This window comes from Stegodyphus dumicola, chromosome 6 (assembly GCF_044657685.1).
Source record: "Stegodyphus dumicola isolate Sdum_Otavi_A_Nest chromosome 6, ASM4465768v1".
Taxonomy (NCBI): Eukaryota; Metazoa; Arthropoda; class Arachnida; order Araneae; family Eresidae; genus Stegodyphus; species Stegodyphus dumicola.
The window spans coordinates 139,067,533-139,211,711 of NC_140773.1; the positions used below are offsets into that span (position 1 = coordinate 139,067,533).

Sequence of the window (144,179 nt, forward strand, 5' to 3'; positions counted from 1 at the left end):
GATCAGGCGCTTAAAACCTCGGATACGGCAAGAAATAGGCAGAAACTTTATTATGATAGAAAACGCCGCGAAGCAGATTTTAAAGTTGGGGATAAAGTATTGAAGCGGAAATTTTCTTTATCAAGTACCCCAGACAATTTTATGGCAAAGCTAGCTCCAAAGTTTGAAGGCCTCTATGTAATTCAGGAAATCAAAGGGGTAGTATTATATCTTAAGAACGACAGAGGGAAAAATCTGTAAAGCAAGTCCCGACCAGGTGAAAAAATACTATAATCCAAATGATTTTGAAATCCTTAAAAGTTTCTTGCAGGACTCAAGTCTAAACGAAGTATAAGAATCAGAGACTACAACAACTATTCCACCACCCAAGAAACAGAGAACTGAAGAGAGACCTAGCACTTCTACAACCCGGACGTCGGTATCAAAAAGAAAAAATGATTTTCAAACTCCGGCGTTTAAGAAAAACAAAAATACAGATGAACCGGGTAAAGAAACCGTGGTAAAGAGAAAAATACCACCTACAAAGGATAGCAGGAGAAATTACACATCAAGGAGAACGCGCACACGGCCACAGAGTCAGGTGCCAGCAAGGCCGCCGTTCCGGAAACTGAAACGCCAGCAGGAGGCACAAAAATACGAGGAACAGAAGAAATTCAAGAAGGACTCCAGACCGGAGGACGTCAAGACCAGCCGTCCCAGGCAGAAACGGAAAGGCCAACAACCAGACGATTACTCCGTCAAGAGGCCAGCATGTAGAGGACGCAAAAGAAAAAGCAACGTGGACGACACTCGGAGATCAATAAGGAGAAGATTGACATCCATGAAACCTCTAACTTGGGATCAATTTTGCCAAAAACGGATGACGGAGTTTCAAGCATCGCAAACTCAAAGATAAGTTAAAACCTTCTATAATTTTTTTTCTCTTTTGTTCCGAAATGTTATGCATAAGTACGAAGTTCTATGTTTTGACGAAAGTCAATATGTCTCGGTTGAGACTTAGTTTTGTTTTACTTTATTTAGTTAAGGCAAAAGTATTATTTTCTTTAAGTGTAAAAGCTAAAAACAAGCATTTTCTGTTGGTCGAAAGACTAATTCTGTTATGTTAAAGCCAAAATTTGGCCGAAGATAAAAATAACTTCGTCTTCTTGTATTAATAAGAATTTTACTTTCAGTGCCACCAGCTTGGCGAAGAATGAGTAAAGTAAAAATTTATTTTCTCTTATTCATTTTATGGTAAATTGTAAAAAGCATATGTATTAAAATTTTGTAAATGTATGTAAATACTTGAAGGTTATGTAAAAGTAGAATTTAGTCTAGAAGCATAAAATTGTAGATGCTAAAAGTGAATGCTTAAAAGCAATGAAGTCAAAATTTAAGTATTAAACTGTAAAGTCATTGTTTAGAGCGAAAGCCTGCATGTTTAAAGATGAATGAGGGGGAAGTTAGAATGAATGTGTTTTGTAGGGTTCTCCACCTACATTTGAATTTTTAAGAATATTAAAGTAGCTCATTGAGTTGTAGAATGTCGAGTAAGGTGTGTCTATTTGGTCGTTGAATTCTAACAAATCATGGTGGTTAGGGGAAGTGTTGTAAGACTAAAACACGAATATTCCCGTTTGACACCACACACGGTGGAGAGCCAGGGTAAAGTTAAATTAATGCTTGAAAAATTGAATGAATGTGAAGTAAGCAATAACTAAGAAAAACGAATCGTTTAAAAACAAAAATTTATTGTGTCAAGAAAGTGTAAATTATAATATATGTAGAAAGATACTGATACTTATTCCTTCCAGATGCTGGAAGGAAAGACCAAGATTGATTGATGAAGTCCAGGAAAAGTTGCTGTAAGAAGAAAGTTATAACGAGCAACAGAATTTTAATATATAATTGTTACATAAGATTTTTTTTTGTGTAAACGAGGTTCTCGCCAGTTAGTTCAGAATTAGATAAACTCACAACAGGTCGTTTGTAGGACCTGCTTCCAAGTTTTCCAAATTCTGGCAGCGGCAAATGTAGGGTTTATATTTATTTTTAACTAACATTTATTTTAAGTTTAAACTATCTTTCCTGTCAAGCCTTACTTTCCCCTGGAACTGCCAATGCCAGAATATGTAAATTTTAGTAGAACGCGCAAGCATTCAAATTATCAGCGGAAGTATTCTGATTTAAATAGAAGGAAACGAGTTCGGTGTGATATTCTTACTTAGCGAACGCGGAGGTAGTTAGCGAGAATTGAAGAACCCCGCGTTGCGGCCTATGTGCTTGGCGGGAAGTAGTGGTAATCGTTCCAGTGAGCTTCAAGTCTGCTGAATTAGCAGCGGTATTGTAAAACGCAGTGAGTTAGTTATTTTAGAGAGCCTCGTAGTTAGAATCTTGTCTTTACTTTCTTTTCAGGTTATTATTTTTATTTGACTGCCAAGTTGGCACAGTCTGTAAGCGTCAAGAGGACGCAATTGTAATTTATTACGTTGAATAAAAAGGGACTTAAACCCTTCACTAGGCTCTATCTTTTATACAAGTTTTCACAGTCACCTCTTGGTTGCGTGCAAGTTGGAGGCGCGCAACGTTATATTGGCGCCCGAACACTTATCGAACAGAAATGGCCGAAAACTGGATGGAAGCCGCTGGACAACACCAAGAAATGACAACTCAGTTAGAAGGATTTGGATACCTGGTCCAGACTTTGAGAGCATCAATCAAGCCAAACGTCTATTTCGACGGAAAACATTCGGTGGCGTTATTTCTCGAAGGTCTAGAAAACCACTTTCAGCTCTACCCTGTGCCTGAAAGACAAAAAGTTGCCATCGCCACATCAGCACTAAGAGGACAGGCCGCGCTATGGTGGAAAAACATAGGAAAATTTCTACTAGGTGAATTTGGAAGCCCGACATATACATTTGAAAATTTCAAAAAATCGTTAGTAAAGGCCTTCCCCATAGTGAAAGATCGCGCACGGCTGCAAGCCGAGCTATATAGTTTCTATCAACGAGATACAGCAGAATTGACGGACTTTATTTTACGAAAAATCAAGCTAACGGATATGCTGTATGGAAAAAACCCGATGCGGAGATAATTGAAATAATATTACCAAGATTGTTACCCGCTGTCCAAGACTACTTTGAAATTAGAAACCCAAGCACATTGCAGGAACTTTTCGAATTGGCGGTGAAGTTTCAAAATCGCAGAATAGCGGAAAAAGCGAGAGGGGAAACATATTCTCAACATACCCGAAGGAAGGAGGAAACCAGAAATAGAAATCGCTCGTATGGGGGAAAGAACTATCAAGCTAACGCATCGAAACTCGAAGGTCAAGGCCCAAAAAGAAATTTTGAAAATAAGCATCCGCGTACCCAGAAGACACAGATTGAAAGGAAAGCTTTAAACGACTAGAGGGGCCTGTGAAAGGGAGGGTCCAGACCCCGGAAGTTTTAAAAAAACCCTCAAATAGACATTTAAACACGGTCATCGTAAAAAACTCACAGCTACCAATTATACAAGTCCTCGTTGGCGATGTACCAGTAGAAGCCCTCATCGATACAGGAGCAGAAGGAAATTTTATGAGTGAAAAGTTCTTCAAAAAGAATTTTTATAGGATAAGACTATTTAAAACCAGAAATACGGAAATTATAGCGGCGCAAGGAAAAACATGTCACTGCATCGGGAAATTATCATTAAACTTACAGGTAAAAGAGGAAAATCTCAAAGTATTAATTTTTGTGGTGAAAGACCTGCAACACTCTCTTATTTTAGGTATGGACTTTTTAAGGGCCGCGAGGGCCAAATTAAATTTTCAAGATAGTTCCGTGGTGTTGGAGATGGACCAGAGGGTGGTGGAACCTGTGGAAACACCTGAATTGGACCTTAGCCATCTGAATGACCAGGAAAGTAAAGCAATACAGCAAGTGGTGAGTAATTTTTCTCATTTGTTTTCAGAAAAACCAGGAAACTGCCAAATCGTGACTCATAAGATTCAATTAAATGCCGAAAAACCTTGTAGGACTAAACCGTATCGTTATGATAAACAAAAAGACCTAATGATCGAAGAACATATTCAGGAGATGTTAAAGAATAAAATAATAACGCCCATAAATAGTGAGTACGCGAGTCCAGTCGTACTATGTAGGAAAAAGAACGAGTTTCCTCCTTCGGATAAAAGGGCTTGGAGGTTTGCTATTGATTACAGGAAACTAAATAGCATTACTAAATTTCCAGTTTACCCTTTGCCGGTTATAGACGAGATCATTAGACAGATCAAATCGACAAGATATATGTCTACTTTGGACTTAACGTCTGGCTACTATCAAATAGCTATGAGACCCGAAGATATACATAAAACCGCGTTTATAACAAAATCGGGTACTTATGCATTTTTACGCATGCCCTTTGGGTTGTGTGGGGCCCCATCAACATTCCAGAGAGCTATGGACATTGTTCTAAAGCCTGTCCTAGGAAAATCAACTTTAATTTATCTAGATGATATAATTATAACGAGTAGTACGTTGGAACAACACATTAATGACCTCGAACACGTTTTTAAATTATTAAAAGAGGCCAGTCTTACAATTAACGCCTCAAAATGCAAGTTCGCAACTAAAGAACTTAAATATCTCGGTTATAAAATTTCGCAAAAGGGTATAGAAACGCAAGATTCAAAAATAAAAGCTATTAAGAATTTCCCACCGCCCAACACCGCCAAGAAACTTTCATCTTTCCTTGGATTATTTTCTTACTATCGATCTTTCATAAAAGATTTCGCTAATATTGTTGAACCACTCTTAGTAATCAAAAGAAAAAAGAGTAAATTTACGTGGACAGCGGAAGCTAACACAGCTTTTGAAAGATTAAAAGAAGCGCTTATTAATGCCCCTGTTTTAAAATTCCCTGAGGGGGACGAAAACCTGGAAATTGCAGCAGATGCGTCAGACTATGCGGTGGGTGCCGTTCTTATGCAAAATAACCATCCGCTGGCATTTTTTAGTAAAACATTGAATCAGACACAAAGGAATTATACAGCTACAGAAAGAGAAACATTAGCCGTATTAATGGCTGTACACAAATTTCGAGTTTATTTCGGCAAATCGCCAGTAACAGTCTTTTCGGATCATGCGGCTGTTGGTAGACTTTACTCGGGAAAAAACCTAACGCCCAGGTTAATAAGATGGGCTTTAAAACTCCAAGAATATAATATCACAATAAAATATAAACCGTGTAAGGAAAACAATGTAGCTGACGCACTTTCTCGTATAAAACTGGACGACGAAGGAAATGAACTTAAATGCGCTGTGTTGACTTCAAAAATTTTAGATTCTAGAGATACGGTTATTACTGAACTGAAAGCTGATCCTGAATTTGGAAATATCTATGCTTATTTGAAAGACCCCGAAAGCTTTGAGCATACAGATATCGATGCGATAAGAAATAGAGCAAAAAACTATGAAATAATAGATAATTTATTATTCTATACGAAAACAACAAACGAAAATCTTGAGTATAAGCCAGTCATCCCAGCCTCGCTTCGATTAAGCATTTTGAAGGAGTTGCACGAAAAAAAAAGCAGCGGGCCACCTAGGGGTCAGAAAGACTTTAAAAAGGGTACGCGAGGCGGTATATTTCCCGCAATTATACAAAATAGTAACGGCGTATGTCAGGTCCTGCAATCAATGTCAGTTAATAAATGATATTAATTACAGCCCGGCCGGGTACTTAAATAGCATTCGCGCTACATTTCCGAATGAAATTTTAGGTATAGATCTCCTTGGTCCCTTCCCCCAGAGCGAGTTAAATAAAAATCGTTTTCTTTTAGTAATAGTAGATCATTTTTCAAAATGGATAGAAATTGTTCCACTTAAACGCGCGTCAGCCAAAACAGTCGCAGATGCATTCTTACACAGATACATTTTAAAATACGGTGCACCGATAAAAGTCATTAGCGATAACGGAAAACAATTCATTAGTCAAATATTTGAAAACATATGCAATGGACTTGGCATACGCCATATCAAAATGGTTCCGTATAGACCACAGGCTAACACAGCAGAAAGAGTTAATAAAAACATAGTAAAAATAATTCGCAGTTACGTGAGCACACATCACAAGCGCTGGGATGGCTACATAAATGAATTAGCTTATGCTTTAAGAACGGCACATCATGATACTACGGGAAAAACTCCAGCAGAATTATTTTTAGGCAGAAAGTTAATTACGCCTTTAGATAAATTATTCTTTGTGCAACAAAGAGAGCAGGAGTTTAAACAACAAGATGTGCAAAAGCTCATTGATCAGGCGCTTAAAACCTCGGATACGGCAAGAAATAGGCAGAAACTTTATTATGATAGAAAACGCCGCGAAGCAGATTTTAAAGTTGGGGATAAAGTATTGAAGCGGAAATTTTCTTTATCAAGTACCCCAGACAATTTTATGGCAAAGCTAGCTCCAAAGTTTGAAGGCCTCTATGTAATTCAGGAAATCAAAGGGGTAGTATTATATCTTAAGAACGACAGAGGGAAAAATCTGTAAAGCAAGTCCCGACCAGGTGAAAAAATACTATAATCCAAATGATTTTGAAATCCTTAAAAGTTTCTTGCAGGACTCAAGTCTAAACGAAGTATAAGAATCAGAGACTACAACAACTATTCCACCACCCAAGAAACAGAGAACTGAAGAGAGACCTAGCACTTCTACAACCCGGACGTCGGTATCAAAAAGAAAAAATGATTTTCAAACTCCGGCGTTTAAGAAAAACAAAAATACAGATGAACCGGGTAAAGAAACCGTGGTAAAGAGAAAAATACCACCTACAAAGGATAGCAGGAGAAATTACACATCAAGGAGAACGCGCACACGGCCACAGAGTCAGGTGCCAGCAAGGCCGCCGTTCCGGAAACTGAAACGCCAGCAGGAGGCACAAAAATACGAGGAACAGAAGAAATTCAAGAAGGACTCCAGACCGGAGGACGTCAAGACCAGCCGTCCCAGGCAGAAACGGAAAGGCCAACAACCAGACGATTACTCCGTCAAGAGGCCAGCATGTAGAGGACGCAAAAGAAAAAGCAACGTGGACGACACTCGGAGATCAATAAGGAGAAGATTGACATCCATGAAACCTCTAACTTGGGATCAATTTTGCCAAAAACGGATGACGGAGTTTCAAGCATCGCAAACTCAAAGATAAGTTAAAACCTTCTATAATTTTTTTTCTCTTTTGTTCCGAAATGTTATGCATAAGTACGAAGTTCTATGTTTTGACGAAAGTCAATATGTCTCGGTTGAGACTTAGTTTTGTTTTACTTTATTTAGTTAAGGCAAAAGTATTATTTTCTTTAAGTGTAAAAGCTAAAAACAAGCATTTTCTGTTGGTCGAAAGACTAATTCTGTTATGTTAAAGCCAAAATTTGGCCGAAGATAAAAATAACTTCGTCTTCTTGTATTAATAAGAATTTTACTTTCAGTGCCACCAGCTTGGCGAAGAATGAGTAAAGTAAAAATTTATTTTCTCTTATTCATTTTATGGTAAATTGTAAAAAGCATATGTATTAAAATTTTGTAAATGTATGTAAATACTTGAAGGTTATGTAAAAGTAGAATTTAGTCTAGAAGCATAAAATTGTAGATGCTAAAAGTGAATGCTTAAAAGCAATGAAGTCAAAATTTAAGTATTAAACTGTAAAGTCATTGTTTAGAGCGAAAGCCTGCATGTTTAAAGATGAATGAGGGGGAAGTTAGAATGAATGTGTTTTGTAGGGTTCTCCACCTACATTTGAATTTTTAAGAATATTAAAGTAGCTCATTGAGTTGTAGAATGTCGAGTAAGGTGTGTCTATTTGGTCGTTGAATTCTAACAAATCATGGTGGTTAGGGGAAGTGTTGTAAGACTAAAACACGAATATTCCCGTTTGACACCACACACGGTGGAGAGCCAGGGTAAAGTTAAATTAATGCTTGAAAAATTGAATGAATGTGAAGTAAGCAATAACTAAGAAAAACGAATCGTTTAAAAACAAAAATTTATTGTGTCAAGAAAGTGTAAATTATAATATATGTAGAAAGATACTGATACTTATTCCTTCCAGATGCTGGAAGGAAAGACCAAGATTGATTGATGAAGTCCAGGAAAAGTTGCTGTAAGAAGAAAGTTATAACGAGCAACAGAATTTTAATATATAATTGTTACATAAGATTTTTTTTTGTGTAAACGAGGTTCTCGCCAGTTAGTTCAGAATTAGATAAACTCACAACAGGTCGTTTGTAGGACCTGCTTCCAAGTTTTCCAAATTCTGGCAGCGGCAAATGTAGGGTTTATATTTATTTTTAACTAACATTTATTTTAAGTTTAAACTATCTTTCCTGTCAAGCCTTACTTTCCCCTGGAACTGCCAATGCCAGAATATGTAAATTTTAGTAGAACGCGCAAGCATTCAAATTATCAGCGGAAGTATTCTGATTTAAATAGAAGGAAACGAGTTCGGTGTGATATTCTTACTTAGCGAACGCGGAGGTAGTTAGCGAGAATTGAAGAACCCCGCGTTGCGGCCTATGTGCTTGGCGGGAAGTAGTGGTAATCGTTCCAGTGAGCTTCAAGTCTGCTGAATTAGCAGCGGTATTGTAAAACGCAGTGAGTTAGTTATTTTAGAGAGCCTCGTAGTTAGAATCTTGTCTTTACTTTCTTTTCAGGTTATTATTTTTATTTGACTGCCAAGTTGGCACAGTCTGTAAGCGTCAAGAGGACGCAATTGTAATTTATTACGTTGAATAAAAAGGGACTTAAACCCTTCACTAGGCTCTATCTTTTATACAAGTTTTCACAGTCACCTCTTGGTTGCGTGCAAGTTGGAGGCGCGCAACGTTATATTGTGAATAGAATCATAAAAGACAAAACGTTTTTTGGTTCGCATACTTTGTGTAAATCACTATTTTCAACAATAAATATCGCAAAATCAAAGTACGGATCTCGAGTCACAAATGAATAGCATGATGATTGCTTATGTACAGGAATATCATTATACTCTTTAAATTATGAAGCAATGGCCAATGAAATGAATGCCAAATATATTGACTTTAAAAATTACGTTTTCAAGAATTTTTATACTAACGAATTATAAACCAAAGAATTTCTAAAATTTTGCTATTATTATAGAGTAATTATTGTATAAAAGAGTACAATAAATAAGTTTTTATATCTTAAAATTATATTTTTGGAATATGTTTTTATATTATAGGTATTATTAACTATGCCAACCTATAAATTTATCTTTCAAAAATAAACGTGCTCCATGCCCCACTGGTCTTTTAGATTGTTTTCTATGTTACAAAAAGGTTGGGGATGCCTCATCTATACGTTGTATGTATATATCTGTAAATATTAAAACTTTTTTACTGCATTATTGCATTATTTATTTGTTTTGTATTTGTGGGTCATTTATTTTTATATGAGTGTTATTTCTAATATAGAATTGTTTTATTTGATCTGATAATAGCTATCGTTTTCGTTTATATTGCTACTTTCATCTACAAAAGAATTAGCTAGCCTTCACGCACTGGGGTCCGGCCTCGGCTCATTCCTGGATATCTATTCATTTACAAATACAGAGGCTGTTCGCACAAACGATTTTGGTAAGCGGTAATAAAAAATCGTTTGCTGCAAGAGAAGTAATTGAAATTGTACTATGTTTTTAAAAGTCAAAATTATCGTCTGTTGCTTGAAAGTTTTGTTTTTATTCAAAATGGCGAATTTAACAAAGCAGTGGTTCGTAGGCTACATTTACGCTCTTTCCGAAGAGAAATATGTATACTCCGTTATCCAAAAACGATGTGAGAGTCATGGTTTTGTGATAGCTAAAGCGTCGATAGGTAATATCAACAAGAAAGGAAAAAAAACGTCAAATTGGAGCCTCAAGTGGGACAAAAATTCCAGGCAAGTATCCAAGGAAAAAACGGACATCTTCAACTATTGCAAAGGTATGTTGTTTAATGTTAAAAGAAAATCCCCCTAGTCAAAGGACAGTTGCAAAATCTTAAAATGCTCGGTGTCCACTGTAAACAAAATGATAAACGTTGATTTAAATCTTAAGAAAGCGAAAAAACGCAATGTGCATCGTCTTCTTCCAAAGCATATCGCTCAACGCAGAACACGCTGCAGAATTCTATATGAGAAACACTTATCCAAAGAAAAATGGAAAACAATTGTCACAATAGATGAAGCATGGGTGTATTTAAATGAATGTAACAAAAAAAGAGGCATTTATTATCATAAAAGGGGAGGAAAAAATTTAAGTACATGGTTCGAAGAATCGAAAAAAAATTTTTCTAAGGGATTCATGATTGTTGCTGGTTTTTCTTATAATGACAGGTGACAGGTGACGGAGGACGGGGACGCCTGGTGTTTAACGGAGGTAAACAGGCATATGTCCCACGCCCTTCCCTATATAGATACAAGAACTCCCTGGGGTCCCACAAGGGCGCACCGAGAGTTACTGAGCCTTCATGAAAAAGTTTACATGGCCATACAAGGGCTATTCCAGTTTGACATTGGTTCTGTACAGATTCTTATGTTAATGGTTGACCTGGGTGTTCATAGGCCATAATGCATACATGAAACGTAACATTACATACATGATATATGACATGACATTAAACTTATACATAATACTTGCATGAATTAGTACATACATACTTTACACTTCACATGACATTAGACTACACATACATAATGCATGACATTAATCTACACTTATTAGAGTTATAACCTGACTGTATACTACGTTAAGCTAATTGTATTGCGAACTTGCTAAGTTACTTTATAACTGGATTACTTACAGTTTACATTATTGCTATTACTTCTTAAATGACATTATGCTATATAACAAGATAGGCACACATACTTTGCCTTATAATCATATATGCGTTACTTAAAATAATACACATGGGGCACGCGTTACACGCGCTAATGACTACATTACCGATTACGTTATGTTAAAAGTACACATAGTACGACGTATTACACTCATTGATTAAATTACTTACATTACACTATTACTTACATTACTTACATTACACAGTTACTTATACACTTACATATTTACAATTTTAGACATAACACCTGCTAAGTTACAATAGAGACATAGAATTATTGCGCTGTGTATGCTAATATTCCTATGTTGGTTGGCAGACATCCTGCCCTAGAGCGCTCAGCTACTGTATAATTTTACATACATTTCTTATCGCAGGTGCGTGTTTGATGATGAACCTCTTGTAAGGTACTATATCCGTAGTGGGATATGGTAGGTGATGGCTCGTCGTGAGGCTACAGTTGAACACGTAGTGGTCGGGGGAGCCAATTTCCCCCCCCCACACACACGCTTCTGTCATGGAAATAGCACGCTTATAAAAGAAGGTGGGAAAAGGGCCATGCCCCGTGATATAGTTTACTAAAGGGGGTATGGCCTGTAAGCGTTCTTTATCTACTACAGGGTAGAACTCGAAAGTCCTTCTGCCGGTATCTCCATTCTCCCATTCGTGTTGCCATTGTTTATTCCCTATGTCTCTTAGTTGTCTTTTTAAAAATGACGGCGGGATTAGTGCTGAGACAGCCTGTGCATTATTGTTGATTGCTGCCTCATTGGCCAGTTGATCTACCATCTCATTGCCTGCGATCCCAGAGTGGCCTCTTACCCATTTTAGCTTGATGTTAGATTGCTGGTTGCTATGCAATGTCTGTTGGATTTGCAGGATTATGGGAGATGTGTGATGATGATTCTTTAATGCCTGCAGCACTGACATGCTGTCTGTGCAGATTCTGTTCGTGCAAGTTGTATGTCATGTGCGTACTGTATTGCCGCTTCAATTGCTATGGCCTCCGCCTGGAAGATACTATTGTGAGCTGCAAGATGACCTTTCCATTGACTGTGAAGTGTACCATGCTCATAATAAGCATAAGCACAACCCACTCCGTTATCATGTTTGGAGCCATCTGTGTAGAATTGCGAGGCGACTGGTACATCCTCTATTCGCGGCGTAGATCTCTTTGCTATTTTGACGTGTATGCCCGAGTTTTTATGTGCTGGGTGCACGTGCTGTGTGCTGCCTGGTGTTTCGTACTGCAGCGTGCTGAAGACTGTGGTGTCGAGTGCAGCATTCTCCTTTAATCTTATTACCCGCTCATATATTGCTTCTAACTTGGCCCTGATGTGAAGGGGTGTGAACCCGGTAAGCACAAGTGCTGCATTTGTAGCGGTTGTTCTATATGCCTTGCTAATGTTGAGAGCAAAAGGTCTTTGAATTGCTGACAGGGCTTTTAATTTACGGCTGCCCATTGGTAGTGCCCAAATAGCTGAGGCATAGAGTACAATCCTTTCTGCAACCGTCAAGTAGAGCAGTTTTTGAATGTAAGGGTTCTGCCCCCAGTTTTGTACCCGAAACTGCCTGGCTTTCTTTGCAATGTTGGCTGTTCTGACTTTGACTTCTTGTAGATGTGGTAGCCAGGTCAAGCCTTGGTCCCACGTGACTCCAAGGTATTTCAACGTTTTGGTGATTTTCAAGTTTCTGCTCATTAGCTTAATACAAGGTCGTCTCGTGGGGTTTGTACCTGGACGCGGTATGACCATGGCCGTAGATTTCTGGGCTGAGATAACGAGTTTCAGCTTTTGGCACGTGTCATAGAATTTGGAGCAAGTGGCGGAGCCGTTCCTCTCCAGTTCGTCTCGCGTACGGCCAGTAACTAGTAGTGCCGCATCATCGGCATACGCCACTACTTTGGTGTGGTCAGGCCAATTGAGTTGCAGTAGCTCATTGAACGTAATTATCCAAAGCAGGGGCCCCGCGCAAGAGTCTTGTGGGCAGCCCCTCTCCTGCTTCTTTGTATAGACACCACTATTGTTTGCGATTATGAGACTTCATGAGTCCATATAATCGTTGAAGATGTTATATAGATTCCTGGGGCACTTTGCCTCCCTGAGGGCCTGCTTGATTGCAGGCCACCAGAGGGAGTCAAAGGCACTCTGAAGATCTAGTGATATAAATGCCGTGTGCCGGTTATTGGCTCTATTATCGTTAATGTGGCTTCTGATTTTATCTAGAGCGTGTACTGTAGAGAGGCCAGTTCTGAACCCATATTGGTTATTGGTAAGGAATTTGGTACGGTGAAGGTGGTACTTTAGCCTACCAGAAGTTTCTCGTAAACCTTCCCCAGCGCAGACAATAAACATATCGGTCTGTAGGAGCTGGGGTCTTCTGGTGATTTATTCTTTTTAAGAAAGAATACGACTTGGCCCTTTTTGAAGGCCGATGGAAATATCTGCTGTCTTAGCAATTTATTAAAGAAGGCCTTGAAGTATGTTCGGCAGGCAGTGTATGCGACCCTGATGATTGCATAGTCCAGTCCGTCAGGGCCTGGCGCTTTCTTGAGCGGAAGATATTTGAAGACTTGCTTAATCTCCTCCGTTTCGAAAGGGATATCATCCGGGGTATCTGGGACGTCTTGACAGTCTCTTGTTAGTCTTTGTTGTGGCGTGTCATCCTCTGGGTTATCTTCCCTGAAGGCTGCATTCAGATATGTGGTAGCAGTATCTTCTGCTATGTTGCCGGTGGAGGGTGGATTTGTGGTCTTGGCATACAGATGATCCGGCTTGAAGACTTTGGAGGTTGCTAGTTTGTGCAGTATTCCATATGGATTTGAGTTCTCCGTACAGAACTTCCGCCAGCTGGCGATCTTCGCCTTTAGGAGGTTAATCTTGTACGCTGCTCTTTCCTTTCTGAATGCTGCGAGGATTGTAATCTTTGCTTCCTCGTCTGTCGTAGAGCGTAGACGGCGTCTTAACGTCCTGCACTTCTGCCGTTGTTGGCGCAGTTCTTTCGTCCACCACGCAATACCCTGTAGTCGTTTTGCAGTCCTGGTGGGTTCTTATAATGACAAGTTAAAAAGTTTTTTTTAACTTCTTATAATGACAAGTTAAAAATAAAGAGAGTGCAAAAAATGTCAAGATTAACTCCAAATACTATCAGGAACATATTTTATCGCCAATTTTTCTGAGGCCCACCAGCGGCCGAGCGGTAAAGTCACTGAACACAGGTAGTTCGGTCCGAGGTTCGAATCCCGCGAACGGGCTGTCTGCATGGGTATTTTCGTGGTTTTCTCCATGTGTAACGTGTATACGAGCCAGTTTCCCTTAGAACGTCCTCAACGAAGGCATTCCTCCCCTTAGGCAGCTAGCCCTCGTGTGCTTTGCCATAATTAAATACACCACCAAACTAATTTTTTGAATGAAATACCATCGCTTTACCCACAGTGCCATCAGTCTGTGAGACTCCATCAGGACAAAGCTAGCAGTCACACATCAAAATTCAGTGTAAATTTCCTAAAAGAAATGGAACAGAAAACTGGTATCAAGGCCATACCCTTCACTGATATCCCTAATAAATCTCCCGATGTGTCACCTATGGATTTTTGTGCTTTTGGACTTTTAAAAATTGCATTATCCAAACGTTGTACCAAAACCCTAACAGGACTCTGAAAAGCTGTTCGGGAGGAATGGGATAGAATATCTCTTCTGTCACTTCAAAAGGCATTATTATCCTGGAAATTGCGGTGTCGAAAGATAGTTCAGAATAAGGGATGTCAAATAGAACATTTAAAACACAAGAATTTTATGTAATTTAGTTTTATGAATACAATATACATCGTCTAAAAATGTGTGAACAGCCTCTGTATCCATGCCTTCTTCCAATTCTAACCTATTTCCTTCGTTATGGCAAACAGCGTCACTAACCACTATCTTGTCTGGTGAGCCGACTAAAGGTTAATATACTTTAATATTAAATAATGCTCTCTAAATATTTTTCTTCGTCGTTACTAATGCAGCTAAACATTAATGTTTTCTTTTGACCAAATAACTGACCTTCTGAAGCTCCTTTTTCAGAAATAACTCCTTTCCAAGTTATGTAATTCTTTTCTGTTTCGAATAAAAAGAGGATTAGTACAAAACATTGTGCTTGACATATAAGAAACATTATTGCTTAAAACTAATTTAACATTAAGAACTCGTTTGAATCACCTATGATCGTATGAATCACCTAAATTTCCTCTGCAATTAAAGAACCAAAAGTGCGTTGTAATTCGAGTAAATCCAGAAACGCTGGTATAATTTTGGTTGTACCCGAAGGGAAAATGTTGAACTTCTTTCATGTGCAAGCTAAATAAGCAAAAAAAAAAAAAAAAAAAAACTTGGCTCTGAGATGCTTATTCTACTTATTTAATAAATTTTATGCAAAGCTATAAAAGCAAATGTAATTCCTGTGGAAGATTGGATCATTATACTTGAACACGTAACTCATGAGAATCAGTTATTGAAATTAGTATTCTTAAAGTAAATATTTAATGCACCTGTATTAAATGCAAGTAAAATGGATCTTCCAATTTGTTTAATAACGATAAGTGTAAAAGACAGAAAATATTTTTTGTGAGTGCTATCGTATGCTAGTTAACTTGCAGTTAAACTCTTCCTAATATATCAGGTAACACTTTAGTAGATTATGTTACTTAAGTTTTATTAGAAAGCCGAAATTTTTCTTATTTTAGATTCTAATAAATGACAGTAACTGGCTGTTTAACATGTATAATGAGTTACAGAAAGAAAACGTCATTAAAGAAAATTATTTTTCATCAAATGGGGATACTGCGTTGAAGACTACTCATGTTTTGTTTCTATGTCATCCAATGGTGACAAATGCTCCGATTCATCCTCTTTTAGTAATTAACTCATTACACATGAAAAAAAATAACAGAAAGAAATATGGCAATATGTTTATTTAAAAAATACCTGATGTGTAAACCACATGACTTCCCTGCACGGCCTCTTAAAGTGTACACATTTTTTGCTGCACTTAATTTAAACTTATTTTCTCTAATTTCATTAGAAGTATATTTCTCATTTTCTAAGATATGTCTCTCACTTTTCTAGCTTGCCTTCGTGGTGTAGTGGTTCTGCACGCAGGGCCAGTGTTCCAAAGGTCCGTGGTTGGATTCCCGACGAAGTCGATTTCTAATTTTTCATCTCTCCGGCTTTTCCAATTAATCTAATGTCTCTACAGTGGCGCCTGAACTAAAAGGGTGTTGGATGAGGTTTCCACACCCAGGATTTGGCGATTGGGTCCCCTGAAAACTCCATTCGCCCTTTAAAAAGGGATGTATATAAGGTATTTCTTCCACTTTCCTAGCATGTCTTCGTGGTGTAGTGGTTCTGCACGCTGGGCCGGTATTCCAGAGATCCGTGGTTCGATTCCCGGCGAAGGCGATTGCTAATTTTTCGTCTCTTCGGCTTTTCCAATTAAACTAATGTCTTTAAAATTTAGCTGATTCAGTTCTCACATCGCGACAGGGCAAAAAAATATAAAAATGCAAATATCTTTATTAAAAATTGTAAATTAGAGAAACCAAATACATTTAAAAACAGTTAAAAACATTTTGCAATTTAAATTAGAGTTTCTACACAAAAACAAGCTATTCGGCCAGCGGGCAGGAAGACAGATTTTTCGGTGTGCAAAATGGAAAGTTTACTTTTGGTCCCACTTAGCAAAAGGACACTGCAGTTGGTGCACCAACTGACTTAATTCACTATTCTACTAAGAGTTTCAAATGTAAATAAATGGTGGCCTCGTTAGGCTTAGCGCTGTTTAAACTTGTAAATTGACAATTCTACAAGTATTGCATGCAGTTTAACTAAAGACATAGAAACCTTAACTGGAACATAAGAACAATATAATTCAGTCACTTTCAAAGCAAAAAATACACAACTTACAAAACTATAAGAGTAAAAATACTAAGCTCACCGAGATGGGTAACAGAGTGAGTGCCTATATATATGTGTGTGTGTGTGTATGTATATTTATATATTTATATACGTTGTTAAGTCTCATTGCAACCAAAAGCGGAGGAGCACAACTTCATATTATAGCAGTCCCATATACAAAATTTCAACGTTCTAAGGTTACTCGCTTTTGAGTTTTGCGAGATACATACATACGAAGGTACGTCACGAATCTCTTCTAAATCTATTTTACAATCCATTTTTGAAAAAAGAATTCTTTATTCTCTCCGTACGTACAGATGTCATGCAATTTTTTTTTTCAAATGGATTCAATAGGAGTGAAAATGGAATATTTTCTTTGAAATATAATACCCGATATTTTTCGCGATTACGATAGTTCCATTACTTCGTACAAGAAGTTAAAAAAAATTCCGATCACTCGATCAGAAATATCATTGGCAATAAAACACCTGAAATACATTTTGGTTTTCCGGAACTAATATATATCTTATGTCCATTTGAATTCATCAAAGAGTTTGTATAGAGTTACTATCTGATGTGCATTATCAAGGAATAAAATTGTGTTTCCAAACGGCCACGTCCGGAAGTTTTTGGTTTAAGCATCCGTCTTTCTAACTACGCAGTAAAACCTCTTTGCCTGCTGGAAGTTAAAAGAACCGCGTTTCTTCTAAGCATTAAAACATCATATATATATATATATATATGTAATATATTCCGAAACAGGAATTTTGATGACGTAGAAGTGTTGATCCATAATGACTAGGAAATTGGAGGCGAAGGCAGATTAAATCTTCAGTTTTATTTTCAGCAACATGTTACGGCTACACACAAGTTGGCACATTAAATGTGACTATTCCAAACGGCTTACATTTTTGATAACTTTGTAGCAAGGAAGCAGCGGCAGACAGACAGAATTGTAGCTAGGCCAAAGGGTTTTCAGGATGAAATCTCAAGTCAGACTGAGGTAGTTTTGGTTCTCAATTTTGATTGGATAGTTAATATTGCTCTAAAATTACTATTGGCTAGTTAAGTTCCATTTACATCATCATAATTACGTAAGAATCATATGACGTAGAATAGTCTCCAAATGATGCAGTGCAGAGAGGGGTTACTATTTTTAGAATAGAGAAGGGAAATTTTTAGAATAGAGAAGGGAATTTAATCTTTAACGCATTCTTTATATATATATGTGGAAATCAGCAACCAATGCTGAATTAGAATACCAGCATTATGACGTCATCGCCGCACAGCGCAGTAAGAATCATTCCAGACAGCGTCAGATAGCGTCCAGACGGGGTCGAGAGTGGAGGGTAGATGTGAGCAGACGGCTCGCATTTCTTCAAGAGTTGAAGACAGACTCTCTTCTTTTGATGTTTCACCTTTAGCTGTTATGCCTTTAGCTGATTATATTAGTTAAAGCTACCCATGAATGTTCGTGTGAAAGGACTGTCTGTGCATCATTATATGAATCCGGTGGACTGTTAACTTAATCCTGCATACTGTTAACTTAATCTTTACTTAATTTATCTTTATTACTTTTTACTTCTTATTATTAAAATAAAATTATGTACAATGCCATGATTGTGCTGTATATCACTGTGTTAAAAGAGAACCCTACAATACATGGCGCCCAACGTGGGGCCTCGAACTCGAAAGTGTGCGAGTGACATTATGAACTGTGCTTTGAACTGACTGAGTGAACTATTCTTACAAGTTATTCGGTTTATTGGATTACTCGTATAAAGTGTGTGGATTACCCCAATTGACGACGATCATCTATCGGATGAGTACAAAACTTTCTTTCCAATATGAAGTTAGTAGAAATTCCAGAATTGGAAGCAGCTTTAAAGAATAGTAAAAGTTCTGAAATCAAAAGTTTGCATAAGCTTATTTTTAATACTGATGAAGATCGAAATAACCGGAAAAGATTACGTGAATTTTCTGGCTTTATATTTAAACCAGGTTCTGAAGAATTTAATAAGAAAATAGATACAGTGCAGAATAGTTTTACTTTGAATGAGTTAATTAAAGTTTGCAATGTATTGTGCATAAATTCAGAAGGTTCAAAATCAGAAGTAGTAACCCGAATTGTCTCTTTCCTATGTGATTTATCTGCATTGTTTGAAAATATTTTGCATGAAGAAAATAGTGATATTGAAGATGAAACTATTAATAAAATTTCTGAAGTAGTGCTTGATGATAATCAAAGAGACAAGCCTGGTTTTAATGAGTCTCAAGTAAATAACAGTATGCAGCTTCCAATTCAAGATCATTTTAAACCTCATCTTAGTTTTTCGGATATTGAAAGTATTGTTAATCCTTTTTCTGGTAATGCATATGAAAATGTTGATAAATGGATTGATGAACTTGAAGATGTTATAAATTCTTTGAAATTGAGTGATTTGCATAAATTAGTTTTTGCTAAAAGATCATTAAAAGGTAAAGCGAAACTATTTATTCAGAGTGAACCTAAAGTTAATGACTGGTGTATGTTAAAAAAGATTTTGAAATCTGAATTTGGTAAAGCTTTTAATTCTGCTGAATTGCATGAAATGTTATGTAAGAGTAAATTAATGCCTGATGAATCTTTAGATGAGTATTTTTTGAAAATGAAAGAAATGTGTTCGCGAGGTAACATTGAAGATGCTTCATTAATTAAATATGTTATAGATGGTATTCCCGATTCTGTAGTGAGGAAAACTATACTATATGGTTGCGAAACAATATCTGAATTTAAAGAAAGGCTTAAAATTTATGATAGAATGAGATCGGACAATGATAAGTTTAAAAATCCGAAACCGAAAGTAGACACTCAAGTTAAAGATAGAAGTAAGCTTGCGTCATCAAACCGAAATCAATCCAACGTTAATAAGGTCAAATGTTTTAATTGCCAGGAATTTGGGCATCGGTCATCGCACTGTGTAAACAAATCAAAGGGTATAAAATGTTTTAAATGTGAAATTTTTGGGCATAAATCAAATGACTGTCCAGAGCAGAACCCCGAGAAACAAGCTTTAATACAACGAATTTCTGATAAGCATAGAATTATGAAGACTGTAGAAATAAATAATCATTTAGTTGATAGTCTAGTTGACACTGGTTCGGATGTAACGATATGCAGCGCGGAGTTACATAAGAAAATTGGTTCTCCAAGTTTAAATTGTAGCGATATCACATTAAACGGAATTGAATCAAAGCAAACGTACCCCATCGGCTTTTTTATTTCTGATATTTCAATTGATAGTTTTTCACTTCGTACGAAACTTTATGTTGTCAAGTCATTATGTAATCAAATTGTATTAGGCTTGGATGTATTGAATCAGTTTAACTTCTCTTTTACCGAGAATGGCCTTCAAATAATTTCTCATCGGAATAAAAGTAATGTAAACTTGATAACTGCTGAGTCATCTCAAAATTCTAACGTTCGTTGCGTTATGGGAAATTTGAATATTGCTGTGTCATTGAAGAATGTTTATGATCTTTCTCAATCGTCTGGCGTCTCCGTTAATGTAAACAAAAACCCTGAAAGCGGAAGTGACTTGAAAATTAATTACCTTTCCGCATCTGGTGAATGCTATTTCTGTCAACGAGATTGATTTATCGCACATTTCAAGTGTCGAACATAAAGAAAGACTGTGTAATTTAATTAATTCGTACCAGCCTCGGAAAAATAGACAATCTGACTTCAAGATGCAAATAAATTTATGCGATGAAATTCCTGTCTGTCAAAATAGAAGATACATGTCTTTCGCGGAACAAAATATTGTTGACGATCAAATTAATGAATGGCTGAAAGAAAAAATAATAAAGCCTAGCAACTCTTACTATGCAGCGCCTATCGTTTTGTGTAACAAGCGTGATAATTCTAAAAGATTATGAATTGACTATCGGAAATTAAATAAGAAGATTATTAAAGACAAATTTCCACTGCGTTTAATTCCGGAAGTACTTGATCGTTTAGAACAATCAAAGGTCTTCACCACACTAGATTTGAAAAATGGCTTTTTCCATGTAGACATAGATGAAAATTGCACCAAATATACCGCGTTCGTAACACATAATGGTATTTACGAATTTCTTAAAACTTCTTTTGGTTTATGTATTAGTCCAAATGTTTTTCAAAGGTATATTTATTCAATATTTCGTGACTTGTTAAATGAAGGTGTACTAATTATTTATATGGATGATATAGTCATACCGGCTAATGATGAAGTTGAATGTTTAGACAAATTAGAATGAGTACTCAAAACTGCTTCGGAATATGGATTACAAATAAATTTTAAAAAGTGCCAATTCTTAAAACGTAAAATTGAATTTTTGGGACATGTAATTGAAAACGGAACTATTCGACTATCACCTTCGAAAACTGTTGCTTCCACAACCGCGTAACTGTAAACAACTACAAATCTTTTTAGGACTAACGGCTTATTTTCGTAAATTCATTCCTCATTATGCTAAAATAGCTAAACCTCTTAGTGACTTGCTTAGAAAAGGTATTGGTTTTAAGTTCGATTCCGAACAACAGAAAGCGTTTTGCAGATTAAAAGAAATTCTTTCTTAAGCACCTGTTCTACACATATTTAAGCAAGGATATCCATTAGAACTTCATACTGATGCTAGTAGTCAAGGATTTGGTGCAGTATTACTCCAATTATCTGACGATGGTAATTATCACCCAATCCAGTATATGAGTAAGAAGACTTCACCGCAGAAAGAGAAACTCTGTAGTTACGAATTAGAAGCCCTTGCAGTAATAGAAGCTCTGAAGAAGTTTAGAAACTATTTGTTAGGGACTAAATTCAAAATTGTAACTGATTGTAGTGCTTTTCAGAAAACTTTAGATAGGAAAGATTTAACTCCTAAAATTGCAAGATGGGCAATGTTTATTGAAGAATTCGATTAGGAAATTGTACATCGTTCAGGAAACCAAATGAAACATGCTGATGCTTTAAGTAGTAATGCTCTAATTTTAACATCATACACATCCGATGTAACTGAGAAGATTCGGTTAGCACAACAACAGAATGAAGATGAACATGTGAAATTGATAAAGAATTTAGTTGAGAAGGGACAAGAAAATGGATTCTACCTGAGAAATGATATTTTGTACAAATCTGAAAATGGTAAAGATCTGCTAGTAGTGCCAGAATCCTTACAGAACGAAATCATACAGAAGGTACATAAAAAAGGTCAGTTTGCTGTAGATAAAACTGTAAATGCTGTAGAGCAAGAATTCTATATTCCCAGACTGAAATGCAAAGTTGAAAAGGTAATTGCTAACTGTATAGAATGTATACTGTACAACAAGAAGCAAGGAAAAGCAGAAGGATTTCTTCATCCTGTACCGAAAGAAAACGTTCCTTTGAGTACGTACCATGCCGACTTTATTGGACCTCTTCCATCGACGAACAAGAGATCTGTGGTCGATGCTTTTACGAAATTTACTTGGTTCTATCCAGTGAAATCACCTACTACGCAAGAAGTTATTTCAAAATTGAAGCAACAACAGACTGTATTTGGAAATCCAGCCTGAATCATTTCAGATCGAGGTAGTGCCTTTACATCGAAAGAATTTTCAGCTTATTGTACTGAAGAAGGTATAGAACATGTCAAAATTACTACCGGTATTACAAGAGGTAACGGACAGATTGAGCGAATTCATAAAATTTTGATTCCTGTTTTGTCAAAATTATCACATGAGGATTCAACGAAATGGTTTAAGTATGTTCCAGATGTCCAGAGAATAATCAACAGTACAACTACGAGAAGTACGAAATATTCACCGTTTGAGCTTCTCATAGACACGAAAATGAAGAACAAAGAAGATTTGAGAATTAGTGAGATATTGAATGAAGAATATTTAAAGCAATTGATGCAAGAACGTGATGAAATGAGAGAAGATGCGAAAAACAACATTTTGAAGATACAAGAAGAGAACCGTAAATAATTTAACAAAAGACGTAAAAAACCGAAACTGTTCAAGTTTGGCGACTTGGTAGCCATTCAGAGAACTCAATATGGGACTGGTTTGAAACTGCGACCTAAATTTCATGGACCGTATAAAATCATAGCTGTTAGACCAAATGACAGATAGGAAGTCGAGAAAGTAGGATGCCATGAAGGACCGAATTTGACATCTACTGCGGCTGACCATATGAAGCTATGGTCAAATTGATTTGATGTTTGTATCAGCTCAAAACCTAAGGACCTGATACTCTTTTTTATTCTTTTTTCTTTTTGTATTTATCTTTGCAGGTACATGATGGTGATGTCCACTCAACAGACATCGAGGACGATGCCTCTTCAGGCTGGCCGAAGCTGTGGAAATCAACAACGAATGCTGAATTAGAATCCCAGCATTATGACGTCATCCCCGCACAGCGCAGTAAGAATCATTCCAGACAGCGTCAGATAGCGTCCAGACGTGGTCGAGTGTGGAGCGTAGATGTGAGCAGACGGCTCGCATTTCTTCAAGAGTTGAAGAAGACAGACGGTCTTCTTTTGATGTTTCACCTTTAGCTGTTATGCCTTTAGCTGATTATATTATTTAAAGCTACCCATGAATGTTTGTGTGAAAGGACTGTCTGTGCATCATTATATGAATCCGGTGGACTGTTAACTTAATCCTGCATATTGTTAACTTAATCTTTACTTAATTTATCTTTATTACTTCTTCTTATTAAAATAAAAGCATGTACAATGCCATGATCGTGCTCTATATCACTGTGTTAAAACAGAACCCTATATACGTATATATATATATATATATATATATAATTTATTTACTAAATAATATTGATTAATTGATGATATTATCTCCTAAGTTTAATTAAAGTAGAATGATCTTAAAAGAGTGAATATATATATATATATAAAGTCGTTCAGGGACATCTCAACACCTTAATGGAAAATTATGAATGACTGGTTGACATTTAATGATTTTATCATTTATTTTTACCGAAAATAATTATTCCTGTATTAGTAATATATTATGAAAATTTGGCTTACCTGAAAAACATCATAGGCCATATAAATGCAATGAAAAACATAAAAGCCAGACGTCCACTTCTCCCTTAACTGCGGGGGATCTCGACAGGTATCTACTGGGCTGCAGGTACAATTCAGAACAATGGCTTTAAAAAAAAAATAAGGTCAACGCACTATGGAAAAGAAAGATTGACGGGCTAAACACATATTAACAATGCAACAATATATATCCTCCCTTTTTAACTATGTACATTTGTTGCATGTAAACTGGGGTTGATTCCCATTTTGTACACACGCCTCATGGAACCACGTACTACACTCTCCAACACATTTCACCCACTTTTGTCCGGCAATATCATCAAAATAGTACCTACTGCACTCCCCACAGTAATTTTCATTGTCTTCGAGGTACTGGGTTGAGTTTCTCCCTGACGTCTAGGTCCCTGTGTTGATGTTTTACTGCGCAGTTGACTCCTGTATTCTGCGGATCTTATAATGGCTGATTCTTGTTTATTTTCCTATTATGTACAGAGTGTTTCTGTACTACTGGCACAGGGGATTCCGAAAATGATGTAAAAGCTGATGCAGTAGATGGTGATGATGACCTCTGGAGGTTATCATCTTTCTCTACCATAATTGGAATGGGCCATTTGTAGTTGACATGAGTTCATATTCAAACATTTCGGAAGAGTTTTGAATATGTGTACATTACGTTCACATATTCAAAACTCTTCCGAAATATCGGGATTGTATAGGTATATTCCACATTTTCGAAAGACATTGGCAAAATTGCCTGAATCGACTGCCGAGATCTTCCCGTAAGCTACTATCGAAATCTCCCCGAGTTACACATTTCTATGAAAGATGGCAGCAATCCCCTCTGAATGGCTATGAAAACTTTTTGCGTAGACATCCATGTTTCTGAATGCCTGATCTCACAAGCCAGTCATTTGGAAATCGCCAAAAATCGAAGCCATCGTCCACATTTATCATCGTTATCAAATCCAGTCTTATACATTGCAAACTATGAAGAACTTACCTGAAAGATTATTAATATTTATTTTCTTGATCAATCTCTGACTTTACAACACTTTCGATTCACAATGACGTACTACACTCTTAGGTTATTCCAATACAGTGGTTTCCATATGCGACACTAGGGTGCAGACCACTCTATTAAGGGACTTCCTTTAGAGTGTCGAGATGTCCCTGAACGACTAAATGTATTTACGTACGTACAGATGTCATGAAAAAAAAAAAAAAAAAAAAAAACATCCTTTTGAATTTATATTAAATCCATTGTACAATCCATTTGGGAAATAGAGTCCTTTATTCGGTCAGTATGTACAGAGGTCGTCGTCGAAATGTGTTCGGGAACGGTCAAAGTGGATATTTCTGTTGACATATGATATTTTCGATGATGTAAAATGTGAAATGATATGAAATATGATATTACATATGAAATTTGTCGTGATTACAATACTTCCTTTACTTCATAAGAGAAAGTAAAAAGAAAATGAATGTGTTATTTGGTTGAAAAGTTATTCTTCGAAACATTTCCTTTTTCCCTTCCGCCGTGCTCCAGTCGCGGAAATTGTCTTGGCCAGCATTGACTTCGAAATTATTCTTCCCTTTAACTTACACCGCTAACTATGTTAGATAATAAATGTATCATTTATCATAAGACATCAAGACTATAAAATAGATAAGCCGGAAGTTCTCAAACTGTGTTGCCAAATGCATCCCTTTCAACGTCACTAGAAGATCTTTCATCCCCGTCATTCCAAAACTCCAAAAATACATTTAGATTTAGATTATGTTTTAAATGAAACAACAAAAATATACAGAAAATGTTGATAAATACAAAAACGTGAATAAGAGTTGCTTTATATATTTATAAATTAAAACTAAATACTTAACTAAATAAAAGTCTTTCTGCATATTCGCCACTAAAATTATGAAATCCCCTCTGGTCTAGGAACCCTGATATGAGGTTTTTCACCTTACAAGTAAACGTTTGGAGAATAACAAAGCGTTAATTTCCGTTCTAGGAATACATAATTTTTTATGAGTAGCTCTTTAATTTTTGCAACCTTACGCTTATCTCATTTCGTTCATTTTCAGAGAAGGGATTTATTAAATTCCAGAGAAGATATTTTATTGAATTTCACCTGCTTGTTACCAAATTCATTGCAAAAACTGAGGTAACACAAAATATTAAACAAATTTTTAACAGTACAAAATACAAGATAATTCTACCATAAAGAGAAATCTTACGTTGGAAAAGCTGAAGTGAAATAAAAAAATGTGCATGGCATGAACGCGCTTCAGCTAATCAATGTTTACGTTTACAAACTGTTGCCACGCTTTTTATGTACTATGTATATAAGGTTATTATTTTAAATTAACCAGTTATAATGATTTAGATCTTTACTATAGCTTCTCATTTCCGTATTCCTACACAGAATGCAAATTCAGATAACCAGTCTTTAAATGGTGGTGTATTTAATTATGGCAAAAGCACACGAGGACTATCTGCCTAAGGGAAGGTATGCCTTCGTGGAGGACTTTCTAAGGAAAACTGGCTCGTTTACACGTTACGCATGGAGAAAACCACGAAAACACCCATGCAGCCAGCCCGTTCGCGGGATTCGAACCTCGAACCGAACTACCAGCGTTCAGCGACTTAACCTCTCGGCCGCTGGTGGGCTAACCAGTGTTTAAACTGAGATTTCTGGATTTAAAAACAGAGCATGTTTTTTCCCTCGCCTGCACGCTACGTGTTAATTTTTTGTCAGTGCTGATATTGTAAATATTCGGTTTTGAATTCTTCTTCTGCTGACATTTTGACTCTGGCTCTTCGGTCGAATGACTGAGCCAATTACATTAATTATCAGTTCCAAATCAAGTAAAACCCCAAAAGTATAATTTCTTATTTCTTTGTTTTAAAAATCTGGATATCAATGATTTGTAAAGGAATTTAAAATGGAATCCTAAGTTTTAAGGCTTTTACTTTGGAAAATACGGAAGATGTTAATTTTATATATTTAAAACTGTGAATTTTAAGATTCCAAAAATACAGTCAGTGGGCTATCATAAGCCTTATTATGATGATATAATATTTTACAATTTGGCATTCTGAGAACAGCTATGATGTTACTTTCAAGATATTATGAGATGAATAAGGTTTAATGTATGAGTTGGCTACTTTAATTATTATTTCCAATGTTGCAATGAAATTATCATTTTGATTAATAGCATTGAGAAAGGTGAAGAGAAAAAAAAATAACGAAGGAAAATGAAGGGCCCAGTTCCATTAATCTTTATTTTCATATTAAGTCTCAGAAATGTATATGCAACTTTAAAGTTGAATTTCTTCTCTGTTTTTTAATTCTGCCGTTGTTATTCCCATCCAATTTATACCGTAGCGAGTTTCGTGCGTCATCACTACTTCCGGATAAGACAGCATATATTGTCAGGAGATGTATGTCTTCTCAATTGTTTCGGGAACATACTGTGTCCTGAATAAGAACAGTTAATTTACTAAAGTTCTGTTCCAGATTATGTGGAATAGACGACACAAGCAGAAAGGGTATACGAAACCCTTTATTTTCTATACTTTACAGGTACTCCCGAACTTCGGGATACAGACACCAACCACTTGTGGTCTGAACTTAAGAATATAAAACTACTAACTAAAACTCTAACTAAAAACTAACTTTGAATTAGTATAAAATGCCGAGCACTAAGACTGGCCTTTATTTAAAAGGGAACGTATGTAGTACGCCGATCTGCTGAAACTACAATACGTTTTCAAATATCAAGAGGGCTAAACCTCTGGCCTTAAAGGCAAACAGCAACCGAGTGAAACCTCGTAAAACTGCAGTGGCAAGCAGCTCGCTTCCTAAATCTCCTTCTCTCTTTAACTCTTGGCAGAAAGCCACAACTTAAATACTTGGGCGTTAGCAAGACAATTTGCATAAACAAGTTAAAGCATTTAATTCTGGCCGGAAGTAGAAAATAAGAAGTGATAGTACAGTTTTAAAACAGAATAAACGTTAGTAAAATTTAGTATCCTTACATTATGAGTTCGAATCATACGAGTTACATAGTCACAAATAAATTTTTTACATAAGGTTTTTTTTTTTCAGCCTATACCTTTTTCGTGATTGACTAAGTTCTACTTCAACTACTGAAAGCTACTTTAACTACTACACTAGGTATAATAGTGCAATACTTTACCATACGTAATGCTACAATAATACTTTATGCTACAATATTACTACAATACACTTTATACTGGGTACTATACATTGTGGCACTATCGCATATAATTTCGAGGCACTGAAAAATATAAATCTTAGTTAAACCAATACCTGTTTCTGCCTTTAATATATACAGTTGTCTTAGATCAATTTACTATCGTACAGTTTCGAGTACAAAGCAGTGACTACAAACTTTACACTTCAATATTATACGCTACAATACTACTACAGTTCTTTACACTGGATACAATACTTCGTGATTCTGTCACAACTAATTTCAGGATACGGTCTAGGGTATTTTTCTCTCGTTTCCACATACCTTCGTCGTGTAACTGGAAGCATACTCGGTGAGTATTCGAGAGGTCTGGGGTTCGAGTCCCGACGACGGCACTGCACATGTTTCCCGTTTCCTGCTTTAGAAAAAACATAAAGACTCTATAAGTGACCCCCGAACTAAAAGGTGGTGGAGTTGGCGATTGGGTCCCTAATCTTCGAACATTCTTTAAAAGGGGAAGTATATAAGGTATTTTCTTCCTCCTTTCCGCAATTCTTCATGGTGTAATTGGAAGCATACTCGAGACGTATTCAAGAGATGCAGGCTGAGAAAGGGCATTGCACAGTTTCCTATCTCCCCCTTAAAAAAACCGAATGACTTTACAGCAATATAGCATAATCTATCTGAAATACAAATACAAAAATGTGTTTCAGTACATAATGTGCTATACTCTGAGTTGAACAAATTCAAAAAGTGCCATGCCCTGAATAAATACAATACCTTAAATATGTATAGGCTATTCGCACATTTTTAGACGACTTTGCTTTGCTATTAAAAACAAATATCTGCTTGGAAAATGTTTTTAACTGCGACTTTATTTTTGAAACTGTAAATTACCGTCTGCTACTTGATAATTTTGTTTTCAGACATAAAGGCGCTTTTAAAGAAGCAATGGCCGGAAGTCTATATCTGTGCTCTTTCCGAAGAAAACTATTCTTATTTAGTTCTTAAAAAATGCTGTGAAAGCCATGATGTTTCGGTACGTAAAGCAACGATGGATAAAAAAAGTAAAGGCTAAAAATGTAATTAAAAAAGTTTATAAAATAGATAAAAAAAGTAATATAAAAAAGTAAGGAATAAAACGTCAAAGTTTGGCTTCAAGGAGAAAATTTGTTCAAAATACATATACAAGGAAAAAAACGGAATATTTCGAATGTTCCAAAGGTAAGAAATTAAATGTTAAAAAGAAAATACGCCAAATCAAACGGCAATTACATAATCATTAAAATGCTCAGTGTCAACTGTAAACGAAGTGATTAAGGGCTGATTTGAATATTAAAAAAGTGAAAACCTGTAATGTGCCTCGTCTTCTCCGCGACATACCGAGGAAAGCAGAACACGCTACAAAATTCTTTATAATAAATAATTATTCGGGAAAAAAATGGAAAAATGTAGTCACAGTAGATGAATCATGGGTATATTTAAATGAATATAATAAAAGCAGATCCATTTATTATCATCAAAGAGAAGAAAAAAATCTTAGACCATAGTTCAAAGAATCTAAAGAAAGGTTTTCGAAGGAATTTATGATTGTTGCTAGTTTTTGACATAACGGCAACTAAAAATCAAAGCCAAAAACTGTTAAGATCAACTTCACATATTAATCAGGAACATATTTTACTCCTAATTTTGAAATATAAAATAACTTTTTTTTTACCCACAGTGCCCTCAATCAACAGAACTGCTTCAAGACTAAGCAAGCAGATATACGTCAAAATAAGCTGTTAATTTCCTCTAAAAATAGAACAAAAATCGAGTAACAAGGCCATACCCTTCATTCATATACCTACTAAATCTCCTCATGTGTCGCCCACGGATGTTTGCGCTTTTGGACTTTTAAAAACGCGAATTGTCTAGATGTCGAACTACAACTCACCTTGGACTCCGGAAAGCTGTTCCAGAGCAATGGGATAAAATACGTCTTTCGATACTAAAAAAGAGCTTTAATGTCTTGGAAATTACGGTGTAGAAAGATAGTGAAGATTAAAGGTTATCAAATGGAATATTTAAAACACAAAAATTCTGAGTAAAATATTTCTGCAAATGCAACGAAAAACGTTTAAAAACTGGACGAACAGTCTTTGTATTTGCTTGTATAAAAGTTGGAAGTTATGCTTTAAACATCTAGGAGCAAAACAATATTCACATTCTATACACTTTGTAGACTTCATTAGGTTTATTTCGGAACGTGAAACACGAAAAATATGCAGTGCTCTCGCTGGGATTCGAATTCCGGAACTTCCGATTGCCAGACGAACGTGCTTCCAATCACACCACGAAGGTACTCTGAAAGGAGGAAGAAAGTAACTTACGTGTCTTCTTTTCCCCGAAAACGCATGAAAAAAATCAAATAAATAGAAATTTGATCTTATATTTTAGACTTCCGCCTCAATTAAATAGCTCTGGAATACGTCATAATCCACCGCAATTTATGCAGTCTGAAGAACGCTATTATTGTTTTTATCAGGAGACATTTTCACTTAAAGTGACTAATTAATTAATAAATATTAGTGCTAATATTTATTAATTAATTAGTCACTTTAAGTTTTAATTTTTACATTTCAATCTAAATATTATTAAGAACTCTAATTATGAAAATATTAAGAAATCTAATTATTAAGAAATTATAAAGAATTAAATTACTAAGAAATCTAATTATGAAAATAATTATTATTAAGGAATATCAAAGGCAAACGGTTTAATTCCAAGTAACACTTTGTCTCCAGAATTACCTGTGAAAAAAAATATTAATTCTACAATTTAAAGAAAAGATATTGTTGCTAATTTTGTACATATATAAATAATTTTAGTGAAATTATATGCGATTTTTTTTTTCTTAAGCTCAAAGGACGTTAACCCAGAAGAGCTTTTAATTTCGTTCTGGCATTTTGCGTCGAAAACTTTTAAAGTCTGAATTACTTTTCAAGTTGTTGCCTCCCCCCCCCAAATATTATCGCCCTGTATTATATTTAAAAAATTAAATAATGCATAATTTGCATAAATGTATGAATGTTTCTCGCATTGTGATAAAACAACGGTATATAGAGCCACCAAATTTTGAATAACGTAGTCCTCCACTACAATATGAGCATCTGGAAGCCGAAATTTGGAATCTGGGATTTGTTTTATTATCTATTTCATATTCTGTAAAGCAGAGTTTCTGATTAAGAAGCTCAACGGTTTCAAAGCGAGCAATGGCAACACTGTACAAAAAAAAAAAAAAAACATTATTATCTCCAGCGCGCGAGACTGTGTAGCGGAAATTCTAAAGATAGGCTCTTTTAAAATTATTTTGCGGTATTGCTGTTGACTTGAATTTTATGGTTTAAGAGTGAAGAACAAGATGTTTAATAAATAAAGGTAACAGATAAAACATTATAAAAAAAGCCACTTTGGGCGTAATATTAAACCTGAAAACTTTCAGATTTTTTTAATATTATTATTATTGCATAATATGAGAGAAGACAATGCTTTGCCGGAAAGTAAGACTACACCGGCCAGTCTACTTAACACTGAATAAATCTCGCTATATTGACAAGATATCGCCAAAGTGGAGATGGTTTTTGGCGAGAAATCACAAAAGAATTACCAAACTTGGGTCCGGTCTCTGTATAACTATAATGGTATTTTAATTGAATAACTGTAATTAATCCTCTTTGTAACTGTAACCATACCCGGCCTTCATATGCCTTTCAGTAATTGAGAGAAGTACTAGAGATTTCTTGGTAGCCGGGAGAAAACTAAATGAAACCGGAGAGAGCATTAGTTTCAAAGTTGTAATTTAGTTAAACCTAGTTCGGAGTATTGGGATATTTCTGTTTTAGCTTACGTTTTTAGATGCGCTTTATATTGAGTTGTGTTTAACTTTCTTAGTAGTTTGAAGTGTAACTACTGATTGCACTCTGAGATACTGTGAAGAGCCGAATGTTTTTGCGGAAAGTTGGAGAACTGTGAAATGTTTCTTTTGGTAAAATAAATTTTATCAAGCTATCATCGATTCTGTGTGCATTCAATCTGTTACAAACTCGTATGCACGCAACAATATATTTCAAATGCGTTACAAGAGCTTTTATCTGAAACTCTTAGAAAACTGTTTTCAGAAAGCCAATAAATATATTTTTGTATAGTGAATTAGGCGGTTAATTAATGAGGTTTGTTTCTAGTTTTAATCTGAAATAAAGCAGAAAACCCGAAAACGTTAGTTTTGTTATTGCAGTTCTGTCTTCTCCCTCTCTCTCTCTCAAAGGTCATTTTTCTGCCGCTTCTTTTTACTTATCTAGGGCAAAAATGCATTCATTATATGTCAACATTAGCATCTGCTTCACTTAAAAAATTAAGGAGCAGCCATCATGCAAATATACTCACAGAATAGAGATTTCTCTGCAAATTATATATCCTAATTAACATTTTAAACTTATTTAAAACAGTGTTTTAGGATTGACTTGATGATATTTTAGAAAATGGCTTCTTTGTTGGATTTGTACTTCTATATTAGTACGAGTAGAAGCCGTCCTGAACCGCAGTCCATTAGTATGTAGAGTCATTAGATTATTTTGATGCTGGAGACGCGAAAAATGAGCGATGCCTTCGCCGGGTCACAAACCTGAACCTTTTGAATATGTGTGGGGTGTGCTACCATTACACCACAAAGGCATGCAGAAAGGAGGGAGAAAATATTACCTTACATACTCCTCTTTTAAAGGGTGACTGGGGTTTAGGGAGACCAATCATCAAATCCTGGTGGTGAAAAATCATCTTCCACCACCATTATACGCGCTGAATGTGCTACCATTACACCACAAAGGCATGCAGAAAAGAGGAAGAAAGTACTTTATTAGTGTATGAGAGAAGAAATGATGATTCCAAAGAAGCCTTGAGTACAGGCCATTTTCTAACTAGTCAGAAACCGGCAACATTGTCTTTAAAACTTGAATCCGAAAATGTGAAACTGACAAAAAATTATAGTATGCAGCAGGATTTGTTGTATACGTTTTGGAAGCGATGGAAAAGCAGTAGTCTCAAACTGGCGGTTCGCGGGTACAGTACGTACAGGTTTCAATATAGCATAAAGTCATTGGGCAGTGGATTGCAATACAGTGTTTATTAAGAAAACAAAAACCACTAGCAAACATTTCAATAGTCATTACATTCCAACTGATTTCGACGACAGCGCTGGCAGAGAGCCAAAAGTATATAATGTAATGCATATATAATAAAGTTTGACAGACCCCGAAAAGAAGCTAAAGGGAAAAAGGACAATAATCATTGAACCTCAGGAAATGACAATTTAAAAACATAAACCGCATTAGATGCGTTATAAACCGCATTAGCGTTAAAAATATAAACCGCATTAGTTAGTTAGAATGGATAGATTTATGATGCCAATTAAATGAAAAAATATAAACTTTGTAAGCGACAAGTCAATAGACCTAGTAATATAGACATTATCATTATAGACCTAGTAAGCGGCGTGACTAGACGTCAGTACGATCTATATATGTATTCGTCAGATGAATGTTAGTAAAACTTTTCGGGTCTATCCGTTTTTATTACGCATGTGTTGATATTTTTACTTTCCTTGAGTCAGTCACTAGTTGATTCAAAATTAAAAAGTCTAAGAAAAAGGACCTGATTGACCGATGAGCACCTACAATCTGGGATAAAGATAGCAGTAACTTTTCTCCAAATCTATAAATGTTATCAAACTCGAAATGTCATCAGGTGTCGAGCTGTAGTAAAGTAAGGTAATAAGTTGTAGATATTAATTCTCAAGTTTTGTTCCACTGGGGAAATTTTCTGTGAGAATTTATTAAGTATTCGTAATTTGTTTATTTTATGTTAAAAGAAGTTATTCAACGGTTAACTCAACATATTAGAATTATTTCAAATAAACGTCACTCCAAAAATTTAATATTTAGCTGGTAGTATATTTTAATTATGAAATGTATACAGAAATTTGTTACAGATATAAAATAAGCAAGGTAAATTTAGACGTTTTTCCTTTGCTTATGTATTATTTGCTGTTTATGTATGTTTTTGCTAAATATTCAATAAGTGAAATTTGAAATTAAGTTAAAATTTAGTTAGTTATTTAGTAGTTTGAAATTTTGTTAAAAAAAAACCTGGTCTCAAGCTGCTTACAAGTCATGCACACGGCCCGCCAACTGCTTTCGGATCTTGCGTACGGCCTGCATGCAGTTTGAATTTGAGACCATTGATCTATGGAACTTCTTCCGGAACTCCGCAGTTATCTTTCAGTCACGGACATTCAGCCGACACGGACAGTTAGCCTATAGGACTACACGGACATTTAGCCGACACGGACATTTAACTGATGTGACACTTAGGCGACAGGGACATTTAACCGATGCCTTCTTAGCATGCCTTCGTAGTGTAGCATACCTTCATGTTGTAGTAGTCAGCACGCTCGACGCGAATTCAAAAGGCCTATGGTTCGAGTTCAGGCGAGGGCATTGCTCATTTTTCATCGCTCTTGCTTTAAAAAAATACCTAATGTCTCTACACATTTACCGACAGCAGATAGCACGTTTAACCACAGTACGTTTAGCTGAAAACACGTAGATGTACATAAAAAAACATATGACAGTGTCTTACTAAAATGTGTTCATATTTATCTGACAAAAGGCTATTTCCAAAGTCACATGGAGATGATATGAAAAAAATATTGGGCTTTATATTCGAATTCAGTTCCGGGTTACAGAGCTTTTCTGCAAATTCTTAAAGTGTCCGAACACTTTTCTGAGACACTGTCTTTACAACATTACTACTTATTATTTCTTATTTAAAAAATTAAATATTTCAAGTTTAGATCCTAAACTGATATACATATTTAAGACTACAAGAAAACATTCACTCCTAATATTAGTTACATCACACGTAAAATTAAATTCTAAACAAAAATTAAATTTATTTAGAATATTTTTCAAATGCTACCAAAACTTTATATTTAAAACTGTTAAAAAATAAATACTTCGCGTTACATAAGAGCACCCATTAAACAGTTTATGACATATTTGGCCCTATATGATGATCATTATTAGCCCAAAGGGGCAATTTGCCCAGAAGGATTATTAATTTCGTTTTGGCATTTTGTGTTTCTTCACTATACACGGCGTTTAACTTTCCAAATTGTTGCCACCAAAGTTATTTGAATTTAGTTAGTTATTTAGTAGTTTGAAATTTTGTTTAAAAAAAACCTGGTCTCAAGCTGCTTACAAGTCATGCACACGGCCCGCCAACTGCTTTCGGATCTTGCGTACGGCCTGCATGCAGTTTGAATTTGAGACCATTGATCTATGGAACTTCTTCCGGAACTCCGCAGTTATCTTCCAGTCACGGACATTCAGCCGACACGGACAGTTAGAGTCCTGTATTATACTTAACGAAATTAAATAATGAAGAATCTGCATGAGTGTATTTATGTTTCTCGCATTGTGAAAAAATAGCGGTACCTAGAGACATCAAATTCTGAATAACGTAGTCCTCCACTCGAATATGGACTTCTAGGAGCCCAAATTTGGAATTTGTTTTATTATCTATTTCATATTTTCTAAAACTTTAACCGAATTTTTGTTTAACGAACTCAACGATTTCAAAGCGAGCAACGGCAACACAAAAAAATCAATTTTATCTCCACCGCGCGAAACTGTGTATCGGAAATTCTAATGATATGCACTTTTTAAAATTATTTTGTGGTATTGCTGTTAAATCGAATTTTATTGTTTATACGAAGAACATGACATTTAATAATAAAGATAACACATAAAACGTTAAAAAAAAACCTTTGATCGAAATACAAAATTTGAAAACTTAAAAATTTTTTTAAAAAAATTTTCTTTATCAAAACATATTTTCCAATTATAGATTTTGAATTAACACCAAAAGCATAATTAAGCACCTAATGGAAACATTTTTAAGCTTATTAATCTATTACATTATTGCAGCTTATTAATTTATTACATTATGAATTTTTAATTCCAATCTACGAGTCGATTAACATCTCCCTCAAAAAGTAGTCAGTTTTTGACGTTTATCTGCATCTCTATCGGAATAAAGCGACGATTACTTTTGATTATTTCTACCCGCAAATCAAAGGGCACCTTGGAGAAAAAATGAAAAATGATTCATATTAAGCGTTTCTGTAATTTTAGACAATGGTATTTGCTTTTGAAAAATTAACTATAAACCTGAGAATTGCGTGCGTCTGTACAGAAATTACTTTCATCACGAAAAACTGACGAAGAATGAACTCGAAAATCCCTTTTGAATTGAATATAAAAAACGCGATGCATTTGCGCTTTGCGTGAACTCTGGTCAAATAAGAAATCTGTGCGGTTAAAAGGAATAAAAATAATCCCACCCGTAATTACTATGCCATTCCTTCTAACCTTAACAAGATTTTAATCGAAGGAACTCAGTACGACGTATTACAATAGCTTGGTGAACATGCATCTGGCTGATTGCATTCCATGAAATCTTGCGTCAAACTGGAACTCGTCCAAATGCTATGACGTAGCTAAAAAGTCGTCTCACTGCCAAACAGTTGGAAGCCATCTGGAACTCAATTTCCCCTCTTTTTTCACCTGTTTCCTTTTCACAAACTGCGAAGTAAGATCACCTCGCATTCGAAGGTTATATAACAATGAATCCTGAAAGCAGATCTCTTCTTTTGGACGAAGTGAGGTCATACCGCCCATCCAGACTAAGGACTGTCGAGACCAGAGTGACCAGATATGGCGGTCAGCAGGAGCTTGAACGAAAAATGGACTCGGGGGTCTTCAGTAGTCGAACTGTGGCTAACCAAACTGCCCCCAGGAAGCAGTGGTTTGCTCCAGATTATAGACCTGATCTCCAAGTTGCACTTATTTTGCCAGGACTTCTTTTAGGTAATGTAAAAAAGAAAAAAAATGTACATATATATTATTTTTTTTAATTATTCTTTAATAAATAAATCGTTAGTGTTAAAGAACGTTAACCCCCTTACCTGATCAGGGTGCAGGCTTCAAGGATCCAGGTATCACGTTTAACTTAAGGAGTTTTTCTTTTAACTTAGAATACAATGTTTACTTTAGTATTTTCATCTTTTTAGATCTTATTCATCATTAAATAAATTTATAAAGTATTTTTAAAGTAACTAATTATTATTATAATTATATATTTATTACATCTAAAGTAACTATTTCTAAGAGTAACTGATTATATGTTAGTTAAAATTTGTTCATAAAAAATTAATTTTATTTATGGGTATTTAGAAAATCGAATAGTTAATGCACCAATACTTGATGATGAATTATTGAGGATTAGATAATTGTCTACATAAATTTCCTGTTTTTATTAATATAAAGTCATCGAGAAATTAAGTTTTAATCAAGCTGAAGAACATGAATTTTATTCTCTTACGAAAAAATGGTCAAAAATCCAGAATTCATAATTATTGCATTCATATTAGTAATTCTTCCTTCAAATACTTTCACAAGTAAACCTATTTTAATGTATGCATTTCTATATATAATTGTTTATTTAAATTCTCACCAAGCTGGATATGTTTCTAGATAGTGGACGCCTTGATTTGCGCCTGTAACATTATTTGGCTTTAAAATGAAGAGATATGGAGATTGAAAACTAAAAGAATATACCATTTTAAATAATAATCTGAATGGTCGAAAGTATTTGAAAAAAAAAAAAAGCTAAAGAGATTCTTTTAAAGCTACCTAATTGTTTAATTGTTTGCGGAAGAGGATATATGTAACGTAAATCAAATGAAATACTTCCTTTAATTTAAAATATTAAAAAGAATGGTGTGCATTTATGACCCATGCGAATTTCAAATCTAAAGGAATGTGTTCTTTGGTAGTGACTATTTTGATATCAAGAACGTACGTAGTCTTTAAAGATTTTTGGTTGAAAACATTTTTATGTGAAATTTTGACATTTCACACATAGAGAGAGGGAGAAATTCATACTGTTGTAAATTTACCATCTGTCACATGTTAATACTGTCACTGCGTACTTCCGCAATGATCAACAATTGAAAGCACCATGTTCGGAATTTAAATATATTGAGGCCCTGTACACACGGGGGAGGGGAATTCATACAGATAGGCAAAGTATTTCGACTTCTAAATTATTGTAAATGGACACAGTTTAGGAGAACAGATTAGAAAGTTTCCAGTAAAAAGAAAGATTTCATTTACAAGTGTGTTTTGTTAAATATTTTTTTTGTATTACATTAAAACGTTATAGTTTAATAGGTCGTAATTAAGTATGTGTTCAACCTGGATATAAGTATCTCTTGAGATAATATGTAGTTTTAAATTTAGAATAATAGCTTTCTTATGGAAAAATTTTGAATTCAAATCATCTATATTTTCCTCAGATTTCAGTTACTAGATTTGCTGTATTTTAAATCGTAGGTATAATTAATTGCATTTAATATTAAATTTGTATTAATAATATTATGCGTTATTAGTATATTTAATGGCATTCCATTAATTGTCTCTCTATGTGATAATGTAGTGTAAACTAATGCTTAATATTTGTGAGTTCGTAAATATATTTTGCTTATCACTGTGCTAATATCGCGATAAACTGTAAATGAATAAACGAGAGTAAATAAAATTTTAGACCATAAAAAAGCTGACATTCTGTATGTGCTGAAACTTAAATGATGTAATTCATTAATAACTTAAATAACATAAAACTGAATGTGGATGCGCTTTTATAATTATGAAATAAATCTTCTAGATAGTGAAGCTGAAACAGCTGCGTCGATTGCTAGAAATAATAGTTACTCAAATCGAATACAGGTATCATGTTGACTTTCGAATGGAAGAGGTGCTAAAGATTCTGGCTGAAGTTGGAAACCCTGACATCTCCAGTTGCGTTATGGGATAGATAGTATCAAAGGCTATATTTTATGTCAACGCACTGCTCTACGATATGAATGTATAATGTAGAGCCAACACTTAAAACTTTACGAATATTTATTTGCACCAAGCTTGTCAGGCTTCTCGACAGGTTTCTGAGAATCACATGCACAAAAACAAAACAAAACAAAAAAAAAAATATTCTGATGTGGATATCACATGGCTTCCTTGTACAGCCTATTAAATTATACATATTTTTGCTGTACTGTATTTATTTCCTTGAATAATTTATCTTAATTAACCGATCCTTCAGGACAAGTTCAAAATGACAACAAAAACCGGAAATTTTGAAATTAAATGTCCCGGTGAGTTTTGTTGTACTGCAGTCAAACTTTGTATAATTTTATTTTTTCATAACGAGTATAAAACTTCCTAAACATAAGTAGAGGAAGCGAGGGATCGCATTAAAATTCATTCTGAATCAATTTTATAGTAAGTTTCGAAAACACGAGACCTTTATTTTGTCCGTACGTGCAAACATCGGCGGAAAAATTAAAAACGCGCAAAATTGACTCGGAAACAGTCAAAATGGATATATTCATTGAAATATGATAGCCGAAATGTTTCTCCAAAATACTTCCTTTACTTCATACAAGGAAATAAAAAGCCGTTTAATTTGAATTCAATGTGGCATGCATTATTTAAAAAAATAAACAACGAAGAATCTCTGTGTACGTACGTATGTTACTCGCATTGTGGAAAATTTTCAACTTCAATCTTTCACTTTTAATCGAAAAAATTCGTCTATTTGAAAGCAGTGCGTCGCCACTGCGCAAATTAAATTATTTTATTTTTCACGCTGCAGCGTGTTCCCATTTCACAAAACCGAAGATATTTAACTTATGATTTAATATAGAATGATACTGAGTAACAAACAAAACGGTTTAAACACAATAAACACAGTTCTTAAGAAAAATGTTTTTACATTTTAATGTAACTGATTTAAAGAAAATGCATTAAAATCATAAGATATCTAAAAAATTATTAAATATTTTTATGAAATTGCAGTAGCTGGTATCAGATCTTTGGTACTCCTCAGTAAGGATTGGCGACCGGAGACCTCCAGATTTTCGCTGAAATGTTTTCCAACGGTCCAGGGAATAAATAATACGTAAATACCAAATCATTATATACTTTTTTATGATAACTATTTTATGCAGCTGCCCACTCGAACGGCTAATTTTTAAAGAAATAACAGAGGAAATGTAAAAAATCACCTAACACTCTATCGGGTATTCTAAAAATACGCTGTTTTTAAATATTTTGTGATTTTACTGTTGAATGTCATGTGGCGTAAGTGTGGAGAATGTGATGTTTAATAAGTAAAGTAAAAGACAGAAAATGTTAATAACAAGAAGCAGAAAAAGTTTTGTAACTCATCTTAATAAGGAAACTGAATTTTGATTTAATAAACTGAGAAAATATGAAAAATGTAAAAAAGTGTATCCAACATTTAATACTAAATCAGGAATTCTAAATAAATGATGCTTTGCTGTTTTAAAAATTTTATGATTTTGCTGTTGAACTGTATCTGGCATACCTGCGAAGATAGCGATGCTTTTTAATAAAACTAAAAAGACAAAAAAAATTGTGTTAGCAGGAGTGAGTGTTTGCAAGAACAAACTGGTAACCTGTGATTGTCAACGAGATGATAAAAACATTATCAAACCTTCTGATGCGGCATTAAAATATGTATTCTTTCTGATTTATTATTATTTTTTTTCAAATTTATGCTAACTCATAGACAGTTAGTAAATACAAGAAAAAGAATTACCAAAACCCAGACTGGCATACCAATAAGAAGGGCGTGAGCAAAATTCTTTTGCTAATGCATAACCAAATTTTCTTCCTAAATAACAAATAAGCTCGTTATTTAAACTTTTCTTAATTTGCATTCTGGTGAGGCTGACGGAAGAAAAATTAGTTAAAAAGTTAGTTAGTTAAGAGTTAACATAAAATTAACATGCTATTTAAAATAATCTTTTATATGAAAGTAATTTTTAGTAAAATTTTAAACTCTGTTTACTATGAAAAGTAACTTTATTGGTAAGTTTTGTGCAACTGATTTTCAAAATTTGATGAATGTGAAAAATTTTCGCTCTCTGCCCTCTATATAAATAAAAAAAAAGAGGTTCAAAATATGAACAGAAACGCTAGGTCTCTTCTCATTGCAGAAAAGAAATTGTTCGAAATTAGATTCTTTGATCTAGAACCTGGAACTGAGTTAGTTGTCTAGAGTTCTGATTGCCAAAGAACTCGAGATAGATTTCAATCGCAGTAAGTGTTCTAATGAAGTATTGTTTGATCATGTTCCCAATAGAACTAAGTTTTGAAGTACCACGGAATCTTGATAAAACTATCGACCGCTGCTGTAAATTGAGGATGGACGACTTTTTTTTCTCCTCAGAATATGTATTAAAAGTGGTATTTAGTTTTCTGTATTAATGTTTTTTATAAAGCATTATTATTTTGAAATATTGCGAATTCTTTCTCTTTCAGAATAGTTTTTAATAAAATTTGTGGATGCTATTTCATATTTTAATATTCTTTTGATTAACTTTTGAACTGAGTTCAAAACTCACGAATGCGTTATGTTTGCCTTTTTCAGGATCATATTATTGAAGTCTTGTTTCTAATGTGTGCTGTAGATTATTATCTTTTGAAATTTGTAACTGCCTACCATTTCAATTTTATATAGTTGCCCAGTTTATTAGAACGTTATGATTTCCAAATTATACGTACATTATGCCATTTCCTAATGGTAATTTCTGTTTTTTAGCATTATAGTGCTAACTAATGCTAACGAAACAGAAATTACCGCACCTGTTTTGAATTTCTTTGGAACATTTAAAAAGATCACTTTTCTAAAGTTTGCCGATTTGCCCGTAAACCATTTGCCCACAGACCATTTTTACTTCCTTGTAGGAAGTATTGTAATCGCGAAAAGAGCATATTTCAACGAAAATATCCATTTTGACTGCTATTGAATGCAATTTAACGATGGTTTTGCGTGATATCTGTACGTAAGGACAGAATAAAAGACTCTTTTTCTCCAAAAAAATTATAAAACTGCTTTTAAATGAATTCTGAAGAGAATTTTTCGTGGCATCTGTACAAACGTATGTACGTACGTGCGTATCTCGCATAAATCAAAAACGAGTTGCTCAGAACATTGAAACTTTGTATATAGGACTGCTATAACATGTAGATGTGCATCTCGTATTTTGGTTGCAATCGGCCGAACCAACCGTGTATAAATATATTTATATATATATCCACTCTGTTACCCGGCTCAGTGATCTCAGTTTCTTTACTGTTATATGCTTGTCAATTGTAAATTTTTTGCTTTAAAAATGATTGAATTATGTTCTTATCTTCTGGTTAAGGATTTTTTTCCTTTAATGAATCTGTATGCAATAGTTTTAGAATTATCAACAATTTAAAAGTTTTTTAAGTGCCGCTAAGCCTAATAATGTTTTTGATGGCGACCATTTCTTGTTTACATTTGAAACAGCAGAATAGTGGATTTGCTGCCAATTTAGAGAAACTTAGCTTCGCAATAATAAAGATAACATCTTCATTTATTATTGCGAATTAAATCATGCTTAATCCCTTCTGAAAGGTTTTCGAGGAAATAAGTGTTTAAGATTTACTTCGTAATTTTTAATACAGATATTTTTACTTTTTATGTATTTTTGCCTTGTCGCAATGTGAGAACTGAATTAATTGAATGAGAAGTACTCAATCGTCTGTGAAAAACTGTTTCTTTTTTGTTTTGTTTGCTTAATTTCTTTTACACATCGTTCTAGCTTTATTATAGTATTTGAATAGAACATGTGGCAACGATTATATAATTCTTTAAATGATATAAATTTAGTGTGCATTCTGTGTTATAATATGAACGAAATATAATACTGTTAAGTGAACCTAGCGTCAGAGTGTCCTATGTTAAACAAATAGAGTGAATTTTAAAGAATGCATTTATTCTTTTGTGGTTTATGCGCTGTCCGGGAAGTAGATTTAATTCAGTCCAGTAAGTTTAAATGAAATGCTAGAAAAACTGCGTATAATTTAATATTCCGTACAAGGAAGTCATGTGATGTACACATCAGATTTTTTACAAACTATTTGCCAGAAGCCATCTGCTACAGACAAATTCTTGTACAGAATATTTGCTCTTAGACCATCTGCCGTGACCAGGTTTTGAAAAGAATATTTGCCCTCCACGGAATATTTACCCGGGGACCGCAGTCCGTAAGTTCACAAGCAAGTTGTGAGTTTGATTTGGTTTACTCGACTATGGCAAAGAACTCAGAGGCTATCTGCCTAACGAAAGAGATTCGTTCCTGAAAGACTTTGTAAGGGAAACTGCCTCGTATACACATTACACATGGGGAGAACCACAAAAACGCCTATGCAACCAGCTCGTTCACGGGATTCTAAGCTCGGTCTGAACTACCAGTATTCTGCTACTTTATCGCTCGGCGATGATGGGCACAGCAAGCTGTGATTTTCGAGCACCATTTGCTACCATTTGTCCCCATACTAAAGTATCTATTTCACTTATTTAGATAACTGGAATTAACTACTCTCAATCTATATCTGTATTTGCTTTTCTCAAACATATTTCTCTTCCATCACAACCAGATACATTAAATTTACTTTCGCTACTTCTTTCCATTTATCTCAGAAATTGAAGCTTTCGTCTTCTACGTCTTCTGCGTGAATTTAACATTCTTTTCTACTCACCACATCGGATGTCATTTTGGCAGCTCGGCCATATTAATGCATGCCATTGAAATGCTCTTCAAACGACTGCATAGAATGCACTTTTCCTTACTTACTCATACAAGAGCACGTGATAGCGTGCTTTAGAGAAACCTGTCGTGTACTGCATCGGACGTTTTTGGCTTTAGTTTGGCAGTATGATTAACTTTTAGTATCTGCATTTCTGGAGCAAGCAAGTATCGCAATATGTTGCTGCGTGTTCAACAACGAAAGTGCACATTTTTAATAAGAGTTTAATATTTACTTTTTTCTTTTTGCTTTTGGCATTAACTGATTCCCATAACTAGTATTTCTTTTCCCGTAATGCCAATATCGTGTTTTTCTGGGAAATGACATTTTTAATCGCGTTTTCAATTTCGAAACACTTTCGGGGAATTTTTCTCTTCTCACACATTTCTTGAAATAACTTGCCTTAAATAGATCCGTTTTAGAGTGTGGTGAGGTATCATTTATATAATTTGGGAATAAGTCTATTTGTGAACACGCTTCACATGGCGACTCGTAATCACGAATTAGCGTAAGAAGAAAAGTAACTTGCCATTGATAAATTTGGTTCAATATTTGAGTAAAACCAAAAATTTTAACTCTTACTGTTACCAAAATAGAGAATTATTCTAAAAATAAATTGGTTATACCTTTAAATGGAGATAAACTTCATTTTTCTCTTGCTTATTGCAGTTTCCCTCAGAAAGTCCTCCACGAAGGCATCCCTCCCCTTAGGCAGATAGCCCTAGTGTGCTTTGCCATAATTAAATACACTACACCACACCACACCATCTCTTGCTTATTGCAAATAATAATAGAAGAAGTAAGCAGAGTGTTAGATTTAATGAATTCCTTTTGTTTAACATACGAACTTACATACAAAGTACTCTTTTCTAAGCAATCATTTGAGAACCGGCAACGGATCAGGTCATTTTCCATTAATTTCCTATGGGAAAAATTGTATCGGTTTACGAAGATTTCGGATGACTAACTATTTTCAAGAACGAATTAAGTTCATGACCCAAGGTTTCAATGTATATACTTTTGTTTACAAAAGAATCTAGTAACATGTAATAGCAAATTATGTCAATCCATTTTGCTCTCTTAATCACTATGTTTGCTTAAACTATTTGTAAATAAAGTTTATGATAAGCAAATTTTTGTATACGTGGCTATTGCCACAGTTATAACTTGCCATTTCAAAACAGCCAATTCAGTCTCATAACCGAAACTGCCTTTCGTGTGTCGTGATCACTTCCCGCAGCAATCAATGGTTTTAAGGCAAGCCAGAAGGAGAGAACATTGACCTTGAAGTGCCTATAGGAATAGCTTTGTAACGACATTCAAAATAATCCGTGTCCTTTGCACTTCGGTGGTGTTGAATGGATGATAAATCCTCATATGTTTTTCTGTCCTTTACCTGTATCATTTTTCAGATTATTGCCACCAAATATTACCGCCCTGTGTTATATTTAAGGAAATTAAGTAATGAAGAATCTGCGTGAATGTATGCATGTTTCCCGCAATGTGAGAAAAACAGCGGCGCATAGAGCCATCCAATTTTGAAGAACGTAGAACCCGAACATGGGCACCTGGAAGTCAGAATATTGAATTTCGAATTTGCTTTATTATTTATTTCATACTTTTCATAATTTTTAAAAGATTTTAACGAATTTTTATCAACAAACTCAACAATTTCAAAGCGAGCATTGTCAACGCTACGAAGGAAAAAAAAAAAAAACATTTTTATCTCCAGCGCGAGATTCTCTCTCGGAAATTCTAAAGATAAGCTTTTTCTAAATATTTTGTGTTTTGACTCTTGAATGGAATTTTATATGGCGTAAGCGCCAAGAACGTGCTATTTAAAGTAAATATATAAAACATTAAAAATAAAAGACGAAAAAAGTCATCTAAGTAAGAACGCTGAATACTGGCGATAGACTGGTATAACAGACAGTGCAACAGCAGACTGGGAGTCTGGGAGCTCAGCGAGAATGTGAACCTTTTGGGCAAATGGCTTTTTTATTTTATAATCGATTTTGTATTTACAAAGTTTTTCTGATTACTAATTAGGATGACATAAACAGGAAACTTATGTTACGTGACTAGTTCTGTAAAGACTTTTTATACTAGATACAAACTTTTATAATCTCTCAATACAATCGATTTCTGTGTCCTTCAACCAAATTACTGGCTCGCGGTGATTGCGATTAACCCTTCGCGCTCGTAGTCTTTGCGTTCGGGCGAACCTGCTCCACCAGTGGCCGAGCGATAAAGTAGCCGAACACTAATAATATAATGATAATTCGGTCCGAAGTGTGATTCCCACAAATGGGCTGGCTGCGTGAGCGTTTTTATGGTTTTCTCTATGTACAACTTACATACGAGCGAGTTCCTTTAGAAAATCCTGCACGTAGGCATCCTTCGTCTTAGGCAGATGGACCTTGAGTGCTTTTATGTAATCAATTAAGCCAAACGATATCAAAGCCGTTCGGGCGAACTATCAGCTCGAGACGATTTTTCGCTATTTTATGAATTTGTTACAGCTGTCTTAAAATGATTTCACAGAAATCTAATGTTTCTTTAATGCGTGAAGATACTTGTGATCTTGCTGCTGTTTTACCGGATACAAACGGTATTTCTCTGGATTCTGAGCGCTTTATCCATTCTGAAAATTCCGTCTCTTCTGCGAAATTACTGTCACTTTCACGTTCATTTTTTTTTTTTTTTTTTTTTTTTTTTTTTGTTGTTGTTACCTGGACTTTTCGCGTTCTTACACCTCTTACTTCATTACTGCTTTCCTCTTCTGTATCGTCAAAAGTAGTCTATACACAGACGTAATTTCATTCTTCATTAACGAAAAATCAAACTCATCTTCATCTGAACTGACTCCTTCACGTATTCCACGATTATTGGGCTCCGTAACTTATTATTCCTGTTGTCACGATTGTCGAGTTCGAACTGATGTCGAAGACGCATATTTAATCTAAAATCATATTTAAGATTAAAGATTGGAAGCTGTTTTGTACGCATGTATTGTTGAATACAATCCAAACCAAACTTAAATGAAATCGTTAACTCTCGAATCATCGCGTTAAACCGAGTGTTGATCGAAAGTCACATCTCTCGAGTTATGGCATCATATCAAGTGATTCACCTCTCGAAATACCGCATCAAATCAAGGGGTGACCAAGAATTACCTCTAGGGTGCAAAAGGTTAAAATGCACGGTGAGCCGAAAGTCATTTTGAGTGATTTAGTGATAAAGGAAGAAAGGTGGGAGGAAAACCTTAGACCTGTCGCCCGGGGATTCTTCAACAAAACTGGGATCGAAATAGGTGTAATTTTGATTTCTCGATGTGATATATATGGTGATTACCCCTGGGACTTTTACTGTGGCAATACGAGGCAATACTGCGCTGTTATGCATCTAAACTGAATAGTCAAAAGATTAAATTGATCAGACAATATTTTGTAAAAAATCCTTCCTTGTTTAAATGAAACAAAATGAATACTGGAACTATGAAATTACCAAAGCCCATGGCCATTGAGAAGGCCTTTAAAAATGTTCATCTAAATGTAGTCAGAAATAAAATTAATTACCTTTTCAGGCTTCCATTTCATCTTTCTGTGAGTTACAAAATTGCCCGGCTTCTTCAGGAGTTCAATTTTCTACTTATTCTCTCGCTTATCAATAAAATCTTTGGTTTGATTTTTAGAAATTCCATTTCTGACTTTTTCGGAGGAATTTATAGCATATATTGTCCGTATGGTTTGAGATATACAGGCGAGACTTAGAAAGCGTGAAAATTTCGCGTCAAAGAACACAAATCTTATGTTCAAAAAGGCGAATTTAATGAATCTTTGATAGTATCATAGTTCGAAATTTTATCATATTTTTGATATGGGTCTGGAAAATTATCCAAAAAGCTTCTTCTATTAATGAATTGAATTTTCTTGAAGCTTTTCACATTTACAAAGATGTATCTGCTTTAGTTAATGACTTTTAATTCCAATCCAATCCTTCCTAACACTTTTAAAATTCTGTTAACTTTTCTATTTTCGTTACTATTTCTGCCGACAGATGCCGCTATCTTTTCGGTTACTTTCCTCCTGTTGGGTGCAAACACTACCATGACTTTCCCTTCTTTGTAGATTACTTCTATCCTGATGAAGAGAGACCTGTACCTATTTGTCGTCAAAATCGATAGCATTTTAACTAAAACCTGCGTCAAACACAAGGTTGTTGCATTGCTAATTTTATGCTTTACTTTGGCGTGTTTCTCTTCTGTCTTCATTTGGAATTCTGTAATAAATTTTAGTTTCTGTTTATGGATTGCTGTACAGTGGCAGCGTAGAAAAGACAAATGAACGCTGGTAATTTGTTCCAAGTTGGCTGTATGGTGTTTTCGTCATTTTCTTGTTTTTTGAATGTAGTTGAGTTTCCCTTGAAACGTCATCCACGGAAGCATGCGTTCTAAGGCAAATAGCTGTCGCATGGTTTACCACAATCAATCAACCAACTGTTACACTCCAATGAATATTTTCATTTTGAAGAATTTCATCATTTCTAGTTTTCTAGAAATCGCGTGATAAGAAAGAAGCACTGCTATTAAGACTATTACAATTTTATTTCGCGAAAATAATGGATTTTCTAAAGATGCGTGTTTTAGAGCATTGCCGAATTTTCTTACTGAATTTTCTTTCTTACTTCTATTGCTCCTCCCTGTTCGAATATTTTCATTTAATTGCATAAACAAGTAAATCGCAATTTCGTTCCTACCATACCTAATAATTTTTTTCTAAAATACATATGGCCTGTTTCATTGCTTTTTATTTTAAAGGGTTCAGATTATTTCTCAATATTATGAAGTAGTAATCAGTGAATAAAAATGGTTGGAGAAGGGAAAAATATTTTATTTCCAGCATTTATCGTACAATTACGGATTCCTTGTTGCCTATAATAATATATAATATCCGGTCAGTATTATTGAAACGAAAGACAATGAAAATTAAATTACGTTTTTCCCTAAAGAAACTTTTAATGTAATTTTTACATGTCTGTTCTGACAACTATTAAAATAAACTAACTTTGATGTGATGTGATTGGAAATAGGTACTTGATTGATTTAATGGTTGTTCGTAGGAGGCTTATTTAAAATGTAATAGGAATACGAATCAAAGTTTTTATGTAAATCTATAAGTCACTATATTTTAAAACTGGCAAAAATGAAAGTACATGAAATTTGAATTTAGATCAGTATAATTTTAATTTTATAAGAATATTTTGTAAGAATACGGTTTCATATTTTGAACTTTTGTATCAAATGCTTTTTAAAACGATCAGTTCTAATATAAATTCTGTTTTGAACTGGTGTATCAAATGTTTTGTAACGAATAAAAGGAAAAGTATGGGAAAATTTATTTTTCAGCCACTGTTATCTACCACAGTTTTGTTAATAAAATGAGCTTCGTTCTTCGATACGCTTTGCGTTCCGTTGTGTTTAACGTTCTTAGTAGTTTGAATTGTAACTACTGATTCTGCTCATTGATTCTGAAAAGAGCTGTGCGAGTACGTTTGTGGAGAGTTTCAGAAATATAAAGTTTTGGTAAAATAAATTTTATCAAGCTATTATCGGTTCTGTGGGCATTGACTGTGGACATGAACCCGTACGTACGCAACAATATACATATTGAAAGTAGTTTTGGGATTTGTTTCAAGTATATAAAAGTTAGTGAAAGGAAATAACCTTTTAATGAGACATATGTCCTTCTTTATTGCAGCATAACAAATTAAAAATTGGCACAATATTCGACACGGTTCTACGTAACATTTTCAACGATATTTGGATTTAATAAGCCTTAAAGCTGAAAAAGTTGTTTCATACAAGTATAGAGTGCTGAATGGCAAAGTAGCATTTAGTGCGCTCTCAGAAATTGTGGTAAATTCAGTTACAGCTCCAATCCAGAATTAATTCGGGGATTTTTGTCTCAGATTCTCTTGGGCTGTATATAGCGGGTGATTATTTTATTAAAGGCAATCAAAAATAGCTTTTGAATCGATGATAACTTTTTGAAATTAAAATTCGATATGAAGCATTTGCAAAACTGTGTTTCTGAGGCTTTTAAGTGATCTGCAATACATTTTTTTAAACGAAAGTTTCACGATTACTGTTTTTTTAGTAATAAAATTATTGATAGTCAAAATCATTTCAAATGAATCATTTTCCACCCTTTCGGCCTTTAAAAGGGGGAAAATATAAAGTATTTTCTCCCTTCTTTCCGCGAGAAATGGATCGCACGTCCGACCTATTCCAACTTTGCTGGATTTTTTTTTTTTTTTTTTTTTTACTCAGAGCCATCTGTAGCTCGATCTTGCAGCTAGAACGCCACCAAATGTGGTAGGATGTTTAATGACGACATGGAAAAAGATTCTGAAAACAAAATTAGTTCCAAACGTTGCGGGTAGGGGAATCTACGAGTGTTCTAGTCTACACAACTGAGAACTAGACAAATCAGTAACAACGAAGAACTTTCAGCGTAACATTGCTTTAATGCACCAAGTGAACTGCCCATAAAGGCTACAGAGATGGTGTTTCGTTGCACCATAGCATTTTATTCAATAAAAGTGCTTCTTCGGCCGGGCACAGACCTCTTAAAGTGTCACCATTTTCTCGTGGATCACACATTGCATCTTGCACACAACATTCTCGACGGCCGAACATGGTACCAAGAATGCCCAGCACGGTCCTTTAAGATGGTCAATTTCGGGACCCCACAAAGATAGACCTTGAACTTTATATAACCACCCAGGAAATAGCCACACGGGGTTAGATCCGGGCAGCAAGGCGTTCACGCAAGAGGAAAAAAGCGACTAATGACTCTTTGTTCTGTAAAGTAATAGTGCAACAGCCGCTGTACCTGTAAACCAATGTACAGTGATACTTCATCTTGCGCAAAAGTTATCTGATACAGCAACTGCTTCTACTAAAATTGTGAAACACAAAAAAAATAATAACATATCATGATACGTTTGCGTAGTAATGGTAAATGGTACAGGTGTGTAGTCCTGTTAGAGTACCGTTATGAAAACAGAATGATCCGCTGATGAAATCTGCTGTGAAACCAAACAGCGATTTTTGGTGAATGCAGTCGGATTTGCTGAACTGTAAGTGGTACATACAATCGAATTCATAAATTTTTTTTAATTTAAATTCTTAAGAAACTTTAATACCTATAATTTACACAATATTTTTTATAAATAAAATATCGTGCAGCAATATTTATTCGGATATGAACAATAAAAGTATGAAAATTAAATAAAATAATATAAAAATAAATAACATATTCAAATAAAAAAGAAATAAGTGTGATAACTAATTTGACTCCGTAAAGGACGAATCGGAGCTGAAGATGAATGAAAAAACAAAAATTCTACTTCTCTTAATATGGGTCCACGAGCGGCCAAGAGGTAAAGTCACTGAACACTGGTAGCTCGGTCCAAGGTTCAAATCCCGCGAAAAGGCTGGCTAAATGGGCGCTTTCGTGGTCATGCGTAATGTGTATACGAACAGTTCGATGATTACGAATGTTTACGGTCCCATTTAGGTGAAAATTTGCCTCGTCTTCCTACCTAAATCCAAGCGTCATCGACATCATCCTCGCAAGAAATGTCAGAGCAAATGCCACTGTGTTGTAAATTTTACGCGATTTAAATTCTCCTATCGTTTATGGGCAGAAGTATAGAACTTTCCACAAAATTTGCCAAAACGGTTCAAAATTTCAAATTCAGTTAATGCGCTACTTCCCGAGCACTGCTACTACAAGCAATCTGAAAAAAATAAACGAATTTTGGACAAATAACGAAATCTAATTTTTAAATCAGTCTCCTGGTTTTTTATCTGGGAAAATTTTACACTCCTTACCGAAAAAATAAAATTACAAGATGTTTCACTTCCTACGATAAAAATTGACCAGGGTATTTAATTTCAAAATTTTAAAATTTTGGTGTCATTTTCAACTTGCTTTAGAGGACTGCTTAATTAAATTAGAATAATTTGAGGAAATAAGTTTAATAAAGTGCAACAAAATAATGTGTAATTAAAAGGCGTACAGTAAAGGTCATGTGGTGTCCCTATCAGACTTTTTTTATCATTTTTAGTGTTTGAGTTTCTTTAATCTTAAAATATTGAAGAAAACATTATACCGGTAGAACCATCATTTCATGCATTAAGAATTTAAACTTCATGCATTAAGAATTTAGGATCTAGCCCAGGCTTTTATCCTGCCATATATAAAAACCAAAATTAGAATCGATGGATCCGAACACCGAGCGCTTCGAGAATGTCAGAAGCCATATTCATTAAGAATATGTCTAGTTACAAAGATATCTACAGTAACAAAAAGCGCGGCTACAATCTAATGTAGACATGTTACCACTCGCGCCGAGGTTCAGATGCCAATTCGGATGACTGTAAGTACTCTCACCCTAACATATTAAGAGATGGTTTATTTTATTTGACTACGGCAAAGCACTCGAGGGCTATCTGCCTAAGGAGAGGAATGCATTCGTGGAGGACTTTCTGGGGTAGACTGGTTCGTATACACATTACGCATGACCACAAAAGCGCCCATTTAGCCAGTCTTTTCGCAGGATTTGAACCTTGGACCGAGCTACCAGTGTTCAGTGACTTTACCTCTCGGCCGCTCGTGGACCCATATTAAGAGAAGTAGAATTTTTGTTTTTTCATTCATCTTCAGCTCCGATTCGTCCTTTACGGAGTCAACTTAGTTATCACACTTATTTCTTTTTTATTTGAATATGTTATTTATTTTTATATTCTTTTATTTAATTTTCATACTTTTATTGTTCATATCCGAATAAATATTGCTGCACGATATTTTATTTATAAAAAATATTGTGTAAATTATAGGTATTAAAGTTTCTTAAGAATTTAAATTTAAAAAAATTTTATGAATTCGATTTACGTGAAATTCAAATCACTTAAAGACTTACAGAACGCATTTCTTACGTAATTTTGGAAGGGGGTAGTATATACGAAAAATACATAATAGATCCCCTAAATGGTATTTGCGTCATCAAAATAATATTTATCTTATATGCAGAACTTTTATATGTTAGCAGGGAATATGAAACCTTTCGAAATAATAAATAAAATATAAATTGACTTTAAATCAGTGCGAAATTTAGCAAATCTTTTACTAGGTGCCAGAACAGCTACGTTTCCCATTTCAAAGGGTGTAGTTTCAACGGAACCAGTTATCTCTTTCTCAATGAAAGGACGCCTGGGATTTCTTGGGAGGTAAACGAGAGTGGAACGCGTCTCCTCTGCTGACCCATATCCATTTACCAAACTTCTCTAAACTTGAGGAGTATTCTTGTATGATCATGCATTTATTTGCTTTTTAATGGACGGGGATCGTGTGTTTACATCTAACGAAAACTATAGCTGGAGCTCCGCTGTGGATATCTAATGTTACTGTTTTCTCCCTAGTACTTAACGGCTACGACGAAACCATTCTTAGATTAGACCGCTCGTTACAGGAAAGATTATTGTATACCCAAGCATTCATTCCGGGTACAGTCCTGTTTATTCGAAATAATTGGAGTGGAGCCATTGTAAATAACGGATTTGATCTCGTGTTTCCCCCCCTAGCGTTTTCCCTTAGCGTTTTCCCCTAGCGTTTTTAATTTAGGTTCTGAAAATTAAAAAAAATATGAGTATATATTTGTGTCAAATAGCCAGCTATGATCTTCTCGCCTAGAAACTGAAAACTGCGTTTAATTTCATGCCAAAAAATAGTTTTTGTGGTCTTAGAAGAATGATGTTATTTTCTAAGAAATTTTTTGTTATTTTTAAAATCATTCATTTTAGTTCTACATTATTTTTCTAGTTTGAAAAAATATCAGCTCAAAGTAGTGGTTTGTTTTTTCACAGTGCAGTGCTCAGAACATGTTACAATTTTAGTTGATGTTGTCATAAATATATACTTTGTATTATCTGGAATTACAAAGATATTATTAAATTATTATATTTCTATTTTATCATATTGTCTTATTTAATACACGTTATATATAAAGATTTAAATGAGTTTATGTATGCTAAAGGAAATATTTCATGAAGTGAGCGTTCATGACCGACTGCCAATTTGACAAATATAAAAATGAATAAATTCAAAAATGAAAAATAATGTAACATAATGATAAAAAATAAACACTATGCCGTATATTTCAACGTATAATGCGAATTTTTATTACAAAAATGAGATCGAAATTTACGGGGGATCTTTATACGTCTGTGGCTTAGTATTATGTTCGCATACATTTTTCTATCTTTTTCAATCTTTAGCCAATTTATCATATCAATCAATGTTCAGTTTGCTTAGAAATATAGCTTTTTTTGTCTTCTTATTATTAATGTTTTGTTTGTTAATTTTATTTATTAAATCATCACGCTGTTTCTACTTCCGCCACATAAAATTATATTCAACAGTAAAATCACAAATTATTTAAAAACAGCGTATCTGTGGAACCTCTGACAGAAGGTTAGATGTTGCCATACGTATTTTTATATTCGCTATATTATTTCTTTAAAAACTAGCCGCTCGGGCGGGCAGCCACCTAAAATAGTTATCATAAAAAAGAATATATATATGTAATGATAGCACAAATTTTGGAAGAAAAACTATGCGCAGAAATGCTGATTGCGTAGTGATACTGATTCTTAGAACGTCCATCCATTTTTGAAGAAGCAGTCGACCCGGATTAAATTCCTTTTATTTATTTAAATTCCCATTTTATGGCCACAGTTCACTTGGCACTCTACTCGTGCCTATTAAAGAACATTTACAATTTTGATATTATTACCATAGAAGAGAATATAGCGTCATATACATGATCGCTGAGGCGTCTGGTCAATACGAAAGCACAAGCAAAAGTGACGCATCAGTTCATAGAAAGAAGGGAGGGAGTAATAAATATGAGGTTATATTGAATTAAATTTAGAAAATTTCTTTCATGTTTTTTATCTTGCACATTCCCCCGTTTCAAAAAGAAAAAGGCGGAGCGATAGAGAAGCCATTTTGAGAGAAAAAGCATTAAAGTAGCAAAACATGAGATATATAATTTTGAAACATACAAAATATAATCTTAGATTTCGAACAATAAATTATAATGAGTAAAATTTTGAGTTCAATAATAATTTGTAGAGTCCTATGAAGATTTGAGTCCAATCTGTAGAAATTTTTTATTTCTGGAACTTTCATAATTTTGATACTTCAGGGAAGGATTTCCAAAAATTTTTCCACACAATATCACAATTATAAAAATTTTATATACCCATTTGTTATTACGAATTATCATAAATCTTAAAATTTACACCAATTTTCACATTTATAAGTAATACTTATTATCTGGAAAGCATGACTGAAATTATGGTTTTACTTTTATTACTATGTTTTACAATTTTCTTATTTTACACAAACTAGAAAACCCCAAAGCTTTCTTCTAGTAACACATCCAGAAATTTGGGCAAATCCACTTTAAACAGACTCATGTATTAAATTTTCATGAGTGGTTAATGAACTGCGCTACAACATTCCATTATCTTAAAAAAATCACACTCCATCATATAAAAAAAATAAAAGTTCTGTATAATAAATTAAATAAAGTGGGAGCCCTTCAAAGTTTATATTATAGGAGGAAGGTAAAAGGAACAATTATGCAGAGGTAAATCAGGCCTCTGTTTCTGAACCAGTTCTAATTAACATATGATTATTGATAATTATAATTTAGGTTACCATTTATATTTACCATAATTCCAAACAAATGTAATACATTTTACTCTTACTTAAATTCTAATATAAACTTTATTACGATTATTCAATTTCTTAAATCTTTGGTATTCGTTTATTAATTTTAACAATATTTAACATTCTCCCATTTAATAATTATTTCATTTATATTTCATATAGACATCATTCTCAAAATAATTATACAATTCTTAAAATTTAAACATTTAAACAATAATCTTAATTACAAAATAATGTCAAAATTCTTATCTTGTCAATAAAATAAATCCAAAATTTTTAACATTAATTCAAAAATTTTTGACAAAATTTATAATTACTAATAACAATAAAATTTAGTAATCTTCAATGAATAAAATCTTCGAAAGCTTACGACATTTTAATTTGATATTTTCGTAACACAGTGCCACATTACTTTTTCGGATTTCAAAATATAACCAATTATTGAGTAAGTTATTTATAATGATGCAGTTGGAGGAAAACTCAAAAAACATTTTGATCACGTAACATCAAAATGCAAATTCGGAATATCAGCACTTAATTATCTGGATGAAAGCAACTTTGAATAATAAATTTAGAACCGAAGAAATTAATCACACTTCAATACCGTTTTTGATGACTTTCATACTTGTTGACACACCATATTTCGATGTTAAAGTTACAGTGACAATGACCGTGGCCTGATTGGGAATTTAGATGAACAGTTTACGCTTTCATTTTATCCATTCGTTAAACGATGTGAGAGCATAGATTTTGGCAGCACTATGTGCAGAAATGCAGATTGCGTAGTAAAACTGATGCTTAGAGTGTCCATCCATTTTTGAAGAAGCAGTCGAGCCGGATTAAATTCCTTTTATTTATTTACATTCCCATTTTGTGGCCACAATTGAATTGGCACTCTACTCGTGCCTATTAAAGAACATTTACAATTTTGATATTATTGCCATAGAAGAGAATTCAGAGCAGCACATACATGATCGCTGAAAGGCGTCGGGCCAAGACGGAAAGCACAAGCAAAAGTGACGCATCAGTTCATAGAAAGAAGGGAAGTGAGTCAGATTTTAGTTATGGTTTACATTTTGGTGATTGGGTAAAGAGGCATCTGCATTAACGGTTATGTTAGATCTTATAATTATTCTGAATGACGCAGTTTAGACTTACAGTGCTATTTTTAGGACAGATAGATGAAGTTCCCAAATGAAATAAAAAATATAAGAGGCTATAGTGACGCATTACTTTCATAGAGTAAAGCTTGTTAATTAAAAGTGAAAGGTAAGTATCTTCTGTTTTCCTAATGGCAACAAACAGTCTTGCTCGCTGGATATATAAAATGGTTTATTTCGAACAATTTTGCACCGCTGCCTTTCAAATCCTTATTAATAAAAAATTCAATAGCGTTTTGTGAAGTATAAAATAAATAATAAAACAGATTCGAAACTCAAAATTCGGGCTTCCAGTTGGAGTACTACGTTATTCAGAAATTAATGGCTGTAGGTACCATCACAGTGCGAGGTTTTTCACATTGCGAGAAACATACATACGCATATACATGCAGATTCTTCAGTATTCATTTTTTTAAATAATGCAGGGCGGTAATATTTGGTGACAACAATAAAGAAAGGAAATCAGCTATCTAAAGTGAACCAAACCCGGGGTTATTAAAACATAAAATAATAAACCATTTTTAAATCTTTTGTTCGTATTCGAATAGTTATCTTCTTTTAAGTCATGTACGCTGAATTATTTTTATTCTGCTTATAATGTAAAGTATGTATCTTAAAGAAAAATCGATGAAGGATAGATGAAGAAAACCGTTCATTTAAAAGGGGTCGATGCAAGAAAAGGTTGGGAATCCCTGATTAAAATGCATATTCATCTAGTATCCTATAAAATGTTTCGGTCTTGCATTTGTACCATTTCTATTCATAATGGCTACTGATAAACTATGTTGTTACGAATATTGTACATAGATAGATGATTTTAGTGTAGTTATATGTGAAATTGTTGTATTTTTTTGCATAATGTAACATGAAAAGTCTGCAGAGAAAAGCTATGCCAGAAAACTAAGAATACAGGGAAGTCCATTTAACATTGAGTAAATGGATGTATCGGTAATTTGGCGAGATATCGCCAGGCGGACACCAGTTTGGGGGATTAATTTTTGTCACCAAATTTTGCGAGGAATCACCAAAATTCGTCAAACTTGGCAAAATTTTGCTACGATCCCCATATCACCGAAATAGGTGTTGTAATTGAATAAATGGAATTGATCACTATATTAGCTTTAACCGTTATTCGACCTTCCAGAAAGTAATAGAATTTCCGAATTTCGAGAAGCGGAAAGTAATAGAAATATCTCGAGATCTGTTTAAAACTATATAAAGGCCAGAGAGTGCATCTGCTCTCAGTTGTTGCTGTTAGCTGTTAACTGAACGTGTATTCCAAGTACTATCTCTGGTTTAGCTTCGCTCTTTAGCTCCGCTTTGTATTGCCTTATGTTTAAAGTTCACAGTAATTTGAAGTCTGATTGTATTCTGTGATGTTGTAAAGAGTTGTACGACTATTTTTGCTGAAATCTTTGAAGTGTTTCTTTTGATAAAATAAATTTTATAAACCTATGTGCATTCAATCTATTACGAACCACTATATATTTACATATTACGCACCCGTATTATATTTGTATATTACGAATCCGTATATATTTATATATTACGAACCCGCAGCATAATTAAGCTAGATCTATTAAACTATCTCTCCTGGGCAACCATTGAAGCCTAAATCCTTTCCACTTTCTTTTTTTTCGATGGGATGTCGTTGCAAAATCTGATCAGTAAAAAATGCAAAATTATGAAATAAATATCAAGGTATAAAGTTTAATATTTGAATACTTTAAAACTTGTATTTTTATAATTAATATTCACATCTCTTCAGTAGATATTAAAGTACATTTGTGGTCAAAGAACGATATTTTTGTTGTAAGTAAGCATTTCTGAACCTGTATATGAACAGAAATATTCAGCTTATATTCTATGCTAGTATTTTTGTCACCTTGTGTTACATCGTTCAAACTAAGATGTGCAGTTTTCTATACCATTTAGGTGATAAATATGTTTTGAGGTATCTGGCAGCATTCAGTCGAAAATCTTAGTTCAAAGTATTTGTGGCCTCCCGCATACAAGAATCATACGAAATATTTCGACATTCATTGTGTCATAAATCATTCCTCGTCTAAGGAGAAAAGATTTATCGTGTATTTATTACACCACCTTTATAGATAAGAGATTTCTTTGATTGTTAGGAGCTCTTCCTAGTAAGTTCTAGTCCCCGTGATTGTCATCAAAAGGATTTCATTCCATGTTTGGCGCTATCATTCATTTTATCTATAGATCGTAAAGTTGACTAATGGAGCGTTTCGACAGATTCAATTCATATACGTTGTTCGAGAAACTATTTTTTATTGTTAATAGAGTAGGGATTTATATTTATTTTAACTAACAAGTTAAAGTTTTAACTTTCCAGGCTTATAGGCTTTCGAAAGTTTAAGTTTAAACTAAAACTTACTATAAGCCTTCATTCCCCTACTTGTCAGTACCAGAATATTTAAATTTTGTAGCGCACCTGAAGGAATGCAAATTTCTGCTTTGAAGAAAGTATTTAAAAGCCGAGTTTCGGTAGGGGAAAGGAGAGTTAGGCTATAACCGCCACCTCTGCCGTAGATACGTTTGCTTATTGCTGGTTCACGTGGCTTAATTGCATTTACTTGCTGCAACTAGTTTCGAAGGGGCTGTAAGATATGCACACCTCTGAAGAACATGTGCTTAGTGAGAAGAACTTCTTGTTTTGTTCAGAGATTAATTGACAATTAGAACCTTGAGGAAAAATGTTGCGGAAATCCTCTGGTGCGGTTTCTGAACACAAGGGACGTCGTAAATTACCCCATTCCAGGTATTTCGGACAAGACGTTTAACAAAATCAAAGAGATGGCTTTTTGTGTGAGCCTTTTATGTAGTGAAAGACTTGGAAGAAGACGCAACGAGCGTCGCGGCTGCATTCCAGCGTTCATTGTTTGTATTATGGCTGTAATGGTTGATTATGTTATTTATTAACAATCAAGAAATTCTTATTAAGTTTTTAAAATAATTATTTAAAAAGACAACTGTTCTTTCTTTTCACCCAACACGGGTGTTCAGACGTTACAGGGGTTTAAGTAATGGGATCTCGCTGAGCCCTGTAGGTTAGTTCTATCACTTGTTAAATATCTTCAAATTTTAGTTTCGTTACTTGATTTTCAGTTACCGCCCAAGCAAAGGCGAAGTTTGTTAGCGTCGAGTCGACGCATTGTAAACTTTAAAGAACTAATAAAGGGTACTTAAACTCTTCTCTTGCTTAGTAACTACTACTCCAGTCTTTCATACGAATGTGCACCTATTGAACACTACAATAGAATTAAGTGTAAATGAGATTAAATCATTTGCCTTCTGCATATGAAGAACGATTCTTTTTTTTTTACCAGGAATGCCGCTTTCGTATTCAAATGTTCATACTTTGGATCCATATAAATTTCTTACTTCCTTACTTACAAATACGATTCAAACTATAAAAATAATTTTGATAATTGATAATGCAAAAGAATTTTTGTAAACTAAGTTATGAAAAGCAAATGAAAAGGTATTATTACAAAACATTTTATGATATTAAGAAATTCAAAAGTATTTTCTGTGATTATGAATGTCATCACTTCACTAACAACCAAACTTTGCATTCCAACCTCAAAATCCGTTGTATTACGCCTAAAGTATCTTCTTGAAAAATTCTGAACCACTGTATGAGCATCTTACTTGAAGTGGACTGATTGCATGTTAATAATATATTCGGCAACGCAAGGCTTAAATTTTAAAATTAGAAAGTTCCTTAGGCCTGAGAGATACCATCAGAATATACGATCAAAAATAAATAAATAAAATAATAAAATAATTATTCAAATAACGAAATAATTAATAAGTAAATTAAAATAGTTAAAATTCAATAAATGTAAACAGATAAACGAATAAATAATGAATGAAATCAAATTAATGATTAAATTGATGATAATTATATGAAATACAGAGCTATTCTCTGTGGTTATAATTACAGTTTCATTCAAAAACTAAAGAATAGATTATTCGGAGTTCGATTCAATTTAAGCCCGGTATATAAAGCATAGGGTACTGTTTCAAAGAATGATAGAAATAAGGGTTCTTTAGGACTTAATTTAAAAAGCTTCGGAGACCTATGGAATGCCATCAGAAAATAAAAATAAAAATAAATAAATAAAATAGTAAAAAAATTAAAATTACAAAATTATTAATAAGTAAAATTATAAAGTAAAGAACAATTATAGTTAAAATTATTAAAATGTCAATACATAACTGCATAATTAATGTATAAGATTAAATTAATGGTAAATGGTTAAAAAGTAAAATAAAATACTACCTTCCTCTTATATAGGGCTGCGGCTAGAATTAAATTTCTTTCAAAAAGTATGGAATAGATTATTCCACACTTTTTGAAATAATAGAGATAATTTAAGTCCTATCTATAATATTAAACAATGCACATGCTAGACTGAAAAACAACCATTTACTACTAGGCTTGTCTAATTAATATTTTTTCGTTTCAAAGACTTTGTTCCTTTAATATTAAAGGAAAAATTGTTACAAATTCTTAGAGTTTAACACTCATCTTTCTGTTTTTATATTTTTGGGATCAAACTTTCATTTATTGTGTTGTTTTTTCACATGTTGTGCTACTTCTGTTTACACGTTTTGTTTTTTCACACTCGGTCCCCTGAAGTAGAAAATATTTGTCATTATATTCTTAAGCTTTTGCTTGTTCATAATTTTGATGCAAAATGATGATTTTGCATATAGCTTTTTACTCCGATCTGTAAAGTTTCAAAAATGTTCATATGTTATTAATTTATGTGTTGGTTGGCTTGTATTTACATGGTTCATTTTTTGGGCTCTGCTCAACTCCAAAATGAGTGCCAAACTTTAGTTGAGTGCCAGTTAACTTGAGTTTTTTTAACTTGAGTGACAGTTAAAAGATTTATTCACAACTTCAATGACAACAAATAGTCGCATTCACTCAAAAAAATTACATCCAAACAGAAGACTGGAAAGTTCTACGCTCTCGTCCCAAAAATGTTTCTTATAAACCTAGACGAGACTTTTATCAGCTCCTTTGTACATTAAGCATTTCACAAATGGTTCATTTGGAAGCTGAATAAGTACGTAATATTTGAAAGCTGAATAAGTAAGTTTGAATTATTTCCTTTTTGTAAGTTTTTGCATTTATTTTATTGAATAGGTTATTTTATTACATTGTCTTTTTCTTGAGTGCCAGTTAACTTGAGTTTTTTTAACTTGAGTGACAGTTAAAAGATTTATTCACAACTTCAATGACAACAAATAGTCGCATTCACTCAAAAAAATTACATCCAAACAGAAGACTGGAAAGTTCTACGCTCTCGTCCCAAAAATGTTTCTTATAAACCTAGACGAGACTTATCGGCTCCTTTGTACATTAAGCATTTCACAAATGGTTCATTTGGAAGCTGAATAAGTACGTAATATTTGAAAGCTGAATAAGTAAGTTTGAATTATTTCCTTTTTGTAAGTTTTTGCATTTATTTTATTGAATAGGTTATTTTATTACATTGTTTTTACATTGTCTTTTTCTTGGTCTTTAATTTTTCTTTTTTTCTGCACTATTATGAATATGTTTTGTTATCGCTCCGGGAAAATGAATCAACATTGAATGCATATTTAAACTATAAATTATCTTTATATTTTAATATTTTTGTGTATAGCAAAAGTAGTTTGTAAGTAAGGATCGATTGTGACGAAACGCGATAATCCCCATATTATTGTGCATCTGAGCTAAAGGATAATTATTTTCTCTCGAAAAGTCAGTTTTCCTTTGGCAAATAAAGAATAATTTAATTTTGAATTTTACACTTTGCTTCTATTGTAAAATGTTTTTTAACATTTTGGTTTTCATTTGTCTAATTTTATAATATACCATACATATGTTTGCGTAAACTTTAATATTATTTTTAGAGGTTCATTAGCCCAAATGAACTTTTATATTTCACACTTCTAAATTAGTTGAGTTGCATTTTACTTTACTTTATTTAAATTACAATAATATTGTAATATTGCTCCTAGTAGGTAATAATTAAATTCTAATATTAAATATATATATGTACACAATTTTTTCCTAGAGTAGGGTAATATTTTTTAACAATTTTTTGAAAGAAATTTAATAAATGTTAATAATATCTTATATATATATATATATATATATATGTTTAGAATTTAAATTTGTTTAAATAAATATATATATATATATATATATATATATAAGAAAAATAAAAAAATATCTAAAAGATAAATAATAATTTAAATTAGCAACGTAAATTAATTTCTCATCTGTATTCTAAAAATAATAATCTCTATTTGCACTGCGTCATTTCGAGATTAATCCAAGTCGTATGACTCTTACATAATTCTGATGATGTAAATGGAACTAAAATTCAAACAGCCAATAATAATTTTACAGCAGTACTAATTATCCAATCAATAGGCACTGAAAACCAAACCTAAACTCAATCTGAGTTAAGATTTCACCCTGAATATAACACATATGCTCGTTAATTTTTGGCCTAGCTGAACTGCTGTCCTTCTTGCTGCAAAGTTATCAAAAATGTAAACATGTTGAAATAGGCACAAAAAATGTACAAAGCTGTTTGTGGCCATAATATGTTTACTGAAAATAAAACGAAGATTTAATGTGCCTAGGGTGCCAGTCTCCTATTTATTATGTATTTCTACGCCATCAAAATTCCTGCTATTTATTACTTCTAAGTTTGTTTCTATTACATGTCTGTCTTCGAGTGTTATCTTTCTAACTACGCTGTAAAGCCTCTTCAAGTTATAAAGGCAGAGAACAATCTCCGTTGCAACTTTCTTTCACCAGGTCATCTTATTACATATATAATTCATAGTTACTTATCTGTAAGAAATTATAAGCTCGTTTATGATTTTGATGCTGTAATATTGTAATTTTTCAATTCTTTACACTACTTTCTACGGTCTTTAGGGGTTGGACTGTTAAAGACACAGATTATTCTATTTAAATTTCTGAGATTATTGTAAGTATTAAGCTTTAATATATATTTTTTTCTTGATCCAGAAACAGGCTGATGTATTAACTTCCTTTGCTGTACTAACACCTGATGACGATGCAGCAAAAGATATAAATTTGTTTTCTCCTTTTCCTTTTTGGTTTTGGCATTTGTTGCGCTTATCATTCAGTTAGAAACTGCTTCTAAGGTATTTTTTTTTTCTATTTATTGCATATCGTTTGTTCCAAATTGAATATGGGATGGATTTTAAACAGATTTTAAATTTATGCTAATTTATTTTGCAATATTACTATCACTCGTTGCTGGTTTTAGCGTACAATTGGATTAAGTTTTGATTTACGTATTTTGTATTTATTCATATATATACGAATTATGTTTCTCAAATAATTTCTTTCCTTTTCCGCTTCATTGATATTTTTCAAATTTACAACTATATTAAATTTTAAATTTATAATTTTATTTATTTTTAATATTTGTTTTACTTAATTTATTTAGTTTTTATTTAATTTACTTAATTAATTTATTTATTTTCTCGTTTTTCTCATTTTTATTGCAATTTTTAATCGCTGTTACTTTCTGTGTTCTATTATGCCCTTCTGTTTATTATTATTGTTATTATTACGACTTACTTTAAAAAATAAGCCATTTATAACGTACGTGGTCTCTTAACGAGGGAATACTTTTGGTACTGTGCTTCTCACGTTATAAGCAATATACCGTTAGTATTTATTCGTATGTAAAGAGAGGAAATGAGAAATACTTCCGATGCAGTCTTTGGATATTTGGGATGCATAATGAGATTGTAAGAAAACGTTGCGCTAAAAAAACTGCATTGCTACTGTTATTTGACGCAAGTTCCAAACAAAGATATCGGAAATTCATAAGAATAATAATAAATCTCATCTGAAACTTATTTCCTTCTCTAAAAGAAATCATACCTTTGATGGTATTTTAGGTTATATCACTTTTCGTCTGCACAATATGGATAAGTAATGTTACACCGCATCTGTTCCGATACTTCATTTACCTTGAAAAATATTTCCATCTTTCTAGTAAACTAGAAATCGTAAAATTCCAGAGACAATTCATAAAATATGAGTAGAAAATATAACAAGGAATCATGCGAGTTTTACGGCTTGTGATGCTTCAGAGTTATATCCAGATTAGTCAGTTTTATAGTCTCTGGGATAGGATTTTATTTTCTGATGAGAATAAATTCATAGTGCAATATAAAATATTTAAGATTTCGAGATTACATATTCATAAAATTTAAATTTAACAACGCATCGATGAAGAGATAAATAAGATTTTCTAATTTAACACGACAGCATATATGATCTGGTATATAATATAATATTATATACATATATAATATAAAATATAAAGTATGTAAATCAGCTTAATAATTCAATTTAGCAATCGGCTTTTAATTCCTCATTTTTATTTGGACATTTTTTTTTACTCTAAAAATAGTGTTGCTTTACTGCGGGTTCGTGGATTTGAAGTGATTAACGACAACACTTAATGAAGAATGAAAACACAATTTGTTAGCGGGTATTACTCAGGACAGCTCAAAAAACACATTCACAGTCGTCGAAAAAGTACGACAAACACGCTGAAACAATCAGCAACACAGCCGTCAGCTATCAGGCTATAACGGTGAAGACAGCTTCATGGCAAAGCACTAGAGTACAGCTCTCGACTCGGTTCTGTCGTTCTCGGAACTCAACGTACTCTCGAGACTCTCCACGCTACAACACGCGATGAACGAGGCGATACCCTCAACAATGCACGCTCTCGATGCACCAACTCAGGATGCACTGACGAGACACTCTCGCGATACACTAGATGACCAACTCGACACTGGACCGACAATCAAACGCTACTCCGCGTACAGGCAGAGTTTATGTAGCTTTTGGGCTGCTTTCGGAACATTCTGGGACAAACCGGTAAGAATTCATTCTAAAATGTTCTCCGTCCGACTATAACATATCCCCAAAGGTCGCCAAACGGGCGATTTCACCCCAAATATGGCAACAATGTCTTTCTTGCCATTTTCTGGCAACCCTAAACCCGCCTTGGGGGAAAGCTATCTTACCGCGGCCCGACATTTCGTAACAATTGTAATAACTTTCCTGAACTGCGTCATTTTTAGATCAAGCTATGTCACATGTCTTGTTTAACGCTCATGACGTAGCAAATTTGGAGCTTCAACTGAAAATTTTGAGAACTGTAAACTTTCGAACCTAACTCCATACCTGCTCTTGGTGAGCTCTACATATTGGATAATTGTGTACGTTACTACACACTCTCTGTCGCTTGGACGATATTTCGCTGTGCTTATCGCAACAGTATAAGTAAATAAAACAAATTTATATTAAATTAATGAATACGAAAATATTATGAAAGCAATAAGAAAGGATTGCCAAATTGGTCCTAATATAAAATGGCCTCATATTTAAGACAACTCTGTCTTTTTTAGATGTTTTACAAGAAATAGAATTTCATTAGCATGTGCAACAGCCTCACATATGTGAACATAGATTGTGTTGAAGGTATTCAACGTAAAGGATAACTGAAAGGTATTAAATTTAGTTAATATGATTTTGGTTAAACTTAATCTAATGCATAAGCAATAAATTACTATGCAAGCATTTCAAAGAGTTTGACTGTGCTAAAGACGAGTATTCCAGAGAAAAGAAAAAAATATCTTATATGTATGTAAGAATCGTATAACGTATTATAAAATATGCCAACTAACAGCAATTAGAGGTTGCAATTTTATATGTCCGAACTGCCTAATATTTTAAAGGCATGAAATATACAGGATGTGCTTCTTCTTTGATCAGGAAGAAACTTATTAGGGTGAAGTGACCATTCAGTTCCTTTAATTAACTCTTTGCCTTAAAACACCTATAAAATTTGTTATCCCGCTCCTTTCTGCAAAGTCAGTAAACTTTGGCGAGCATTTGGTGACATTTTGGTCTGATCCCTATGTAACTGTAACTGGTCTGATCCCTATGTAACTATAACTGGTCTGATCCCTATGTAACTGTAACTGGTCTGATCCCTATGTAACTGTAACTGGTCTGATCCCTATGTAAGTGTAACGGATCCGGCCTTCTGTAACTGTGTATGCCATCGTGTAATTTCCAGAATCCAAAGGAACTGGTAATTTCTCCGCGGACGGAAGAAAACTATATTAGAGCCTAAAGAGCATCAGTTTAGTTTTAAACTATTGAGAGATTATTGTGCAAGCTTACCCTTTTCAAGCTCTTAAAATTACCTTGTTTTAACGTTCTTAGTAGTCTGAGAATTAGATAACAACTAATTTTGATCTGTCATACCGAGAACAGCTGAACGAGTACTTTTGTGTAAAAAGTTCCAGAACTGCAAGTTGTTTTTGTTGTTTCAGAATTGCAAGACTGAGCTGGTTAATTTAATGGATCAGTGAGGCATAAGCACCGTAAATATAGATAGGCAAAATTAGGCAATGCCTAAGTGCCCACGCGTGTAAGACCGTTTTTTTTACTTTTGAACATTTGAAAAATAATAATAATGAATAAATATATTTGTTGCCGAATCCATATTTTATATTTTACATGTACAAATATGAATTTTGTGGAAAAATTATGTTATTAGTTAGAAAAGTTTTTATCTGTCATTTTCGAATAATATAAAAATTAGAAATAAAATTGAATTCCACCACAGCTTGTTTTCTTTGTCAACACCAGAGCTACATAATGAGTTCTGTTTTTACACATATTTACCAGTCTGCTGATTAATAGCATATTCAACAATGTTCATGAGCAGTCTAGCCGAAACTAGCCTATTTTGTTTGTGATAATCATTTCGTGATTGCTTTTACTCTTTTTTTTTATATTTGAACAAACATTTTTGCTTTCATTTTAATAGCTCCTTTCATTCAATGAAAGACAATCTTGGAATCTGTGCGATAGAACACCTTGGGTTGTTTCTTTAAATCTAAGATATTTTTATCCTAATAGTAAAAGTCTGTTTCCATCAAGGCACAGAGAAATTCCAGTTTTGGCTATGTAATTTCCTTTAAATATGCCCCTCGATTTTTTGAACGCAATGAACATTTGAAAAACAATAATAATATTTGTTGCCGAATCCATATTTTATATTTTTACATGTACAAGTATAAATTTTGTGGAAAAATTATGTTATTAGTTAGAAAAGTTGTTATTATTTGGCTATGTAATTTCCTTTAAAGATGCCCCTCGATTTTTTGGATGCAAATGTGCTAAATTCAATCGTTTTTTCCTTAAGCATTCTCATGTAAACAGCAACATCATAAGCCCTTTTATTGACGTCGGCAAAAACTATGAATTTCGATTATGGAATTAGTCTATTCTTTCCTTGAGCTAAAAAAAGTACGTGGAATCCCCAAATTCGAGATTTCAGGAAGTTCCTTGCACCATCGTTGCCATTCTAATTGAATATCAGAGAACGGTTTATCATCCCAAGGAATCTATCTTTTCCAAAACTATTGAACATTCCTAAACACTTCACGCGGATAGTGAATGGCGTTATGATTCCTAATGGATCGAACATTTTTCCAACAGCTCGCAAAAGAAATGTTTAGTATTCGTGGGGAAGGATTAACTTCTCAAACACACTATTAAGTTCGAAATTAAAACAATCTTCATTGGATTTTCAGAACAGTTCTAAGACCTTGACTAAACATGTATCTGAATAGGTAGGGTGCATATTAAACCTTTCTTCTTTGTCCTTAAGAATCAACGATGGATCGTTGTTTATTCACTTTCGAAGATTCAAACTAACAAACTTTCCCTCACGATAAATTGCAGTGGCCTCTTCGAGGGAGTTCTGACCCGTTATGAGATCATCGATATGTAAACATGTGTCAAGTATTTCTGTAGTTACCGAATAGTCCTTGGGAGAATTGTCAGTGTGCTTTTGATCGTAGCAGCTAGTAAAAAAAGGCTTGCATTCATAACCGAATAGTACGCGACTGAATGTAAAATTTTATATATTCGTCGAGTCTTCATTAATATCTGCTTTATAATTCGGGAAAAGAAATCTTGCTGCACTCTTTCAGCTACCAAGATGTGTAAAGATGTCTTCTCAATGTCGGCTAGAAAGATAATTTTGGAACCCAAAGTGTGTTAATAAAAAAAAATGTTAGGATTTAAATTAACACTAGACCAAAAACAGTCATTTAAAGACAATTGTACAACTTCGTGTGAGCAAAAGCAATTCTTAATTTCGTAGTAATTCTTTCTTCTCTTATTACTGCTTAATGCGGTAAATAAAATATCGGTTTACCGGCTCGCTTCGTTGTATTCTTTTCCTTTCGGATAATTCCGTTATCTAAATATTCATCAATGATTTCTCTATTCTGCGAATAAATAGATTTCGAGATTTCTTTGAAATTTTTTCTCTAACGTATGTACGTGCTGCTCAGCTAAAGAAATATTGTTACTTAATTCCTTTACTAAGGGAAGGCTGCTTCATAAAGACCATCGCGAAATACAGTTGTCTTATTGCAAATGTTCGTAGCTTGATCATCCCCTTGAAATTGGAAATAGCATCTTGTATGTCTAATGCTTCGAACTCCCCAAAACGTTTCAACTCCGTTATTCACTTTAAATAGGTAAAACTTCATTATTCACTTTAAATACAGTTTATTTCAAGATTTTGAAAAAAAAAAAAAAAAAAGAACTCGTGTTAAAGCGTGAATTTTATTTCAGTGAAAATATGTTGGGTCAGCTAGCTCAAAAAAAATATGGTAATTTTATTTCTGAGACATCTAAATGTGTCGATGGGGTTAAGTCTATAATTTTGGGAAAAAAATAAAAATTCGTATTTTGTTGGAGCTCTCATTTTTGGGAAACACTTTTAACTACTTTAAATTTCTAATCAGAAATATTCCCATTTAAACCTGATACGGGAGCATTAACCTTTATTTTCTCCAAATTCAAAATATTCGCGCGTTCATTTATCAATAAATTGACGTTACATCTGTTACTTAAATGCCAAATTTATCCTTCATCTGAATACGAACAATAGACATCAAAACAAGTTTATTTATTTGTTTTGTTTAATTACTCAACGATTTGAATCTCATTCTATATGCTTGAGCAGATAGTCTGCTATCTTCCTCACTTTTTTATTCGGAAACTGTTATTTTCAGTAACTGATTAGACTTTTAGAATGATTAAAATTCTCAGTTTCTTAACCTTTGGATTCGTTTAAGGTAAAATTTTGAATGGTAGCTAATAAAAGCTTACTTTGAAAGGTAGCTAATTTCTTCTAAACGCGTTTTGCAATCGTCTAAAACCGTTTCAACTGCAATAAGGTCTTGAGCATCGGATAGATCATAATATTTTTCGCGAAGTACTTCCATCTTATTTTGAAAATTAAGAACTTTTGAGATACTTCGAGTTTACAGGCGTTTGTGTTGCTTGGATCAGCTTTTGCCGCTTTTAAAAACGTCTCAGTCTTAGTGATATTGCGTTTAATGAGAGTTGTGCTGCGATTTAGTTTCTCCGTAGTCATCGCTGGCGGTTCAAAGGACCACCGTGGTAAGGCTGTAGATAATAATAATGAACGATAACGGACCAATCTGGGAAATTTTCTAGTTTATTATCGCATTAACACAAGGACGTTTGTAAGGATCCTAAGTTTTACTAACGTTTATTTTATTTTAAAACTGTACTATAACTTCTTATTTTCTACTTCCGGCTAGAATTAAATGCTTTAACTTGTTTATGCAAATTGTCTTGCTAACACCAAGTACTTAAGTTATGGCTTTTTGCCAAGAGAGAGAAGGAGTTTTAGGAAGCAAGCCGCTTGCCAATGTAGTTTTACGAGTTTAAACTCGGTTGCTGGTTGCCTTTATGGCCAGAGGTTTAGCCCTGTTGATATTTGCCAAACGTATTGTAGTTCAAGCAGCTCGGCGTACTACATACGTACCTTTTTTAAATAAAGGCCAGTCTTAGTGCTAGGCATTTGTATAATAATTCAAAGTTAGCTTTTAGTTAGAGTTTTAGTTAGTAGTTTATATATTCTTACGTTCAGACCGCAAGTGGTTGGTCTCTGTATTCTGAAGTTTCGGAAATACCTGTAAAGTATTGAAAATAAAGGGTTTCGTATACCCTTACTGCTTGTTGTGTCTACTTCACACCTTCCTGAACATAGCTTGAGTAAGCTCCCTGTTCCTATTCAGGACCATTCATGTTTCCAAAGCAAATCAAGAGAAACACAAGTTCTGACAGTGGCGCCCGAAGAAGAAGAATAACATTGGCCGAGTTTCAAGAAGAACCTAAGATGCCTGCAGCAGCGGCTCAGAATCCAGAAATGCCAGCTACCGCCCTGGAAGGATTTGGTTACATCGTCCAGACCATGCGCGCATCGATGAAACCAGCAGCAAGCTTTGATGGAAACTCACCGGTGACCAGCTTTTTGGAAAAATTGGATGACCACTTCATGCTATATCCAGTCCATGAGTTCCAGAAAGTCACCTTAGCTACCAGCGCTTTGAGGGGCCAAGCGCTTAATTGGTTCAAATGTATAGGAAGAAACCTCTTGGGTCAAGCGGGAAGTCCCACCTATACTTACGAAAATTTCAAGACTGCCTTAGTAAAAGCCTTCCCTGTCGTAAGAAATCGTGCAAAATTGGAAGCGGAACTCTTCAGCACATACCAGCAACGAATCGAAAATCTTTCAAGCTTTATTTTAAGAAAAATTCACGTCTTTAAATTATTGTATGGAAGCCGGCCGGATCCTGAAATAATCCAAGTAATTTTGCCTAGGTTACTTCCCCAAGTACAAGACTTTATTGAATTAAGGAATCCGACGACATTGGAAAAGTTATTTGAGCTCGCAATCCAGTTTGAAAGTAGAAGAACGGCGGACATTGAAAGAAGACGCCAGTACGAGCAACGAAGCCAATTTGGTGCGCCAAGACCACAGCAAAGGCAAGAGCACGGCTACGGAAGCAAGTCGAATCAGTGGTCAAAGAAACCCGAGTATCCAAAAACAACCGGCGAACGTCGACAGTTCAATAATAAGCCAGAAAAAAGTCTGAAGGACAGCGGAAAAAGAAGGAAGGAATGGAAAAGAAGAAAGAAGATTTAAACTAAAACGGATTACTGCTGACGGGAGGGTGCGGAAATCCGAAGGCCAAGAAAATCCCTCCTCCTTCAAGCTAAATACAGTTATTGTGAAAAATTTGATTCTTCCAAAGATTGAAGTTTTGGTGAACAATATTCCAGCCACCGCACTCCTGCATACAGGCGCGCAGTGTTCCTGTGTGGCAAAAGATTTTTTTAGGAAATACTTCCGTAAATATAGAATATATAATTCGGATAATACGACAGTGTTAGCTGCCCAGGGGGAAAGATGCAAATGCATAGGTAAAATACCACTCTATATCCGTATTAAGGAAGAGCAGGAAAAAATTATGTTTTTTATCGTAAAAAATCTACAAGCACATGTAATTTTAGGGATAGATTTTCTTTCAGAGGCAGAAGCAACGCTGGATTTTAACCAAGTGTCCCTTAAGCTGACCATGAAACCAGTACTCGAAGAAAAAAGAGAACCACCCACGTTAAATCTCAACCACCTGCCTACGGGAGAGCAACAAAAAATTCGCCAAGTGGTAAGTGAATTTGCTTCGTTATTTAGTGATATTCCCGGATTTACTTAAGTGACGAAACACGAAATCGATACAAGAGATTTACTGCCAGTTCGCCACAAGCCTAATCGGTACGATAAGACCAAAGAAAAAATTATAGAGTGGCACATTCGAGATATGTTACGTAAAAAATTCATAACGTTCATCTCAAGTAGTTATGCCAGCCCGGTTGTGTTATGTAAGAAAAATAACGATTATCCAGTAACACATCCGAAATGGTGGCTTTTCGCAATTGACTATCGTAAATTTAACCATTATTGAAAAAATTTTAAGGAACATAACTTCTACGAAATACATGACTACGTTAGACCTAACGACGGGTTATTTTCAGATAGGTGTAAAACCAAAAGATGTGCCTAAGACTGCTTTTATAACCAAATCTGGCACTTATGCATTCTTGCGTATGCTTTTTGGCCTTTCAGGGGCACCGTCAATATTTCAGCGATGAATGGACATTGTGCTAAGGCCTGTTCTAGGAAAGAGCACATTTATATATTTAGACGATATCACTATTACTAGTGATGATTTGGATCAACATATAAAAGTTTTGAGAGAGGTGTTCATTATTAAATGAGGCCGGTCTAAAAGTTAATGTTGAAAAGTGTAAATTTGCAGCCCCTGAATTAAAATACTTAGGATACAAAATATCTCAGAAAGGAATCGAGACGGACGAATCAAAAATAATCGCTATTCAAACGTATCCGCCGCCAAATACGGCGAAGAAGCTGTCTTCTTTTCTAGGACATTGTTCATATTATATGTCCTTTATAAAGGACTTTGCAACTATTGCTGAACCATTGTTAAAATTAAAAAGAAAAAAGGCAAGATTTTCGTGGACGGCCGAAGCCAATAGTGCGTTTGAAAAATTAAAACAAGCGTTAACGCAAGCCCCTGTTCTGAAATTTCCTGATAACGATGAGAATTTAGAAATTTCAGCGGATGCTTCGGATTGTGCGGTAGGAGCAGTACTTTCCCAAAATCAGCAGCCCGTGGCATTTTTTAGTAGAACTTTAAATCAAACTCAAAGAAATTATTCCGCGACTGAGAGAGAGGCACTTGCAGTTCTATTAGCAGTGCAAAAGTTCCGAGTCTATTTTGGAAGTGCGCCAGTAACAGTGTATTCGGTAACTAGATTATACCCATGCGGCGGTAACTAGATTATACTCAGGGAAAAACTTATCCCCAAGGTTAATAAATTGGGCACTCAAGTTACAGGAGTAATAATTTGGTAATCAAGCACACCTCCGGATAGGAAAATATCGTAGCAGATGCCCTATCCAGAATAAAAATAGGTGAAGAAGGTAATACTGTAAAGGTGGCAATGGTCACAGCATATACGATACATTCTCGAGAAACTGTAATTACCGAACTGGGTAAGGATCCGGAATTTAAAAATATTTATGATTATTTAAAAGATCCTGAAAATTTTAGCCACCAAGATATTGTGGCGATAAGAAACAGGCCGTCCCATTATGAACTAACAGATGGTCTATTATTTTATACAGAAACTACGAATTCCAACAACGAATTTCGACCTGTTATCCCAGCTAGTCTTAGATTAAATATACTGCAGGAGTTGCACGACACGCTTTTGGCATCTCATGGTGGTATTCGAAAAACCATCCAACGCGTACGCGAAGCAGTTTATTTTACTGAGCTGCAAAAGTTAACAAGGGCGTATGTCCAGTCCTGCCCAACATGTCAAGCAGTTAATTATGTTAATTTCCGCCCGGCCGGGTTTCTAAATAGCATTAAATCAGAATTTCCAAATGAAATAATTGGCATCGATTTATTGGGCCCTTTCCCGAAAAGTCAGTTAAAAAAAAGTCGGTATCTCCTTGTTATGGTTGATCATTTTAGTAAGTGGACCGAAATTGTTTCCTTGAAACAAGCATCCGCGAAGTTAGTTACTGATTCTATTTTAAATAAATATATTTTAAAATACGGGGCGCCCCTAAAAGTTATATCGGATAATGGTCCTCAATTTGTAAGTAATATATTTGAAGACATGTGCCAAAAACTGGGCATATGTCATTTAAAAATGGTCTCGTATCGGCCGCAATCAAATCTAGCGGAACGGGTCAATAGAAATATAATGAAAATTGTTCGTAGTTATGTTAAAAATGTTCATAAAAGCTGGGATAACTATGTCAAAGAATTAGCTTTCGCCCTTAGGACCGCAAAACATGATACGATGGGCAAAACTCCTGCTGAGTTATTTTTAGACAGAAAGATTATAACGCCGTTAGATAGATTATTTTATGTATTATTTTATGTTCAAAAAATGCCCCTGAATTTCAAATGGGCGATATAGAAAAATTAATTAAAGAAGCAAAAAAAAAAAAAAAAAACACTGAAGTAGCACAAAGAAAACAGAAGCTGTATTATGACATGAAACGACGGGGAGTAACTTATAAAGTAGGGGATGAAGTGTTAAAAATTAAGCATTCACTTTTCTTCAGCACCAGAAGATAAAATTGCAAAGTTCTATCCACGATTTGAAGGACCATATGTAATAGAGAAAGTAACTCAGGCTGTAGTGGTGTTAAAAGCCAAGAATGGTGAAACCTGCACCTCAAACATTGACCAGATCAAACCCTTCTATAATATTAATAAAATGAAAATATTTAAAGATCTTTTGCAGGAACCGGCACGGGAAAACTGAAGGTAACAAGAAAAAGAAGCCGTTCCACCGACCAGAAAAGAGAGGGCGCGACCACCCCCAGAATGAAGAAGGGAAAAGTTCTACTAATGCAAAGAGAGCCAGGAGAAATGGCAGCAACCATAACACGTCTCCGAAACGAAAGATGTACCCATCGGATAGGAGTCTACGCAGCAAATGTCGACTAATCGACGGAGGAAAACCAGCTGCAGATGCAAGGAAGCAAGAAACGTTTGAACAGCCAGCAACGAGATTCAGGCAACAACGGGAGAGAGTTGTCCCGATTCCGCCAAGAACAACTGCCATCAAACGGCCGGGAGTGCAATCAGATGTTAAAAAGAAGTTCTTCAAGGGTGACCGAACTGGAAAAAAAAGGAAGCTCACGGAGGAAGGAACCGAAGGGCGAACCCGCACAAGACGGAGGATAAACCAGACGGTAGTCTTCGCCACTTTCCAGGACTGGGCGGCAAAACGGATGTCGGAATATCATAAAGATAAGTAAAACTTTATGTTTTGAAACTTTACGTTAATTTTTCGTTCCTACTGCAAGTGGCAGAATTTAAGAAGTTTTACCTCATGTGAGGCCTACCTTTATCGCCAAAAAGGCAAAAATGAGTTTTATCTATTTTGTTATTATGTTTTTCAATTACTCGCGAGTAAAACTAAAATTATTGTATAATAGAAATGTGTAAATACTTGAATATTGTAAAAGCATTGGTAATTTTTTGAGAAAGGTACCTTTCTCAAAATACCTTAAGAAATATTTTAAGAAAATTGTAAAATTATTGTATAAAATTTTATTTAAAAGATTCTGTCAATATAAGAAGTTTTAGTCTGAAGGACTTTTGAAATATAGTATTTCAATGTAAAAGAATTAGCACTTGCTTGAAAAGAAATAGAAGTTAACAAACATTGTACTACTAATGTATGTTTTAAAATGCGTAAAATTAACGGCATGTTAAAATGTCCTTATGTACAATGTGAACTGTTATCTTAAAAGTTAAGAAATACTGTGATATGTTAAAAGTAAAAATGTTATAGTAGTGCCAAAATTTTTAACTTATTGGTATGACTGTAAAAAGAGCAAAGTGGTGTGAATATGTGCTAAAGTTTGAATGGATGTAGTTAGGCTCTCTGACTCTACACTTCAGAGTTAGCCACTTTTGAGAATAGTACCTCAGAGTTCAGAGATGAATATAACGTGTGTTCTGAGGTCTTGTTATGTTGAATTTTAACACGTTAGTGTTTTGATTGCAGGTGATAGTGTTTAACACTTGTACATAGACACGCACGTGTTTGGTGTTTCTCTTTACAACACATGTCAGAGAGCACGGGGAGATAATTAAATAATGGAGTGAATGAAATAAAAATAGTTTTAAAAGAAAAATGTACGTATTCATGTTACTTGCCATTCGATTGTTTAACATTTCATTAAACTATTTTCCTTCCAGATCTCTGGAAGGAACCAGATTCAACTAAGAAAAACTCCTGTTTATAGATGCAGTACAGATGAAAAGTAATTGTCCATGGAATTGATCATGTAAAAACGGCTTTTTAATTTCTAGATTAGATAGTTTCTAGTGAGGAATGTTTGTAAGAGATTGGCCTCGCGTTAGATTTAGAATCTAGAGCTAAAAGTTTTCAACAAGGTCGTTTTAGACCTCAGTTTCAAACTAATTAACTCTGGCGGGAAGTATGTAAGGATACTAAGTTTTATTAACGTTTATTTTATTTTAAAACTGTACTATCACTTCTTATTTTCTACTTCCGGCCAGAATTAAATGCTTTAACTTGTTTATGCAAATTGTCCTGCTAACGCCAAGTACTTAAGTTGTGGCTTTTTGCCAAGAGAGAGAGAGAAGGAGTTTTAGGAAGCAAGCCGCTTGCCACTGTAGTTTTACGAGTTTTCACTCGGTTGCTTGTTGCCTTTAAGGCCAGAGGTTTAGCCCGTTTGATATTTGCCAAACGTATTGTAGTTTAAGCAGCTCGGCGTACTACATAGGTACCTTTTTTAAATAAAGGCCAGTCTTAGAGCTAGGCATTTGTATACTAATTCGAAGTTAGCTTTCAGTTAATAGTTTTTATATTCTTACGTTCAGACCACAAGTGGTTGGTCTCTGTATTCCGAAGTTTCGGAAATACCTGTAAAGTATTGAAAATAAAGGGTTTCGTATACCCTTCCTGCTTGTGTTGTCTACTTCCTGAACATAGCTTGAGTAAGCTCCCTGTTCCTATTCATTATCATTCATGTTTCCAAAGCAAATCAAGAGATACACAAGTCCTGACACGTTCACTTCAGTTAAACACAAAACTCAATAATAAGCATGAATAATTCCAGAAATATGGGGAAATTTTCTCCCTTAAAATGCGACATTTGTTCCGCTTCTGACAGGTTCTTTCAAACAGTCGACAGATTTCCCCTTGTCACAGAAGTACAGTTAAAGAATTAAAAATATATTTTCTTTATCGTTTTTAAACAATGGTGTCTTTTTTTTTTTTGTTAAATATTGCAATCATGCATAGCACGGTCACGTACTAATGCAAATTCTCAGAATAAGAATTATTTGCGTGAAAATTCATGATAAATCGTCATTATTTGTAAGTCTTATCATGGAAACGATGAAAAACTTTCATTTCATTCCGTTCGATTAACTTTTTTGAAAGTATGTCTACGCTGTAAGATGGACCAGATGAAATTGTAGACATTTCGCGCTCCCAGAAGCTACAGGAACACAAATCCGTATGAGATAGCACAAATCTCTTCAGATATGAGCTGAAATTACCGTACCAGTTAGAAATTTAGTAATTTCAAAATTGCAGAATTTTTTTTATTATGGAGTCTGTGATAAATAGATGGAAAAACGTAATTTAGTCAGAGAGGCAGTAGAAGAATTTCTATATATTTCATTCCACTTGAGAACTCTGTTAATGCAACTTAATTTCTTGAAGAAGTGTCATTCTGGTGTTAACTTGAAGTTTTGTAACGTGTTTTGCAAACCAGTAAGTTTTATCATTCCCTGTATTGTCAATGTAACAATGTACACCAGAAAAGATTGTTATTAGCAATACCTTTATTATTAAGATCTTTGAGAATCGCAAGGAAGGTGATAATTAATCTATTACAAGAGAAGATATTCATTATAGAATATAAGGATGATAGAGAATTAGTGCAAATAAGAATGTTACAACTCAATAAACAGTGCTTAGATATCCACTTAATTAATTCACTAATGCATACGTCTTGAAAAACACTGCGTCCATTAATAATACTGAAGACTTTGCTTTCTAGTTCAGAACTATGCTGTAAAACGACTTAGACTAGTCCAACTCGATTATTAATTTTACTGTTATCTGCATACCACACAACTGGAAAATTATCTTCAACAGAGTCGTCGTAAATTGTAGTTTGAATTGGCAGACAGTCAGAACACATCAGGGTGTAAGAAGATCTTAAAACAAAACCTTCATTTTTATTTTAAGTTGGCCGATGTTATAGTTAAATTCTTTGTTACATGAAACATGAAAGTCAATCGGGAGCAACCCCTCAGTTGCGAAACAGGCAACTTTTCAGTTCATGTGTTACTTATGTTAGAATTCGAAATAAAATATTCCTACTGACAAACTTAAATGACAAAGGTAGTATTTAAGGAAAAGTACTAAATTCATACAACTTTTAAGTGGATGTTAAGAAGGAAAAAAAATGAGCCTCAATTAAGAGTGCTGCTAAAGCTGATTTGTCTTCTTAAATAACTCTGCTGCACTTAGGTTCGGGTATCATTCCATACGTCTAACTGTGTCGAGATATTTTTATTATTGTTACCCAGAAGGAAGAAAATACTGCAGACGGTGTTCGTTGTTAAATATCACTAAATATATATTTAGAATGCTTTCGGGCCGTTTAGTTAACGTTTCAAATGTAAGGAGCACTTTTTTAAATGTTCGATCTGGTGGGCAATAAATCCGCATCGTGATTTCCTTGATAGAAAGACTTTTCATTAATTTTAAGAGATACTGATTTTAATTCCTTAACATCAGAGGACTTTGCAGAAATACTTTGAAAATATATATATGCAATACCTGTATCGGCCTTCATTTTTTCAAGGAATACAGTGCTACTTTTCGAAGTATGGGTTGTTGCTTTGTCTTGATGAAATTTTACTTTTGGACAAATATAATTTCTTCTGTAAATATCGGACGTAAAACTTTCTCTTGATAATCACTTGAGTTGAATTTCAGATTTTTTTCCCCACTGTTTTTATTTTTAATCTCTTTTTGTAGGAGAATCCTACAACAATCATAACTGATACTCTTTTTGCATTCATGAAATCACTAAAACTGAAACTTATTTTGCATTCATGAAATCAGATTTCTAAATTTCTCTTCTTTCCGTTTTCGATAATATATAAACTTTTTTGGATGCAGTTTTTTAGGTAAACCCATACTCAAAGGTAAAAATATATTTCCATTTATCTCCTTTTATATTGTTTTCGGGCAGGGGATTGTAATAATTCTAATAATTGTTTTGCTTTTAACCCCATACTGGGCAAAAGCTGATGAACATTATATTTTTTAGCTTTTTTGAATTGTAGGTCTTGGTTTATTTATTGTTGCTACAGATGTATTTAAAGACTTTTCAGTGGATATCTATCTGCATCGGCGGATTTTCTCTTCTTATTAAAGATTTAAGAAACGCTAGAAACAATGCGTATTTTTTTCGAGTCTTTGTATGAAGTCTACACGTAGAAGTAACGACTGACGGTTTTACTCTTTCTGATAAATATTAATATAGTTTATATTGCACTCAGAAATTTTATACCGTGCATTTCACAATGTTTTTTTAATTGTGGAATAAGAATATTTCGCTTCGGAAAGCACTAAAACATATCTTTCAATCCATAGCTTGTTCACATGCGACATTTTGAAAGAAGAATGAGTTTTAAAGTGGCAGACAGTGTTCTTTTAAATAATACGCTAAAGCCAGAAATGTTTATGCCAAAACATTTGCTGTTTTTTTTAATCATTCGTCGAAATCGTTCTAAAAATACGTAAATACTCTGTATAGAACTAATAGTAAAGTAAAACTATAAAAAAATTATAAAAGGTGCTATATATAGTACGAAAATACTGAAAGTGGTCATTCTGGTGGTTATTGACTATTGACCTTTATGATCACAAGATATGAGTAGTTGTTTGAATTTATCCTCGGGAAAATATTTCGCATTTAAATTAATATTTGTGCAATAACACAAATAACTATCATTTTAAGTTATTTCAATATTTTGTTTCCAAATTGTCCTACACATAGTACCCATGTTGTTACATGCTTCCAGTATTCGGAGAAAGAGCTAATCAGCGACCATGTAGTCACATTTGGGGAAATGTGGCTGACTAAAAAAATTCCTCTAATTTAAAAAGACGTTATTAAATTTACCATGTATATGACCATGCACCATTATTGTAATAACCGAATAAAATGCAATACAATATCAAAGAAAAGGTCCTTTCCGAAGATGATCAATGTTTAGGAAATTTAACCAAGAAACTAAGAAGAGATCAGACACATTTTAAAATAAAATTTCTCGTTATTCACGTAACAAATTACCCGAAACTGGATGTTCCTGAATAAAAAAATAAAAAATACAGAATTTTGGAAAACAGAGCCAACGAGAGAAGGTTTAAAAATAATCTACAAAATATATTCTTATTTATTGCAAATGTAAATGCAAAACGCTCTACTGTAGTACTGCATTCATTCATTCAATATTTTCGCTGAGATTGCGCTTGCTTTTTTAGCATATCTGCGCCATGTTTCAGTTTGTTCCCCCCCTTCAATAGCATTTTCCACTTCTCGTCCCCTTGACCTAGCTTGTTACTCAAAGCGCAACAGCTCTGTCAGCTTGGCATGCAGCCAAGGCGCAGAAAGGCGTCTCTACTCCTTCGGAAATGTCAATGCCAAGAACGCGATTTCTGAAGCTCGAAATAAACTTAACTGAATTAAACTGCATTCACAAGGAAGGATTTCCGATCAGCAGTTATAAAGCTTAATAACATCAAGCACGGTCTATTTGTCATTTAAGCACAATAGGCAAATGCTGAATGATAAGGATAATGTGGTCATTTCCTTTCTTTAACGTTTTCAGCCCCAGTTTCTTCTCTCAATACATTAAGAACAAAAACTGGCTGTCATAAAATAACTCTGTTTTAAGTTTAAGAGAAAAATCCAATTCCAGATGAAGCTACGCTTTTTTTTTTTTTTTTCAAAACTTGAACTGCGGCAGCGAAACTTTCATCGACATAAATCGGCCTTGCTAATTTCAATTATTATTTTAAACATTTTAGAATACTTATTTTAAGTTATATTTTGCAGTTAAATGTATTCTAGACCGTGTTTTTGAAACCAATAAGTATGCAGTGGAATTTTGACACCACAGAAACGTAATTAATATTTTCCAATTTTTCAGTAGAATTTTAATCTATCTATCTGTATTATATCTATCTACTTATTTACCTGCCTTTCTATCTCTCTCTCTCTCTAGCTATATCTCAGTAAGAGAGACATAGCTAGAGAAATATATGTAAGAGAAAAATATAAACTTAAATTTGCAATATTCACTTAACTTTTCATTTTAATTTGGGTATTTCCCCTTCCTTTTTCTGAAAATAGTAATTGCTTATAATAAACGTTCTAAACTGAGTTATTTCAAAATTAACAATCATTTCATATGACATTTACATAAAGCTGGGGATGTAAATAGTTTTACCAATTGAAGCTCGTAAAGCATTAATAATTTTAGAACTTTATTAATTAGCTAGTCAAACGATACAGCGTACGTCAAAATGTTTTAGAAACACTGTGAATAGCTCTTAAATGAAGTTTCGAAATAAAGGCATTACGAACAGCTCATAAAAAAAAACTTTTGCGTTTTCGTTACTAAAATGCTATGAAAGTACATATTTATATGTTTCTAGTTTCATTTATGCAAAATTAGTTAAAATTCCTTTACTATTTTGGAGGATATTTTTCCTCATCATTTAGTGTTATAATTCGGTTATAAGTCGGTTACTGTTATCAAAATACCGTGCATTAACGTGACCACATTAAGCAGCACCTATTGTAGTTTTAAAATGCCATTCATCTAATATAAGGGCTCACCTGCGGCCGAATGGTAAAGTCGCTGAACGTTGCTAGTTCCCACCTGGATATGATTCCAGGTGAACTCTGGGCGGGAGGCAGGAACGGAATTACCAGTGTTCAGCGACTTTACCGCTCGGCCGATGGTGCGCCTTCCACGAAGACATCGCTCCGCTTAGGAAGATAGCCCTCGTGATTGCCGTAACCAAAATAAACCAAACCAATGATTTAATACAATTGGCCCACAAGAAATATCATGCTTTTTTAAATTTCAAAGATTTCCAAAAAGGGCATTTCTAGTTAACTCAAATTAAACAAGAAGAATTCAGGCTACACAAATACAGTGCTGATCTGCATAACATTTCCAGTGTTTGTATTTATGCGTCTACAAAACACTTTTATTTTAGGATCTATGTTCTGTTTGGAAAACATCCAGAACGCAATCGATTTCTTGCTTCGGACACTTAGGACAAAATGAATCGTATTAATTCAGAATTCCAGATTTACTGAAGCAAATATTGAGACAGATATTTATGGTGAGAATTTCATAATTAGCTATTTCCTCCATATAACACTAATACAAGTTAATTTGTCATGTTTTTATTCCTGCCAGATTGTTAGAAAACTATTTATCATACCACTTATGAATAATTGGCTGTCTTTAACAGAGACAAATAAATAAGAACGAAGACTTAAGCAAGGACTTAATAACGCTTGAGATCGTATGTTATTGTTATCAGATACGAAAAAAACTTCATGTCCTGGCAAAATAGAAATTGTTGAAAAGTCTGTGATTTAGCCTATGTATTGCAAAAAGTCATTATTATTCAGCTCAAGCAAAGAGAATCTTCTAAAAGTAATCAACATTTCTTGCAAGAAGGATTAGTAACGTATGTATCTCTGATATAATAAATAAAATACATTTTAAGACTGAATCAATATGTAACGCAGTTAAAAAATTTCTAAATGTAGCAGGATATCTCCATTAACATAATTAATTAATCCATCAATGAATAATGCATGCTGAGAGAAATCGTGGTAAGTATAACACACAGTAAATAATTAGAATAAATGTAATCTATCCGTCAATTACCAATAAATTTAAAAGACAAAAATACGAGTCATTATTAGAGAATAAAACCGGATTTTTTAGGATGCAGCTGAATTACTAGTTTAAGTTCCTTTGGATTATTATGGCCCATCAGCCGCTGAGCGCTAAAGTCGCTGGTTGTTCGGCGCGAGGTTCGAGTCCAGGCGAACGGGGTGGCTGCATTTGGGTTTTCGGAGTTTTCGCCATGCGTAATATGTATACCAGCCAGTTTTTCTTAGAAAGTCCTTCACAAATCCCCTTTGTAGATAACCCTCGAGTACTTTGTCGTAATTAAATAAACCAATTAAAACCAACCACTTGCCGTTATAGTCCTATAACTTTGAAAGTAGCGTTGGTAAACGAGAACTTCTGAAACAACTTGTCTTTCTAGAAGAAGACGGGTAATTAATAATTGCTAAATAATGCCACGGACTACCAATTATTAGAAAGAAAAGAAAAAAAAAGAACTACGCACAGCAAAGAACTTTACATAGCATAAATAAAGAACTTAGCACTAAGAAATTTTATATAAAATAATTTTTGTATTTACAATTACATATTAGTAAATAATGTAGATTATGCACAAATATTTTGTAACTGTTAAGCTTCTAATCAAATTACACGTGAATTCTCAGATATATATATAAGTGCGAAAAGCACACCAACTGTTCCAAATCTTTGTAAGTGCGAAAGGCACAAATTTTTCTAAATTTATGCAAGTACCGTAGGAAGCAACTATTCTAAATTTATGCAAATATAAAAGGCAGCAACCATTCTAAATCGCTATAATTGCGGAAGACTGTCTTAAATTTATCTAAATGCGAAAGGATTTAACTGTTCTAAATCGTTATAAGTGCGAAAGGCTGTTCTAAATTTATGTAAGTGCGAAAGGCATGAACTGTTCTAAATCTTCGTTAAGTCGAAAAGCGTCAGCTGAAAAATCGGAATATTGGGTCCCTTGCGAGCTGTGAGGTATGTTTGTGTCTGTCTGAATAAGTTAGTGCAATTGAACTTTTCTCACGTTACATCAAAAACTGAATGCCCAATGCATCTCAACTTGACCTGACCTATAATTTGATATTTTGAAAGTCTGCTGTCAATATGACCTCAAAATGAAACCGAGAATAATAGTTTTCGGCACTCTGTGAGTCATGAAAAAATATTGGCATTGCCGGGGGGCAATATTCATTTCAAAATGTTCCCTTAAATACATATTGATATTTTATCAGTATATACCTTTAAGCACATGGTTATTTTAGAAGTCCATGTTTTTTAAATACCATTATAGATATAAGTATGATACAGATAGATTCATACAGATACTAAATTTTAAACAGTTACTATCAAGCCATATGTGACCTTGAAGGACTTAGTACACTTTGTCAGTTCTTTTAATGGTAAGATTATTTATGTTAATCATCTGTCAAAGTGATCACTATTTCTTACAATTTGTATTAATCATTAACTCTTTGAAGCGATCATCTGTACAGGTAATTGAAATTATCTGGAACCATGACTGGGCTTCTTAAGAGAGGTTTTATTGCATTTTTATAAGCTTTTATGTAGTTCATTTGTGGTGTTTTACTGTAGTTGGAATTTTGTCATCGATTTTTTTAACCTTCCTCCTCATAAACTATCGAGTTCAAATTTTGTGCACATGCTGTTTCTCGATGACAGTGCACTGCGGGGAAAAGATTTTTATCAAAACTCGATTTATATTTTAGGTGTTTAAATGATTTTTCGTACATATCTCCTTTTAACGAAAGAGCTAAGCGTATCACGGTTTTACTGTTTGCACTAAGGAATAGAGCGTGAAAAAAAACTTTTTAATGAATGTATGAAAATTTTTAACTTAAATTCTGAATTTTTGCCGAATTTTCAAATCGCTCGATTTTTAAACTATTTGACATTAATGATTTTAAAATTTGAACATCTAAAAATATATCCGATATAAAGGTTTGAAATTTTCAGATTTTAAGACAAACTTCTTGCCCTCTTTTAAATGATGAATGATTAAGTAATATTAACTGTTCCATTTACCACATTTTTAAAGCATGTGTCGCAATTTGAAGTAGTCGGGAGAAAAAGCTTTCTAGGTTTGTCATCTCTGCAACTTAAAATGAATATGATAATTAATGCACTAAAAGGAGGAAAATATGTTCATATAATTTAATGGGCATAATAATCAAAATATTCAATTTACAGAACTCATTTATAATTTTTGTAGCGAATTTGTAGCGCTTTTATTATTCGGGATGTAAAATTGCAGATGAATTCTGTAAGTAGAATTATCTAATCGATTATTCCCATTAAGCTATGTGTTTAACTATTTTTCTCCTTCTAGTGTATCAATTATCATATCCATTTTAAATAAAAGCTTACTGTGAAAAAACATTATTTGTATTTTATTATTCATCCTGAAAAAAATAAAAAGGCAAAGGAAGAGAAACAAAAATGAGTATAAAAGATTAACGAGATCGATTCGCATCCAAGGAAGCTCTACGCTGAAGAGTCTAAAACTGGATTAAATGCCAAAATGTGGTATATGGTTTCCAAACCAATATCCAACGCAGAACATTACATAATGGAGAGAAGGTCATTTCATAATCAATATAAACGAAACACAGCCAGGAACTTTAAAGGTTACTTTTAAATTTTGATATTGGCTGTCGTTACAATATCTAAAATAAAGTTATTTATGAAAAATATTTAAATTTTCCAAGTTAGAAATTTGCTCCATCTCTATTTTGAGGATAAAATCATTTTCATACGTAATTTAATTATCTTCATAGAAATTTTCATATAAATTATATTAAACGTGTCAGAACCACAACAATACGTTTTATTGTGTACATGAATATCTATCTTCTAGATCAGCGGTCGTCAACCCTTAGAAGTTCACGGACCACTACATATATAATTTTATATTTGGCGGACCGCTAATATGAATAAAAAACACCTTAAATCAGACCTTAAAAACAACATATTAATACGCAAAAACAATATTCAACTTTCCAATATATGTAATTCTAATTTTCATTTGTTAGTATAATTATCGAAACACTTGGTGTGCAGATAAAATAATTTTTTTAATTATTATTTTCGGTTTGCTAGTTTTGAGTTCTTGCTGGCCATAAATTTTAGGGCAACTATTCTTTATTATTTTTTCCAAATTCCTAGTTTTGAAACCCTGCTGGGGCTTTCATTTGAGGAACTATAACAATTAATTGACCTTAATATATGTTAGCAATTTCCACAGTCTACCGCCAGATGGCGTCATAATATTAAAAGATATTCAAAGCATTTGTAATAAAAACAAAAACCGAGAGATAAGGAATGTAACTACGGTGGCAAACAATATTAATTATTCATGCACTTTTCAAAAGAGCAGTAGAATAAAGTATTTCGATGATGTTGGTTCTGAATCCTGTTATTAATTTATTCCTACTCTGTCCTGTTAAATAATATCGCAAAATCGAAAAGATACGCATAGTGGATGTAAAAGAAAAATCTTGACGCCAACACATATAACTTCGCGTAAAGAGCCGCTCAGTAAAGGGAATGAGCAAAATTATTTTTAAATCAGAAGTTTGTAAACTCGATTCCACTTTAAAAAAAATTCTGGAGTTATTTTTTAGGAAAGCTAATTTGCTAACACGGAAATAATTTGTATCATGTCAAGACCTCTTAAAAACTTTCGTAAAAAAATTAACTGTATGACAACAGTATGTTATCATAAATTTAAATCTCACCTTAATACTTAAAACATTGCTTGGGCTTTGAAACCCTGAATTTTCTCAAAATGTTATGAATAAACGGTATTTTCTTGATTATAGTTCCAAAATGATCCTCTCCTTTTGTACCTTGATTCCTTTTCACCCAGTATGCATCTAACAAGAAATTAGATTCATCAGGAGAGAGCAGAATGGGAAACCATCCTTCTATGGCGAATATTATATTCATAACTCTAAGAAGGTTTTTAAAGTATGTTTCTGCATTAAGGTATACAACTTCGTACAAAACGCCAGTTTTGGCTAAAAAATCACAATTTTTCTTATTTAACATTTTTAAAGGCCCCGTTTCTAGCTGTCAAAAACAACATATATGAGGCATTTCGAAAAGTAAAGATACTATGGCTCACATTCCTTAAAAAAAACATTTTTTTAGAAAACGTCAGTTACATCTTATTAACTGGATTATTTATTATTTTTCGACATAATCACCCCCGTTATCCAAACATTTGTTAGTCGGTGCACAAGCTTTTGTATCATAGAAGGTTGCCGCCTGTTGGAACCCAGCGCGCGCACAATTTCCTGTACCCTACCTTGACAGTCATAACTTTATAAAGAGTTGTCATTGACACTTCCGGTATGATCTGATGTAATTCTTTCAATTTGAGACGTCTATTCGCACGAATTGCTTCCTCTGTTCTCTGAAGGGCATCAGAGATCACAGATGGCCGACCTGTTCTTTGTTCGTCATGAACATCGGTCCTACCTTCAGAGAAATGACGACACCATTTCGTTACATTTTGTCGATTCATAATGTTCCCATAAACAGAAACAATTTCTTTGTGAGTATCGCTGACCTTTTGCATGAAGAAAACGTATGACGGAGCGCACTTTGCATTTGGCGGGATTCTGAATCGGCGCAGCCATTTTAAACATGACCTACTCCAACCAGAATCAACGTTGAAATCCCGAACGACCGCGAGGAGAAAGCTAACGGTTCAAGGTTAACACCTGTGTTACCAGATTGCTCACCAAAACTTTTCTTTTCCTCTGACGTACGGTGTATCTTTACTTTTCGAAATGCCCTCGTATATTCTTGACACATTGATCAAAAGTACAGATATTCTAGTTTTTCTGAGACACAACAAAACGGAATTTACTCTCTGCCACACCGGAAGCCAAAGATTAAAACCGTAAATTACAGATGCAATTTTCATTCTTTTTTATGTTATTTTCTTAATTAAATAATTTTAAGCATTTCAGTATGTTCAGAGAAACTGGGAAAGTATTTTTATTTTGTATTTTCTCATTTTTTTTACAGCATGAGTAGTTATATATCTATATATCATGTAACTTTAATGTGAAACCTTTAAGTGCGATTTCGATTATTTTTTTTTATAGTTTTAGTTCACAGCAACAATGATACGTATAAAAGTTCCTTATATTAGATTCATTAGAAATTCTGCACACTGTGTTTGTGCATTATTATGCATGACTCAGAATTAAAAACAGCCTTATTTAAATTATATCATTTTTCCTTCAATAGCATATGTATGTTTTTAGTCCAAAGGGGCAATTTGTCCTGAAGGGCTATTAATTTCGATTTGGCATTTTGCGTTGGTTCACTATAAATGTCGGTTCACTTTTCAAATTGTTTCCACCAAATAATATCGCCCTGTGTTATATTTAAAGAAATTAAATAATGAAGAATCTCCATAAATGTATGAATGTTTCTCGCATTCGGGTAAAACAACGGTGCCTAGAGCCATCAAATTTTGAATAACGTAATCTTCTACCGAATATGGTCATCTGGAAGCCCAAATTTGGAATTTGAAATTTTTTATTATCGGTTTCATATTTTGTAACACTTTAATTAATTTTTGATTAACAAACTCAACGATTTCAAAGAGAGCAATGGCAACACTCTACGGTACGGCGAGACACGTTTTTATCTCACACGCGCAAGACTGTGTATCGAATATGCTAAAGCGTGGCTCATTTTAAAATTATTTTGCGATATTGCTGTTGAATCGAAATTTTATGGTTTAACAGCAAAGAACATGATATTTAATAAATAAAGGTAACACACAAAATGTTTAAGAAACGCCCCTTTGGACTTAATATAAAATCTGAAAGCTTTCAGATTTTGTTTTTATTATTATTATTTTTTAGTGTTGTCTAACAAATTTGACCTTTATGATTAGTGAAACAATATTTCCCATTTATTCTACTTCACTGTATGTGTTTATGTTCCTGTGTTAGAATGGCGCCGAAATGGATGACGCAGTTTCGACTTTAAATATACTTAATAAATTCAACGACTCTTGGTCTATTTAAACCAAACTGAATACATTTAATAATATAACATTCACACCAAAACATTTAGTAATAATTCAGCAGTACAGATAAGTTATAAAATAAGAATTACAACCGTTACAGGCCAGCTACGATTTTAGCGACCGAATTCTAAGAACGACAAGTCTCAAAAGCGTATTGCCAACGCAGGGCAACGAAAAGGTGGAAATTAATTCGATAGGTGTGGAAGTGAACATACTCCCACCCTATCAGGTTTAGTCCTGATACACAGGCAAAGGTGAAAGTTTATTAATTGGTCTTTTGAAGACACCAATTTTAGTTTTGACTGTAGCTACGCGAACTAAGCCGTCCTTGCCCGGATGGACATCGATAATCCGTCCCATAGGCCAAGCTAAAGGTGGAGATCGATCTTCGATGACAAGAACCACCGTGTCGACCTTTAGGTTGGGTTTAATGTGCTGCCACTTATATCTCTGCTGAAGAGAAGTCAAATATTCCCCTTTCCATCGATTCCAAAATCCGCGACGTAGATTCTGTACAAGATTCCACCTAGAACTCCTTGTGCGAACAGACTGACGTGTCTCTGGAAAGGAAGTCAACGTATCATCTGTAATAAAATGAGAAGGGGTTAAAACATTAATAGAGTCAATATGAGTATCGTTCACGTAAGTAAGTGGACGTGAACTCAAAATAGCCTCGATCTGGGTAAGTTCCGAAGACCAAATTTGATTTAGTTCTTGTAGTTTTCGGCATGCTCCCACAAAATTGGTGCCGTTGTCACTGTAAATGTGCCGTGGTGCACCGTGACGTGAAATGAAACGTCTCAGTGCAGCGATAAACGAGTCTGCCGTCAGGTCACTGACTGCTTCTATATGCACAGCTTTAGTCGACAAGCAAACAAGCAGAGCTATATAACCTTTCGTTGTTTTAGAGCCACGACCCTTATTAAATTTCATGGTAATAGGACCAGCGTAATCCACACCAGATGCGTAAAAAGGTCGTTCCAAAGTCACACGATGTTCAGGTAAGTCACCCATCAATTGCGGAGTTGAAGCAGCTTTAAATCGATGATATATTAAGCAATGGTTGGCACAACCGCGTATCAGTCTCTTTCCTCCAATTATCCAGTAAGATTGCCTGATGAGGTGTGATAATAAAGACGGACCAGCATGAAGGTAAGAAATGTGAAGTTCTTTCACTAGTAATTCGCTAAATTTATGTAGAGAAGGAAGTATGATAGGATGTTTGATGTTAAATGCTAAAGATGAATTTCGAAGACGTCCTCGCACCCGTAAGAGACCATTTTTATCTACGAATGGATATAGAGAACGTAGTTGGCTCTTCTTGGGTAAAGGCTTATCTTCCTTAATACATTGCAAATCATCTTCGAAATTATGATCCTGAATCCAACGAATAATGACATTTTCTGCTACTCGAATCTCTAGAAATGTTAGTGGCATAAGGCAGCTGGAGTTAATACCACTACGTGAAATGTTGTGAGTAACAAGATGCCTCTTGCAATTAGTAATAAATCTTTGACAGTAAGCCAGAATACGAACAATTTTACAACGCGAAGAATAATGCTCGAACAAATTAGCTAATAAATCATTCGATTCACGTATATGAGAAATAAAAATAGGACCAGGTCTTTGTTCCGCCTTTATTTCAGTATCATCTTCAGATTTTAATTCATATTTAGGCCATTTTTCCTCTTCCTGACGCAACCATGGTGGACCATTCCACCACAAAGTACAATTTGGTAGGAGTTGAGGTTCAATACCACGAGAAGCAATGTCTGCAGGATTCTGTTTAGGAGGAACATGATTCCAATGTTTAATAGGTATCACTTCTATGATTTGAGATGTTCTGTTTGCCACAAGTTTTCCACTTACGTGGATGAGCAGATAGCCAAGACAGATCTACCTTGGAATCCGTCCACGCATAGATTTCAAAATAAAACCTTTTTAAAATGTTCAATAGAGATCGCATTAATCTGGTCAACAAATACGCAGCACAGAGTTTTAATCGAGGAAGGGATACTTGCTTTATAGGCGCGACTTTAGTCTTGGATACCAAAAGATTAACCTTAACCATACCATTGCACTTTTGTCGACAGTAAATGGCTGCTGCATAGGCCTGCGAACATGCATCAGAAAATCCATGTAGTTGGATAACACTGTCCGTTGTAAGTATGACACATCTCGGAATTTCACACTTATTGATTTGACTGAATGTCTCTTGAAATTTAAACCAATCATCTAAGATCTGCTGGTGGGCAACTGAATCCCAGTCGCCTTTAACTAACCATAGCTTTTGATAGAATATTTTAATCATTGTAGTGCAAGGAGATAAAGTGAAGCAGAGGAAAGACCATACGTAACTGTTTTCAACTTGTACGTGCGCATTTTATCACTGGAATTGTATCGCCAAAGTATCAATTGATAATTCTGATCTTCAGGGGCTACCATCACCTGACGATACATCTTCTCCACATCGGCTGTGAAAATAATTTTAGGATATCGAAAATTAATCAAAATCTCAAAAATATCTCTTTGTAAATTTCGGACCTACCCCTAAAAGAGAATTCAATGATATACTGTTTTCAGATTTACAGGATGCATCAAAAACTACTCCTAATTTCGTCGTTGTGCTAGAATGTTTAATGACCGCATGATGAGGAAGATAAAACTTTTCTATATCCGATCTGTTAGATAAATCATCATTAATCACAGTCATATGCCCTAACTGTTCATATTCATGTATAAAATCTTTATACTGTTTTTCAAATTTCGGATTATCTTTGAATTTTCGTTTCATGGAACGCAACCTAGAAATTGCTGCCGTTTTGAATCACCCAACTTCAAATGAGATTTATAAAATGGAAGTTTTACAACAAATCGCCCATCTGAATTAACAGAATGAGTGTTTTGAAAATGTGATTCACAAAATTGTTCCTCGGGTGTCAGAATTTCCTTCTTCCCAACATCGACAATATCCTCCATTTCCCAGAAACGCTTAAGTTCGTAATCAATATTTATATTATCTTCTAACTTTATGAAGTGTGAATTTGCTGTTTTTTGCCTTCCATATTATTTCCGACCTTCCCAGCAATCACCCAACCGAAAATTTTATTTTGAGCTACAGGCTCATTTTTCAAACCATATATTTGGCCACATCTTTAGACGGAGAAAAAAATAATCAGCTCCTAAAATCAAATCAATTTCTTTGGTTTGAGCGAAATTCGGATCCGCTAACGGAATAGATTTTATGTATATTATATGCTTTACATTAATAACTTGTTCCGGCAATGGCAAAGTTAACCTATCCAAAATGTATGCGTTAACATCAACTATTTCATTATTTAACTTTGGCAGAACTATAAAATCAACAGAGCCGCGAGTCTTGGAAGCTGGACCTCCACCAATTCCGCGCAAATGTAACCTTTGATTCGTACTTTTTAATCCTAATCTTCGAACAGCTCGTTCAGAAATAAACGAACTTTCACTTCCGGAATCCAGTAATAATTTAATTTCGATAGTTTCGCCACTGGACGAAAATGCGAGTGCGAGAACCATAGGCAAAATCGCCGAGTTGCAATTTTGAATCGTATTACTGACAACTACCTGACTTTGAACCTCGCAAGGTTCATTCGAAATTCTCTCTAAAGTGCTTTCGTTTTCATTTGGCGCTGTTAAAAGCTGTACGTTGTTATCTTTAATATCATCATGCAACAAACTATTATGCGTTTATGAATTACACAAATTACACTTTAACTGTGAATTACAGTTTTTGATTAGATGTGAATTTAAACATAAAAAACACAATCCTCGTTTTCTCACAAAGTTCTTAAATTAACATCTTACATAACCATATTCTTAAATTTAACGCATTTATATAACACATGAAGTCCGTTACATTTCGAACATTTAGTATTACTAAATTTAGAATTCTGTAACGTTTTAGAACTAACATTACTATTTTTATGAACGACTTTAGCTTCTGCTTCTTTATTTATGATAATTTCGAGAGAAGAATACCTTAAATTTAAAAATTCAAAAAATGATTCCAGTGTAGGAAAATCATCTTCCGCTGTTTACTGTGCCCATAACTTTCGAGTTTCTGAATCTACCTTTTGAAGCAATATAAATATTAACCATGGATCCCTAGAAGTTGCTTCGTCAACAAGAGCTTTCAAACCTCTGATAACTTCATCGGAAGTATCAGCTAATTGCCGTAAATTAACATTATCAACCTGTGAAATATATTTTTGATCCAGAAATGTTTTAATTAACGATTGTACGATTTGCTTCTTTTTATCGTACCTAGCGAGCAATTTTGCTCATGCTTGTTCATAAGAATTATTTGATAACGGAATATGTTTAATTATAGAAGCTGGTTCATCAGCAAGTGATCCGATCAAATACTGAAATTTCTGTATATTCGATAAAGAAGTATTATGCACTGTTGCAACAAACAAATCTTTAAAATTCATCCAGTCATTAAAGTTACTCGAAAAAATAGGAATATTCAACTTAAGTAACTTAAAGTTACTAATATTAGAATTATCTGGAACATGTTTGAAACTAAAATACTTCGATTCAAAATCTTCAATTTCTGATCGTGCTTCTGGTAATTGGGCATCAAATTTATCAAAATCTGAATAAATCCTTTCCAAGCGCTCCAGATGCAAAATTATTTCATTTTTAGATAAATCGGAAGAAATAGTATTCTGAAGCCTTGTGAAGGCCGCTTTTGCCCTACCACGCAATCTAATGACAGTAGCTTGATCCATAATAAGTAATCGAAGTATTCAAGTTCAAAATGAAAATCAATACAAAATATATATAAAACTTCAAGAATCAAATTCAGATGTAAATCGAAATAAAAAGCACTTATCTATACTTGAACTGCTGACGAATTCCCAATCTCGCCGCCGTGCCTCCAAAAATTTGTTTACGTTCCTGTGTTAGAATGGCGCCGAAATGGATGACGCAGGTTCGACTTTAAATATACTTAATAAATTCAACGACTCTTGGTCTATTTAAACCAAACTGAATACATTTAATAATATAACATTCACACCAAAACATTTAGTAATAATTCAGCAGTACAGATAAGTTATAAAATAAGAATTACAACCGTTACAGGCCAGCTACGATTTTAGCGACCGAATTCTAAGAACGACAAATCTCAAAAGCGTGTTGCCAACGCATGACAATGAAAAGGTGGAAATTAATTCGATAGGCGTTGAAGTGAACAGTATTCTTATGGTTAGTATATATAACATAAAGTAAAAATATCTGTTTTGATTATTATTATTTTCTTGTCTGTGATGGCTGATGTTTTCGTTAGGTTCGATCTAAAATGTTTTTCAGTTTTTTGCATAAATTTCACAAAACAATGATTTTTTTTTCACTTTTGTAGTGATTATATTTAAGCGTGAGTGCAATTCAATAAAGATCGCATAAATTGATAAATGTACCAAAAAATTTTAAAAAAGCCTTTCAAACGAGGTCAGTTACCTTAAACGTCCAATATGATATAAAGGTTTGCAAAAATTTATTTATATGTTATTGGGCTTAGTTCAAATCCTGGACAATGCATCAACATATAAGATCATAATGTGTAAAAATGTGCCTTTAAACCTGCAAATCTGGAAGTTCTGTAGAAAACGTAGTGGTAGGGAAGGATGCGAAAGTTATTTAGAGTGTTCTTGGTAAAACCTTGGATGAAGCATAAATATAGTATACTTGTATATATTTGTTTTATAGTTGAGGTTATAGTTGTATATGTTATACATAGTATACATGTGTACATGTGTAAATAATATACATGTGTTTGGTCATTAAATAATCTGACCTCTTTACTATTAAATTATTATGTAAAAATATTCATTGCTTTAATCGTATGATTATTATTACTATATAAAAATGATTAATATTAAAAAACTAAGTATTCTGTAATGCAAATTGTATTACTGTTTATATAACCTTTGCAAGAATACATGCATGCTTAATTTTAATCTTTGGGTCAAAAGAAAATATATTTATTTATTTTTTCTCAGGGTGTATATTCAGAGCTTTTACGTACTTGCCTTTGTAGCTCAATGAAACACATGAATATCATATATGTAAAGCTATTTCAAGCGCCATTGCTGTTGCTCTTGCAAACTACCTTCAAAAGAGTACGATCAAAAACTTTCAAACAAGTACATGTCAGATTTTCAAAAGCATCTAATGTGTTTTACTACTTTCAAAAGAGTACATGTAAGGCTGTATTATATGGAGAATTTATTTACTAATTTTCTTCTGTTCTCTAACTAATCTTCAGAGTTTAAAGTACTTATTTTCTTCGTAGGTGCCCAAGATGTCGCCAAAGATCTGTCTCGCCTGCGCAAGTTAGGAGTGAGCCATATCCTGAACGTAGCCACCGGTGTGCCCAATTGTTTTCCAGCTGAAATAACATATAAGAGGATGAACATCAGAGATCATCCCAGTATGGACATCAGACGTTGCTTTGAAGAGTGTTTTAAGTTCATCGACGAAGCTCGCCGTCATGGATGGGTATTTGTACATTGCAATGCTGGCATTTCTCGAGCAGCAACAATCTGCATTGCTTATCTCATGAAAACTCAGCGTATGCGTCTACAAGAAGCATACGATAAAGTTAAAGATGCCAGGCCTATCATAAGTCCAAATGAAGGTTTCATGAGACAACTCGAGGCGTACGAAAGAGAGCTATTTGGTGTAGGCTAAAAAGATTGTTGAATGAGGCAGATCACAGATCACAAAGGAAAGAATTTCATGTAACAAAAACGGGTTTTGTTTCATGGAACTATATGATAACTTTTTTGGGGGGGAGGGGTACCAAAAGCTATGGAGTCTGGTTCTAGTGGCATTTTGATATCTTATACTGAAGGCCATGCTTTCGAAATCGATGCGAAGAACATTACTTCAGATAAAGTTAAATGTATTATATTTTGTGGATTTGCTATCAGAGATTCATTTATTTTACATTCAGGATTTTTTTATTCAATTATCTCTTCATAAGATGCGAAACAAATGAATTCCATTTCTCAATTAGGAAGCGCATTTGAAATCAAATTAAAAGAAACAGGACATATTAATTAAATATTAAATGAATTTCCATTTTATTCACTATTAATACAAACACAAGAATGTTTTAAACATGAAAAAACATGAAAGATGAAAAAAATAAGAAATTGAAGCTGATTCTTTTGAGGAATAATGGCATCATGCCATAAAAGGGGGATGCAAATCGGCTTTTGATCTAAACGACACATGCTCTCCTAAGAATGTTTTTGTAAATTTTTATTGCTGTTCCGAAACTAAAATTTATATAAAGATAAAGGAATGATATGAATTGTTTTTAACAAATATTTGTATAATAAGAACAATCTTTTGGCATTCTTCTTTAAAATATTTGTTATAGTAAAATTTTTAATGAATGGAATGTTAGAACACATTGCCTTTAAAGGTTTGTATAATATTTTTAACTTGTTATACTTTTAGAATAGTACCTAATTTTCTTGAATCGTTCAGAGTAATCACTGTTACAAGACTTTTTTTTATTCGAGCAATTAAGCAAGCATTACAACTTATCTTTCCTAGTTGATAACACTCTGTGAAAGATATTTCCTGATAGGGAAGAATTATTTGTGCTGTTCATTTTTAATGAAAGCGAATAATGCTTATTATAAACATTTGTTTGTTCATTAAGTGGTATTAACCAAATTTTGTCGACCATGAGTATTTTGATAATATGACTTTTGTAAATAATGTATAAAATGTTGCTTTCAACTTGATTATTACAAATGTTTTATTGTAAAATATGAATGTTTCGAGAAAATAAATATTTTCTTATATTTTCATTTTGTTTGTAAATTTCGTAATAATTTATGTAACAAAAATTGTGAAAAAATATTAAAATATTGTAAATCTAGAAACTTACATTAAATGCGCAGCTCGTCTGCAATCCAGTAGAACAAATGTCATAGTAAGGATAAGAGAACTTAAAAATGAAAAAAAAAAAAAAAAAAAAAAGAAATTGAAGCTGATTCTTTTGAGGAATAATGGCATCATGCCATAAAAGGGGGATGCAAATCGGCTTTTGACCTAAACGGCACATGCTCTCCTAAGATATCTCGGCAGATAAGTGAGGGCACCTTTGCTCAGATTTTTTTTTCAGCTTGAAAAATAAACCATTTGAAGATGCCGACCTCTATGCATCTAGCTGCCGTTACAAATGTTATGCCTAGTTACCGCTATGCATGTAGAATTTTATTTTGCTACTCAGAAGAATGAACTAAATCTCAAAATTCACAGTGGTGGTCCGGCATTCGTAGCACTTTTATGGACATTTATATTTTTTTAAGAGTGGCCAACTTCCATTAAGTTCCCGGCACCATTATGAAGCAGTGCTCCTTAATGCTGAACTTAGGGATATGAACATTTGGGAATAAAAGATTTGATTACCTCAGAATTCAACTGATAACTGCCAGCTGTTGACTTAATCTCAATAAACATAGTTACAAGACAGTTTTCTAAAACTTACTTTTTATTTTACATTTATTAGAATTATTACAATATAGTAAGACAGAGAAAAGGAAATGTTATGAATAAAGGCAAAATATGTGTGCATTTATGCTGCTGGGTACCAAAAATGCTGTGCTATGAAGACTAGGAGATATGATAGCCATATACACTAGGCAAATAATATAAAGTACAAAAATTACAACCCTATTCGACTTGTGGGAACACGTAGAAATCAATATTTTCTATAGCCGGCATGACAGCACAAATCGCGTCAAGACTTGGCTTTAGAAGAAAACGCTTTAGGATCTGTGTCAGAGGTATTCGCATTATTGCAGCTGCATACATCTATAGCGCTGACCACTCAAATTGAAAGACCATGGAGGAAAGCTTACATTAAAAAATATTTATTGCACGTAAACAGTATGGCATGAAGAAAAAATGATTAAATTTGTAAACATTTTGGAGGTGTGAAGTTAGTGGAAACAGCTTCCACCCATGGCAGCTAAAGCGGCCCTTACCCAATTAGGCATGAAGTCAAACTGGGCTTGGATGACAACTCACTTCACGCTGCTTCAAGTCTATGCCACACTTCATCAACCACATTAGCTAGAGACTCTTTGGGTCCCCTAAATATCCCAGTCACCCTTTAAAAAGGCGGAGTATATAAGGTATTTCTCCCACTTTCCTAGCGTGTCTTCGTGATGTAGTGGTTCTGCACGCTGGGCCGGTATTCGAGAGGTCCGTGGTTCGATTCCTGGCGAAGGCGATTGCTAATTTTTCATCTCTCCGGCTTTTCCAATTAACCTAATGCTCTACACACTTACATCGATGGTGTCACTAAACTCTTAAACGAAGCACCATATAATCCGATCCCTAAAAATCCTTCACCTTCAGACCTGTCAAAAATAAAAACTGCGATCAAATATTCGCAAATCATTTCAAGTAACTTAAAATATTCGCTTATCCCATGTGTTGTGAATTGTGCCAGATTATATGCTCTTCCCAAAATTCATGAAAGTGGTATTGCTTTCCGCCCTATTGTATCAAATTTAGGTACTGCCTCGTATCCGTTAGCTAAATATTTAGTTTCTGGATTTTCAACTTTTTTAGACAATGCCATTTACACCATAAAAAATTCAATAGAGTTTGTAAAACAATTTAAAAACATTTCTCCTATAAATTTACTCACTCAAATTTACTCTCCTATAAATTTACTTTTCATGTAAAATCATTATTCACCAATGTTCCAGTGGAGGGTGCATTAAGATGTCTAGAAACCAGACTTCGCGAATTTCATTTCTCTTGCATCGAAATTGAAGAGCTAATTCCTCTCTCAACTCTGTTTGAAACAAACGCATTTTGTTTTCCAAAATAAATATTACAAGCACACTGAGGGATTAGCCATGGGAAGCTCCCTCAGTCCCATCCTGGCTGATATCTACATACTTGATTATAAATCAAAATTCTTTGAAACTTTAAACTTCCCGGTATGGTTCCTCTACGTAGACGATACTTTTACCCTGTTTGAAGGTAATAAAGATGATTTAAATAAAGTTCTTTCAACAATTAATTCCATTGATCCTGCTATTCAGTTCACTTTTGAACTTGAGACTTGCAATTCTCTTCCGTTTCTCGACATTCTGGTCACACGTAATACATTCAACTTCAGTACTACGGTTTACCGTAAACCTTCATCGGTTTGCCTTCCACCACACTTTAAATCATGTCACCCGACTAAACAAAAGTTAGCTTCATTTTATCCCTATGTTTTCCGTACTCTTCAAGTTTGCTCCTCCAAACTAGCCCTTGATGAAGAACTAAATTATTTAAAAGCAATAGCTATTGACAGGGGCTTTCCACCCAACATTATTAATCAAGCAGTTAAAAAATTCTCATCTCAACACACTAAAAGGTACACTCTTAGGAGATTATAAAAATTCTGTTGTCATTCCCTTCTTTCCATCAATTAGCTATAAAGTTGCACATATTTTGCAGAAATGTAACTTTTGGGTTGTTTATTCTCCCATCAATAAAATTCCGAGTTCCATACTCAAGGACCCCATTCCGGATATGAATTCCTGGGGTATTTACGGGATTCCTTCCCAGTGTGGTTTAATTTACATTGGCCAAACTAAGCCTTAAAATTTCGCGTTAAGGAACATGAGGGATATGTTAGAAAAAGGAAACACAGAAGTCTTCTGTTTCCCAACATTGCTGGTCCGAAAATCACACTTTCAAGTTTTCTGCTGCCAAAATTATTCAAAAAAACATCTTCCATTGGTGAACTGGATTTTCTAGAGGCATTTCAAATTAAAAAAATCTTTCTGTTCTAGTTAACGACCCTACTTCCAATCCATCTTTGCCTTCAACCTTTAAAGAAATTATGTTTTAGTTCTGATTTCATCAACAGACGGCGCCAGAAACGTATCTCCTGTCCAGGCTTTTTTATCGTATCTTATTTAATCAATATATCTTATCAGGTTCATTTGCGCTTTTGCATCTGAAAATATATGATTTTTGTGATCCGCAATCGAGAAGCGCTCGTACTTCTCTCGTGCCTGATTTTCCTAACACATTGACTTTAATTGTCATGAGAGCTACCACCGTGGAACACATCTGTTCCGCCGTAGTTGCCTGAATGGTGTCTCGCTCTGTTGCCTTTTCCTGCGTTTCCTGTATCTGCAGATCCGGGCAGAGAGAAATTGTGTGAGCCTTACCACATACATAGCAACGTACAAACTGTTTACACGACTTAGCAATATGTCCAGGCGAAAGGCACTTTAGGCAATACCTCTTAAGCCTGATTTTATTCTTTTTCTCATCTAATGACAGAGAGCGCACTTCGTAACAGTCCTTACTACCGTGTAGTTTATCGCAAAAAAAAAAAAAAAAAATACAGTTATTATCTTTCGTCGTAAGGAGACCTGCCGCCGTAGGGACATTCGTTAACCGTTTCAATTTAAATTTGCTTTTCAATTCCCTTTTCGATTTATTACAATACTGTCTTTTTGCCCAAAAATTTCAAATCCACTCCGTGCTAAGTCTTTCCTCCCCTTCCACTTCGCATCTTAAAAATTTCATCAAATTATTTAGGCGAGAAATATTCTGACTTTCCTTTACTTCTCCAAAAAGCGGGCTTTTTTGCCAAGCTCTGAGGACTTCCTCCGAGAGGCATGATTCTACCATCGGATATAACCAACAAGCATTGCTTTTCGTTTTAATATCTAAGAATTCGAGAGCTCTTAGTTGTGCTTCAATCTTATCAAATAATTGCGGCAATGGTTATTTTTCACTACTGCCTGTCTTAACATTCGTTACAATCAACTTTACAAGCTCTCTCACGTATACCTCAATTAGTAAATTATGATTCCCAAAACGTTCCTTAAGAGCACTAATAGCTTTTGAAAATTTTTTTCAGACATTGGGTAACTGTCAATAAAGTCTCTAGCGCGCGTCCCTTGTTTCATGCTTTGCACAAGATACTGAAATTTGTCACTTTCGTGAAAATCAGGGTCCTCGTGTATTTTTTCGAACTGAGACCAAAACGGAAGTCGGTTCAATTATACTCCATCGAATTTCTTAAGCTCTATTTTTGGGAGCTTTAACGATCTAGTATTACGAGGTGAATTACTAGAAACACTACTTTGCGACCTAATTTCTAAATTTATCTGTTCTAAGACACCTAACTTCTTACTAACTAAGCGAAAAATGATAATAAATTCATCCTTATAAATATCCCTTATAAATATCAGTCGAAATTATAGAATTCAAAATCTGCTTGTTAAGTTCCTCAATATCTTTCTGTAACATTTGCAACTTTGTAAATTTATCTTTAATTATACCTGCTGAAAAATTATCCTTATTAATTTCGTTTTTCAAAACATTAACAGTCTTGGTAAAGGAAGAACGCAATCCTCCGCGTTTTGCAGTTAGAGGATTCATAATAAAACTATAAATGAAACCAGCTTTAATTCACAAAATACCATTTAATAAAATAATTCTAAAAAAAAAAATCTCACTGCGTCCTGTCGCGGGCGCCACTTGTAACGTAAAATACCAAAAAATTCAGAACTACGCCGAGACTACCCGTCAACGGTTGTTCTGCATAAGTTCTTAATATACGTATATAAACCTTAATAATAATTAGACACACTATTAGAATATCTGTTTACAATTTCAATATTTATAGAAAAAGAAATAAATCTTATCTACTTGAATTCTGTACACGCTTCTTGACGAATAAACACTTTTATTAATTCTCGACATCAGCACTTTCACAGTTTCTTTGAAGTAAAGCAGGAACTAGGATATTATTCAGTACAAAATACAATGTATAACTCAATTCATATCAACATTAAATTCATAGAAAACTTCTATCACTAAGCAAACACGGATCAGAACTTGAATGGCAACGCCGAAAACTGATGCCATCCACAAAAAAAGGATACATAAAACTTGCGTCATTAAAACATTAATAGTCTCGTGTTCATTCAATAAAATTATTCATAAAACTGTCTCGTGGATATCTTCCGAAGTTTATTGACGGCATTACGTAACAGACTACGAAATTAATATTTGTTCGGCGTGGTATTGTATCTTAATAAGTTACTTATTTACAAGTTCATTTTCAGTCTATTACTAAGCTATGCCAGTCCAGTTTGGCCCACACTCGTAAGACGAATAGACAGAAATTCCAGGTTTGCCAAAATGGGGTGCTTAGACAGATTATAAATGTCGAATGGTATATCCGCAATAACAGAATTCACGAAGAACTTGAAATGGAATTACTCAGAATCCACTATTACATACTGGCAAAAGATTTTTACAGCATACAACAAACCATAGAAACTCCTGTATAAAAGTCTGAAATTTTGACTATAACGACCTATATATAATATGGACAGACCACTTGCTCAATTAAACAGCTGGATAATGCAACCTCTCCCTTTTTCCTTATTCCAGCTGCTAAGCACCACCATTTCGGAGTTTCTTGTAACATATGTTTGTTTTTATAACTGCATTATTTGCTAGTATTCGTTATATGTATATATGTTATGATATTCTGTACTCTCTATTTTATATTTTATATTTGTGTATTTGTGAGTTTAGGCTAGAATTATTTGTACTTACCTATATGTTTTATGCACTTTTTTCACTAGCCCGACAGCCTCTGTGCCTTCTATACGTAACAGCTTTATTCCCATACTTTTGGCCATTTGTTAGTCATACTTTCATTTTATCCTAGCTCTTTCCTTATCTGTCAAAATAATTAATACTTATTTAAAAATATATATATATATATCCTGAATTGTTTGGCTATTCACATATCAACTCTCGAAGCCACCATATTCATTCTAAAAAGGGTGCACCCTGGTGTGACAGGCACCGTTCCACAGGGAGAATAAGGGATTAAGATTTGAACAAAGGAGAACCGCGTATTCACAAATGCTGCATGTTATATATAAACATCTCGGTGTTGTAAAGCAACTGACAATGCAGCTGTTCATAGCATTATTTAGTATTATTCCGGCCATGCTAACAGAGATCCATAGCTGACAAGAAGGAAGATGGAACGTAAATATCCTACGGCTATAACAATACATCTCATACATGGTGCTATACACTCTCAGTGGCTTTATAGTTAAGTAACCAAAATGGAGACTGTAAGTTTAGGTCCTGAAGTCCTGATATCTATAGTGTATTGTTCAAGTAATGTCACATCATACAATACCTTTCAGAAAATGCAAACCGTAGTCTATAGCTCAACGAAATTATGTATTGTTATATTGTTTATGAAAGTAATGATTTCATTTTATTGGTTATCTTTGCAGAAGTTCAAATTGGCAGTACACTATTCTTTCTAAAAGAAATTTTTATTTTTCCTGACGTCACAAAAGTTATGACATCCTATATCATTATAAAACCTTACTGTAAGGCATGTGCTAATTTCATGGCATTTTATTAGCCCACAAGGGGCGTTAGCCCAAATGGATTATTAGTCTCGAAACCGGATTTTGCGCTAAACGGCGTATCACTTTCCAAATCGTAGCCACCAAATGTAATCGCCCTGTATTCTTTTAAAGAAATTAAATAATGAAAAATCTGCTTGACTGTATGAATGTTTTTCGCAATATAAAAAAAATGACGGTATGTAGAGCCGTTAAATTTTGAATAACGTATTCCTTTACCGAAAAATATACACCAACTCACATTGTTATTTCCAGCCCTCGAGATTGTCTATCGAAAGTTCAAAGGACATACTGTTTTAAAATATTTGCAGGCTCTGCTGTTGAACTGAATTTTATGTAGTGTAGTTGCAAAAATCGTGATATTTAATAAATAAAGTAATCACACGGAACGTTAATAATAATTTTTTTTTGCTAGCTTTGTTATGAAAAAACCTAAACACTGACATAATAAACTGAGAAAAGAGTGGAAAAAATGAAAAAGTGTATAACACTTAACACTGCATCGGGAATTCTAAATTTTGCTAAATTAAATCAAAATTTGAATTGTATAATGTGAAGAAAATGATGCTCAATAACAGGGCTAAAAAGGGAAAAGAAATGGGTTAGCAAGAAGGAGTGCTACAGCACACTAAGCAGCCTGCAAACTCGGCGAGAGCTTAAAAAATTTTAACAAACCCTTTTGGGCGACACTTTAAAACCCATTTTTGTTTTTCTATTTCGTATTTTGAAAAACTTTAACGAAGTTTTTTATCATTTTAAATTGAATACAACCTAATAATTGACAGAAATATATTCTTTGTAATATATAAATAGCTCAGTGCAATTTGTATAATAACTGAACCAGAATCATACACAATTACGAGAAGTTAAGGAAAATAACTTGCTTATGAGTGATTTCTGTATTCGTCGAAAATACTTCGTACTTATTGCTCTACACTAGTGCATTTCCTTGGGTCAACGTTGCAAGTGTATGCTGACATTTAGAGATCCGTCAAAAATCGTAAATTTAAATTTGATGCACTGAACACATTTTTCAAGCAATCCAAGACTATCGATTTTTTGTTTTCCTCTCATATTTGACAGTGTAAAGTGTTACATGGTCGACAGAATCAGCATTTTCCCGATTCACATGTAAGCACTTCATTCTGTATACATTCTTTAGAATTACGGTTCCTCGTTTTCAATTATGCCTGCTACATTTATTTGTATATTTAATCGCTTCCATTGCATGACGTTTATGGGTATGGATGTGACAGAATGAGCAGTAAAAGCGTTCAAGTTTTCACATTTCTCTAAACGGATGCGAACAATACAGCATTTATACCTCAAAACGGAAATTATTGAGCTAAAAACAAATAAGGCCAAAATTTCATTACCAAAGTGAGCTAATAAAACTAGTAACAACTTATATTTTATTTACAAGAGTTCGTGTTTAGTTAAGCCACCGTTTATGGCTAGAAACTTTGTGGCTGTAATAAAGAAGTTTATCGTAAAATTTAATTACTGAATAAACTGAAAATGTGGAAGCAAATATTGTTTTTTCAAGTATATTTTGAAACTGCGATCTTAACATTTTTGTCGGAATGTTTGTCTCAAATTAATGAGCTGTAATTTAAAAAAGCGTGTTTTTCCTTCCCCTTTTCTTTTCTCCCGTGTATTTTCTGTATTTCTGTGTTTAAATTAAAATCTGTAAACGTTAAGCTATGCTAAATGCTTTCTCGCATTAACTTTTATACCAGGAATTCGAGACTATAAACGAACTGCCTGCGAAGAGACAAAAAAACATTCGAAAAGAAAAGTCAGTTATAGGAAACTAATAAAAAAGCAAATTTTGCTAGGCGTGTTTAAAATCTTCTATGTTCTTTACACTGAATGATCTTCATAAGTTCTGACAGATAATACCTGTCTTGAGTTTATAATGTTTGATGTAGTACAGATGCACAGTATGTGGATGCATGTAATTTCATTTGTGGAGGGGGTTTACACAATTTTAGAACTATTTTGGGATCGTAAAATTAGTAAAAGATATTTTTAAATGTTTTATCTGATAGCCTAATTTATCTATACTATGTCTTCACTGTGATTTCCAAAGCAGAAAAGATTTTCATAAAATATCGAAAGGGACTGATTTCCATTCCTCTTTTATTAATTTACAGACTCCATTAATTGTGGTGAGTTTGCGTTTAGAAAAGTTCATTTCAAGAGTTCAGGACAACGATAGTCCATACGTGAAACGCCAGGGAGTTTTGCAGGAACACACTGGAAAGGGTGTATAACGCAATATCTATATCAGTCTGCATGTTTTCAAGGAATGTAGAGGTACTTTTCAAAGAGAGAGATTTTAAGTAGGACTCCAATTAATTACCTAGTTCGATTTCAACCCATTCATCTGTGTTCGGTGCCGGCTCGAACTACTAGTATTTAATAGTGTTCGTGTTCACCTGTCGGCCAGTGTTGGATTTAAGAGAAACTGTTTACATATGTGGAAAGCTGAAAACTTCCGTGCATTCAGCCCGTTTTCAGGAGTTTGAACCCAGGTTGAACTACCAATATTGAATGATTTTCTTCGCTCAGCCACTCTTAGAGTGGGGAGATGAAACGAAACTTTCTTAGCTAATAAGTATGTCATTAACACGAGATTAAAACTTCTATTATTTGTAGACGTTCTTATATACCTTAAAACTATGTCATTATTATCACTATACCTTACAGAAGTCATACATTATCATTATGCCTTTACCATACAGACAGGGAAAAGGGTGTGAAGGACCCTTTTATGTGTTTTAAATAAAAGTTAACAGAAGTCACCGCTCATGCTTACATGATAGAACCAGTAACTGTGGCTTAAATCAGAGATAATGAATTCAACTTAACTAAGTAATAGTAAGTTAGTCTGACGTCTACATAATTAAAGTTGGCGCAAGTTGGCTTTGACTAAAAGGTCGGCGTGATAAGACTAATGGCCATAATAATACAACGCCGAAGACTACTACACCCAGGAAAATAGAAATTAGCAACGTAGCAGAATACGTCTTGATTCTACCGTCTGAAACCTTTCTTTAAATATTATCTTCTTTCTGCCTCATTTCAATAAGACGCAAGCTAGAAATTTACATTTTGGCAGCAAAATGAGAAACGAGGATGATAGGAAAGCAAACTGACATAAAATGACTGGTTAGTAAACTAAACGAAACCTTACACTCTCATAGCGGCGATCTACTCTAAACTGCTCCTATCTTCGGGTTTTGATTGACATTTCTTGAAGGTGATCATCAGCACTAAAGACCAAATCGTAGGAGGTCATCTTGAAGTAACGATAACTAAGCCCCTCATCAATAGCTGAATTGTGCAGCAAATCAAAAATACACGAGAAGCGGAGGGGGAGGAAAGAACGAAAGAAAGAAGATGTGAGGTTTTGCTTATTAGAAAATCAAGATTTGTTGCCAGAGAATAGTAAATGGAAGGCCCTTTGCTTTATGTTAAACCTTGCCTTCCTTACATTTTCATGAAAGTTATATTCTGGAAAGGGAAGCTTATGAATTATCCATTGTGTAGCATTGCTGGTCGGAAAATCGCATTTTTAAGTTCTGTTCTGCCAAAAGTATTTTCCTGCAGTTGAAAAATCAGATTTATTTCTACCCAAAGAAATTTTCTGTTTTCATCATTAATTGCTTGTTTCTAACAAATTCAAAATCTTTTACATGTTAACTTTTCATTAATTGGTGTCGCAATAATAATGTTTACATAACCTGCTCGAATGCAGTTCTTTCTGCTGTTTGGCACAAGTTTCCGAATTTCACTTTTTTTTTCTTTTTCACACTGATTTCATTTCACATGCATATTGCTAGCAAGTATGCATTTTTCCGGATTACACATAATAATTAATTTCGGTGCTTCTTGAAAATATCCTTGCTTAGGACTAAAAGTTTCTTCCATCCTTGAAAGAACTCTCATTGTAAATGACTATGGCTATACTTCTGCGACTAAAGGATATTTTCGGAATAAGAAATCTTGCAGAATGCCTGGAAGAGATCTGATAAAGATTCCTAAGAAGGTATTCTAACTGCGTAAATTGCATAAGGTCACTTCAAATAACTGCTGCTAAGATAAGAAAACGAAGGAGACTGCTGACACTATCTAAGCTTTATAAATGAGATTTAAGGAACAACATTAGATGGGAAAATGTTTATCAGAAGTACATTAACTGAGGAAAACAAGACTGTAATTTCTCTTAGTAAGCAAATGGAGGTGGTACAACTCATGACGTTTAAGAAATTTTGTTGCTTTTGTTGGAAGATTTTTACAAGTTAGCACTTTTCATTAATTCTGCCTTTTTGTTTAAATATAAAGCCCTTCATATTAATAGTGTGACCGTTATCTGCTCATTCTTTGCAAGTGATTTTAATATTAAGCATAGAATGACGTGCATTTTTTGTAGTATTTAAAATAGCTCAAAATATTTTGAATACTTCCTTTGCTTTTACTATACTCATGCGTGTCATGACCAAATGTGTACAACATGAGATTTAAAGTGTAAAACTACATATATGTATAGAGAATTACATTTTTGGTAACAAGAAACATGTAAAATCAACTACAACTTGCATCAAATAATATATCTCTCAATCACTAGTGGACGTGATACTCACTTATGATAAAAATGCATGGGATGCAATAATTTCTTGTATGCTCACACCACCAGCGGCAGAAGTGGTTAAGATTGCTGAATACTATTAGTTCCACTCCGGTTTGAGCGTAGGAGAAAGGCTTGGCTACGTGTTTGGGTTTCCCCATGTGTGATGTGAATATGAGCCAGCCTCATTTATAAAGCATCCACAAAGGCATCCCTTGCTTTAAGAAGACAGCCCTTGGGTGTTTGCCATATACAAACAACTTAACTTAATATAACCTTATCTTCTTCTCTCCTTAAATGGCAACTGAGGAGTGGCACCCACTCGACCCAATCCAGATGGTGACGAATTTTCATCTAGCGCATATTACTTAGAGCGTTCCTGTAGAGATCATTGGGTTTTTCGAAACAGAAAACATCTATGTGTCTTCGGCATTCGAGCCACGAATCTCCCAATAGCTGTCTGGGTATCTCAGCCATTCACACCTCATAGCCCGTCTAGAGAGTGCGATAATTCGATACAAACGCATGCAGGAAGCTGCAGTTCCAGGAAGTGTTTAGGAAAAAGAACGTTTATATTACAGTCCTAAACACAGCTGAGTAATTAGCGAAAACATTTAAAGCATATTCACATTTCTCAACGGTTTGCGGAATTTTTTAAACACTTTCAGATAGATTTGCCTTATGTAAATGAAAAGATACTCATAAAAACACTAGAACCCAATAACTGACTAGAAATTAATTGGTAACACGAGTCACCTGAATATAGTTCTTTAATAATGTTGCATTCACATCCTATATTTAAGTAATACAACGTGATTACATAAAGAAGTATACTGTTGAAATGCACTATAAATCAAGAACAATGTAAGCTATTTTATCTTACCTATGAGAATTGTATGGGATTATTTGAAGTTTTGCTAGAGACAGTCACAGATGCTCTATGTGTGAACCTTTTGTCACATGACATACATCGAGCTGGAAATCCATTTCCACCCAAACATATTCTGAATCAAGTCCATCGATAACGACTGTGATACACTGTTAGCTCCGCTAGATCAGCCAGAAGGGAAGTGACGTATACGTTGCCCTTTAAGTACCCCACAGGAAGGAATCACAAGGTGTTAAGTCAGGACTTCTGGGCGGCCATTGGGTAAGTGGTATGTTATAGACCGCGGCTTATTCAATTAATCGGTGAGGGAGATGTTCATCTAGGTAGTCTCGCATGTAGGCTGATCAGTCTCGCATGTAGGCTGATCAGTCTCGTTGTTCTCTATCCAATTGGAAAATGAAGTTGTTATTGTCATCATGCAACTGTGTCATCAACCGAAAAGTTAACATAACAAAATGTGGCGCTCGTGACAGTTTGCTAATGAAAAAAGAAGGAGCCAAACACTTTCTTTCTGGACACTGCACGGATTACATTTACCTTAGGGGAATCTTGTACGCGTGTTGCACTGTGAGTTTGGGTTTCTGTATTTGCCAAAAGCGAACATTATGCTTGCTCACATTCCCACTGCGTGAAATGTTGCTTCATCAGTAAAAACTAAGCAATCGGCAAAATCGTCATTTTCAAAACGAAGCTGCATATCGGCAGAAAATTCAGAGTGCTTTTGTTTGTCAAAGTCACTCAGATTTTGCAATATCTGCACTTTGTATGAAAACATTTTCAGCTTCTTTCTCAAAACTCTCCAGACAGCGGGCTGAGAAATCTGCACTTCGCGACTCACATTCCGCGTTAATTTTCCCGGCCTACGTTGAATGACAATACTATACAAACTTCTATTGGCAATTTCTTCCGAAGGTAGTCCAGCACTTTTACTTATGCACAAAACAGCCCTTACTTAGCTTTAAATTTTTCATGCTATTGATAGATAGATTTTTTTAGTTGGAGGTTTCCGTTTTGCTAAATTCAAGAACACAAAAAGCCTTTTCCACTGCAGACGCTGCCATTTTGACTGACTTGTCACATGACACTCACGCTATTGCCTACATCCCTTCTGTCATGGGCGAGACACAAACATTTAAGAGTACATCTACTTTACTGCTTGCTGAGGTCGTACATGACATTGACTTTTACTGTTTTACAGCATCTGAAAAGTGTATCTTTCTTATGAATCTCCCGTATTACATTTCAATTATAGGTTTCTCTTCCTCATTCGCGTTAAAATTAATTTTTACAAAAAAATTTAAAATGTGGTTGTATTTTAGTTTGTCTTGAATTAAACATTTATTATTTAATAAAAAGCTATATTAATCTTAAGTGATTGATATCGGCGTAAATAAATATATATTCAATATAGCTGAAAAGATCTAGCTGCCTTAAAAATGTATTATAAACGTTTACTTCTTCCAAACACAAAGATGGGCATCATATGTATAATAAATCTCACGCATCCCTGGGGAGTAGAGCCGGCCTAGAAGTGAAGACGTTTGATATTCATTGCTTGAGCTCGTCCCCTTTGACAAAAATTTATTCTTTGGCAACGTCGTTCGGTGACCTTAGGCTAAACCCTAACTTCCCAACCTAGCTTCAATAAATTTTAGTCTTTTCCTCGAACACCATTTGGTGTTGCGTTTGTTCATTCTTGCAACTCAACGAGTTTATCAGTAATGTGGTATATTTTCTACTTTAAAGAGAGCTGTAAAGAGAGTATTTGGTGTCTGCAACCTTTATTATCTAGTTTATACAGCTATTAAATAATTATGCTGGGAAAATACTGCCAAATATAATACATTATTTTACGTGATAGAACCTTACTTCCGCTGAGGCCTACAGGAATTTCTTGATATTCGTCAAAATACGCTTGATATTCATATAGGGGCACAATTTTTCATGATCTGTATCTAGGAACTGACATGCATAGCATCACGGTGCAGTGTTAAGACACAAAGATGCAGAAAATCCTGAACGCCATTTTGTGGACAACAGCAGTTTTTCTACGCCTGTGTAACGGTCTCGTTACTAACTTGCTAACTATGAAATTGTAACTCTTGTATGAAATAAAGGATGCGACCATGCAGGTACCTAGTTTTGTGTATCCCTTAGGTGGGTTAAGATCTCATTTAGTTATTCGTGGAATCTTGCGATCCTATTGCCAAAAGTCGTTTCTGAGCGGGTCGACTTTCAAAGTCGAACTTGCAACCATGAGAAAGAGAGTGAACAATCTTAGTAAATGCATTCCTAACACACGAATCGAATGATCTGCGGTTAAGTCCGCGTTTGAAAAGTCCTAAGTTATTTATTACTAGTAGCTGCTTAAAGAATAATTTAACCTTAATGTGCTGTTGTAATACCTTATATCAGTGGCCTTCACACTGCGTTCCGCGGAACCCTGGAGTTCCGTGAGTCAAACCCCCAGAATTCCATATCAAAATAAAAATTTGAAAAGAAAGTTATAAAACACTCCACACTAGTTGACTAGCGTTTATTAACTAAAATGTATAATGATACATTTAGTTACAGATTAGTTTTAAAGCTTTAACATGTATAGGTAAATGAGAGAGAATGACGTGCAAGGCTTTGCAAAACTACAGTTTCCTAATGGGAAATGAATTGAATTTAGACAACAGCGTTAACAGTTATACGATGGAGTACCTTTTCAATTGAAGAAAACTATAAAAAGTATTTCCCAGAAGGAAACACAGAGCATGTATGAATAAAAGATCCGTTCGTGTACTATGATCAGAGGTTTAGCAATGAAGGAAAGAAAACCACTTATTTGATATATCAACGGATTTCGATGCTAAAATCTAAATTTAAGCAAGGGCAGCTCTTAAAATTTTGGTTGTAGATTCATGCAGATACCTACAAGTTTCTCACCTAACTACAAACATCTGAATGTCATTCTGAACTGCCAAATATTGTACAAATAAAATGGAAACATTTTCTCAACTCATCTGGCAACAAAAACAAATTGAATCAGACTATGAAATGCAACTGCAGATAGCATGAATAGAGTTGGACTTGGACAATTTATAAAAAAAAAACGCAAGAATACTCCTGCCACTAAACATAATGCAAGAGCTGGTGACACTTGGAATACGAGTTAGTACTACTAATGAGTAAATTACAGTAATTCTAAGTTAAAAAAATATTTTAGTAAAAATGCAATACTTTTCTTTACTTGTCTTTAGATAAAATACCTATAATATTTTGATATATTTTAAATATTATTTTAAGATATAATTTGTAAGGTTGAATGGAGCTATTTTCAATTGGATGAAAAACCTTACATTCTAAGGGTTCCGTGAGTCGACGAAGTTTAAAGGTTACTGTCTTATATCATCTCTTCATACTTCTTCAACAGAGATTTCGAGAATGTTCCCGTAGAAAACGTTTATCGAGTTTTGAAATATCTAAAACTTTTCTTCAGTAATTGTACCGCTTAAGACTGTAAATTCTATAAAATATAAAGCCATATACATACGAATCTGTGGATTTTACGGTTAAAACCAATACTATAAATGCGATCAAATATTTATTTATTCTACAAAGCAACAGGATTTACATTGCCACTTATTATTATAGCAGTAGCATTCTTCTCTGTCAGCCTTTTAATTAACGCATAAACAAATTCTAACAAATATAGAGGATAATTTAACTGAGTTGAAAGATAATTCTTCGGGTTTTCTGAAGACCATTCAGATTTCTTCACTATGTTGGAAATAACTATTTGAAATGACTATGACAATGACTATTTGTTGCGGGAAATGACTATGACTATTTGTTGTACTGGAAAAATTAAAGGAATTCGTGCAGTAATACTTCTGTAAATATGTTCATGGAATAGATGTTTTTTTTTTTTTTACATATGACAGAATTCTGATAATTCACCCACCCTGGCGCCAAGGATTTTGTGGATTAAGTCAGGTTTGAGTGTGGTTTACATTTTCTGCTTTCTAAGATTTACATTAAATTTTAATTGCTTGCACATGAATGTCTGCCTGAGGCATATGCGCAAGTTAAGAATTTTTGAACTGAATATACTAAAATAGCTGGTATCTGTCTCTAATGACAAAGCTTGGCCTTATTAATATAAGGAATTTTATAGGAATTTCCTCCGCACGGATTCCACATTTTTACTTTCTTGTATGAAATAAAGGAAGTATTGTAATCGTAGAAAAATTCAGGTATCCTATTTCAACGAAAATGTTCATTTTTACTGTTCCCGAATCCATCTGCACAATTTTTTGAGTGATATCTCTACATCCAGGATAACATAAAGGACTCTTTTTATCGAAAATGGATTGTAAAACGGATTTAAAATGCATTCAGATGGGATTTTTCATGACATCTATACGTGTGTATGTAAATGTCTATGTATATATTTCTCATAACTCAAAAATGATTAACCGCAGAACGTTGAAATTACTTATATAACGTTTAGCTGCTATTTTGTATGTAAAGTTTCGTTCTATTACATTTAGTTATACACCTTCCTTTTTTATTGCAATCAGCATTACCAAATGTATTTATATACACATATATACAATACATATGTGCCCACGCCCTTTACCCGCCTTAAAAGTCATTACCTGGTCTTTATTTTCACACAATCTTTGCTTTACAGCTACAAACGTGTTTTAAATGACGAAAATATTCATGCTTGGGCTATATCTAATTAAAAAAAATGGACGAATAACGAAATTTAAATTTTAATGCGGTGTCCCGGTCCTTGTACTTGTATGTGGGAAAGTTTTATACTCGTTATGAAAAAATAAAATTATAAGAAGTTTGACAGCTGTACGACAGAAACTAACCAGGCTATATAATTTCGCAATTTACAGTTTCTGATGCCATTTTCAACTTGCCTTGAGAGATCAGTTATCCAAGTTAGAATAATTCGAGGAAATAAGTTTAAATGAAACGCAGGAAAAAAAAAAAAAAAAAAAAGGAAGACATGTGGGGACAGTCAGGAAGACATGACCACATCTTATTTCTTGTTACCAAACTTGCTTATAGCTATTTCTCGAGTTACGCTTATTCGTGTTTGCAAATTCAGTGGGATTTTTCATCTAGCATCGACCAATTTTCCACTCCACGTCCTCAGACAAAATCACACTCTCATTTTTAGCATTTGTTGGCTCTGCATTACAACTTTTAGTCGTACTGTGTAACTTTGCTTACGTTTTTGATACCGACAATATCAAATGCCTGCCAAATAGTATATCACAGTTGTTTGATTAAAGAATGCATTTATATATTAGGAACCTTGATTATAATTTACTTATGCTTCATTAATCTTTTTCAAATACAAACATTGTTTTTGGATGCAGGAAGCACTATATTCAGTACTTTGAGGAGAAATGATCAGATTAGATAGCATAATCAGAAATAATCAGATCAATTGATATATCAATTTGATCAATGAGATCAATCATCAGATTGCAATTCATGTACAACAGGAGAACAATTATATACGCAAGAAAATAAATCAGATTGCAATTCTGAAGATTAATCATATATTCAGGAAAGTAATCAGATTACAACTCAGGAGAATAATTATATATGCAAGAAAATAATCAGATTATAGTTCAGAAGAAATAATCATATTAGAACATTAGATTAGAAAGGAGATTTAAGGGGCTGTTATAAGCTAAATTTTAATCTCACATTTACACGGTGAATCACCTAAAATGTGCATCATAGGTTATTCTAAAATTAAAGGCGCTGTTGATATGCTGATTTTACAGAATGGACGTTTAGGAAAAGGCTCATAAATCGAGCCCCTACACGCAAAAGAATTTTTTTAAATAAAATAATGCCTATTGCTATTAGTAACATGAAAATAAAGAAAACTGGAATGTCATTGGTGATTTTTTTTTTTTTTTTTTTTTTTTTTTTTTTTTGTGTGTGTGTGTGTATTTCTTCAGATTATTGTGCCAGTTGTTTACGAGCTATCGTAATATCGAAACTGTAGACAATTTTATTAAACTTAGGTAATAAAAGTAATAAAATTATAGACAGTTTTATCAAAATTATACTGACAGTTGTCTGCTCCATCTAACGACATGGTTACTATATTTGTAAATTCTGATGTTTTATTCTGTTCTGTTCTATTGGTATATTTGAAAAAAATGTAATGTTTCTCAAACAGTAGATGATCTAATAATTATTAAAATCCTTATATAGGTTCAAACTACGAACCTATACACGAATTCTAAACTTCCATTCTGTAAAATCAGCACATCAATAAAACCTGTTATTTCAGATTTCTTATTTTATTGCAGTGAAGGTTTTAGGTGATTCATCATTTTATTTATTCGTTTTCGCGTTTTACATTGCAAGCCGTTTATGTTTATACAGTTTTTTTCGTTTTCCATCAGTTTCGAAATTTTTACTACATTTTTTTTTTAACTTTTACTAAATTGATTTCTAATAAATACAATTCCTGAAAAAAATTTACTTGAAATATTTTACTTTGGTTTTACAATGTGACTTTTGATTTATAACATTTCGTCAGCATTTCTGTTTATTCTCGTTTCGAAATTTATTTAACACATTGCTTTTATTTATCCAGTGTTTTCCTGATTTCTTAATGGAAAGGTTTTTCTCATAATGTTTATTTTAAAATTATTTGTTTATTTTAGCAGATAATATCTTGATGATTAATTACATTAAGAGCACTTTTCTTTTACATTTTTCATTTGTTACATTTTAAAACCCTTTAATTATTTTAATTTTAGTTAATACTTCCTTTTCATTTTTATTTTGAAATGTGTCAAGAATTCACAATCATCTAGATAGAATTCAGGAACTTGGTTCTCTTGATAATTCTTCGGCTGCTCTTCGAAAGCGACCAAGGGATTTTCAACAGTTTTTTTATATTACATTTGGTATCAATTTTATTATTTTTTTTTAATTTTTTAATTGTTTCAATTCGAATTTTGACATGCGTATTTTCTATTAGAACTTTAATCCTTTCATAATCTAATTTCGATTCAATTATTATATTTTGATTTATATATTCAGAATTGTTTATCTCAGAATTTCTGTCCATTTATGCAAAAAATAAGCAACAGAGTTATTGTACAGAGAAAAAGGTAGTTAACGCGATTTAAGTCCCTAGACACAATTCAAGTCATTTATCAAATCTCCAGAAGAAAAATCAAAGCAGTGTTCACCTTCGATGGTTAAAACCATTTGTAAATAATTGGCGACGAAATGTCGTCTCAGCATTCAAAGAGCTTCTTTGTAATCTATATATATCATAAATGTGCTATTTGAAAAGAAATCATTAGTTGCAGAGCGTCGGTAATTCTTTGCGCCTCTATTCTAACTGATGTATCTTCTGCGACCATATGAAAAGCAGAGAAAGGAGGAAGAGAAATCACATCTCTAGGCCATATCAATTTAAATGACGACAACGCCTCTGCAAAATTCGATTACCATTGATGTTTTACTTATGAATAATAGTTTGAAATTTAAGAAAAATATAATTTGTAGGAACAATGTATTTTTGCCTGGAGAAAGACTTAAGAACCTTTGGAATAGATATTGATAGGTTGGTTGCTTGTGTTAGATGTATCATTTATATCTAAACATCATACGTAACTTGTGACTTGAACGATATATTTATGTACATTGAAAATTTCGCAAACATCCTAAGAACGAAGAGAGTTAGCTCTCTGTTGAGACAAAAAACATTTAAAATGAGAGTTTTTATAAAATAAGCTTTTATTTAAAACTCATAAAATCATTATGAACCAAAAGGAGAAAGTAATCTATCGTATAGTTTAATGATAATAAATACCTTTTACAAAACTCATCTACATTTTGCAGAAATATTTTTCACCAATATTGTTCACCTTTAACTGAAAATAAAATATTGTTCACCAAAAGTTTTTAAATGTTAAGATGTTACGTGACGAGCATTTCTATGCAGATTATGGTAAAAAATGTTCATCAATACAATTTTTCCCTCGAAAGGAGATGATATTCACAAATTTCAGTCATTAACCTACAACACTTTCGAAGTCACACGTTTCTAAATGATTCGAAAGGAAATCATATTCACCTTACGGAATTCCTATTCTAGAAAAGTGTCAGGCTTCGTTATTAGCACGCAGTCAACTCGGAATGATGTTTACATTACGTAAAAATAAAATACATATATACTTTAATAATTTTCTTTCGAATTTTAGCTTAATGATTCTAAAATAATTAATGTTCCATAAGGATATTGTTGTTGTGACTAATCTCTCTTGTCTGATATCAAAAGAAGTCCACCAAATTCATCGTGGCTAGGAAGCAAGATTGCGCCTGTCGTTGGGAAGATCCTCGGACACGAACCAGGCGGCAGTACGACTTCTGCCCCCCCCCAATTTTGAAGAAAAGCACTGTGGGCAGATGGGTCCGAAGGTCTCCTACCCCACGTACCCCAGCATCAACCTCTCGAAAAGATCGCTGCGTATTTTGAGCGCACTCATACCACACAAACATTGTACATTTACAAACTTCTGTACCTTCTGCGGGAGGCGAACCCAGGCCCTTCGGTAAGGTGTAAGAGTCACTAATCACTCTTCCGATTGGGCAGCTAGTGAAAATATTAATAATGTAACTTTAGACTTTGGAAACGAATGTAAAATTGCAAATAAAGACACTAGTAAATAACAAAAGGATAGATAGTATGGCATTTAAGAGAAAAAAAATCAATTTTAAATTATCCTAATTTATTTATTAATTAAAGCTCAGAATAAATATTAAGAATAATGTCAGAAATGGTTAATTTCGAATTAAATATCTCGGTCAATTTTCTTGGTATGGAAATCAAACTTTTTGTATTCTACTTTTATAAGAACTGTAACATTTGATTAAATATATGTACAGGGACCGGCAAAATGTACAAAATGTTATATTTCATAACTTTTACAAACCTTATTTCTTTAAATTTAAACATGCAAAAACGTGAATCTTACCCTCATTAAAAACATTTTTGTATTTGGACGTATATGTCTTCAACCAAGGATGGCAAAAATAAAAGCAGGATAAAAACTTCTGTGAAAACGGTGTGTATTATTTGTTATTACTATAACGATGTCATTACATATATATATGTACATGACATGCGTTTTACGAACACTTAAATGCCATTAACTTAAGATAGCGTGCTGTGTTTTATAAGAAACTTTGGTCATTTATAAAGACAAAGATGGGATCCCCTTTGATCTTTTCTAGGGAGATTACGTTGATCCGATTATAGAACTATCCCTCTGTGTGTTTCTTGTTTGTGATTATTAATGCATCAATGAAAGTAATAGTTAATGCTTTCATAGGACTATTATATTCCTGCCCTTTAGGTAAAGCATGTGTTTTCAATATAAAACGATTATGAAATTTTCTTCTAGGGGCATTAATTTTAATATGAAAGCATCTTACCATTCCGAAAACTTATATAAAATAAGAAATATTTTGTCTAAAAGAGAATAAGCTGTTGTTTAAAACTCATAAAATAATTAATGAAGTAAAGTAGAATTATTTGATATCTTGCTCCCATTAAACTATAAACAGGTAAATTATTCTTCTACTTTTATTTTCTTATTTATTTTATGAGTTTTAAACAAAAGCTTATTTTAAAAAAATCCATCTTTTTTTTTATTTTTTTTTTATTTTTTTTTTTATTTTTTTTATTTTTTTTCTTTTTATTCTCAATGATATATTACCCAATGATATAAGTACTTGAATAATGAAGAATTATACAGGTAAGGATAATCAGGAATTGGAGCAAACAGCTGAATCAATCGCACGACCAGTGTGATCGAAAGAATCAACTCAGTCAAACTTTAAGTCCTTCAATTGATTTCTCTCAGCTGTAGATTCTCTAAAACCTCAGTTCTGCATAGAAGTAACAATAAAATTCTAGAAAAGAAAAGTATCAAAAAGTTCCGAAGGAATAAAATTTAAACTCACAGTTAACATGGGAGAACAAACATTCTTTCCTTCCCTAAATTGGAAATCGAACTTGCCTGGCACGCTTCCAACAAGAGCTAAGCTCTAGGGATGAATAAGGCGTTGGCTCGCTCAGTAAGGCGAACCATTTGGTGAACATCTCTATTCTTGGCATGCTCGCCGTTAGCTGTAAAAGTGGTACCACTTCGTTTTCTAGAACCAATTGTTCCCTCGCTCAGTAAAGTGAATCGGTTCTTTGAATCAGTTCCGGAATGAATCGTCCAACTTTAGCTGAGGATAGCTAAAATTACTACCAGCTATCCTCAACAGGGAATAGAAAGAAACATTTTCGAAAATTTTGGCTTCCATTATATCTAGTTGGTTGATTTATATGAAAACCCCGTTAGGTAAAAACCTATGAGCAAGCACACAGAAGCATTTTCGTTAGAGTCATAAATCCCAGGTACAGCTCACCAGTGTAAATACTTAGCATAGGAACTCTTCCATTTAAACCCGTGCTTGTGCTTGCACAAACTTGTTCCTCTAGAAAGATTCTTCTAGCGTCGCGCTTTGTTAGATTTGATGATCACATAATATAGTAGTCCCAAACTCAAATTGCACGTGGGCCGAATGAGGATCAAAAACCAGAAAACGGTTCAATTTTTTTTCTCCAAAGTAGAATTTTTTGAATAAATTTTAAATTTTATTTACTGAATATTTATTAAAATATGCATAAACAGTATTAACAATGACGCAAAAAAATTCCAACTTATATTTATTTTCTGTATGAAATCTAGAGGTTAGATCCACAAGATCCTGTTGATTATATTTAATAATTCAAGCGTACTGATACCTAAACATTAAATTTTAAAACTAACATTTGTTTCAAATAATTCTAATGCGTTGAATTATCCTCTAAAAATTTATTTAAACTAAAAATAAACAAACTGCAAAAGTGAGACAAAAGAATACGTAATAACAACCTCTCTCTTTCATTTACTAAATTTCTCTTAGATGCACACGGGAAAAAATACACATGCTTGTATGTAAATAATAATTTGGAAATCATTTTTGCAATCAAAAACTGTAACTAAGCTTTAGATAGACTAGCGACGAATAATCACTAAGTCTAAAGCAACAACTCAAACTTAAGAAGGGTATGAAACACCTTCTATTTAAAACTAAATCAAAACAGAAGGCACACTTGTTGCCGACAAATCGGCCAACCACTTGCGGGAGATCACCAAATCTAGAATGTTAATTTTGAGGCCGCCAGTTATTTTTTAAAAACAGCTATCGTATTTTGTTATATCTTACATATTATTACGCGCCCTATTACCAAGCTTGGTGAGATCTTTTTTTTTTTTTTTATTCTTATATGTTGTTAAATAGTGCATTTTTAGCTTTAAAAAGGAATGAATTACATTTTTTATGTCCCGGTCAAGGTTTGTATGCCTTTAGTTAATCTGCATTCAATAGGTGTAAAATTACAGTAGGCACAGTAGTAATAATTGTAACGTTTAAGTGGCGATAGGGCTAACAAGGCTACCATGTTTACTTTTGAAACTCTTAGTAGAACAGTGAATTAATTCAGTGTCTTTTTGTCCAGTTGGACCAAATGTAAATTTTCAGTTTTGTGTACCGAACATTTTGCCTTCCTGTTTTTTGGCCTAATGGCTTGTTTTTGTGTAAAAACTCTAATTTTAATTGTAAAAATTACATTTTAAACTGTTTTTAACTGTATTTTGTATTTTATATTTTACAAATTTACAAATTTTTTACAAATTTTACTGAAAATGCTTTGAGTTTTTATAAATTTTTGCCTTACCGCGAAATGAGAAAAGAATTGTTTGAATGAGAAATATATCTAATGAAATTGAGGAAATGTGTTTAAATGAAGTGCAACAAAAAATGTGTTTGATTAAGAGGCCGTAAAAGGAAGTCATGTGGTGCCCACATCAGATATTTTCTATGTGGAAATGGGTAACAAGAGGCAAAATAATCTTTCAGTGGCAGTTATATATGCTATTTTCGTAGCAAGGCATAATTTTTTCTTTAATTACATGAAAAACGTGATTAATTTTACTCTGACTAATTTTACTATTGCTTACTAATACTAAAACAAGACTGTAAGAGACCTTTAACAACAGTAACACAATGTATGGGGCAAGTTAGCCGAATGCATATAATGGAGACTGAATAATTAATTTTCTTGAGTAGTACAGACACCAATCTGATTGATTTTTAATTAAAGATTTAGGAAGTCTTATTAGCTTGGATGAGACAGGAGCATCAGACAAGAGCTTTTTTTATTAAATTCACCGATGCATAGGATTAAATTAAAGTTCTTAAAATAGATTTTGCTTTAAATTATCAATACATTTAGTAAATGAATGAGTATATACAGAAAATAATAATATGCGTAGAAAATTTGTAATTTCTAACGTTCTATAGCAACATAGCAACATACACTGTTTGTGCAGAATCTAAAACACTTAGTGTACATTTAAAAAAATGAAGTTTTCCCACCTTCGCGAGGCAGGGGAGAGATGGAAAAGGCTTTAATGATGTATTTTTAAAAAATACCTCGTAAATTACAAGTGATATAAAATAATACAGTAAATTACAGCTTTTAAAATTCTATACGCATTCAGTGAATTTAAGACTAGTTTGATCACATTAGCTTTTTAAAAAATTGTTTTATTATTAAGGCATTACATTAAATAAGTTTAGTGCAATTACATTAAATAAGTTTAGTGCATTTTGTACCTTACGTTTATGACCAACCAAAGTCTACTACTGTAATAATACTTTATATCAATAAACAATAAATTACGATTTCATTAATACATTTTTTGGTACCAATAGGATCTTGATTATGCCGATCAGTCACTGGTGCATATTCGGATATCAACCCCTTTAATCATCTACGACCTCGTTAAAATTTCATCGACCCTCGGGGAATCAACACCGACCCCGTTGAGAATACCTGGCTTTAGACTCGCCTCCATCATCTCCATCTAAAAGTGCTCACTTCACTCAACTCTATCTAAAAGTTTTTTATCAGTTAAGATCCGGCTTTAAATTATTATTCAAGTTATTGCAATTTTCTGGACAGATTTAAAATTAAATCATATGAATATAACTTGTGTTTGAAGGCAAGATACTTGCCACCTGGACGAGAAAATATTTATCGACGTAGTCAACAGGTGAAAGCAACGTTTTTCTCTCAAATATGTGGATATATTGGACAGCACTCGTTTTGTCTTCAATGATATGCTGTCTGTCTTTCCTGATCTAATATGGAATGTTGCATTATAAAGACAGTAACATGTTTTCCGTTTTGAGAGGTACTTTTAAGCATGTTTGTTTCACACCTATCTGTCCTTTTATTTCTATGTACATTTTGTAGGATTTGATTTCCGAAAAGACCTGAAAATCAGACTTGATAATCTTTCACAAGTACACGTTTGTACATAATTTTTATGCTTATGGTGTAGAGACATTGGGTATTTATTTGGAAGCAGGAAAGATGAAAAATATGGAACGTCTTCGCCGGGAATCGAACAACGTACCTCTGGAATATGCGCCCAGCGTGCAGACTACTACACGACGAAGACACGCCAAGAAGGTGGGAGAAATACCTTATATACTCCCCCTTTTTAAAGAGCGACTGGGGTTCCTAGGGAACCCAGTCGCCAAATCCTGGGTATGGAGAGTCATCATCCACCACCCTTTTAGTTCGGGCGCCACTTGTAGAGACATTAGTTATTTTTTTGGAAGCAGGAAAGATGAAAAATATGGAATGAATCGAACCACAGACCTCTGGAATACGTCCAGCGTGCAGACCACTACACCACGAAGGCACGCCAAGAAGGTGATAAAAATCGGTATACAAGTATTCTTTGGAATTTCCTAAATCTTCAAAAGAGAAGAGAAATTAAATAACTTATTCATAATAGCCACTTGCGTGGGTCGCGGCCTAAAATTTTTATTGTCAGAAAGAAAAGATATGTTGTAAAGTTTCTATATGTTAACTAACTAGTTCTTTTTTTGTTTTGGATCTTAACTGTCACTTCTCCCTTTCGTTTTTCCGCCAGAATTCAAATTAGTTCGCATGTATATAAGGTGAGGTTTTTAGATTGTAAGGCAGTGTGTTCTGCATGTCGAGACCACGTTACTAGGTTGCTGTATTAGATAAGATTTGTAATCTTTCATATTGCATGATAATTTTCGATAGCGGAAGTTAAAGTTTTAAGCCAAACTTGCGTTAAGTTGGATTGTGTAACATTCGGTTATCAACTTATTTAATTTAAATTTTACATTTGACCTGACTGTTACTTTAAGTTACATCGCCCTAACTGATTGGCTGATTTGTAATCACCAGATGTACATTCAGTTTTTCTTAGTTTCAAGTAAAGGGTCCTCTATATCCTTCTCTAATTACAGCTGTTACTTAGCGATAATTCGATGCCGGTCTAACTAAAGTTTAGTTACAGTTTATGATTTCAAAGAAGATTTCTGAACTTTATAATATTGTGATTTTAATATACCAACTAGTATAATTATTTTATTTTTCGTTTATTATGTTCCGTAAATTATTTAATGTTTCGTTTACATATATCATGAAATAAATGCTCTTTTATTTAAATGAGGGGGAAAAATTTAAAACATTATTAATTATTATTGCTTTTAAATAACTTTTTGTTAATCAGTAACAGATAGATTAAATTTGAAAGTTAAGTGTCCTAAACTTTGCTGAAGGGCAACACATTGAAATATAAAAGTATAAATGTAAAATAAAGATATGGTAGTGGAAACATACTACTTTTAAATATCCGCCTCTAAAATAACATGCTATATAATGATTATTGGAGAACTATATGGCATGTTGCACGGCAGACTTAACCTCTCAAAATACTGTAACAAACCTCTCAAAATTTGCATCTTGATTTTCCAAAAAACTGAGGGTGTTTTTCGACTGCGCACAAATTTCATTGTTTACTAGTAATAATTCTGTAGCTATCATTCAATAATTAATTCAACTCTTGAACATAATAATAAATTCATTTCATGAAGCAACAATCAGTATATGTTTTTTGGGAATTTCTCGGAATATGCAATACCGAAGGTCTTGCTGTTTCCAGAAATGATAGGAAAAAATATCACAAAAACTCATAAATGCAATTTTTATTCCCTATATAGCATTCCAAGCAAATATTATACTATTAAGTTATTGTCTACAAATAATCAAGGGAATAAATTTATTACAGCTAAATCAATAAAAAAATTGTTGATTTTTCTCAGATCAGGAGACTAAGAAATAAGAACTTCATATTAATATTTGAGCACAATTTATAAAGATTATATACTCTTCGGTTTTACAAATTACTTAAAATTATAACAAATTTATTGAAATATTTTTATAATTAAATATAGTAATATGATGAGAATATCCGTCGTATTAAACCAAAAATAAAATAAATTGCATCTTCTTCCCCCCGCCCCCCAAAAAATTCCAAACTAATGAATTGGACACTTTTAACTACTCTATGAAGCAACAGATGTCGCCAGCAGTTATACGTTTATCTAATTAGCGAGTAACATTTCTAATTATATAGTATTTGCATTCGAAATTATTTGAAATATATTGTACAGTAAGTCCATATGGAAATATATATCTAAATATAGGCATCGATTACAATAAGAGGAAAAAAGGACTGGAAAATTAAAAAGGCCTGAAAAATGGTTCTTTTGTATTTATTTTTGCTGTGCTTCAAACGTTACCAAAAAAAAAAAAAAAAAAAAAAACTGGCGCAAATACAAAATTATGGCTGAATACTTCAAAGTAAATTTTTAAAAAGTAATTAGTGGTACCGTTTAACATTAGTGAATGAATTTTTGCTTATATTTTTGGTACATTTTAGTAATTTTTTCACTCTGCGATTAAAAAAAAACACAAAGCATAATTTTATTTTTTTCTAGAGATAGAGCTGTTATTAATATAAATTAAGTTAAGAACGGCTTTACGCAAATTTTATTCTTACTTCTGAGGGCATTACTATCTAGATTAACTAGTCGAAAATCAGTAAAATGCAGTAAATAAACCTGACCTAGGGAATACCAAAATCTTGCTCACATTGCTTTTAATATTATATTAAACCGGGACAAAATTTTTAAATGCAGAATTTATTATAGAATAAAATATTGGATAATTGATTTAAATTATTAAATATTGCATTAGAAATAAAGAATTCATATTGAAAATGTACAGTGTTTTATTCAAAATCAACTCTTAAAAGAAGCTTTCACACATTAAATTTTAATTTCCAAAAATATTTATCTTTCTTAATCAAAAATAGATGGCGCCACAAACAAAGATGTATGAGGTTTAAAGTTCATGATGAGAATTTTTGCGATTTGAAAATGACGTCTCGTTCTAATATATTAACTCAGTAGCGGCCAGCGAAGACAGTTATAAAATTGTTACAAATGCAGTATTACAAAGATTTTAATTAACCCTAGCTTTCAAAGGTCACCAGTGTCAGGGAGCTAAACAATGTGAAGAACGTCTCACTGTTTTACTTTGTGCAAATGCTGACGGTAAGGAAAAAAGTTAGTCCTTTAGAGACAGGCAAGTCACAAAACCCGAAGTGATTCAAACATGTTAAAACTCTGCCATTACAATATAAAGCTAGACAAAAAAAAAAAAAAAAAAAAAAAAAAAAAAAAAACGAAGGAGTTTAGATTTTAACGATCGCCCAAAAGGAACTGTTAGTGTTTTTTAAGCTCTTGCTGAGCTCGCAGTCCACCGTCGGCTGTTGCGCTTATTCCTACCAGTTTTATTATTAAACATTATTTTCTTCGCACTAACTCCACACGCAGTTGAACAGCAAAATTACAAAAATTTTAAAACATAGCAACATATGTTTAGAATTCCCGATGCACTGTTAAATGTTGGCACATGTTTTTCTAGCGATTTCTTTCAATCTTTTTTAACCATATCAGTGTTCAGTTTCCTAAGTAAGATGGCTTACACAATTTTCTTTTTTGTCTTTTTATTATTAACGTTTTGTCCGTTAACTTTCTTTATTAGATATCACATTCTTCGCACTTATGTACACATAAACTTAACAGCAAAATCACAAAATATTTAAGAGCAGCATATCTTCAGAATTTCCGACAGACAATCTCGCGTGCTGGAGATAAAAATACTTTATTCCGTACAGTCTTGCCACTGCTCGCTTTCAGATCGTTGAATTTGTTAATCAGAAATTCGTTAAAATTTTACAAAATGGGAAATATAAAATTCGAAATTCAGAATTCGGACTTCCAGGTCCACATCGCGTAATGGCAGACCGCACATTGAGTTGAACAGTGTTAAGCGAATTTCGCTTACTGCGCATGCTTGATGGTGTACCTTTGGCGCGGATAGAAATATTGGCGACTAAAAGCAACCCTACGCTAGCTTATTCGTGATCTCCATGGCTGTCGACTGATGTGTACAACTGCAATGTTGTGGAACTTTGTTTATTAGTTATTTTAACGTTCATACCGATTGCACTTGCTTATTTTTCTAATATATGTTTCATTTTAATTTGTCTAACAGTGCATTTAATAATTGTTATCATATATTGTGCTTAATAATTCGTTATTTAGATGTAATTTGTTTACATGCTATAATTCTCAGTAATGTAAACTGGATTTTCCCGCTTAGTTATATTCGCGATTTTATTTCTTATTTAAAAGAATTAAATAAACAGCATTAAGGAATTGTAAAATTTCTTCAATGTTATTTGCAAACACTTGCTATATTTTTTACGTATGTCCGTGTTTCTTTACGTATGTACGAATGTAATGTATGGTAAATTCTGAATTGTTTTTATTCCTTAAAAGTGTAATGAATAAATTTTCAACTAATATATCCTAAATTTCATTCTTTTTCTGAGCGAAAATTCGTACAGTTCCAAAGTGAAGTGCAGAATTTCATAAGTATAACATCTTACATTTTGAATGCAAACACTGCTTCACATTATTTCATAATAATTATTTACATCTCCTCCATCTATGCCTGTATCAATTTTTTCATCGGGTTATTTATCAGTAATTCCTAGTAGAATTAGAAATATATTATTAGAAAAGAAAAGGAACAGAAATTTAAAGCGATGAATTATTGGAATGAATTTTAGTCAGCATTTGAAGTTATTTAGAATTCCACTGCAGTGGAAAATATGTTATTTAGATTTCTGTTGCATTAAAAATTATTTAAAAGCTGCATAGAAATATTATTTTGAAATGCAAACATTTTTTTTTATTTTATTTATTACGTGCTGCGCCCTTAGGCACTACACGGAAATGCAAACATTTTAAGTACCAAAATTAAAAGTATTTAAAAGGTAGCTATTGTCATTGATGATAGATTAATTGATTTGTCAAGGGAAACAAACCAAGACTTCAGTACATAAACAATATATTTTTTATTCTCGGGGGTGAACATTGTTATTAATGGTGATATAATCAAATAAATAACAAAGAATCTGCAAGTGAAACATATTTTACCATTTCTTTGAATTTAGATATTTTTCCGAATATTCCAAGCATTTAAAAGAAATATATTTTACATATTTTGTAACTGTGAATGTGTTCGTAGTTCCGGAAGTTCTGAATATCTGCAGAAACACATATTTCGGTCTATGATTTAGCTGACTTAGTAAGTTAAGAAATAAATTTTTCTTTAATATTAACAAATGATTTTATATTAATAAGAAATTGGTATATTTATAATTCCCCCCCAAAAATTCTTTAAGACTGGCAAATACGTACATAAATTTGATTCCCCCCAGTATATGTGACGAGTACGTTCCATTAGACTTCATGATTATTTTGTAACAGCTCTACTTATTGCCAGAATTGGGTCTTTATACATATATATATATATATATATATAATGCATACAACATACATGCAAAGTTATGATAACTGTTAATATATTAAAATTGACTAAACGTTATGAATACTGTTTCTCTTTCAAAACATGTACTCTCAAATGTTTTCATAACAACTTCTGTATTTATTTAGAAAAAAATCTACTGATAAAATACTACACACAGAAATATTTTTAAAATGGTGTTTAAGAATGCTCTTGTTTTTTCAGAGACATAGTAACAATTTAACTGGTTATAACCTTAACGGATAACGTGGCGCGCAATGAATTGGAAGTTGATCTGTCAGCACTATCCTTATCTTCAGGGCAGATGTTTTTATTTTATTTGGCTTATAATTCCTTACTAAACGTAGTATTTCATCTCGATGTACTCCGTCTTTGATATGATTTAAATCAAGTTCCTCGTGATTATAATTTGCTTCTGATAGTGAAGAAAGTGACACAGAGGTTATTGAAAACGAAAAAATTTCGATTGAAAAATTAGTCGGTATTCTCGACACAGCAATTATAGGACTTGAACAGCGGAACTTTGTATCTAAACAAGAAATTATGTCTGTTTAATTAAAGAGAAAGTATTATCACATGAAACGAAGCAACTTAAACAACTTGCATTGAAAGAAATGTTTAATAAAGTAAACAAATAAATATTAAGCTTTTTCTTTTTGTAAATTTTGATACCCTTTATATCATAATTGTTCTTTATTTCATAAATTACGGTTTCATATTTTTAATTTTGTAATTTCTGCATGCCATCTTACCATATTTAAACTGATGATCTATAATCCAGAAAAATCGATAATCCGGAATCGCTGAAGTCCCGACGAGTCCGGATTAACGACTTTTGGCTGTATATACTGTGTGAGAACTCTGGAAAACTTAAGCGACTTCTCGTTATGTTTTGGAAATTACAACAGAGGTTTGGAATAGGTGTAAAAAAACCCTTTTATAGACTCGGACAAATTAACAGAGTGCACAGCTTGTTCATACAGAATCAGCTTAGCATTTATGTCGTAAATCAAAAGTAACGAAATGAATTCAACTAAGTAAATTTTAGTTAGTCCGAAGGCTACACAGAAAGAAACTGCACAAATTATCTCAGACCTAATATTGTAGTATGATATTCAAATAGATTCTACCATCTAAAACCTCTTCCTTTCAATACTACTGCTTTCTACCTCATTCGAATACACTCAAAATTAGCATTCTGGCAGGAAAATGGAAAGGAAGAAAGAAAAGCTAATTATCATAAAATAGCTAGTTAATATAAATAAATGAGAACTCTACAACCTCAATTCACTATTTTAATTTAGCCATTTTCATTTTTATGCAGCCTTTATATCGAAGTATGCATTTGTTTTGGTGTCAATAAACTTAATTCTTTCATTTTTTACCCGATTACATAGCATCACATGCAACAGCTGTAAATATGAAAAACACATGCGTATATCCAGCAGCATGTTAATTTCTTTTGAATATATGGTGTCTGTCATCTACAAAAGAAAACTGTAAATTCAAAATATAAGATGTGAACATGGGTCTACTGTTGGATAATATAAGAAAGTCACACTTTCTGGTATTACTATTATTTTTTATTATTTGTAGGACCTAAGGTCCTACAAATAATAAAAAATAATAATTAAAAATTAAACACTGTGTAGAGAGTAAAAAGCATAATGCAGAAACTTGTTGAAAAATTAACATGTATATCACTTTGCCCGAGTGTTATGGTGGTCAGAATCCCATTCTGTATAATAATATATGCATTTGACATTATTAGGTATTGCTAATTAAATTAACATTTAAATACTTCAATGAAATATTAAGAAAATGAGAAAATTATGAATACTACTTACTATATGATATGAATTTTTTTAAAAGTGAGCTAATTAATAAACAAAGAGCAAAATATATAGTCCCATATTCCTTACGCTGAAGTCTACTTCATGCTTATTATATCATCATTAGTTATGAGGGCAGAACATTTGTGGTCTTCACCTTGCAAAATCATGAGAAACATTTTAATAATATAGGAAAATTTCATATAATGGCGAGTAGCTGAACTGAATGAAATGAGTATTTTAAATTCGCTAGAAATTTAGGGTCGTGTAATGTTTAAATATTTCAAGTTTTGGAAGAAACTATTTAAAATGTCTTCTTTTTTGGGGGTGAGTTGATTTAACTGCTTTTGGGCTACAGATTTCAGCCATATAATCTCATAAATAGCATTTAAAGATTAATTTTTTAACCCAGGCAGATCATATTTCCTCATGTGAAATTATTGTTCAAAATTTATTCACTGCCTTACTTATTCATTACACACAATATATTCATATACTAATTAATCATAAATTAATACAATATTCAAATACTAATAATTAAATCCTTAAAAAATGTTCCTCTATTAAAAGGAAAAACATTTTTAAATGTCCAATTGAGCAGTATTTGTTTTACCTCAAAGTATGTCACTATTGTATTATTTTTCAAATTCGTTATTAATACATGAATTAAGTAAACTCAAGTATTATTTAGAATCGGGGATTAGTGATATGGGATGTTTAGAATGTTCAGGGTTTTATGGAAAAGTACTACTGAATGGTAAAAAGGTTTATTAAAATTCAAATACAGTAATTCAATGATGTAATATACACATATAATTAATATGCACAACAAACGATTATTGTATGAAATGCATGACAGAGCAAGAATGAAAACATACATGAATTTACAATAACATAAGTTGCAAAATAAACAGAATACAGGAAAACTCACATAAATATACAATAATATGAAACAATTAAGTGTTATGAGTAATAATATTAGTCAGATTTTTCCTTATAGTTAAATCTTCATTTTCATTGCTCTTTTAATATCTTGTGTTGGTGGTTGGCCTGCACGCATTCTTTAAGCGATAATCTCTGTGGCACTTCATCAAACCCTAAATTGTTGAAACAAACATTACCAAATGCTAACTTGTAATGACATTAATACATGCATCATAACAAATACACAATGAATATTAAGAAAATGTTAATGTACCAATATTTCTTGTTTCAGTAGTATCAATTCTTGAAATATCATAAAAGAGGAATTAGACATTTTTTATTAAACATTCAATTATACATCTATCAATTTCAGTGTTATAGTGTGGCACCAGTGTAACTATTCGAGACACACTAATCCCCTCAAAGATTTCTGATTTACAAAATAATTTTGGCAGTAACTTGTAAAGACTAAAAAAATATTATCAAAAAGATACAATTCTTAAGTAATTACGTATATTTTGCAGAAATATTTTGGAACTGTTTTAGCTGGTATTCGTGAGAATCCTTGAGTAATTTTTTAATGCAGAATAGTTTAACTGAGAAACAACAGAATGCAGCCAAATGATATCCCTAAGTATTATTTCATTTCACTTTCTAATGCATGTATAATATCATTAATTAAGAATTTAATAAAAACATTAAAAATAATTACCTGAAGCAAGATCTCTAAAATTTCAAAATTGCATATAATTAAAATCTAGTTTAATATCTGCAATACACTTTTAACTCATGATATTTTCATAAATTTAACTTTACAATTTAAGACTAATTACAATAAAGCATACTTTATGACACAAGAATATGAACTTCCAGATAATATGTAACATTTAGTCTGAGATTAAAAACTATGCTAGGAAACATTCTGGAAAACGACATTTAATACGTTTTAAATTATTTTACTTTCCTAGATAATCTCATCAAAATTATTAAATATTCATCAATCTTTTGATAGTCAGTTTCTGTTACCTGCCAGCGAGGTAGAATGTATTCACCAAGACACAAAGAATATGTATTATATACATGTAAAATATAGAAAATACAGTGGCTTTGCTCTGCGTGAGCATGCAACCTATAATTAACTTACTGAAGTTTCAGGATCTTACCCTAGACCAGTACTTTTGAGAACATTCTGGCATATTATATAACCGCTAGTACACATACTGAATATGTGCCATTTTTCGTCAGACTGCTTTCTTCTACCGCTGCTACAAGACCTTGCAGCTGCTCCTCCCATCTTGTTCTTTCCTTTGTTAAAGCAGATATGACGTAAAGTCTAAATTTAATCGTACTTAGTGTAAATCAATATTGAATATATAATTTTGAGAGTTTCGTTCTAAAGGCAAAATGATCTGCTGGGAGAGCTTATATTAATAATTTTCATACGTGTATAATTTTCTAATGATTGGTTTGTCACAGTAATTAGAATAAAAGTCTGAAATAGTGCTGTGTCTTGCAAAATATCAACTAAATCTGTACACAAGATACGAAATATCAATTAAATCTATACACAAGAATTTTCCATTAAAAATTTCTGTGCAGACCTGATAATCATTATATATACTGCTCTTTGTATAATGTACTGAACTGTAAAGCTCCAGGTATACAAAACATTTCAAGACACTCGATATTTATTCTGTTGCAGAAGCAAACTGTTTATTTTCAATATATATAATAATGAGCAAAGATGATACGTGACAAATCTTTCAGTTCTATAATTTTTATATCTAATATTCAGTGCACTATTATGCTAATAAGCAATCTTTATTCTCAAATCCTTGCATTATATGTTGGTGATTATGGGTGGTCTATTATTCATCTGTTTTCGTATCCGTCATGGCGACTACACTAAGTCTGTTAATCAAAGCTCAAATGTATGCCTGTCTCCTGTAATTTTAAAGAAATATTTGAAGGAAAGATAGGTTAAATTAAAAAAAAAATTATTCATACTTTGCCTGTGTGTTTACAGTCAGACATAATATTCAACAACTAATATGCTTGAAAATGCACAAGTGGGATTTGAATGGCTTCAATAACATATACTGGAAAAGTAAATAAAAGAATTATAAAAATATTGCGCCCATTTAGATGGCTTAAATAATAGTTGTGTAATAAAAGAACATTTTAGGTATGATATTAACTAATTTTACTTTTATTTTTTTATTTTATTTTATTTTATTTTATTTATTTATTTTTTTTAATTTTATCTCTTTGACCTTTAAAATGAAGAGGTAATGTTTCTAGTTGATATTATGTGAAAACCTGAAAACCAAACAAACACTACACTAAATCTAAAAATGTTTCCAAAGTTCACACATCTGCAAGAAACTAATAAGGTCAAAAATGCCTGATTAACTGAATTTGTCGGCAGATGATGATTCAAATCTGAATATAGAAGACATGTAAACAGTATAAAAGCATACCAAATTTATATCAGTGTACGAGTCATCATATGTGTGAATGAGTGCCTACTATAAATTAAGTATAAGTCTTACTCTGAATTATTTAGTATGCTTATACACTAATTTTTGCATTTTCGTAATTCATATTTTTAATTAGCATTATTACAAAATGAAATAATATCTGTAATAATTGTAACTGAAACAATTGTATTTGAAATTTCACCTCTTTCATAATAACCACAATTGCCTAGTACATATTCATTAGCAAAGCATACAATTAAGTGCTTCACAGTATTATTAACAGTAAGGATGCTATCCCACGTCAGTTTGTTTCGGAAGAATAACTGTTTGGCACAATTTTTCTGCTTTGTCACAACAGCCAATTATCATAGATCACTTTGGGGAAACATGGGAAACTGGTTCCCCATTACAAACAAGCTGATAGCTGATTGATTGAAAACGAACAATTTGCAATTTTTTTAGAAAGGAAAGAAAATGTCGCATGTCTTTCTTTCAATAGTAAACCAGGCAGAAAAATTGTCCGAAACAAGTTGTTCATGTGAAACAAATGCCGTGTGATAAAGGTCTCAGACATCATTACTTACATCTAACATTTCACTTCCAGAAACAAGAGTCAAAAATTTTCAGCTGCCATTCACTGTGCCAATGCCTGAAATTAAAAAAAAAATCATTTTATAAAAATCTTTAAAAATATGATTCAACTATTGAAAAATCTTAGATCATAACTTAGTCATACACACAAAATATATTATTTTTATACCAATAAAATAATATGTTGTTCAGTGCTGAATGAATTGTTTAACAATAGGAGAGGGTCAATGGTTGTGAAATAACATCATAATAATAAGAGAATTTATAAAAAATGAAATAAGGGGTTTTATTTTTATTTTATTATTTAGTTAAGAAAAATTATCCTACAAATTTTAATTCATACATTCAACTCTGAAACACACTTTCTACAACTTATCTTTGGCTACTATAGTCTGTGTAGTAAGCTTGACAGATACAGTCAGCAAATGATAATTGACAGTCATAATTGTTATCTTGTCTTTCTGGTACATGTGAAGTACATATACATGTTTTCCTACAAATTGCATGATTGCATACATACTTTTTCACTGCAGAAATATACAATTTTATGAAGAACTAATTTGCAGTAATATATATAGCACACATGAAAACAATCCAAACATATTTTATATTAAAGTTCAATGTTATGTAATCATTGATGAAAATTACATACATCAAAATATACTTTATTGTTGACTTTACTATTACTTTAGGATTATTAAAAATCATCATCAATTCCTACATGCTGTACAATCATCTGCCTTTTAAAAATAGAACTTGTTACATTTAATATTTCAACACGTTTTTCTATTCAATAGATATTTGATAATATAAGGAGTTAAATAAATTTGAACTAATTATATTTTTTTTTACCAATTCTTTACAGTTATATCACAATTCATTACATTACGAGTTCATTACATTATTTTATATCATATTAACTTCAACCAAAATATTTCAGCACATTTTGAGATAAAAGACTCAAGTACCTTGAAAAAGTTTTCGCTGTAATAAAATTACGCTGTAATACTAATAACTGTTTTCTTGAAGTTTCTCGAAAATAATGTTTCTTTTCGAAAAAATTAAAACAGTAAGGAAACAAATTATTTCTTAAAACATCTTTCTTAATGCTACATTATGTAGAAATTTAGGAAATGTTAAAAAATGTTAACGAACTGTATATGTGTTAAAATACAATATATCACATATTGCACATATAACATATCAAATTTACTGAAATGGGAAAATATATACATACCTGAAAGCAATCTTGCAATAGCATTTGGTTTGAAAGCTCGCGCTATCCACTGGAGCATCTGCATTTACGCCGACTTCCTTTACCCATTTTTTGCACTCTTCAATCGAATTTAAACTTGATCATATCGTTCAATTTTCCAGTTGTTGGAGCAGTACAGGAAAAAAAATCTAATTTTACACAGTAATTACTTTACATTGCACATATACTGTTAACCAGAGAACAGGGGCTCCATTACCTAGCTGACATGATGTCTGCCTTACACGGATTAAAGCCCCTGCCTCCAGAAGCTATTTATTATGACTAAGCAGAATAAGTTTACAGTGGCATACAAGGCCTTCAAGAACACAAGAACATAAGTAACATAGTCATAAAAGGCCCTAAAGAAAGCATGTTACAAGTAGTACCTATAGCATTCAAACAATAAACAGAGTATACTTTCATAATTTGTACTGAAAATACGAAATACTTTCAAAACTGAGTCCAACTAATTTAAATAAAAACTATAGTACAAACAAAATATAATACATCCATTACTGCATTATACACAATTAATATCAATTAGATTCACAAATTCAAGAAGAACCATTCAATTTAGAAAAAAAAAATGCATAAATATAAACTAAGACAATAATAAACTGCCAAATAAAATTTTTTCATATGAATTCAGAATTAAGAACCAATAACTTTGATACCTGAACAATATTATCATAAAATACACTGAACCTGAGATATTATTACAATGCAAAACATAAATTTGGTTTAAAAACAAAACCACTCCAAGTAATATAAAAACTCTACATCAGGTTTGCTGGCAACGCGATAGAAATACAGTACAAGAATAATGCCAACATAAATATATGAAAAATTCCGATTCCAAAAACCACATACATTCAAAAATAAGTCAAACATTCAAAAATAAGTCAAAGAAAATTATTATAAAATACTGCCTTAAATGCACATTTTACAATAGAGAACTCAAGTAAAACCAATAAAATTCACAAAAACAGGTAAACTATTCAATTCAGAAAAGTGCAAAAAGGTATACAAAATAATTATTCTAGATTAGGTTTGCTGGCATCGCTAAGACAAATGCAATACTAAAAAAATGCCGACACAAAATTTTACAGAATTTCAAAATCAAAAACAAAATGCATTCAAGATTAAAAGAGAAAGTAAAGAAAATTAATATAAAATAACTATCATGAATGCAAATTTTTATAATAGAATGCACAATTAATGCCTATCAAATTCACCAAAGTGAATCAATTCAATTACAAAAGAACGCATTAAAATATGCAAAATAATAAAATTGTCACAAAAATTTTCTGTTAAATTTAATTAACAATTACAAAACTAATAGGCTACAAGTAACCGTTACAATTTATAAGAGCATAGATGCATTCAATGTCAGATACGTCTGTTCTACGTAAAACCACTTCTAATTTTAAATCAGTAACATAAGTAGTGGAAACAACAAAACTGAACAATAATAAGCATCAAACACACAAAGTTAAACAATTACCATTATACAGTAAAAATCTAACAGTCGCTGAAAGTCAATTACTCACTCCCAATAGAGATGATCTGAGAGAATTATTTACAGAAAAATTTAATTCCTGACAGAAAAGCATAATTTCCTTAAATTTCTTACTCTCACTAGAGTTTTTTAATATGATTTCAGCCCATTTTGGCCTGTGTTGATTTAAAGGTTTATTCAAGTGAAGGTTTTTAGTAAATGGACAGTGAAAGATAAAGTGTTCAGGGTCTCCCAACTCCCCGCAAGAACAAAGCTCAGTCGTACGTAGTCCAAATCGAAAGAGATATGTATTAAAAGGTCCATGACCAGTGAAAAATTGAGTATAAAAATTCGATGTGCTTCTTTGACTGAGTGAAACTTTTGGAAAGAAAGAGAAGACTCGTCTTCCTGTGGAGTCATTAGTCCATCTTTCCTGCCATTTCACAAGCAGTATATTTAAAGTCTCGCTCTTCAAGTGTGAAAAAGGCAATTTCGTAGGATTTTCAATTCCGTTGATATCATTAGCAGCCCATTTAGCTAAAGTGTCTGCTTCTTCGTTGCCCAGTATGCCAACATGAGCTGGCACCCAGGTAAGAAGTGGTCTTTCAGATGAATTAAATCTTAGCAATTTCTCTTGAATAACTTGTACAATCGGATTTCTATTCGTAATGTCTGAGATAGCCTGCAGACTAGATAATGAATCACTGAAGATCTTAGTCTTGCCCGATAGATTTCTTTTAACATAAGTGAGAGCAGCGTTTATCGCTAAAAGTTCTGCCTGAAAAACAGTATTTCTGTTATCAAGCCTTCGAGTCCATGTATATACCTTTAGAGTATTGTTAAATACACAAAATGCACAACCTGTTCCACGTTCAGTTTTAGAACCATCTGTAAATAGAGCAATGTCATTGGCTACTGGAGCCGTATAGTATAAATTGACTGCAGATTTGAGTTTTAAAGAGGCAGGATGGCCAAGATTAGATGGAACCCTTAGTTCATAATCATTTACTAGGTGATGTTGGTTCCATAAATCCCCATTCAATCGTAATCGTAGGATCCGTCCTAAGAAAGAGTCTCTTTGAGCCTGCAGATCTAATGGAGGTATACCCGCCAAAATCTGCAGTGAGGCTGTCGAGGTTGTTCTATAACCTTTGGAAATAAGTAATAGCTGATGGCTCTGTATTGAATTCAGTAAGCCACTCATAGTTTTGTTCACTTCAAAACCCCAAATGGAGACTCCGTACAAAAGAACTCTTTCAGTGATTGTTTTATACCACAGCCGCAAGATTTTTGGGGAAGTACCCCAATTAAGGCCCGTAGTCTTTGTCATGCCATTCGTAAGAACGGCACATCTCTGTTTAAGATGTTTCACATGTGGAAACCAAGACAGCGTATTGCTGATAACAAAGCCTAAATATTTCAAGGTGTTTGCACATTTTATTGGCCTTCCATGGATTTTTATAGACGGATTTCGACGCATTTTTCTTTTCCTACCGATAAACAACATAGTAGTTTTTTCTTCGGAAATTCTTAATTTATGCATGTCTGCCCACTCTACAAACTTATTAATCGCTTGTTGAGCTCTTACTTCAATGTCCTTTACGCCTGAGATAATTAACAGAAAATCGTCGGCATAAGCTTGCAAAGTTACTTGTTCAGTATTTTCAAACATACCAAAGGCCGAATTAGCGACTAAGTTCCACAGGGTTGGTCCTAAACAGGAACCCTGTGGACAGCCTCTTTGCAAATCTTTTATTAAAATTTCATTATCCAGGGTTAATTGAATTTAGCGTTGTTCCAAATAATTTCGAATTAAATTCAAAATTTCTACAGGGCAGTTTGCGCTATCCAATGCATCAATTATGTCAGGCCACCAGACCGTGTCAAATGCACCACGTATATCAATGGAGATGATTAACGTGTGCCTGTTACCATCCCTGTTGCGTTTTACTGTGTTTAGCAGATTAAAAACAGCCATTTCAGTTGAAACTCCCTTTTTAAATCCAAATTGAAAGTCGCTGATCACTTTATTTTCAGTTAGAAAATAATTTAGTCTGTTCAATATTAATTTTTCAAAGAGTTTATTTAAAGAAGAAAGAAGACTCACTGGTCTATAAGAAGACAAAATAGCAGGATCTTTACCTTTTTTACCAAATAAAACTATTTCGGCAATTTTCATCTGCCGTGGAAATAAAGCCAATTTCCAACATGCTCGATATAAAGATAACAACAATTGGGGGAATTCTTTGAAAAGTATCTTTATGATAATATTATCAAGACCGTCTGGTCCGGGGGCCTTCTTAGACGGTAGAGAACGAATTGTATTTTCTAACTCCTCAAGCTCCAGGAGGGCAGAGTCACTTAAAGTAGAATTCCAAGTTTGATTTTTAAATTTTTCTCGCATTACTTTATGTAAATCCATATCGTCAATCTCCAAATCCAACGGAAATAACTCATCTAAAATTTTTTTATATTTCTCTCCCAGAGAAGTACAGTCCGGAGCTACCTCTACTGGCAGCTGAAGAGGTCGAAATACTCTGTCCACTGCAATCTTTTGAGTGATGCCATAAGGATTTTCAATAGCAGCACAAAATGCCTTCCAAGATTCACTTTTTGTCTTTATAATCAATCTTTTAAAAATTGCTAGTTCCTTCTTATAAGAAATTTTAAATGAATGCCTTTTATTGTCCTCCCTTTCTTTTTGCATACGTCCCCTTAAAGCACGAACTTTGTTCCTTTTCATTGTGAGCGAGTCAGACCACCATGATGTAGAGGTTTTAATCCGTACTCTTTTCGACTTACAGCACGCTGTTGCTGCATCCATCAATGAGCCAATAAAAAAGTCGTAGTTATTTTCTAAATCCTCTCGAGAAGTATTAGATTCAAATAAATTTATAAATTGAGAAATTCGTGGACGAAGTTTCTCAATAAATTTTTCATGTCCACCATATGAAGTTTTAAATCTACGTTTCAAAATTATGTCTTCCGAGATTCCAATTTCAAACAAAATAATTTGATGATCACTAATAGACAAACCTGTCAACACCCTCCAATTTGTAATAGAAATTGCAAAAGGAGATGAAGCTAATGTAATATCAGGCCAACCCTTGACTCTGACAGTCAAGAATGTTGGCTCTGAATCGGAGGAATTAAGAACACACAGTCTGTTTTCGTGGATAAAATCAAGAACTTTAGCAGCCCTATGATCTTCTTGATTTCCACCCCAAAGAGGACTCGTAGCATTAAAATCACCCGCAATAAGCAAATGATCATTATGAATAATATGTAAACAAAGTTCGGTTAAATTGCTATCTAAATCGGCCGTCGGTGTAAAATAAACGTTAGTAATATTAATACTTCTATTGATAAATTGCAAGCGAATTGTCACTGCATCTAAAGTTCTCGCCACAAAAAATGGATTTAGAGGGCCGTTATATATTATCAACGCTTTAAAAGAACCAGAAAAGAATATCTTACTACAGTTTGGTAATCTGTATCTTGCCATCTTTGAAATAAGGTTCTTGTAAGAGAGCAAGCTGTATTTCATTTCTAATCATAAAATCAATAAAATTTAAAGTAGCTGCCCTTGATCTCTGTAAATTTACTTGTGCACAAGTCAGACCCGAGATGCTCTGAGTAACAGGTATGTTCATTGAGCCTGTCACTTCTGAGTGTTGCTGAGGTGAAGAATCTCCTGCCTGTATAGCGGACATTGTGATGAGCTAGCCTGATGTGATGTCTCGTACTTCGTTCCTGCAGAGGCGTTGGAGTGAGTACAATTGACGCAATTTGCAATGCTTTCGGAGCACTCCTGAGTAAGGTGGCCCTTCCCGCACTTTGCACAGGCCGGTGGATTTTTGCAAATTAGACTTAAATGACCAAAGGCTTGACAGTGATAACAACGCGTCACTTTATGAAATTCTCGAAAGAAGCACGATGCGAAACCAATATAGAATCTCTTCAGGTCTTTCAACAATTGTGCCTGTTCTCTAGACACCTCAACAAGCCAGTTGCACGTACCGTCTGTTCTGGATCTGGGTTCCCTTGGAAAAACAAAATTCTTCTCACCTGATGATAAGAGTTCTTGAAAAGCAATTTGTAGTTCCTCAAAAGTAGTATCCTGAGGAACCCCAAAAACTATGAAAGACACTCTTGGTAGTCTTGGAATTCTCAGGTCCAAATGTTCCTTCAAATCCGAGTTTTCCAAAATGGCTTTTTTCAATGTCACCAATTGCTCTTCCCCTTTACAACGAACAAGTAACTCTTTGGCTCTTGTTGGACGAACTTGTAAAATATTTACTCCGAGCCTTTGCGGTTTAATATTCTGAACTAATTGCGTCTTAATACTGTTTGGCGATCTACTTGTATCTTTAGCCTTGATAATCAAAACGTGATCCTGTTGAGCTGGAATCTTCCTTACCTGTGAATGCTTCGAAGTGAGCCTAACAATTTCTGCAGAAGATAACTCCGAATTTATCAAATTTACCGTCTAAACTATGTGAATGACAAGCCTCTAAATCAGACGCTATTTCCGAATGTGGTAAGACAGTGGCTTGGTCAAGCTGTGTTAACTGATTAAATTTTAACTCAAGTTCCAAAAGTCTTTTTTCCAACAAAGAATTCTTTTCCTCCAATGAAGAGACTCTTTCCTTCAAGCAGGCGTTAAAACCTTCCAGGTGAGCTATGTATAATTCACGTTTGTTTGAATGTGATCTGATATTGCTTACAAACTTTTTAAGTTTCGCTGCATCTTTATTATTTAATTTATGTTTTGCATTGGCATCAACTAAAAATGCTAAGATACCGTCATAGGATTCATTAATAAATGATAGATGGTTCCCAGTTACCTTTTCTGGAGCCAAATCTTGTACAGAGCCAGGAGAAGATTCAAAGACTGAAGAAACTGAATGTGCCGGAGAAAGCGTAACATTAGAATGAGACATTTTATTATAATTCTATAAAATGGGCTTTTCTGCAGAGGGAGTTACTATATAATCATAAAACCCTTAAACATATGACTTAAAAGTGAAACAGAAATAAAAACACTATGAAAAACAAATCGGTAAGCGGAAAAGAACCAATTAAACAAAAATCATTAATTAACAAAAGACTAATTAAAAGTAAGTACGATTTGAATTATTAAATTAACAAAAAGGACCCCAAGGAACATTATAGCACAGAAATGAAAACAATTATCACTTGACTTCAAGTAGTAATATAAGCATGAATTTAACATATAGTCTATGGAGTTTTCCAGGAAAGAACCACAGTCTCAGAACGTTAGTTTGACAAGTTCAAAAACATTACTTCTCTAGAGATTATAATCAGTAACAACATATAAATTTAGAACATATTTTCTATGCGTATGGCAACTTCCGGTTACAGACTCTTAAGAATTTCAAAGAACAGTGGTGTAAGATAGCGTCCTTTTTGTACCATAGTATAAAAATCTTAATTAATTATCCTAATTGTGATAAAACTGTCCAAAAATTTTTTGTAAGTCATAAAATCATAAAAAACATTAATATTTAAAAGAAAATTGCAATTAATTTCACCAAAAGGACCATTAATTAATTCGAAAACAGTCTCTAGCTTAATATCAGTCTATGAACACAAAGTACAATGTAAACAAATACAAAATTGAAGATAAATCAGTAAATACTTATCTAAAATACATATGACGCAAATCGATGCAATCCACGGAAGCTGTAGAACATAATTTCTGCACCTGTTTGGCACAAAACACGATCCAAAACTTCACAAAACGAAGACCCCATTGCTGGAATCTCGCAACACTAAACCACAACTAATTATCAAAAATCACCATAACTTTGAAATTTGCAGGTCGAATTTCACAAAATTGGTATCTACTTGATCAGGAACACTTTATGCACACATTTTAAAACATGAAAAATACCGACTGTAGCTATTTCCACCTTTAAAATCAACTAAAATCGGAGCACGAAGTTTAACGGCCAACACCATCGACGATCCGACGCCACCCTTATTGCACATATACTCTACGAAGACTTAAACGCCGGATTTGTTTACAATCAGATGGCGGTACATCTACCACATACCGTATCCTCTTTTCAAATCGCGCCAACATAATAATTACGCCAAATTTGTTTCTGGGCATGCGCAGTATGCGACATTTGTTTAACACTGTTCAACTCAATGTGCGGTCTGCCATTACGCGTCCACACCTTGGGGTAGAAGACTAGTTTATTCAAAATTTGATGACTATAGGTACCGTTGTTATTTTACAATGCGAGGAACATACATATATGTATTCAGATTCTTCATTATTTAATTTCTTTAAAGATAATACAGAACGATAGTATTTTGTGGAAACAATTTGAAAAGTGATTCGCTGTTTAAGGTAGACAACGCAAAATCCCGTTTCGAGACTAGGGTAGCCCATTCGAGCTAATTCCCTTTTTGGCTTATAAGAAACCATGGGTGACTGCGAATATTTTTATAGAATTGCTCAAGAAAACAGTCAAAACTTCAAAGTTTTACTTTTTGCGGATCACTGTACCGCCCATTCTCAAACGACAGATTTATTGCAATATGTGAAAGTTGTTTTCTTCCCGGAAAATTTCATGTGTCATTAAGAAATTGAAAATGTGCACAGGCAAAATATTGTACAGCCAGTAGCATCGCTGACAGACGCCGAATCCCGGAGAAGACACGGTTTTGGTAAATGTATAGTGTCCACGCGGCATGGGGACACTTTAAATATGCGGCGAGCCTTCTTGTGCCCTCTCTTGTGGTTTGGTGGAAGGGTAGAGGGGTGGGAGACCATCGAAACACCTTCCCTTCCGGGGTGCTCTCCCTCAAAATTGGGGTGGAAAGTACAAGTACAACCTCTCTTTCGAGTAGGCTCTGGTAACTCTTCTTCTATGTAATATGGACACGACGACAACAGCAACTGGCTCGTATGCACGTTAAACATAGGAAAAACCACGTAAGCGCCTATGCAGCCAGCCTGTTCGCGAGATTCGAAACTTCGGACCGAACTATCAGTGCTCACCAAACTTTACCGCTCGGCCTCTGGTGGGACTGTATGTTATAATAAAAGCCAGGGAACATTGAAAGAACTGATTTCGATTCATAGCGCTTTAC

The 144,179-nt window shown here is 33.6% G+C and overlaps 1 protein-coding gene across 1 annotated transcript; it reads left to right on the plus strand.

Moving 5' to 3' along the window:
• The first annotated feature begins 36,678 nt into the window (after positions 1–36,678).
• LOC118204465 (dual specificity protein phosphatase 19-like) lies at positions 36,679–97,367 on the plus strand. The gene is made up of 2 exons (XM_035376783.2): positions 36,679–37,030; positions 95,834–97,367. The coding sequence occupies exons 1-2, from the start codon at positions 36,787–36,789 to the stop codon at positions 96,229–96,231; spliced, it is 642 nt and encodes a 213-aa protein (XP_035232674.1). The 5' UTR covers positions 36,679–36,786; the 3' UTR covers positions 96,232–97,367.
• The last annotated feature ends 46,812 nt before the right edge of the window (positions 97,368–144,179 follow it).

What these genes read in the sequence shown, in the direction of transcription:
- LOC118204465 (XM_035376783.2), top strand. Translation starts at nt 36,787, where the DNA reads ATGAATCCTGAAAGCAGATCTCTTCTTTTGGACGAAGTGAGGTCATAC. An exon ending in TTTGCCAGGACTTCTTTTAG is followed by an intron (nt 37,031 to 95,833) that starts GTAATGTAAAAA and finishes TTTTCTTCGTAG; the next exon opens with GTGCCCAAGATGTCGCCAAA.